This window comes from Eptesicus fuscus, chromosome 19 (assembly GCF_027574615.1).
Source record: "Eptesicus fuscus isolate TK198812 chromosome 19, DD_ASM_mEF_20220401, whole genome shotgun sequence".
Classification (NCBI taxonomy): domain Eukaryota; kingdom Metazoa; phylum Chordata; class Mammalia; order Chiroptera; family Vespertilionidae; genus Eptesicus; species Eptesicus fuscus.
In genome coordinates, this window is record NC_072491.1 from 45,043,555 (window position 1) to 45,187,733 (window position 144,179).

The window sequence follows — 144,179 nt, forward strand, 5'->3', positions numbered from 1 at the left end:
TCCCATCTGGGTTCTCAATGCCAAACAAGAGGCAACCAATCAGTAATTTAGGTGATGGATGCCCTGGAGCAGTTCAAGCCCTATTTTGCTCATTAGCCAAATCTCTACTTGCCCTCTTCCTCTCCTCTCCACCCCCAGCATTTCCTTCAGAATGTGATTTTCACAAATCATATCCATGTGCCTTGTTTTGGAAACTATGAATAATGGCTGTAAACATAACATTGAATCTCCCTAATCTTTGGGTACCGTGAGAGTTAATCAATTAATTAGTCCTCCATTTAACAAATATGTTGAATGAGTAACTTGTAAACAAATCTTTATTTAGCACCTTCTATGTGTTGGTCACTAAGGTCCAGGAGGATGTCAGGCAATAGATAAGCAGAACAAATAAATCAATAAATAGGGATGAGTTGATGTAAGATCATAATAAGTGCTGTAAAGGCAGCACTATGATTGAGAAGGGGTGAAGGGAAAGACTATTTCTTACCTAGTGGTTAGGGAAGCCAAGGTGGTCAGAAATATAGAGAATTGCTCTGTGTGCTGGGGCTGGAAGGCTGAGTAAGATGGGGTCCTTGGTTCCACAGAGCTCCCAGTCTAGTTGGGGATATTAATAAAGAGAATAATGAAAAATAATATAGTAAGGTCTATGATGAAATTGTGTAAAAGGAAGAGCACAGAGGAAGTGACTAGCTACATGGGGGTGGGGGCAGGCAAAGTGAGATTGTGATGCTCAAACTAAGACTGAAAGGACAAGTGGAAGTCAAAGGATAAAATTGGCTTGAGAAGAGGAAGAAGGAAATTGTGTGATGTATTCATCTAGTCAACCACATTTTATGGAGCATCTACTAAGTACCAGGCATTGTTCTAGGAGTTGGGGCTACAGTGGTGAACAATGGAGAAAAAGTCCCTCACCTCCTAGCATTTACATCCTAATGGTGGGGTGGGATAGACAATGGATAAGTAAACAAGTAAAGTGATTTCAGATGGTAAAGACAATCTATCCTATCTAATAAAAGAGTAATATGCAAATTGACCATCACACCAAGACACAAGATGGCCGCCCCCATGTGGACACAAGATGGCCACCACAAGATGGCCTGCAGGGGAGGGCAGTTGTGGGAAGTTAGGTGTGACCAGGCCAGCAGAGGAGGGCAGTTGGGGGGGACCAGGCCTGCAGTGGAGGGCAGATGGAGGGGGGATCAGGCCTGCAGTGGAGGGCAGTTGCGGGGGGGGGGGGACCAGGCCTGCAGTGGAGGACAGTTTGGGGGGACCAGGCCTGCAGGGGAGGGCAGTTGGGGGCGATCAGGCCAGCAGGGAGGGCAGTTGGGGGCACCAGGCCTGCAGGGGAGGGCAGTTGGGGGGGACCAGACCTGCAGGGGAGGGCAGTTGGGAGCCAGCAGTCCTGGATTGTGAGAGGGATGTCCGACCACCCATGGGATCAGGCCTAAACAGGCGGTCGAACATCCCTCAAGGGGTCCCAGATTGGAGAGGGTGCAGGCTGGGCTGAGGGACACCCCCCCTGCCCCCATGCACGAATTATGTGCACCGGGCCTCTAGTCCTATATAATAAAAGGCTAATATGCAAATCGACCAAATGGTGGAACGACCATTCAGTCACTATGACATGCACTGACCACCAGGGGGCAAACAGTCAATGTAGGAGTTGCCCCTGGTGGTCAGTGCACTCCCACAGGGGGAGCGCCGCTTAGCCAGAAGCCGGGATCATGGCTGGCAAGTGCAGTGGTGGTGGAAGGGAGCCTCTCTCGCCTCCGTGGCAGTGCTAAGGACCCCTTAGGGGATGTCCACCTGCCGGCTTAGGCCTGCTTGCCGTGGGGTCCTGGACTGCGAGAGGGTGCAGGCCGGGCTGAGGGACACCCCTCCCTCCCCCAGTGCATGAATGTTGTGCACCGGGCCTCTAGTATATATATAAAAAGCCAGTGACCAGAACAACCAGAACAACTGACCGCTATGACGCAGTCGGCCAACCTCCCCAGCCCCTCCCCCTGGCAAGCCCCGCCCCTGATTGGCCCCCCCTTACCCCAATCAGCCCACAGCCCCTCCACCTGGCCAACTCGCCCTGATTGGCCCCCCACCACCCCGATCGAGGGCGGAGCTGGCCGGCCAACCTCCTGCATCCCCTCCCCCTGACAGCCTGGCCCTGATTGGTCCCCATTGGGGCAGGCCAGCCAGACCCCACCCATGCAAGAATTTGTGCACTGTGCTTCTAGTCCAGGATAATGTTAAAGAAAGAGTTTGGAGGTGCTCTGAGGGCAGTGATGGGGATGAGACTTGATATGGTTCCCAGCATCAGCTTCTGGAGGAGGTGACATGTGGGATCCTGGGGTGCTTTGGGAGAAGGGACATTTCAGGCAGAGGGAACTATAAGTGTAGAAGTCCTGAAGCAGGGATAAGTGACAAGTTTGAGGAACAGAAAAAAATCCTATGTGGTCAGTGCCTGGTAAGTGAGGGGGAGGTTGAGTTCCAGAAGGAGTCAGAGATGAAGAAACTAGGAAAGCAGGAAACCCAGATATGAAGCCATTGTATGGTTCCAGGCTGGACAAGATGGAGGTCTGACTTGGAGTGACTGCTATGGAGGTGGTGAAACATGGAAAACAAAGTATTTAGAGCAATTGGACTTCTGATATATGGGAGGGTTGAGGAAAAGGAGTACTCAAAGATGACTTCGATTTGAACAACTGGGTGGATGGGGGTTGTTACTAAGATAGGGAAGACAGAGAAGGAACTGGTTTTGTGGGGGGAAATCAGTTTTTTTCTTTGTATGCATTTAGACTGAGATGCTAATTGGACATCCCAGTGGAGAGGAAGCAGCAGTCCTCATAAAGTCTTGAGTTATAAAAGTGGCAAACCTTTCCATGCTCTGGGACAGTGTGGGAGAGAGCTGGGGTAGAAAAGGCATTGCTGGCTGTGGGATGGGAAATGGCCTGGAGGAGGGATGTGTCTGGAGGTGGTCTGTCATGTCAATCCAAGTGGGAAAGGGCGGAGGCATGAATCCATCTGACATCTATCTGCACTTCAGATTTGCCTCCTCATGCAGTAGACTGCCTCATAATTCCATTTCAGGGTTGGCTACCCCAGCACAGATGGGTGTCTGGTTAGACAACAACACAGCTGTTGTGTAGGGCACTCTTGGACTGGGTCCATCTCTGTGCTAAGGGTTTCCAATACTTTATCTCATTAATCAGCACTAAGATGCTATGAGGTACAACTCCTCTACTTAGGCACAAATGTAGTAGCTACATTTTTAAAAAAAATAATACATATATTTATTGATTTCAGAGAGGAAGGGAGAGGGAGGGAGGGGTAGAAACATCAATGACGAGAGAGAATCATTGATTGACTGCCTCCTGCATGCCTTCTACTGGAGACTGAGCCTACAACCCGGGCATGTGCCCTGACAGGGAATTGACCTGTGACCTCTTGATTCATAGGTTGATGCACAACCCTTGAGCCACACTGGCTGGGCTATCCTTATTTTAAATGTAGCACATCTTTATCTAGTCTTCCTGGGGTATTCAATTTAGCTTTCAGAAAAACAAGAAGTCTTTGTTTTGCATTTATGGTTAATCAGCTTGTTTAATATTTAATTAAATTATGTAATTACAATAGTGAGTGCAATATGAATAAACAGATTTGGGAATAAATACAATGCACTCTTGCAAAATGCATGAGTTACCAGGAGAGAGAGAGGACTTCCTACCCAGTCCCACACCACCATCCAGCCTTTAAAGCATCTGTAGAGAGGATTGGGCATGTTGGTTAATGTGTCAAGTAGGTTAAATAAAATTCAATTAAAAGTGGTCCTACTAATAGAAATACACACACAATGCATATTTGCATGTGCCAGACACTTGAAGTGAATGCAATATTTGTGTGGAAATGATTTTGCTTTTCTGATTATTTTTTCTTCTGGCTCTACCTTTTTCAAAGACTGGTTCTGATTTGAATGGGTTCAGTAGGATTTTAAAAACAACCGCTTTGATTGTAAAAAAAAAAAAAAAAAAAAGTTAATACTTGGGTTGGGTACAGAGTTTAGCCAATTAGTGTGTTCATTTTGGTTTGTGAGTCATATTATCTGGGTCCACATTATTCATAGTCAGAAATGATTAAAAACCAATGCTTTTTTCCTTCTAGTCTAAAAGTGCCTCAGGCCTCTTTTGTCCTGATATATCATTGTTCTAAGCAATCCTGAAGTGACATTTATTGGAGACCAAAAAACATGAACAGGAAGAGATTGATATGAAAACCCACTCTTAATTCTGACACTGAAGGTGGTCTTTGTTTTCTCTTCCCTTACATGGTATCAGTCTTGGCTAAACATATTTTGAGCTCTCTGAAAGTTGGTTATCTTAGGAACTAAAGACATCAGTATTTCTGGTTTAGTCACAAAGAAGTCATGGAGCATTCTCTTCAAAACCTAAGGACAATTCTTTGGGTACTAGGTAGTGGAGGTCTGAGAACCACTCAGTCATGGCCTGCCCCTTCTCCCCAGACCCAGGACAAGATCTGCCATTCAAAATGGAATGTACTCTGTGGCACATACAGGCACTGTGTGGCTTGCTTTGATTCTTCCCATGTCTCCTTTGCCAGGAGCTTCCCTTCTACTATCTTGTCTCTTTGTGCTGTTTTCAAGAAGTCAAAACGCCCTTCTAGCAGGAATCAGGTGGTACTGGATGAAACTTGAAGACATCATATGAACTCATGTCTAACTTAATATAGAATCAAATGGATCTATGTCCATATCTACACTTACATCTATACCTACATCTACACCTATTTCTTTGTCATCTGTCTGTCTATATCTATATATATAAAAGCCTAAGCTACCATTGCAACTGAATGGATGACCGAACAGGCTGTGTGGGGTGACTAGCCGGGCAGGGGGTTAGTGAGGGGCGACCAAATGACTGAGCAGCAGGCTGTGTGGGGCGACCAGGCTGGTAGGGGGATTAGTGAGGGGCGACCAAACAACCGAACAGCAGGATGTGTGGGGCAACCAGGCCGGCAGGGGGGTTAGTGAGGGGCAACCAAACAACTGAGCGGCAGGTTGCGTGGGGAGACCAGGCTGGCAGGGAGGGGCAGTGAGGGGTGACCAGGCCGGTGTGGGGGACAGTTGGGGGTGACCAGGCTGGCAGGGGGGCAGTAAGGGGCAACCAGGCCGGCAGAGGGGGTGGCAGTTGGGGGCAATCAGGCAGGCAGGGGATCGGGCCTAAACCAGCAGTCGGTCATCCCCCGAGGGGTCCCAGATTGGAGAGGATGCAGGCTGGGTTGAGGGGATCCTCCCCCCCTCCCCCCCCCATGCACGAATTTCATATACCAGTTCTCTAGTATATCTATAAATATAGATATGTGATACATGGCTTAGATAGACACCTGTATTTCCTAGTTCTGTCCACTGAATGGGCCTAGAAGCAATGACTCCTCAGTAGCAATGAGCACACCCAGTATCCAGATCTTGGTTTCTAATATCATTATCCAATAAAAGGAACCAGGGCACCATGGACAAATGGCAGATTGTAGGACTTGGGAAGAGAATATGCAAGATGGGCCTGGAACATCTTGTAGTGCCAGAAATTAAAGGCCAAGTGAAGGGGTGTGTCAAAGGGACGCAGGAGCCAACTGTAAGAGCTACCAATAGACAAAGCTGGAACAATTTGAGCAACAAAATAAAAAATATAGTATTGGATTAAATCCAAAGTACAAAATCTATACTGATATAAAATAAATTATTGAGTAGATGAATAATGGAAGAACAGGCAAACCTGCTATACAGAAGAATCCAAAATAATTTATGTAAAATTCACCACTCACAGAAGTAGACCATAACTCCCTAACTCTGAAGTGTGGGCAGTATATAGTGACTTCCTTTTAATGAGTACAGTGGAGATACCTGACCAACACTGCCTGAGCCAGGTGATCAACATCGACAGTTAATAGCATGTCCCCTTGATATGATGGGAATGGCACTTCACCACTGGGATCTTCCTCCCCCAAACCCATAACCCCAGTCTAACCACGAGAAAACATCATACAGATCCAAACTAAGGATATTCCACAGAAAACTTGCCCAGGTCAACAAAAGCAAGGAAAGTCTGTGAAAGTGTGACAGTCTAGAGCAGTGGTCGGCAAACTGCGGCTCTGTTGACTAATGAGTTTGCCAACCACTGGTCTAGAGGAGCCTAAAGAGACATTACAACTAAAGGTAATGTGATATTCTCATGGGAACCTGGAACAGAAAAACAACATTAGGTAAAAACCAGGGAAATGCAAATGAAGTGTGGGCTTTACGCAATTATAATCTATCATCATTAGTTCATAAGTCGTGACAAATGTACCATGTTAATGTTAGGGAAACTGGGAGTAGGGTATATGGGAAACTCCCTGTGATAGCATTACAACGTTTCTGTAAATCCAAAATTTACATAAATAAGACAAAATAAAAAAATTTAGAAGTTTATTTTGAAATATTCCCCCTGGCCACTTCTTTTCTTTCTCCTGACTTTGTGTCTCCCAACATTCTGGTCTGCACCCTAAGGTCTGGTCATGCAAGAAATTGCAGTGGCATAAACATGCAGCCTGGACTTCTCTCTGATCTCTCTAAATTGAACATGGCAGCTCTCGCTTGTTGATATAGAGAGCTGAATACCACATCTAGTTTTACGGCACCCTCATTTCTTGGCTTATCTAGTTTCTGGGAGCTTATCTGAGGCATTTTTATTGGCTGTAATGTGGTGTGAGACAGTTTGTTTGTAGCCTGGAGGAATCCTGTGCATTGGTGTCTTGCTGTTGGAGAAGCCAGACTCCATCTGTGGGGCAGAGACACATTGCTCAGTATATTGAGAACATGAATGTGAACATAACATCATAATTTGTTAATCACCATGTTATAGCCACTAGAACGACACACCATGACATGTATTCTTATACTGAGTGTTTGGACTATCTGCTGTATGTTGTTGATCACACAACCAAAGCAATTTCCCAAAGCCCAATGTTCCTCACTTAAACATCGCCATTGCCCCAAGGCCCAGGCCCACACTTGGCAGGCAAAACCATTGCTAATGGGATTCAAGAAAACTCTCTGGCAGCTGCATTGTTGCCTCCCCAACCCTCTCCTTCCTTTCACCATATCCATGCCTCAGGAGAAAGGATATCATTGCCTCCTGAACAATTGAGTTTCTTGATGCTTCTGAGCCTCTGCCCATGACCTTCTTTCTCTGTTTCTCTGGAGACCTTCTATACATTCTTCAAAACCCAACATAAGTGTATCTTTTTGAAGCGTTCCCAAGTTATCCCAGGCAGAGCTGCCTGTCCCCTCTTCTTGCTCATGGGTAGAGAGCTTTAGATGCCTGTATTTATGTACTTACAGCATTCTGTTGAATATCGGAGGTATCTGTCTCTATTACTGACCTGTGAATGAACTGCCCAAGGCATGGCCAGTGCTCTACTTATTTAACTTTGTATCCCCAGAGCCCAGCATAGTGATTGGAAGGTAGGAGGGAATGAAACAGGTGAATGAATACAGACCCATTACTTGGTGTTATTTTTCCAAGAAAGGCCATTAGTCGTATGATTTCTGGACTCAACCAGCCCTGAATTAAAACCCAAACTTTATCACTTGCAAATGAATTTAGTCAGGTTATTTAATGTCTCAGTTTCCTCAACTGATAAATAGTAGTGATATTAACTTCATGGGACTATTGAGAAGATTACATATGAAAGTATGCTACTTAGCAGTGCCAGACACAAACACTCATCCAATGAATGATAACTATAATTGCTGGGTCAAAGTGTCCATGTTCTCTTGACAGGCCCCTCTGTGTCTAGCAACATGTAGCCACGTGAGACAAACATCTTGGAACAGAGATGCTAGTGGTGCGGAACCAATCCATTTAAGCATCAGCTCATTGACCTCGATCCTCTTGGCACTGTGCCCAGCCTAATTGTATTTGAAGATCAGATGGAAGACTCAAGTGGCTCAAATGTCTACAGAAGCAAGAAAACCCATTTAAACCAGGTAACAGATTAGTAGATTTTTACCTCTAGTTATATTTCTCATAGGCAAGTCAATTGTTTCCTTGCTGCTGGCCTTGATAACTATCCTTGGTGATTAGTAATAAATAAAACTGTTTGCATTTCTCAAATATGTTTGAGTTTCACGAGGCACATATTTCTAGGACAAGAGCCAAAACTAATCAACCCAGTCTTTGTAAAAGCAGCTGATGGAAGCATAATCCACAACTTTAATTAACATTGAGGCTTTGAAATGGAACACACAGAAGGAAAATTAATGAATTGGTTAATTTTGTCTTCCCTGTACCTTAATCATTCAATCTTTACCCAGAACACACCCCCCCCCCTGTGTGATATATATTCTTGTAAATTTTTTTATCACCACAAATGGAGAGATTTTTTCATCAACTGCTGATTTCATTTGTGCGTATAAAGCATTCAGTTACCATGCTAAGGAAAGTTAGGAGGCAGCCCAGACACTTGCTAAGCTGGCGTTCAAGGGTGACCTGCCCAAGCATCTCGAGGCTGCTGTCTTTGACTAAAACAGCCTGGCCTGGCTGCACTGCTGAAGCTGCCAAGAAAATAAACCAGGATTCCCGAAGGCTTTTCGAGCTGGAGTCACATTTGCAAATCTTGTTTGGAACAGGCTCTTGACAAAGATGGTTCCTCCCTGTGCTCCTACCGCTCTGGCTTGGTTCAGTGCAAGAGGGCTACCAGCAGTTTCCGGAAGTCCCCAGAGGTGTCCGAGCGAACCATGTCAGAGAGGGACTTCTGATACTTCTCTTGGAACTTAGCTTTTATGCCCTGAAGGTCAACCTGTAGGAGAGAAGACAAGAGCAATGGAGACAGCATTCACAGCGCGTTCACCATAAATGCAGCAGCACTATGCTAAGCATGTTATTCTCATTGGCTCATTTATGCCTCAAAACAACCTTTAGACGTGGGGGCTATTATTCATCCCGTTTTGTGGATGAGAAGGGGAAAACTTGAGTTCAGCTCCCCAAAGGCTGCAGAGGTGTCTATGTGTGTATATTCCAGTAAAACTTCATGGACACTACAACTTGAATTTCATATGATTTTTACATGTTGCAAAATATTACTTTTCTTTTGAAATTTATACAATTATTTAAAAATAACTCATTCTTAGGTAGCAGCCCTGGACAAAAGACAGAGATTTGACATGAAGCCTCTTTTCTTCTTGTACCCCGATCAGCAAGGGCATTGGTGCCAGTCAACAAAATTCAAATCCACTTGTAGGACTTACTTTGAATCTAATTCATTGGAAGCTTGAAAACCTAGGTGCTAGAAGTGGGGAGAGGACTCAAGAAAAACAAATTAAAAGATTGTTCTGCTCTCAAGACTTACAACCTAGGAAGGGAGCGAACACTTGTCATAGAAAAGACATAATTCCAGATGGAACATAGTGAGTCTCATAAAAGAAGCACAGCACTGTCTTTAAGGAGGAGCTTTGTTGCTTTTTTTTCCCTTAACTTTTTAATTTAAACTCTATCTTGCTTTCTAGGCAGACCTACAAGCCATCACTCAAGTTATGATTCTTTTGACTCCTGTCCCAACTAGAGAGCTGAACAAGAGGGAAAGATGAGAAGAGGAGAAGGTGGGTGAGTGAGGAATTGTTTGAAGTGGGTGCTGAGCAGCAGAGAGCTGGAGCAGGCAGGTGGTGTCTGTCTCCCTGCTCCCCTGGCTGGTGCACCGCTAGGCTGGGGGTGGGACAGAAAAGGGGGGCTGAGGGCACCCTGTGGCTCTGTTCTTGTACCATGATGCTTTGGGGGGGTTAATGGTTCTGGCTAACTATATCTGGCGAGAGAGAGAGAGAGAGAGAGAGGAAGAGAGAGAGATAGAAACATCAATGATGAGAGAGAATCATTGATCAGCTACCTCCTGCAGGCTGCAGGCCCCCTACTGGGAATTGGGCCTGCAACCCAGGCATGTGCCTTGACTGGGAATCGAACTGTGACCTCCTGGTTCATAGGTGGATGCTCAATCGTTGCGTAACACCAGCCAGGCAAGGGCTTGAATTGTTCTGAGGGCACGGTCCACATGTGGAGATGACCCAGGACACACGGTCAGTGCTGAGATGGCTGAGCATCTGGGCATGAACACTCCATGGCCCGTACTGGAGTGGACATGGGACCCTGAGGAGCCCTCCGGACCCATTGTTCCCCTGGGGTCTTGTAGAATCCCTGCCCTGCTCTCCGCCTGCCTGCTCCTTTGAGTGCCTCAAGACTTCGGTTGGGGGGTTAAGTTGCTAAGAGACAGAGAGACGGAGAAGACAGAGACCTGGAGAGGTAAGGGCAAGAGAGAGATTTGGAGCCATGGAGGAGAGAACGAGGACTGCTGGAGAGGGGCAGAGAGACAGAAGAAGGGGAAGAGGGAGGAGAGAGAAGCATGGACTTTAAGAGAAAAAGAAAACTATGAATAGGGGAGGAGGAGGAAGAGAAAGAGGGGGAGGAGAAATTCCAGGAATAGAAATAAAAACGAAAGAACAGTCTTGTTGCTAAGCTATACTTAAAAACAACAGGGTTAGATGTTAAGTATTATTTGTCAAAAGCTGTGGGCCAGCATTTGGGTTGGTATCCTTCCCCCTCCATTTAACAATTTTTTGAGGGAAGATGTCTGTGGTTTTCAAGTGCTCAGTTACACTTCATTCTCCAAGGCTTCTCCTACTGCAGCTGAAATGCATTTCCCTTTATTTTGTCATTTCTTCTGTGTGTGGCTCTATATTCCAAAGCCTTTGCTATGAATCCTGACAGCTGCTCCCTAGCTTTGGGTTACTCATCCCCCTGTCCTTTTCTCTGTCCCTCTCTTATCCTCATGCATTCTCAAGGGGTACAACATCATTCCTACCAGGGCAAAAAGTGGTTCTTACAGGGCAAAAAAATTCAATCTTTTTATGTAAAAGTACCTATAAATGGAGCATAAACAAGTATGCAGTGTACTTGTGGTTTTGACATTTCTTGACGGGGGGAAGGGGAGCACTTAGGAAAAAAATGGGTCCAAATTTAGTGGGGTGATTGATAATTTAAAAAAGGTTGAGAAATATTGTCTTGTATTGATGTGTTTCTTGTGCAAAATCGGGCTTCTGCACATTAAATAAAGGCCTAGCTCAGGAGTTAGGAAAGCGTTTGCTCATTGTCGGTGCTGCTGGGTGACGTAGGCCATCGCTAACCTTTCAGTGTCTCAGTTTTGCCTTCCATGAAATGGGACCGAGCCTAGCTGCACCGCCCAGAAGGGCTCCGCCGGGTCCCCTCAGCACACCACACGAGCTTTCTGGAGCCACAGATGACAGAAATGGAAGCGGCTGTCCTTATTGTATATTTACAAAAAGGGACAGGTTGAGGCATAGCACGAGGTCTTTCAGAGTCCGGAACACAAAGGATGTCTTTGTTTTACTTTTTCTGTAAATAGGCCCTTAGTAAAAATGATTTGTTGATGACATGATGGCAAAAAGAGAAGTCACAGCCTGCTACTTTGGAGTCGAGTGTGTCTTACCTCAGCCCTGGTCACAAAGATGTGAATTAGCGTCTCCTCATCGGTCCCCACACCCTTCATGGACTTGTACAGGCGCTCAGCAAAATAGCCCTCCTGGTCGCGGGCACACCTCACTGGCGGGTGAGGGAAAGGAGAACATGAGGCGGTCACATTTGGTTGAATAACATGGAAGGAACAGAGATGGCCCAGAGTGTCACTTGGAGGCAACTGGATTGTGAAGCAGATGTTAGAAAGGAGCGAACTCCATTCTGTTATATCATGGGATCTGGAAGATTCCCCAGGTCAGGGCACCTGAATGCTTCAACCAGAATCGAGTCAAAACCCCTCCCAACAAATAAGACACCCCCCCTCCCCCCCGCCCCCTGATCCCTGAAGACCCTTCGCTGGTAGAGGAATGCTTGGCCATGCTCAGGCTCTCCCTGCAAAGTTCATGCTTCTCACCAGCAGCAATAGCTTCCCATCTCAGTGAAATCTCTGACACTGGAGTTGGGTCCGGAGAGGAAACAGATGGACCGGCAACCTTGCTGTAACACAACTTCATGATGTTGGAGATTCCCTCGGTTGGCCTGCAGCCTACTTTCCTGTGCTAAACAACCTTCCTTCCCTTTGTTTTTCTTCCCTGGGTTTGTTCTGTGAGTCTCATCTCTGGATCTTTTCCAGGTTCTCCACTCTCCTCTTAGTTTGCGGTCTGGGATGTGGGCTTGATGAAATGTTCGATCTTGCCTACGGGTCACCTTCCTGGGATGCTGCTAGTTGCTCTCTCCTGGCCCTCTCCCTGCCCGCCAGCTTTGATCTGACCCACACGTTAATGAGGCATGGGTTTGACTCACCAAGTAGGAGAGAGGATGCACCTCTGGGGGAATCAGTCATTCTTTTCTCCCCTCCTCCCAGGCTCCTATAGGCCCTGACTGACTAACACTTTGGGGGAAATGAGCCATTTCCTCTTTAGGTTGTTGACCTAAACACTTCACGTTTTTTATGTTAGTGATTGATAACAAGTAATAACTTCAGCATACGCCTGTAATGCACAGCCTTCATATGTCCTTAATGGAAACTCTCGTTTTCTAGGTCATTGCCCATGTGTTGGATGCTTACAAGGAAGAGAGAGGAACGGGATTAGGGAAGCAAAGTCAAAGTTGGGGGTCTGTCTTCTACTTTTGTAGGACATATGTCAGCCATCAGAGTGTCGATCGACAAGAAAAACCCAGATCCAGGTGTCTGGCCTCTTTAGCCGGAGAACAATCTAAAAGCTACTGGATTGGTGGTGGTTGTGATCACAATCTCTTCCTAAAGACCATCTCCTGTGTGGTACTAACTGATGGTGACATGTCTGTCTGCCTAATGTCCACGTGCTCTACACGGGTGTCTTCTCCCCTGGCATCCCGTCTTCCTGGTGTTTTGGGGAGAAAATTCTCAGCTTTTCTTCTATAGATAATCTGTGCTTGGTAACAACCTCTGTCCTTAGCGGCAGCAGAGATCCCTCAGAAGTTTGGATGGGGCTTGCTAGGAAAGATATGGGAATTACGAGTGAAAGGCCAGGCAGCCCCCCTGCCCCCAAAGCTGCCTCCTGCTCCTTCTTATGTCACAGCAGATGTTCTCACACTCCAGGGAGCATAGGCGAGGCCCTCGGGGGTCCTGTCAAAGTGTAGCTTCCAGGCTCCGTTCCTGGAGGGTCTAAGTGGGTAGCCTGCAGTGGGCCCAGAAAACTGGATTTTCACACTGTCGGGGGAGTCATTTGGTCTCACAGCCCCTCCTCCTTGACTTTAGCCATAAACCGGCATCTATATGAGTTAGGTGGGAGTATGGGGTGAGAGGCCTGTCTAGAGAATATAGTCATGAAGCCATGTCTACTAGCGGTCTTTCCCGGCCGCTTTTATGCTTGCTACAATGGAGGACACCTACGTGCTGGTGTCATGCTCCCAACTACAGGGACTGAGTCTCTCCCTCCTCTGACATGCTCGCTCGGGCTGTGTTTGTATTTGTCATTGCTGTCGCCCACTCGGTTGATTTGTGTGCATCTGCCATGGACTGTAAGCTTCTTAAGAGCAGAATATGGACCGATCCCCACACCTAGCAGGACCCCTGGCCCAGGCAGGTGCTAAGCAAGTGTTAAAGAATTGAATGGTTTTAGTACCATTAATATTAATAAGGGTTCATTCATCAATAATTAATATTCATGAAGATTAATCTTACTCTTTTGACTGAAGGGGTGTTTTCCTGATTCTCTGCACTGTAAGCACAGGAAGGGTTTGGAGCCCCTTAGCTGGGCCATGAGTAAGTCTCTCCACTTACTTAAGACACGCGTTCTTTGAGTCCTAAGGACAGTTGACCATGTACATTCAGTAGAGGTCAGGGCTTTTAGGCCTTTGTACATCACAATAGAAATCCTGCTCATTTGAATGCGAAATGAGGATGGATTTTTAAAAAATCAATTGCTGACATTTAAAAAAATAGTGGCGGGGGGGGGGGGGAAAAGAAAAGAAAGAAAGAGGATAGAAGGACTGGCAGTTGGAGCACATTTTTTAACTTCCAGGGCTGCTTTCTCGGTTCTTCCTCTTCTTCTGGGGAAACACCTCTCCATTTCGTGTGCCATTTGGGATGGTGCCCTGGACTCCTTGCCACGGGAGTGTGGACAATGGACAATGCCTTCATTCCAGGGCTTGCAGAAAGGAAAACGGAGCCTGCCAGACACAGCCCCATGCCCATCTCTCTCTGCTATTTCCTGCCTCTGGGCTACCCCTGGAGAGAAGGTCCTGGTGCCTGCTTGGCACAGTCAAGATCTGGTCTCCCTCCCAACTCTTTCTTAACAGACCTCATTCAGTCCCAGTGTTGAAGGGAACCAAATGGAAAAAGACACCCTTGAGCCATCAGGCATGTGCAGCAACTTGTTCATGAGTCCAGAGCCTGGATGCTTTTTTGGGGGGTGAGGGTGTCGTATGAACTGCATACCGTTCCCTGACACTGAACAACGGTCCCAGGCTGTTGACAGATGCTCTCAGGGACCTGCAGTCTTAGTGGGACTGTCGTGAGTGCCCTGGCGTGTACCCAGATGGCCTCTTCAGGACAAAGGCCCTCAGTCCAAGTGTTGCCTGCTGGCTGCTCACAGCTGAGTGCCTTCCAAGGAATTGTCCTCCAAGGAGGGAGCAGCCTTGCCTAAGCTTGCAAATGCTCCTGGGTTGCCATCAGCCGGAGCATGATGTGGGGGCCCCCTTGCCTCCCCTTTGGACCTTCCAGCTTCAGGACTCCTTGGGGACCGTCAAAGCCCCTGTTGCAACTGCATCACCTCCATTCCCTCCCTTGCCCAGTGCTGCTTAGAGATGTTGTTCCCGGACTGCCCTATGAAAGCTTCCTGCGCACCAAGCTCCGTCCCCGAGTCTGTCTCCAGCAGCCCACCCTAAGCCAGGGACCCGCCGGGCTCTGCTTTACCGAGGGTTAAGTAGGCCTTCTGCAGATCGCCCGACGTCTCGGCTTCAATGGCCTCTTCGATGTCTTTACCGATGAGCTGGAGAGACAAAGTCCATCCATTAGTTCAGGTTTTGCTTTGGATGCACTTGGGGTTCTTCCTCCACAAAAGGCAGTAAGCTCTCCCAGATTTGGGGATGCGGCCTGAAGGAACTCCTGTCCTGCCTTTTGGTTTGCAGGGCTGACCATGAGTGGGGCTCTATGGCTGAGGAGTTAGTCCAGATTTGACCCCTAATGGATTTGAGCCCCGTCAGGGCCACACTCTGAGCCCCAGTTTCCTCCTCTGTAAAATCAGGGGATGGGAGAATAATGAACATGTATTGTACAGTATCAATAATTCTTTATGTTTATACACAGTACTGATTTCCTGTGTGTTTTTTAAAATCCCATTTCTAATTTTCTAGGAATTAGAAATTCTAATTTCTAGAAGGCTGTGGTTGTAATCATTTGACCCACACCTTCCTTGTCTCCTTTGTCCTGGGACTGGGGACTCGTCTCCTACAGTTGGGGTGAAATCCACGGGAAGAACTTGGTCTAATGTTTCTGATATTGTGGGGCTGCAGGGGCTAGAAGTGGGGGGGGGGGGTGGGCCGACCACATCAAAATGCCCCTTTCCTTCATTCTGGGGTGATTCCAAATGGTCCTATATTCACCACCAGCTCGCATATCGCTCTGCACAGCATTACATGTTCGGTCTCTTTCCAAATATTTACAGAAGCTGAAGTTCAGAGTAAAGTATGACTATGCTTAACCAAGTATCGCCTGGGCGGCTGGGCTGTTCAGGGCAGGCCGATAAAGAGAAAGAACTTTTTGTTGGGTTTGGGAAACATGTCTAAGCATTTGAAATACTGAAACATCTTTCCTAGAAATTATCTTCAGAGGATATGACACAATTGTGGTTCTATAAATAGTGGGGGCCCTGAGGACACGCCAGTGGAGTTTGTGGAGTTTATTCTGAAAACACAGGCAAACAAAATATTCTTTGTGATGCAAGCACCATGGATGTGGGGGGAGGAGGGCCCCCATTTAATGAAGCCCTTTGCTTGGTCTCTTCGTGGTTCGCACACCGAGAGGTCTGGCGTGTGTAAAGGATTGGAAGCCGACCCTGTTGGGGGCTTCCAGTCCCGTCCTTTCCTTAGCTGTCCCCAGCCTTTAGGGGGCTGATGTGGGAGCTGGTGTTTCGGGAGGGACGGGTATCACTTTCCCACGGATAGGGTTCTTGTTCTGTAGACTGAGCTTGTGTTTCAAGAGGACATTGTATTCATGCAGGTCTGTGTTCACTAAAAAAAAAAAAATCCTCACATGAAAACACTTTCTGTTTCTATTGCTAATGCTGGGCCAGGCAGTGCTTTTCCATTTTCTGTAGAAGCTTAGCCTACACAACAGATAAAAGCAGGAAAGCAGCGCCGTCCGGGGAGGCAGGAGATGGGTTCCCTTTGCCCGCCCTGGGCAATAATGCCGGGGTCTGCCACTCAGGGTCTCTTCGTAGCACAACTCCAGGGGGCGCTATTCACACAACACAATGAGAAGGCATTGCTCCTTCTTCCCTATGTACCTCCTGTTCCATACCCCTCCTGGTAGCTGCTAAGGCACCTCCAGGGGCTCCAGGGAACACACATGAAAATCAGTTGATGGGCCCAAGCAATTGGGACTCCCCTTTTCAGTGGCCAGCTTTTCACTTCCAGTTTAATTCTTAGGGGGCTCTTTGGACAGAGCCAGGTTTTCTGATCTTAGTACAAATCACATTGCGAGGGTGAATTCCAGACCAGCCTCAAAGGCTTCTAGTTAACCAGGTAGGGAGATTTTTTTAGAAAAATAGGGATTTAAACCATTTCCTCCAAATTGACAGTGAGCCCACAGCAGAACCCTATAAAATGGCTTTAGCTACAGCCGTGAAAGGGCTAGACTCTGGAATGGGCTTAGGAACACGTAAAAGGGAGGGGAGAAATGGCGAGGGCTTCGCGAGCTTGGGCTGTGGGTATGAGCACCTACAATTTATACTGAGCCCTGTTTGGGGAGCTTACTTTGGCTTTATCACTCCATGTACCGTTCATATTTGGTAGACGGAGGACTGTAACGACCCTGCACGATGCAGCAGAGTTGGGGAGCCTCTGTTGCTTGGGCTGGGATTTCTGAGAGCATCTGTACGTAAGATTCAAGTTTAGAGGCAAAGGATAAAAACCGGAGTTTTTGTGCCAAAAATTACAATTCAACGCTATGCCACAGAATCTGCTCCAGCGACCGGATGCTAGCATCTTGGTGCGTTTAGCCAGAGACCATGAGGAACGTATGGAACGCTGGTCTTAAGATCAGGGTGAACATAAGGGTGAAATCAAGGGTACAGGGCAAGATGAATTACGTTCCAGGAAGGTCTGTGGCGTAGATGAATAGGTGGCATTTTTGAACTGGTTTCATGTAAAGAATCAACAGATCAATAGACTATCCTATTGTCCATTGAAGTTGAGGCTCTGGTTTTTAACATTGTTGCTTCACATACAACAGGGGGCCTCCTCACAGTTTCTCAGGTTCATTGAGCACCTATTGCATGCCAGGGACTACGTGGTTTACTTGTGTTAATTCATGTAACCGTTACTAACCAAATGAAGTAGGTACTATTATCATCTCTACTTTATGGTTGGGGAAATTGAGGCACAGAACCCTTAATAACTTGCTAAGGTCATACATCTGATAGCACAGAGCAGATTTCTTAAACTTGAATATGCATCAGAATCTGGAAATTTATTAAAATACAGACCGTAAGCCTCTGACCCTAGAGAATCTGACTTAGTAGGGTAAGGGTGGGGACTGAGAATTCTTATTTTTAACAAGTTTTCAAGTAGGTTTGATGCTTTTGTTTCAGGATTAATATTGGTAGAGAGTAGCCTTACTCAGGTACTTAGTTTACACAACACACACACACACACACACACACACACACACACACACATGCTTGCTCGCATGTATGTGTCTTTACAGTCATTGGCAATGACAGCCATCCCAGAACCTCCATCCACGGCCCCAGTCGTGTGGGAAGAAGGTCGAGGTCACAGAGAAGGTTTTCAGCTCAGTCTACACAGCTCCAGGCCTAGAGGCCCTGGGAGTGTGGGGTCAGCTGCCTTTGATCATGTCTCTGGGCACGATTTGAAAGCAGAGGGCCCTCAAGGCTTATATACAGTGATGATAAAATTCTGAAGCTTTATTGTCTTTCCATCTGCTGGCAACACATAGGAAACACTATTTCGAGTGAGGAGCAGCCAGCTCCAGCCGAGGTAGGAGCTCGGACTGGGGAATCTTGGAGTTCTCATCCACTTTCTGCTACCGACTTGCTGTGTGGTCCCTGATAAGTTACAGATGGCTCCTTACTCACAACAGCCTTTCCTTGTCCAGCAGTCATGGGCAACAATGGCTGTTCAGCCTACATTATAGTTACGTTATTGTTGTGAAATTGAAATGAGATACAGGGCACAGAAGTGCTTTGAATAGTTAAAAGCACTCCACAAATATAAAATTGGAGACCAAAAAACTTCTGATACTCCCCAAGAGGCTTCTTGCAATTAAAGACCGGTGTTTAGGGAAAGACTCTCCATTAAGTGCCTAAAATACTTGTAGCTACTTCACTTTTTTTGGCTTAAACTTATCATTAGATTAAAAAATTAATTGTGTAAAAGTAATGTATACACATTTCTTCAGGAGTGTACCTCTGAGGTATATCACATCCATCTTGGGAGTGGTAAGCACTTAAGTTAGAATGATAATAAGAGCAAAGGTCTGTATGCTTACTGCTTGCCAGGTGCCGTCCTGAGCCTTTTATGTTTGTCCTTTTAGCTCACGAATTAACCCCCTGAAGGTGTACTGGTGAGGATCATGGCTCCTGCTTTACAAATGAGGATGGAGAGGGTAGGTCCCATGCCAGTTGTAGATCCAGGATCGAACCTGTGTGCTCTGATTCTCGGGCTTTGCTCCTGAACTTGACACTTCTCTGCTTTCCTAGCCTCCCTTATAAAGCAGTGTTTCCCCAACTTGGCATGGCCCTTGGAGCTGGACGATTCTTTGTTGTAGGGGACTGTCCTATGCATTAAGATGTGTAGCAGCATCCTGGCCTTGACCCACTAGATGCCAGTAGCACACAGTGTGACAACCCCAAATGTTTCCAGACATTATCAAATATCCCTGCGGGGGGAGGTGGGGGGCGGGCAACATGACCCCTGATTGAGAACCCCTGTTGTAAAACAACTCCCCAGACCCCAGTTCCATATTCCAGATTGTGGCTTCTCTTAGAAATAACTTAAGACTCGGTTTCAATGTGAACTCCTTGCCCTGGTGCTTGATCACTCACAATTTGGTAGGCTTGAAAGGTGGCCCGTAGCTGCTTGTAGCTCCTCTTGGCCAGGACTTCATTGAAGGCAAGTTCGTCAGTGCCCCAGCGGCCCTCCCCTGCCTCCGGAGTCAAACACAAACATTTCATAAAAGCCTTTTGCAAAAAGACTGAATAGACAGTGTTGGGACCAGGAAATGATAAAATATACTTTGAATAGAAGCCAAATTGATTGACTAAACACTTTAAATTTCTAACCCATGAGTATACTTCACTTAATGGTTTATATTTATTTATACCCCCTCCCCCCTCCTACCTGGTTACAAAATGGATCTGAGGTGGTTAACCCCCGAGTATAAGAATAGGAATAATTCCTTTAGGTTCATGATGACTGTAAATATAAAATAATATTTTAAAGATCATACATATTTTCTGAGTAACTCCCATGTGCATGAAATAAAGAAACGTTTGTTGGAAATAAGGCTAATACATTTTTAGAAAGATGTTGCTGAGACTGGCACGCCTGCCCACTTACATCATACAGCTCTTTGGCATCCTGACCAGCTAGATCTTTGTCCACATCATCTCCTTCATCACGATTAGCCTAGAAAAATCGACACGTTGTTATGAACTTGAGTTCCTGCCTGACCACAGAAAACAAAAAGGGGAAAAAGGGGTGGTTTCAGAGGGGTAGCCTGGAGAGTCAGCCTGGTGAAGCGCTGCTCTTTGCTGCCATCTTTTGGGCACAACTGAGTAGTTTCAGGACAACACTTGTTTGTTTTTTCTTTCTTTCTTTCCTTTTTTTTTTTTTTGTAGGAATCAGGTCACTCATAAACCCACTGACCTCTTAAGCAGGCTGAAAGCAACCTCACAGTGTCCCCTAAGGTCAGTCTATTGGAAAGCTAACAGTCTTCCTGTCAAATTATCAAAGTTCACCTACTAGGGACCCAGTCCTGAAGAACCCTGAAGGTTGGCTATGGAAGGTCTTGAAGTCTAACCTAAATCCTTTGTGGCAGGGAATTCTAAGATGACCCTAGTGGCCCTCACCCTTAGATAATCCCTTTCCCTCGACTGTGGGCGAGATGTGTGACTATAATGAGATAGCACTCCTGTGATTATGCTGTGTTAACATGGCAAAGGGGATGTTTACAGATGTGATTAAGATCCCTAATCAGTTGAGATTATCAAAAGGGATAGTGTTCTGGTGGGTCTGACCCAATCAGGTGAGTTCTTAAAAGGTCAGAGATGGAAGAAGTCAGAGAGATGAGCTCCTGCAGGCCTGGAGAAAACAACTTTGAACTGTCTGTGGGGGCACATGACAAGGACTGCAGATGGCCGCAAGGAGCTGACAGTGGTCTCTGGTTGACAGCTACCAAGAAAACAGGGACATCAGTCCTACAGCCACAAGGAGCTGAAACCTGCCAAGCTTCAGTAAGCTTGGAAGAGGATCCAGTGGCCCTGGCCTGACACCAGGGTCTCAGCCTGGAGAGACCCTGAGTAACGGACTCTGCTAACCTTAACAGGATTCCTGACCTGCAAAAGTGGGGAGATGGTAGATCCGTGTTGTTTTGAGTTGCTGAGTTGTGGTGATTTGTTATACAGCAGGAGAACACTTACACACTTCCTACCACAGTCCGTCTATCCACATTGAGAGGGCTGAGCAGAGGAAATGCTCAGAACTCATAAGAGGGATGTGTCAATGAGATATAGATGCTGTCTGGCTGGAGGCCTGGCTGGGAGCTGTGTCCTTGCAGGGCCAACTCGGAAAGCCCCACTTTCCTGGCCAAGCTCCCTGCAGTGGTTCTTACAGGGAGACAGAGTTGTGTTGTGAAAAGGGCCCTTCTTGGGGTCAGATGGTCTGGTTCTGGCTCCTGGGCTGGGTCTTACTCTGTGTAAACCTGGGCAGGTTACCCATCCTCTCCGAGCTTGACTTTCCTCATTGACAAAAGGAGGTGGTGAGGCTCAGTGAGATAACTCAGCAACTTTCAACCTTCTTCACCTCATGGCACATAAACCTATTTCTAAAACTCTGCAGCACTCCGAAAAATGTATTTTTTGCCTATCTGACAAAAAAGGTATAATTTTGATTCATGTACACCAGATGGCTATGGTTGTGCTGGCTGTTGTCATTTTTTTATTTGACAATCTAAGGGAAAAGAGCTCAGTGCCCCTGACTAAATAGTCCGATATTGCGTGTTTTAAAAGTTCTTGCAGTGGACCCATTGAAAATACCTGAGGTACTCATTAACAAAAAGGGATTGTGAACTGCAAATCACTAGAGTATTATTGTGGGGAAAATCCCAATTGAATAATTTCACAATAGCCGATCTGACAGCCTGGGTTGATGATCCCTGGGTAACATTTTTACTAAAAGAAGGAGATGTTTACTGAATACATGGCCTTTTCCCGTCATGGTACCATGTTGCCCAGGGCCGTTTCCCAACCTCATACAGCTCAGGAGACCTCTTCGCTCTTACCTGTAGCAGGGACACCAGAATTTTTTTTAGGTTTCCACTCGTGTCATCTTTGACATCTGATTCAAGGCTCCTGTCAAATACTTTTGAAGAGGAAAAAAGGAAGGAAGAAGCAGAGGATTTAGTTTCCCAGGCATTTTGAAAGGAACATTCTTTATCTGAAATCAGACAAAAGGTTACTTACACCTTTGGTAGGCCTCTTTGATGGCGATGATTTCCTAGAAAAGGTAGTAAAAAAAAAAAATCAGTGCTCCGAGGTGGGTTAATGGATAAGATACAGAGACACACACAGAGCGAAGAGTCCGGCACTGGTCTCTGGACACAGGATGCTTCCAAAGAGGGCCAACCTATGGGTCAAAGCCTAGGCCTGGAGCAGATCCCGGGAGGTATGAGGGGGCCCCTTCCATGCAAACATTCCAAACACACAAGTAACATATACGAACATTCTTCTTAGTTCTAGAAAGGGTTATAGCTAAGCTAGTGTCTTTCATTACCTCCTCACCACCCTTCACTCCTCCAACCCCACCCAGGTAGCCAGTGTTGGAAGTTCAGTGCATATCTTTGCAAATAATCTTCTTTGCCTTTGTCTATAGATGTATGTGCTACTGAGAATATATAGAATCATTTTGTGTATGTGTTTTAAAAGTGGAATACTGAACATATTGTGCTTTAAGTTATTTTTCTTTCACTCAATAATATATGGTGGAGATCCAGCTATGCTTATACAGTTACCCAATGTTTTTAAATGGACGTAAAAGGTTCCTTCCTGCGATAAACCACAGTTTGTTTGGCCAGCCTCCAGCTGGTGGACATTTAAGTTGTTCCTGATTGTTCCCTACTTCAAACAAGGCTTTATTCGGTAGACAATTTGCTGTGTGCAGGAGTATGAGTTTGTGTACAGGGTGTGTCCTGGGACAATTGCTTTATATTTCAATGGCTGGTGCCAGGGGATCCACTCAGGCGCTGCCTCAGTTTACACTTGAACCAGCAGTGTGTAGCAGGCCTTTCTGCACAGTAACACCTGCAGGCTGTTTAAAATGAAAGTCAGCATGCAGTGATGGGTGGTGGTGGGGGTAGGTGGACAATAGCAATGAGAAGCCTGGCTCCTGTGCTTTTGTGGGTGGGAGGGGAGGTAGATGGGGGTGGGGACCACTTGTGTCTAAGCAGCTCCCTTCCGTTTCTCTCCTTCTCAGCCACAACTTGGATCTGCCTGAACCCGGGGCCTGCTCTCTCTCTCTCTCTCTCTCTCTGCTTTCTTCTTTTTACTGTCAGACCTACATGATTGACAATAGGGGGCTTTGCTTGTTTTTTTGAGACCAGGACCCGAAAGGAACTAGGCTGAGAGGGAACAGCATATGGTCAAGTAGGATTAGGAAAATACTCATCAAAGTAACCTCCGGCCAAGGCAGGCTGCCGAGTGTCCTGATCTTGGACGCTCGAGGGGACTGTGGTGCTTCTGCAGAGGGGGAGACCATTGAGGAGGGAAAGTTGTGTGACCGTTGGGCTGAACGGATGCCACTGCCCTTTGCTAACCCTCCTCTAAGGCACAATTTTAAATGGAAACTCCCAGAAATGGAGGGTTTTCATTATCTCGTGGGAAGTAAGGAAGTCCAGGCAAGCTCCGGAGAGGGTTTTACAGCTGTGGTTTGGAGCATGGTGGCGCTTCTGGAACTCGGTCAGACAGCCCAGGCCCGGCAGAAGCCACCAGCTCAGGGTCGTGGGCACACAAGGCTTAAAGGGCCTTTTAGTGGCAAAGCACTGTTGCTTCCTGCTCCAACCACTGCTTCTGGTTCCTACCCGGAGGCCTCACGAATGTTGGGATTTTCTGGCATTTTCTTGCTGGGCCTCCCCAGTTTACTGTGATGGGTAGTTGTGGAAGATGGGGCGGGGGGTCTCCAAATAATGATTTTAGACCCTCTTTACCCTTGTGGCTTCTGGAACTTAAGATGAATGGGCTTCCCCTGGGGCCTTAGCAAATGCTCTTTTCAGCTGCTGGAATGTGGCATGTGCCCAGGGGACCAGGGGAGAGGGCTGCAGATGGAAAGACACAGAAACCTCCAGAGAGGTGCTGGCAGCCTGGGATCCCCCTGCACCACCCACCTCTCCGTCTCCGTATGGTCCCTTCTGTGCTCCCTGCTGGGTGAGAGCCATGCACGGGGCGGCTGCCCACACATGCGTGGACTGCTTATGGCAGGATTCATTCCAGAGGACCTACGAAGTTGGACTGGGAGGGAGGAAGCAGAGCCTTTCCTGCTGCATATAAAACTGGGCATCTGTTTGGAAAAACAAAGGCTGCCCTGGTGCAGCTTTTCTGGAAGCATCTATTATGTCAAGCCAGTGGCAGTAACCCCAAGACTGACAGCCAGAGGACTGAAGAGGCATCTCTCCTGCATGGGCCAAGTGGACGCATTTCTGCCCGGAGACTTGCTCACCCAAGGGTGCAGTGTCCCTTCTGCCTGCTGCTGCCCTCTCCGAGGGGTGTGTGGATGCTCCCTCGGGCTGGGGCCGAGGGCTTGGCTGGGACTAACCTTATTGGTTCTTGTGCACAGGACCTCGATGAGCATTGCCTCATCCGTGCCCAGACCCTTCATGGCCTTCTGCAGCTGCCGGGCATCGTACTCGCTGGGGCGGTCCAGCAGCGCCAAGGCTGTCTTCTTGAAATGCCCGCTCAGTTCACTCTCCAGCACCTCCTGCAGGTCCTGTCGGGAGACATCGGAAGCCCTGGCTTTGAATGGTCTGGGAGGAGAGGGGCAGGGGTCTGCTCTCCCACCACATGACCTCGGGTCCACAAGAAACCTGCCATGGGCACTCGAGGGGTGATCAAAACAGGAGCTCTATGGACACAAGTGACCTGCTCTGGGGGACAGTGGTCACCCTGACTACCCACCCTTTTCCCCCAGGACTGGCAGAGGGGCAGAGAGAAGATTCCCTGCTCGGGTCTGGAGGCCACAAAGGTGAATCACAATAACAAGCAGCATTTGCAGAATGTTTTGGGGGTTCAGAGGGCTTTCTCACTGATCCCCAAAATGGCCCTGGCAGGGGATGTATGAACATTACTCCCATTTACTGACCTCAGAAAGATGAAGGACTCACCCCCAGACACTCAGCCAGAAAGGACTAAAATACAGGCTTGTAATTTCTAGGGGGAGCGGGTCATTTGTCCCCCAAATGGGAATGGTTGAGAGTGAAAAGGGGCCCTGTGGATAATTCCAGAAGAAAAGAGGACTAAACAGGGACCTTCTTGGGCAAACCGGATGTATGGTCACTCTGGTTTCCTTGTGAAATCCTGGAAGGAACACTTAGTTGATGTCTGGATTATCAGATCAACTGTCATGGTATCACAGTACTTGTGTTCGAGTCACCCTTATTTTACTTAATAATGCCACATTCTCGTAACTTTTATTATAGTATATAGTTATAATTGTTCCATTTTATTATCAGTTATTGTCGTTTCTCTCTTCCTGTGCCTCATCTATAAATTAAACTTTAGCATAGATGTGTATGGATGGGGAAAAAACAGAATATATTAGGGTTTGGTACTATCTGCAGATTCAGGCATCCTCTGAAGATCGTGGAATGTGCCCTCTGTGGCTGGGGCCACTGTATATAAAACTGCAGAGAAAAGAAATCCGGCTGCCTATTTTCACAAGCCACAGGCATGAAAACAAATCCTTGTGTGTTTACATTCTGCTTGGACATGGAAGCCGGCTCAGGGTGCCTCAGCTCGAACCCTGGTTCTCCAGCCAGCAAGCCGTGTCACCTGCTTCTCTCTGAGCTTGGCTGGCAGGGACTTCTGTCTGTTCGTCTCTAATGTCTTCTAGCTTCGCGATGCTGTGATTCTAGATCACCTCTCCGGAAGTCTCGCTGTCTGGAATTGCAAAGCTTTGTGCCAGAGCATGCGCGCTTTATCTTTACCAGAGCCCCGAGGCCCTCACTTCAAACCCACTTACTCTTATTTCACAGTAAAATTGAAGAGCCTGCATCGGACTTTCCATATTGCCACAGTGGGAGTAGACATGGCACGTGAGGGGCTGCGGCAGTTAGTGGGGCTGGCATGGATGATGGCTCAACGTCATTCAGTCCCATTAAATGCAGCCGAACTGCAGCGTCATCAGTGAGTGACACTGACAAGCCTGAGTGTGAAGAGAGATACAGAAAGACTGTAGGAGCACAGCCATCTGGGCCACCAGGTGTATCAATAAACAACTGTCTCATGGCGACGGGTTCTCCAGGAGGGAGCTCTGGCCCCGCAGTCCTGGATCTGAGTCCTGGTTCTTTTTCTTACTTGCGTGTGACTTTGCATAAGTCATGTAAAAAATGAGCTCCACTCCTCCTCTCTGTCAAATGGGAACATTCATGCCCAGCATAGCTCCCTTTGCTGGTATGTTGCTGCATTATCCTGCTTGATTCTCCCAGAACCTGAGGAGGGAGGTAAGTTATGTCCTTCTATATGTGAGGAGACCAAGGACTAAAGAGTCCGTTGCCTGTCCAATGTCAAATTAGAAAAATCCATCTCTCTCTATGTCTGTTTATACAGAGTGATTGAAACTATAAAGGTTTCATAAATATGGATTAGAACACATTATAATAATTAACACCCACTTTGCGTATTGATCATTCTAATGACATTAAGAAAAGGTTAAATTGTGTTCATTATATAGTAATAAAAAATATAAAGCCTAATGCATACTTGATGATTTCTATATGTAACACCATCAACGACAACAAAATGAAAGAAATGTTTTGGTGGCTTTTTTTAGTTTTCTGTACCCATCACTTATGAAAGATGTATCATTCTTGAAGACAGCCAAAATAAAAGAAGAAATCTTCGATAAAGACCCACTTGTGAAAACTGATTTTCAAATCACTGGCCTATCTGTAAGTTAATATGTGGAATTAGTCCAAATGAGTGGAGAAAATGGCAGAGGGATTAATAGAAAAATGAAGTCAATTTAAAAAAAATAATGAGTTAGAGAATACTGGTTTTACGGGCCATTAAGTTAATGAGGCAATTCCAGTTTTTCTGAAGTCAATTCAAGTTTTAAATAGTTATTTCTTTTTCCTCTTGGGCTAATTTGTTGAAGCTGTAAAGACACTCTCTGCTGCCTGGGGAACATCAAGGCCAGAGACATCAAGGCCAAGGCCGTATGCATGCTTGCGTGGACCCTGGGACTCACCTTGCCATACATTGCCTTGTACTTTTGCTTTATTTGTTGCCGCTCATTCGATGTCCTGCTTGATAAGATTTCAATGATGGTCGCTTCATCAGTTCCTAAAGGGCAGGAGAGAGAAGCAAAGTAAATGTAAACAAGAAACAAGATGGAGATTTATTGTAGTCAAGTGTGAGGAAGCCAGGGTCGTGGTCAGAGGCTGTGGTGGAACCCTTGTACTTTAGCTTTAATGTCTTGTGGAGAATGGTATCTTTTCACTCACTTGACAAATATCTGTGGAGGCCACACTGTATGAAGCACAGTGCTAGGCATTGTGGTGGTAAAAGGAAGAAGTCTGTGGCCTATTCCTTAATTTCACTCCTAGGTATATACTCAAGAGAAATGAAAACAAATGTCCATGCAAAACATGTACACAAATGTTTATTGCAGCATCATTCATAATAACCAAAAGATGGAAACAACTAGAATGTCCATCAGTGGACAAATGGATAAACAAAATGTGGTATAGCTATACAATGGAATATTATTTAGCCAGGAAAAGGAATGAAGTACCAATACCAGCTACAATATGAATGAGCCTTGAAAACATGATGCTAACTGAAAGAAGCCCATCTCGGAAGACCACGTTAGATGATTCCATTCATGTAAGAGTCCAGAATAGGAAAATCTATAGAGACAAAATGTAGGCTAGTGTCTGGGCTGTGTTGGGTAGGGGACTGAAAGCTAAAGAGTGGAAAGTTTCTTTTAGAGGTGATGAAAATGTTCTAAATTCAGCATGGTGATGGACCATTCACTTAGTCTTAAGGATTAGTTTCCACTTTACAATTCTGGGGAGACCTAGCTTTTTTATTTCAGTTAGAGAAACAGAACATTCTAGGATGAGCTCACTTGTAAAAGTAGTAGGGGTTAATTGCCTGCCTCATTCTGGTTCAGTTCCAACACTGTTATTTATGTTGTTCCTCTTCATTTCCTCCTGTAGCATCACCTACGTAATGTGTATCCAGTTACTTCCTCTGTGACTTTTTTTAAACTTCTGAGTGCCAGAAATCTCACCTCAAGAGGGATTTGTTTAAAAATCTCTCAGATCCACCCCTTTCTTTCCAGGTGCGCTGCTCTTGCCCGGGTCTAGGGCGCCCGTATCTCGAGCCTGGACCTTTACCGTTGTCATCCCTGGAAAGAGCCTTCCTACCTCCCAGGTGGCCCCTTCGCTGTCTTGTGGCAACCGGGAATCTGGGGCTCATCCCTGGCTTCCTGTTTGCCCTCACCCCACATCCAGTTAGTCACCACTAATACCTCACTATTTCACCTCTCAGGTGCAGCCATTTCTCTCCATCTCCACCTCTGTCACATTGCTCAGCTGAACTAATGACACCCACATGGGTTTCCTGCCTTACTCTCCCCTTTTCCAATCAGCGTTCACTGTCCCCAGAATGACCTTTCTGATGAGCAGGTCAGCCTGCTCACGCCTCTGCTTCACACCTTTCAATACAGGCCCCTTTAAATCCATAATAGCCTCAACTCTTCAGTGGGGCATATGGAGCCTTTTGGATTAGTTCCTACTTGCCTGTCTAAGTCTTGCCCCTCCCCACTCCCTTCCATCAATTCTATGAATCACTTGCAGCTTCTAGTACAAGTATCACTTTCTCTCTCACCTCTGGGCGTTGCATGGGCTGTTCCCTCTACTTGGAACATCTTTATCCTTGACCATCACGTTCACTCCTACTCCTCCTTTAGGACTCAATTCACTGTCTCACGTGGCCTGTTTTTCTCTGTCCTGTCTCTACCATGCCATTCTGCAGGTTCCATGGAGTGGGGGCGGGGGGAAGGATGCTCTGCTCGCTGCTGCATTCACAGAGAAGCTCTCAGTATTTCCCAGAGGACTTGATGAGTGAAGGAATGTTCAAATGCATGCATACATGAATGAATGAATGAATGAATGAATGAATGAAGAAGTTTGCACTGAATTCGACCGAACCTTGTCTCTGCATTGGTGTCGGCTGCAGGTGCTTCTCAGGTGGACTGTATGTAACAGGGACCAATGGGAAGCCCTCTACTCTGATGCCATAGTCAACCTATACCTGGATAATTCAGGAAAATGGAGTTAAAATGTAAAACGTAATGTCATTTAGACTTTCCTTCCTGAGATGCTTTACAAAAAGAAATCAAAGAGCAAAGCAGACCAGAGATGGCTCAGTAACAGCCTGGAGGTGTGGGGAGGCGTGGAAATGACTAGATTTCCCTCAAGCCCTTTGAGTCTGGGTCTCAGGTTTATCCTGGGAGCCGTTCCCACTACCCAAGAAGGGATTAACTGAACAGTGACCTCATCTTACATTTCACAATATGCGTGTCATCTAAGCAGTCTGTGCTGCCCAACAATTTCCTGTAAACATTTACAATGGTTTGAGGCACCGGGGCCAGTCCCCAGTGGTTCTGGGAAACACTTTTAAAAATATGAGACAAGAAGGAACCTCAGCCCTGACTGTGCATGGGACACTGTCGAGTAATTACACAGCAGAGGTCAAGACAGGGTGACCAGCAGCCTCGGGAGGGCCTCCTGGCTTTTGCTTTCCCGGTAATTTTCTGGGAAGATACCGAGCTGAGTTTCAGCAGGATGAAGGTCACTGGGCTTGAAGTGCCCTCCACTTCGCACCAGGGGCCCATGTGCCAGATGAGTGAGCCCCGCAGTGAGCCAGGGGCAGCCGCTCAGCTTTCCCCGCAGGCTCCAGATGCCAGCCACAGCCTGCCCCGCTGAGCGGGGGCCGCAGCCCCATCTTTGGTGCCCAAGGGCCAGTCCCTTCTGTTAACACCAGTGGGCGCCCTAGCCAGTTTGGCTCAGTGTATAGAGAGTTGGCTTTCAGACCAAAGGGTCCTGGGTTTGATTCCAGTCAAGGGTCCGTACTTTGGTTGCAGGCTCCTCCCCGGCCAGGGCCCCAGTCAGAGCTCATGCAGGAGGCAGCCAATCAGTGTGTTTCTCTCACATCGATGTTTCTCTCTCTCTTTCCCTCTCTCTTCCATTCTCCCTAGAAATCAATGGAAAAATATCCTCGAGTGAGGATTAACAACAACAACAACAAAAACACCAGTAGACTTCCCAATCCCTCCATTTCTCCTTTGGAAATGGAGGTGCAGGGAATGAAGCATGAATGAAGGAGGATTTTACCTGCCTGGGAGGGTCATTATTTTCTACTTGCTCACTGGATTAGTTTCCTGACGCTGTATTAATTCCCACAAACTTGGGGGCTTAAAACAACAGCAGGGCCTCACTCCCCTCAGAGGCTCTGGAGGCGGCCGGCGAGCCTCGTGTTCCTTGGTTTGTGTCTGCATCGCTGCCTGTCTTCACTTGGCCTTCTCCCTGGGTCTTGTCTTCTGTCTCCTTTAAAGACACCTGTCAAAGGATTTAGGGACCACCCAGGTAGTCCAGGATGATCTCATCTCAAAATCCTTAATTACATATGCAAGGACCCTTTCCCAAATAAGGTCATATCACAGTTCCCAGGGGGACATGTTTTTTGGGAGAGGAGGGAATGGGCACCATTTAACATGGTACACCCTCAGCAATAGAGAATAAGGACCGCACAAGGATGGGCCTCTTCGCGCTCATACTAATCTAATCGTCTTTGTGTGGACTTTGGATCTGAGCATATTGTTGAAAAGGAGAAAATGAGCATGTAGTGAGGGCCAGTGAGGTGCTGGGCCCTGTGCTGCCTGCTTTATCCTCAGCGCCTCCCTGTGCGGAGACAACATTAGCCCCATTTTGTAGACAAGACAACGAAGGTCAGGGCACCAGTAAGGGGCAGAGCAGTAGCTCAAATCCAGGTCCAAAGTGCATCCCCACGCCTGGGGAGGGGGAAGAGCCTGGGCTCAGGGTGGCAAGGTCGGCTCCTGCGTGGTTTGAGCAGCATTGCTTCCTCTCCGTGGACCTCACATGGACTAGACCCCGTGCCCCAAAGTGAGGTTCCAGGACCTGCTGCATCAGCACCACCAGGGAACTCACTGGAAATGGACAATCTCCGAAACCCCTCAGGTCCACCCAATCAGCACCTGCATATTAACGAAGACTCAAAAGCACATTAGGTTTGAGAAGCCGGGGACTAGAACATCTCCGTGGCAGCTTTCCTCTCTGAGATCCTGTTTCTGTTTCTGTGAGGGAGAATGGCAGACAGCCTTTTACGTTGGGGTCCATACATTCTCAGGATTAAAGCATTGTCTTCAGAAGGGTCCTGCTGGGATGTGGGCAGCAGAGGGACACAGAGGCCTGAGAGGAAGGCCTGACAAAGAGCATCAGCATTGGGGGGACAGTCAGGGTCTGTTGCCCCCCAAGACCCAGACCAGTCACTCCTTAGGAAAGGAGAGGAGAGACACCAAAGAAACAACAAGGAAATCTCTAAGTTTCATGTTGCTCTTTGAAAAAATCAAATGTTATTTTGTGGTATAGCATTCTTATTATTTTGAATTGAGTAGGTGGTGAGTGGGTAGAAAGTACACATAATCTTTTGAATTATGGGGCCCCTAGACCTGCTCTACTCCATACAATGGATACATGTGGCTGTTGAGGACTTGAACTGTGGCTGTTCCAAGCTGAAATGTTCTGTGAGTGTAGAATACATATCATATTTTGAAGATTTAATGTGAAAAAAGGGATGTCAATTATCTCATTAATGATTTTTATATTGATTGCTGGGATACTTTTGATGCAGTATTGAGTTAACTAAAATTTATAATTCAAATTAATTTCACTTTTTTTTTCTTTTAAAATTTGGCTTCTTAAAAAATTTAAATGACTTACATGGCTCACCTTTGTGGTTGTTGGACAGCAAGTCCCTGGACATTTAAACCCAGTCCTGGTAGGGATGGTATATCAATGAGATGGGTGCATGGTCTTGCTGACAACTTTTGCCAATGATACAATTTTGTTTTGGCTTGTGCTTCTTGGTAAAGGTTGGAATGCTAGACCTTCGACCAAATAATAGCTTTCCAAGATGGCCCTAGTTTCTGTTCACCCACCCTCATTTCATAACTCTTTGGCCTTGAGCAAGATAATTAACCTCAGAGCCTCAGCATTCTCATCTGTTACATTATTATAATACAACTTTACAGGGTTGTTGGGAGGATTATACAAGATGATGGGCATGCAGTACCCTGCTTGGCACTTGGCACTTAGAAGGTGCTCTACAACAGTGACCAACGCAAGAGTGGTCCCACCTTGTGGCCACATCCAGACACATCCAAAAGCGGGGAGAGAACACTGCATGGCTGCCATTCGGTAGGTGTCCCACCTGTGCTTACTGAACTACACTCGCATGGTGGGCTGAGAATGTGGGGATTTTTCTTTAACCACAGCTGAATCATTCCCACACCCACTTCAGCTCTTGGTTCCAACCCACATCCAGGTGTTAGGACCTCACTCAAGAGGCAGCAGGGAAGCACCTGTGAGGCTGGCTCAGCCACTCTGCAGAACTCAGAACTATAAACATCCTGTCCCTTCCAGGCAAATATATATCCCAACAGTTGTTCAAATACAAGATTGGCCAGGTCTGGATTTAAGATAGGGGCAGCTACCCTCTGCTGAGCTTTCCTCTGATGCACCAAACCAAGCAACCTGGTTAACATCCTTCATTTCCAGCTCCCTTTCTCTCTCTTCCTCTCTCTCTCTCTCTCTCTCTCTCCTCTCTCTCTCTCTCTCGCTCTTCTCTCTCTCTCTCTCCCTCCTTCCCTCTCTTTCTGATTTATTTAAGAATACTTACTATGTAGAAATCTCTTCTACCACTTCCCTTCCAGATCTTTTCCAACCTCAACTCCTTTGAGACCTCACAACATTTCTTGGGCAATAAAGGAGGAATACGAGGGGCTTAAATGACATTAGCATTCATGAACTATACTTCTCCTGAATTTTCTTCCACCTCCAGGGCAAATTAAATGTCATACTATCCAATTTCTAACTGTTATATCGAATCCTGAAAAGCAATAAGATCTGATTATAACTTTGGAATCTTATAGAGAACCTTAGAAGTAATCAACTTGGGTTAGCCTAGACTCTAGGCCCTAGAGGACACAAGTTAACTGGGAAGTCATCTCCCTAAAATCATGGGAAAGTTGGACATGAGATCAAATTTAATCAACTTCAAAAGTAAATTAGCAAACAAAATACATTCCATACCCATTCCTTTGCAGGCTTTGTTCAGCTTTTTGGCATCTCGATTCACATCAAAACCCTGATGACTTCTCTCTTTGGCCTGCAGAAAATAATTGAACAGGAGAGTGGACAATAATAGGCATTCTTAAATTATCTGTGGCCAAAATCGGTAGCTAATTAGAAGAGCAAGCAGGTATGCAAATGAGGGACCAGCTGCCACTTTACATGTGGGTATATGTGGAAATCAGCTGGGGACACTGGCCTCAGAGAGATGGCTGGTACTCCTTGGGCCAGCTGGCCTTGGATAGCCATGGAGAATAGGCCCCTCTGTTCTCAAAGACAATCAGCCTGGCAAACTCTGGGCTGAGTGATTTTCATATCAACTCTACCTTTGTGTGACTGTCTCTGAAACAGAGTATAATGCAGTGGGCCAATGTCCTACATGGTGGTTCCCCCTTTTGCCATGAGACACAAGTATGTCTAGGGAATAGGTGTTGCCATGCAGAAGCTGAAGATTCTAGGATCTTATTCCAGATCCACTTGGTGGCCTGGGAGTAAAGCTTTGCCATTCACACAAGGAAAGACAATATTTAGTTAAGCAGAGGTACCATATAGACCAGCCACAGCATAGTTACTGGTTTTCACTGCTCCTTGGGGAAAGAAAGTTCTGTGTATATACTAAGCTAATGTTTCTCACACTTCAGTCATTGGCATAATACATGCACTGATTTGTCCACAGCTCCTTAATTCTACATTATGATCTACATTATTATTTGTTTAATATTTTTGTTTCAACCAACCTTCTTTGTTTTTACTTCAAGTTATTTTAAGAAGGAAACTTCTATTAGCACTAAAATGCAAACCCAGGATCATTTGACTAAACAAAAGATAAACATGAAAATAAATACATCACTGTAAAAATTTTAAAGGTTAATTGCAGTTATGCAACTAGTAGCTTTGAACACACCCTGCATTTCTCAGTGCTTTGTCTTTCCTCACAGAGACTCTCCTTGAGGAGGTGTCACTGTTTCCCATCCTTCGGTGAAGGCCAGTTTAAGGGCTCCATCTACACCACCGAGTCCCCTCTCCCTCCCTTCATGTCCCATGGCTCCTATTAAGAATGAATAGCACACACATAAGGCCCAGTGGTCATGTTGCATTTATCTGTCTGGCATCTCTAGCTCGCATGATCTCATTGGACTGTCGGTTGTAGGGCTTGGGCCTCATTGTCTTGCTCTTGGTTGGACACAAACCCTGTCACTCTGGCAGTTGTGGCTGGTTCAGGAGTGGGTAATCCAAGCAGCATCAATTAGAGTCTTTCCCTCGGTTGCTATATAGATATTGAGAGAGATATGTCTGTCCCCACTGGGCTTGCTAAGCTAGAGAGTGTGGGTCTAGGGCTGCTGGCAGCCACACTGTCCACTACATGAAGGGAACATGAGTTCAGAATGAAACAAAGCAGAGGTAAAAAGAGTAAAAATATGGGGGTTGGGAGGGGAGAGAGAGAGAGAGAGAGAGAGAGAGAGAGAGAGAGAGAGAGAAGAGTGATTGAGTAACATTGTATAAATCCTCACGTACAACACTGCCTAGGCCCTAGACCCTTGTACTTCGCAGTTTCATTAAGTAGCAAACTATCACTTTCTCTTAATACAGGTTTCCACCCTTGCAATCAAAGGTGTCCTGAGTAATATCCATGGACTGGGGGAGGCCTGGCGTCTAGGCCTTGGGTAATGGAGAATCGTGTCATCCTGGAGCCAAAGGGATCTTCATGGCCACCTGGCGCCTCCCGGCCTTTAGATTGTAAGTGCTGGCCCATCCGGAAGTAGGTGTCGCCAACACAAGTCAGGAGGGGACCTTCCATTTGTTCAGCACCTGCCACGTGCCAGACAGCGTCTTCATTACAGACCTTTCTTCATTATTCACAGGGAAGAGCGGGCCTTAGTAATCTGCTTTACAGGTCAGGAGAGCTGGCTTCAGACAGGCTAGGGAATTGGTCTGAGGTCTGCGGGATGCAGGCTTGCGCCCAGCTCACCGTGTCTCTTCAGGCCCATGTTCTTGGGCCCAGTGCGCCATCCCGCCTCACACTCTGTGACCGGGGCCTTCGTGTCCAGCAGCGGAGTGACATATCCCAGTCTCCCGTCCCAGTCTTCTCTGGGCCACAATATAAGAAAGCTATCTGGTGCTTCCGAGGACGTGGTGGCAGGACCAGCGACGTCATTTGTGGGGCTCAGTGCAGAATGAAAATGTAAGGCTCCTTGTTCAGAAATGATTAAAAATTTTAAGACGGTGACTACTGAGTGTGGGGCCCTGTGTAACTAACTGCTTCACACTTCCAAAGCCTGCCCTGCCTTTTTTCCCCCCCATTCCTTTTAAGACTTTTTATTGATTTTCAGAGAGAGAGGAAGTGAGAGGGAGAGAGAAACATCAATGTGAGAAACATTGATCAGTTGCCTCCTGCATGCCCCCTGCTGGGGATCAAGCTCAAGACCCAGCCATATACCCTGACCAAGAATCAAACTGGCAACCTTTCAGTGCATGGCATGACGCCCAACCAACTGAGCCACACGGCCAGGGCACCCGCCCTGCTTTTTGATGAAAGTCTGGGAGGGGTGGTTTTCTGAGTGTGGGAATGCGGGTAATCTCGGAGAGGTAAATGGTGTCCGTGCTTTTCATTAGAAGCATTATGGAGGCCTCAGGAAGAGAGGTGGAATTGAACCAGAAATCTCTGGTTAACAGACTGAAATCTGCAGAAATCTCTTATTAACAGACTGATTCATATAATGTTCTGGATGTCATTTCAGCCTCAGCAGTGCAGAGAACTATTATCTGTCCCGCTTCACAACTGACAAATTGAAATAGAGACACAGGTTGTGAGGTTGTGCCCCACCGGGGGCCTGGCCAACGGGCGCAGGGCTGGAGTCCAGGTGGGGTCACCCTTGCTGAGCTGGTGCTGGCAGCGCTGCTTCTTGCCCAGAGGGACACGTTTTCTCATTTGCACTAAGATGCTGCCTGGGCTTGCAGGTGCCACGTGGAGACTTGCTTGAGATCACCTGGCGGGGTGAGGGCCGAGTCACGGCCAGGGCTGGAACCAGGACTGTCTGACTGTCAGGTATGAAGTGACATTCCTGCCTCTAATCCCTGTTTTCCTAGGGAAAATAGAGTTACAGGAGCTGAGGGATGGGAAACGAACCTCTGAAAACACCCAGCTTGTTTATCCAGGGCCGAAAGGTAAATACCATTCGGGCTGAAATAACTGCTCTCTGGGGGCTGCCGGGGAGAGTGTTGAGCCTCCTGGTAGGCATAAAGGTATATTGAGATTTTCTTTCTTTCTTTTTTGCTTAACAAATGTGGCATGAAAGTGTACATCAGCTGCATGACCATCAGCAGGGCTAATCACCACCCCCTGGTTCCTTCTAGGAACCCTGTTAGCCATGCTGGTTAGCTTTCCTGATCCCAAGACCATCTGGTCCTGTTCCTCGTCACAGCAGGATATTTCATGTCAGAGTGAAGGAATCATGTGATATGATTTTTTAAAAAGGGGAAAAGAAAACAGTTTGCTTGGAATTTTCCCCTCGGCGTGGCGGGCACTGCCCCCACAATGGACATAGTCATCCGTCAGGGCCAGTGTTGATGCATCGGGGTGCCCTGGGCTTGCTCTGATGAGCTGGGTAACCAGCTTCTCCGGAGTGTATACAGAACAGACATTCCACATCCATTGTTCATTGTCAGGGGGCCAGGCAGCTGGCTACGGGGCCTCGGGCCTGTTTGCCAATCAGATTGCCTTTTTGAAACTCGAGGCCACGAAGCAGAACGTCCACATGGAGCAGGTCTGCAGGAATGTGAGTCAGACTCAAAATGGGGGTGCAGGGGGCTCCAGGATGGGGACAGACATGTTTGTGAGGGTTTTGGCAAATACACACATATTTCACTTGCTTCCAACTACGAGTCATAATAGGTTTTTTTGTTTTTTAAAAAAATAGGATTTGTACTGATACTCAGGAGACACATAAAAAAGACAAGACGTTAGATGCTAATAAAAATGATTACAGAAGTCTGGGCTCTCAGCCCACGTGAATCCAAGTTTAAATGTGGGTCTGCCGCGTAGCAGCCCTGTGAACTTGGACCATTAACCTTTAGCCTCCCTTTCCTTATCTGTAAAGTGGGGGCAGTGTCTGCCTTGTAAGATTGGAGACTCACATGACATAATGTTTCAAATGCCTGCGAGAGAGAGGGCCACGCAGATGCCAGCCTTCCTCTGCTTCTTTGGGCCATCCCTTGGTTTTTGTCTTGTAATGATTTCAGATTTCAACTCTGCGAACTTTGATTCACCAGGTGGCCATTGAGCACATAATAGTCAAGCTTAAGGACACGGCTTTCTAGTCATAATCCAGTGACTGCTTAGTACTTGGGGACCTTGGGCAGGTTTGGGAACCCCTCTGTGCTGTGGGTTCCTTATGATAAAATGGGGATGATAATAGTGCCTGCCTCGCAGGACTTTGGTGAGAATTTAAGTGAAGTCATTCGTGCCACGCATCTAAAATGAAGCCTAGCCTCAGCTGGTTTGGCTCAGTGGGTAGAGCGCCGGCCTGTGGACTGAAGGGTCCCAGGTTCGATTCCACATTGCAGGCTCAATCCCCAGTAGGGGGTGTGCAGGAGGCAACCAATCAATGATTCTTTCTCATCGTTGATGTTTCTATCTCTCCCTCTCCCTTCCTCTCTTTAAATCAATAAAAATATACTGAATTTAAAAAAGAAAAGCCTAGCAGAAAGTGTGTGCTTAATGAATGTAAGCGATATTTGTTGGAGGCAGATCGCCAATGAATTTTCTAGAATATGTTAATCCCTTTCCTGCTCGAGAGGTTTTCATCTTGTCTGTGGCGCTCTGACGATCAGTTTTTCATTGATCCCCTGCAATTTGGATCTAGAGTTCCAGGCATATATTTCACACGGGGCAGTTAAGGCTGTGAAGTCCTGGGGACTCAGGACGACACCCCAAGTCCACGCTTGTTAATCAGTCTCATTGGACAAGGGTGGTCGTTCACACCTGATTGAGTGTGAGACGCAACCTGGTACCTGGTGAAGTGCTGCCTGAGTCAGTGTGTCAGGTGCAACGTGGAACCAGATACTATTCACCCACAGAAGGTCCTGCCTGGTCATGATACGCTGGGGATGGCCGATCTTGGTGTGTCTTCCTTCTAGCATGCCTCCATGTCACTTCTCTGTGTGTCTATGATCCTGCTTCTAAAACAAGGAAATGAATGCTCCCCTTCTCTGGAGGAAGGAAGTATAGAAATAAACGGAGGAGCTATAGGCCTCAGAAGCAGTGTCACCTGGACGGAAAGAATAGTGAACATACCATCTCTGGGAAAGGACTCAGGGATGTGCCAGCATCTGGCATCCACTGCCCCGGAGCATGCTCTGCTCTTGTATCAGGTTCTGATACCCACAGTGGGAAGGGCAGAGTGGAGAAACAGACACGTGGCCAAGGGCTTCTGTCCCAGTGCAAGTTAAGGAAGTCTACGCTCTTCTGATGGAAAGGGGACATTTAAAGAAGTCTTCCTCCAGCTTGCAGCAAACCCTGGGGATGGAGTGTGTGGAAAAGTTGTGACGGATATGGTTTGCAAAGTGCTTGCTTTGTGTATTATATGGGAACCAGGATTTTCCAGGAGCCAGCCTTAAGAAAGGCTGTGCACTGTCAGCCGGGTGACTTGATCTTCTATTTGGATAGCATCCCAAGTGGAAAATAAGACTGCACTGCCTCCTGAGAGACACTGAATTAATTAAAAAGCAATAGGCGGCAGGCAAATCAGACTGTCCTCGGAACAGTTCCTCCCACTCTCGCTGCTTCCTCTCTTCCCTTTTCTTTCTCTGCTTCCTTCTTCCCTTTCTCCTTCCTCCTCCCCCTTTTTTTTTCTCTCCCTCTCCTGCCCTCAACAGACAAGTGCTGAAGATCTATTGTGTGGTGCTCACCACCCCAGGCCAGGGGACTTAGTGATCTATGAAACCCTCGTCCCCAGGGAAATAAAGGTGGAAGTAGATCAATGACAACTGCATTATGGGTTGGTAAACAGTTGGGTGCAAATAGCTGAGAAGAGAAAAAGGGATTTTTATGGAGAAGTTGACATTTGTGCTGGTTTTTGAAAGATGCATAGAAGTTAGGCCAGGGGGGTGGTGAGGAAGGGGAGGGCTGGGGTGAGGGAAGGACATTCCAGGGAGAGCTACAGCGTGATGCTTCCAGGGTCTCTGCACATATGTGCTTACTATGACCTGTCACCGTGCCACTGCAGAGCAAACATGGTTGGTCTAATGACCTGGTGTGGACTTGGGAGTCAGACCTACTGTGTTCAGTTGCGCTTTGCCCCTCGCCGGCTGTATGATGGTGGGGAAGTTGACACATCTCTCTGAGCCTTTGTTGTCTGTCTTTAAAGTGGAGAAGCATCCACTGACTCAAGGGTGGTGTGAGGTTTGGATGCAGTCGCGTTTGGGATGCGGTGGCGCATGCCAGATTACAGTGAGCACTAGGTTGGTGGCACGTAGGAGGTGGGATGCGTGGTGACAGCATGTCAGGCTCATTTGTAAACTCTGAAATATTATCAAAATGTAATGGGAGTGGCCTTTTGATTGTTTGCGCTTCCCAGTGCAGTGGCCCTGGGTGGCTGCAGTCTGCTCAGTAAATATTTGAGAGTGTTGCTTGGTGTCCAGGCTCTGAGACAGCAGGGCTCTGAGGAAGTGCTGGGGACAGAGGGCAGAGGGCTCATTATGCATGCCTCTAAAGAGGACTGCTGTTCTAGCAGACGTGAAATCGGGAGGAGGCTGAGGAGATTAAAAATGAGAGCCAGGATTCAAACCAGGTAGTGGCCTGGGCTTATGAGCAGGAGCAATATGGGGGCAGGTGAGGGTTGCGCTGGGGAGAGCCTTGAACTTCCCTGAATTCTCCTCAGTGTAAGCAGTGACCATTCCCACTGCTAGTAAATGGCACCTTGAGCCAATGTTGGCACTTTGGGCTTAACTTGGTTTGTGTAGATTTTAAGGTCATTATAGAGTTGGGGAAACTGAGGTCCAGTTTGGGAAAGAGACTTCCTTGTGGTCATATAGGTACCCCTTTCCCAAGATATCCACCCTTGAACCTGGCATGATGCTATTTCTCTCCTTATACTTTCTAAGTCTCTATTTTCCCATTTGAAAGGTGGTAATAATAGTACCTTCTTGTGGGTTGTTGTAAAGATTTGTATCAAAAATGTTTGGCACGTGGTGAGTGCTCAATGTTATTCTTATCACTTCCTCCCACCTTGACCTGAGTCCCATGGAGTGTTGAATGAGCTCTTGACATGGTGCTTTGTGAGGCACCTTTAAAACTGATTACATAATTTTGTCCAAAATCAGAACCCGTTTTGTACCTATCGATAAGTAATAGCAGGAGCTTAGAGTTTAAGAGAAATTTATGGGAGAAACACATAAAATTGAGAATGACAGCAGACTATAAAACACTATGTGCCAGGCACTAGTCCAAACAGTTCACATATAATAACTCATTTATCCTGAGAGGTAGGTATTACTACCTCCTATTTTGCAGATGAGAAAATCATGACATGAAGAGGTGAATAACTTGCCAGAAGTCATGCAGCTAGTAAGTGATGGAATTCAGACCTACACAATCTGGTTCCAGAAACTCCACTATTAACTTATTCACCATTTTTTTTTTTTTGTCCCTGTCAAAATTTTTTTTTACAATTTAATGGTAGAAAAGCTCAGTTCAACTCTTAGAACACTGGTCTTTTTACAGAAACACCAGTTGAGACCTGCTACTTCTCTGATGACCAGGGAAGCCAAGGACCCCTTGCATAGATTGTGGGATTATAAATGTTCATGACCATGAAACATTGGGAAGTGAAGTAAAAATCAAAGACCTCTCCTGTGGGCAAAGAGTGTTTGTGGAGAGGCCTTACTGTCCAGTTCTGCTCCCAATATTTCTTCTGAGCCAAACAGAATCACATTTTCTGCTTCTCATCTGTAAACTGGGACCAATTCCTGCCCTACCCAGCAGAATCTCAGGAAGATGAAATAAGGCAATGTGATTCATTCTGGCATTATTCACAATAGATTAAAAAAAAAAGATGTGGCATGTCCTATCTAATAAAAGGGTAATATGCAAATTAACCATCACTCTGTCACAAAGATGGCGGCGCCCATAGCGGCTGGGGTACTGGATGCTGGTGGCGTCGCCCCGGCGATGAGCCCTAGCATCCCGCGCGCCCTGGCCCACGAAGGGAGGAAAGGTGGGTGGGCAGGCACTGGCCAGAGGCCGGCTGGGATGCGGGACGCTGGCATTGTTGCAGGCCAGGCTGAGGGACTCCCTCACCCCCGTGCATGAATTTCATGCACTGGGCCTCTAGTAATATATATAATCCTGGATCCAGATTATGTTTGAACTAGAGGCCCAGTGCTCGAAATTCATGCATTGGGGGGTGGGGGGGGGGAGTGTCCCTCAACCCAGCCTGCACCCTCTCCAATCTGGGACCCCTCGGAGGATGTCCGACTCACAATCCAGGACCACTGACTCCTAACCGCTCGCCTGCCTACCTGCCTGATTGCCCCTAACCGCTTCTGCCTGCCAGCCTGATTGCCCCATAACTGCTCCCCTGCCGGCCTGATTGACGCCTAACTGCTCCCCTGTCGGCCTGATCACCCCCAACTGCCCTCCCCTGCCAGCCCGATTTCCCACAATTGCCCTCCCCTGCCGCTACCTGCCTCCTCCATGCCACGCAGAGCTGTGGGACCCCCAAGCCTCACCATGCAGAGCAGCCGACAGGCCCCACCTCTGCTGTGCACACAGCCTTCTTGTGGTGGCCATCTTGTGGTGGCCATCTTATGGTGATCATATTGTGGTGGCCATCTTGTGATGACATCACAGGCAAGGGCCACCTAGGCTTTTATTAGTATAGATTCTATCACTTACTAGCTGTGTAAAGGTCATATTGGCATCTGAAGTTTGAGAAACAGTGAATGTACCCAATCCTCATATTTTACAGATAAACTGAGACCTGCTTGTTAAGTCTTCCCAGAGTCACCTACTTGCTTATGGAAAAACCCTAAACTCTTCTCTCTCAGGATAATTTTTTAAACCTCTAACTGATCATTTATTTGTATTTGAAACCAGTTAGTGTGATGCAAAGTGTTGTGCTATTAAAGTTCATGAATTCAGAGTCAGAAAATATCCTTGTGACATTTACATAGACATGTTTAGTAGACATGGATGGGCAATTTGAAACAGAACAGAGGGGCCATTCACATTTTTAAACATGAATCTTGGATGATTAGTGGGATATTGCTTTATTAAGTTGACTGTTTCTTGGGTACAGTTTCTTTGGAACAGTAAATTTGATAAAGTCTTGCTTTTAGGGGGTTTTTAAATCAAAATCTACTCAAATGCTCATCAGAGAAAAAGTAAAGCCATTAAATAGAAAAAATATATATATTGCAGTATACTCTGTTGGCTATATTTAGGCACAGTTTCAATTTTAGAAGAATATTTGACATTATACCATGTAGTTATTGCTCCATTTTAATTAAGATTCTCCATGGTCACACTGATTAATGGCAAAGCTGATTCCTCCATTCTTAGATCCTCTTCCCTCTTGTACCTCCCCCACTTTAGAAATCTATTAATCAGGAGGTAGACCAGATAGCTAGGTAAGTATGTTAGGAAACCTGGGCTCTGCTCAACCTTAGCAGTGTTCTGAGAATGCATGGAGCTGTTTATTGCTATTGATTCATCTTTTCAAAGACACAATCTCAAAATGCCATGTATAAATTAAGTATTGGCCATCAGTCTAAATGAGTAGGAATATTTGCATCATTGGCAGATAAGGCTGGAAAAACAAAGCAAAACAAAACATTGGCTTAGATCACATCTCAATATGATTTACTTACATATGTTGACAATGACTATGAAAATTGAGTGAAACTTTCTAGATTAAAAAATGATCTTTCTCCTAAGTTTTAGGTTACTTATATGTTGTCATATTAAGAACATCTTTTGATGAAGGTTGATATAGTTAGGTTGCTTCCAGAAAAATAAGCTTTCTTAGCCTATGCCCTGGGTTGTACATGTCAGTGTGATATTTACCAGTCAATGTGATATTTACCAGTCAAAGGTGACTATGGGGTTGAGACCTGACCTTAAGAAGATTTTTCGGCACTGTTATTTCTGAAAGTACTGACAATGTACTTAGAAATGCATACGATGAGATGGGCCTACAGTGCAGTGAGCTCTGGTATAAGGAGATTGGATGGGGGCTATGCCCAAACAGAGAGGTGAGTTTCACTCAGTATCTTTCTAGGTGAGCCTTGCTCATCTAGGCAGGAAAACCAGCAGCTCAGCAGCCTCATTCCTGGGTATTTCTGCAGAAAAGCCTTCTCACCCTGACCATCAGCAGTTACTAATGGGCTAACAGCCATTTGGGGGGAAACCGCTGCCTCTCAGTTGTCACCGACAGGGATACAAGGGTCAGTGTTCAAGATGAGTTGGCTTTTACCTGGTGATAAAAGAGGCAATCAGTATGGGGGAATGCCTGGGCCAGAGGGGCAGAGATTCATGTTTGCTGGTGGAAATTCAGCCAGATAAAGATATTATGGGGTCATCTTCTACCCAATAGCCTTGCTTTCCCATCTGTGTCTAATGAAGTGATTCTTAACCAACTAGGAGCGATTTTGCCTCCCTGGGGACACTTGGCAATGTCTAGAGGCATTTTTAGTTGTCACCAATAGGAGAGGTGCTACTGGCATCCAGTCATAGAGGCCAGGAATTCTGCCAAAAATCCTACAAGGCACAGGATAGCCTCTCACAACAAAGAACCCTCTGGCCCCAAATGTCAATAGTGCCAAGATCTAAGGTGCTAAGGGTCAACACGTTAGTTTAAAGGGTGTTGAGAAGGCTGAGCTTCTCCTGGTAAATGGCACATAGGTACCAACTAAAGCAAGATCCCAGTCACAAGGAACAAACTGTGGTGGTTACCTAAAAGGGAAGATTAGAAGTGGACCATGGTGTCATTAATTTTTTTTTAAGCAGCCCAGATGACAAATCTGAAAGACGAATGCAGGGATGAGGTAACTAGGAGGAAGAATTGGAGTTCAAGTCAGTCCAAAGGGAGAGGCCTGTCATCACCCCCCTGCTTCTTTGTCTGCATCACAGTTGTCGGAGGCATCACAGCCTCCACCAGCAGCCTCAGCTGACTCATTCTTAGGGGCCCTTTAGTATTATGTTGGGCCAGAGAACTCAGAGTTCCTTCTAGAGGCAGAATAACATGCATTGTCTGGAAACAAGATTTTGTGTCCTGGTGAAAATGACTGTCTGCTCTGAGGTTGTCCACAGATTGTTTGGGGAGTTAGAGACCCCTGAAGAGAGTTAAACCTCTAGCTATCCAGTTACTGCTGTATTGCATCAACAAAAGTGAAACTAGAGGATAGTGTGGTAGTGAGGAGATGATGGCTATTTCTCAACCGTGAAAGAAACCATGCCTTCAAGAGTTATGAAAAATGAAGCACTTTTCTCACTAGAAAAGAATTATCCATTTCCTTCTTCTATTGCCAAAGGCTGTTTTCTTTGCCAATTTAATGAAGGTATGAACTCAGGATTCATTGCCTGCAGGAAAAAAAAAGAAGCTAGTGTGCTCTGGAATCCTCAAGAGTCAATGACAAGTGGGTCAGATGGAATTGAAAAGAGAAAATATTGGGGGGCTGAGCTGGGCCAGTGCAGCACTGAATGGTGCTGTGCAGTAGAGCATAATCAATGATATGAACAGGTTCGGATTTGCTGAAAAGGAAACGAGGTGAAATAGCTAAATTTGCTTTGAGCAAATTTCTGTCTCAATCAGAATCAAAACAATGGATCTTATTATTTCCCCTGGGAAGGGAGTTTAAATGTGCATTGGATCCGAACCTATTAATTATTTCTTTACATTTGTTTAAACATTTTTATCTTTCTTTTCGTTCCAATCAAAGAAGGCGTGCTATAGTGGATGCCATCATTTGACGCCCAAGGGCCTCTTTGTTTCCTCTTACACTCATGGTGGCGTTCTGAGGACTAACTTTCTGGAATACAAGTTTTCCTGATCAGAGAGGTATGGCTGCCTGGTCTAGGCTGGTTTCTGCTTGGGGTTCACTTCGTTTCTTTGGCTTTGGGGGTCATATTTTAACACATGCTCTCAGTTAAAACCACACTCCCTTTTATCCCAAATTCCCAGTCACGTTTTTACCTGCCTCCAGAGCCTCCCTCCTTTCCTTGGGAATGCGGACCTATTCCCCTTGTGTCACGTGGCTCCCAGGTGTTCCTATCCACCTTCACCTGAGCTTGCCTGGTGTTTACCTGCTGCAAGTCCCAAACTGCTCTCCCTTTTAGACAATATTTATGTTGGCTAAACATTGGCACAAGGAAGTCATAAACGTGGCATGTTCACGAACACCAAGGCAGGTTGCTGAGCGGATGTCCTCACATTCACAGGCTCCTAGTTTTCCTTTATGGACACTCACAGTGACACCTGCCTTTGCGGGCAGTGTGCTGATCTGTCCTTGTACGGGTGCTGGTGTGCTCCATGTCAGTGTTGCTCAAACTCTGCTGCCCATGAACATCGCCTGGGGAGCAGTTACCAACCCCAATGCCCAGGCCCCAATGAATTCAGACTCCCTGGGGGTGGGACTCAGACATCTGTGGTTTCTCGAACTCCCCAGTGTGCAGTTGGAGAACTTGTTCTCCAGTTCAGTGAAATCACTTGAGGATCTTGTTTAAAAATGCAGATTTTGACTCAGTAGGTCTGGGTGGGCCTGAGAGTCTACATTTGTAATAAGTGCCCTGGCAAAAATGTGGATGCTGCCACCCATCCAGTGACCACACTTTGAGTAGCAAGACAAGACTGTAATCCTGTCCGGTGGGTCTTCATCAGCCTTGAAAGTAATTTTCCAGGAAACGTTAGTCTTCTGAAGTTTGTGGTTTTCCATATATATATATATATATATATATATATATATATATATATATATCAATGGTCCCCCTATATCTCACTCCTTCTCTATTACTCCACCAATTCCCTACAGCCACACTCTATGGCAAAGTCATCTCACTAATTCTCAGTACTCTCTTTCCCTCTAGATTTCAATTCTCTTGAAAACAATGCACATGGTAGATTTCATTTGGCTAAACTGAAGCATATTTTTCTGTGGATCTTATTTTTCTGTCTATGCACAAAGTCATTGAGCACAAGGATACACCCTCTAGGCTCAGCAGACTCTTTGAACATTGTGTGATTTAGCAAATGATAATAACCCAGTATCTTATTACTGCTCCAAATAGGCGAATCACAAACACTAGGTCTTTAGTTAAAAAAAAAAAAATCATTACTGATGACAAAAGGATGGGGGTAAAGCAAAAAAAGTAGTCAGTTTTCAGTTTTCAGAATTGGCTAGTATTCCATATTACAGAACCTTGGAAAATGTAATCTCCTGGCCAAGATTGTTGGCTTTAGAGCAATGTTTGCCAAACAGTTATCTGTAGAACCCTGGTCTGTGGGCATATTCTTGGGGATTCAAACCTCTCCTGGTAGGCTTCATAAATAGCATAGTGAAAGCCGATAACTTAAAAACCAATATAAAGCATACTACATCATCAGGATGGCCAATCATGACCAAGACTCATGATTTCAATACCTGCATTTGTGTGTCTACTTATGATTGTATATTTGCCAAATAGCCATACTTTAATTGTGCAGGATAATGATAAAAGAACAAAAAACGGAGGGAGGTTTAATATATGCATTTCAGCCAAGAAAAGGCCCAATTGTATTGCAGAGAGTCTTATTAAACAAAAGTTTATCAGTAGTTTGGACAGAGAAATGTGATAGGAGAAGTAAGAAGTCACACAGCACATCATAGCAATCAGGACTGTTTTCACATTGAGCAAGACCATTAAATCTCAGCAAAATACCATCATCTATTACACGAAAGCAAGCACATACGTTTGCACACCACCAGCTTATGTTTTACTGGTATTTAATTTTTTTAAATTTGTTTTGGTTATATAGTTGCTTCAGAACTACAAGCATTGTGTTAAATTTATATTCAAATTACTTTCTTTTTTAAAAAAATATGTTTTTTTGAGTTCAGAGAGAAGAAGGAAGAGGGAGAGAGAGAGAGATAGAAACATCAATGATGAGAATCATTCATCAGCTGCCTCCTGCATGCCCCCTGCTGAGGACCAAGCCCACAACCCAGGCCTGTACCCTGACCAGGAATCGAACCGTGACCTCCTGGTTCATAGGTCCATGCTCAACCACCGAGCCACACCAGCTGGGCTCAAGTAACTTTCTAATGCAAGTCATTTAAGTCATTACTGAGACAATGTTTTGTACTCTCAAAAAGTTTTGCATCTACTCATTTAGAAACATAGTCTTCAAACAGATTCACTCGTTGGGCACACCTTAAATTCTGCTAGTATTTTCAGAAATGTCCTAGTGGCCATATTGTAGCCATACGCTGTGCATTTTAAGGCACTGTTAAGGGGACACTGTTGGAAATGTAAGCTCAGTGCCTAGATTACATTTTTAAGTTTAGCTGAAAATATCATAACAGACGTTTTCTGGGGGAAATGTTTCCCTGCTTGGAAGTAATGCCTGGTGATGACATTCCAGACTGCAGGATGGCAGAGGGGCCGACATGACACGTGGTGGCGAGTAACACTGGGCCCAAAAGAAAGCCCAGTCACACCTATGATTTGGAGGGGGAAAGTGCTTACAGGCTGATGGGCCTCTGGCTGTCCACTCCCTGACGGGCGGCTGAGAGGCTGCACGGCTGCCGAGGGTTGGGTGTCCCCTTTGGGCAACTGCTGACTGCCCTCTGAGAGGCAGTAAGACTGGCTCTGAGGATTCAAAAGAGAAATACGTAAAGATGCTAGACCACTCACAAAAGCTGCCGCGTGGGGTTGACTTTCAAGGGATGAAATGCCTTACTAAACTGCCAGTGGAGAGGAAGAGGTTTCAGTTCCTTTGAAAGATAGGCTGACTGGAAGGCTCATAATCTTGGCTAGCATGTAATATTATTTACAGATGATTTAAAACATAATGCCTCTCTGAAGAAGAAACTTGTAGGTTTGCAACCATATGAGTGCACATTTAATTTATAGCAAAGGGAAAAAAATAACACCCAAATAAACCAAGTTAGAGTTTACAGAAAATTTTGAGTTTTATTCTCTTTGCTCCTAGTGCTTACACAATAAGTCATTTTTGCTGTGGGAAGCCATAGTACGTGCAACAAAACCTTATGAGAAGTCTCATTGTAACAGCTTTAGCTATTTATTTTCCAAGATTTTACTGTGACCTGCCTTGTGCATGGTTGGTTCCAAATGGTAGTATTTTAGTCAGTTGTTAGTTATCAGTGATTTAGACACTTTTTTCACACGAGCCTAGGTATTTCAGAAGAAAAGTAAAATATTGAGTCCATTTCCTGGATATTTGCAAAATATCTGGATATTTGATGCTGTTTAGAAATAATACTGGAATATGATCAGCTTTAATTCAAGTTATATGGCCTTGTAGGAGTATCTTTACCTTAGTCTACTGATCTTTGCAAGAACCCTGTCTTCCCTGCAAAACTCTGATGATCAGTCTATGAACTTTTGTGCATCTTTGCTACTAACAGCGCTAGTCATTCATTCCCCAAATATGTATTAACCATTTTGCTCTCTGCAAGGCACTTTGTTTTAAACACTTCTCTAAAAGAATCTTCATCATCGTCTTAATCTCCCTCCTAAGAGATTTTTGACTAATGGGGGAAAAAATACATCCTAACTGCATTTTAAAAGTATGGTATGCTGTTGTGAAAAGCAGTAATAAGGAGTCATCACAATCATAAAGTATAAACGTATTAATTATGATTTCATAGTTTAAATTTCTACACATGCTATTTAACCAAAAGGAAAACTGTATTCGATTCCCAAATGCAATAAATACTTACATGACGATTGCCCATTTTCGTTGTTCTGAGATAGTTGTTCTGTATTTTATTAAGAGATCAGCTCTCCTAAAGGCCAAGTTGATAATGGTTTTCCCAGGACATACTATCTCTTGAGTTTAATAAGTAACCTTTGGCACTGAATTTGAATACATTGTTGGGGATGGGTAGGGAGTGGCCATATCTACAAATGAGCTTAACCTGTCCAAGCTGCCTTGGCAGGCCCTTTTTATAATAAGGTATTTATTAGTAAATCAAGTGTAGGGTTTTTAAGTTTAATAATCTAATCACAACTAAAGGGCTAAACCTGTCTCACTTCTGGGTTATTGAAAGTGTGTGTGTGTGTGTGTGTGTGTGTGTGTGTTTAATTTTGCATGTTCATTTAAAATTTCATACCTTATAATAATGAAAGCACTAACCAGACTGAAAAATCTTTCTATTTTACTAACATCACTTTTATTAGAAAAGAAAATCTTTTTGAGGGCTACACTGAGTTATGCTAACAACATTATAATTTAGCTAGTTTTTAAATTAAAAAAGTAATATGTGCACTTAGTAAACTTTCCCCCCTCATAATATGAAAAGTTATCATGAAAAATAACCCTCCTAACCTCCCAGCCCCTCCCCTAGTGGTTTCTTCCAAAAATGTGTATCTGTCTGTCTATTTATTTGTTTGTCTGTTATCTCTGGACTGCTTTTCTCTCTCTCAACAAATGAGTTTGTACAATGCATTCTGTTCCATATCTTGTATGCTTCATTATATTAAACACATATATGTCATTGGCATATTTTCCCCCCATGACCATATGGTAGCTTATTATGGGTATGAACCAAACCTTATTTCATCAGTCCACTATTCAAGGTCATTTCGGTTGTTTTGGTCTTCTGCATGAATCTTTGCATATGTGTCCATGTTTATCTGCAGAATAAAATCCTAGAATGCAATTGCTGGCCAAAGAGTATGTGCATTTAAAATTCCAGTAAGTGTTGCCAAGTTGCCCTTCACACAGACATAAAAATGCTCAAAGACCAGCTGACCCGATGAGGCTGACTTTCAAAAGACAAAATGTTTGCCCCCCCTGATAATATGCCAGTGCGCATTTCTCCACATATTGGCCAACACTAAACATTATTAAGGTTTTTCTTTTCTGCCTATTTCAAAGATGAAAAATGGTTACCTCACTTTTATATGTACATTCCTTTCCTTTGATATTCTTAAAATTATATATCCCATTTTTTAAAAGCCATTTTGCATGACTTTTTCTGTCTGCTTATATCTTTTGTTTTTATTTTGAGTTATTAGTGTTTTCATTATCTATATGCAACAACATGTGGTTTATAATAAGATTAGGGCTTTTGTCGAGTGTAACAATTATTTTGTTGTTTGTCTTTTGTCTCTGAGTATGTTTTGAGTGTGTTTGTGTGTGTGAAGAAAGTGTTAAGTGTTTATGTATTTATCTATATCAATCGTTCCTTCTTTGGATTGCTTAGAAAAACATCTCTGCATTAAGATGATTAAAACTTCTTGTACATTTTCTTCATGTTCTTTTAATGACTTCATTTTTTAAGGCTTACATCTTCGATCCATTTGGAACTGATTTTGATATAGAGTGAGGAAGGAATAGAGTCAGCTTTCGTTTGGGTTATTCAATCGATCCTAGATAGTTAATAAATAATTCATCTTTCCTCTTCTGGCCTAAGATGCCATCTTTAGTTTATGCCAAAATTCCCATGTAATATCGTATTAAAATTCTGACAGGTTTATTAAATTCTGAGTGTATATATTCATTCTTTTGTTCCTTAACCTTTATCTATTGAAAGCCTTTGGATGTGCTGGTTGCTGGGGCTACACCAATGAATAAGATGAACGTGAATTTTCTCTTCCCAGCACACACAGGCAAGCGGAGGAGCTACACAAGAAACACACCACTGCAGGTTGTGGTATGGGCCATGAAAACAATAACTAGGATGCTGTGATAAAGGCTAGCACGTGCATGTGGGGTGTGTGTGTGCAATTTACTTTAAATAGAACGTGTGTTCTTCCAGGAGCTAACGTTTAAGCCGTGAGCCAAAGCAGGAAAAGGAGCACGTCCGTTGAAAGAGAAGGTGGTCCAGGTCAAACCAAGTGTTTTTGGTTTGTGCTAAGGCTCAGCAATAGGAAAGAGCGTTGCAAATTAGAAGACATGAAAGCTGGTCAAAGAGACTGGAGTCTGTTGTGTGCCAGGCAGGGCAGGAGGGTGAGTGCTGGAAAGACGCTGGTAAACAAGACAAAACGCCCCTCCAGGAATGGGGGTGGAGACAAGAAGACGGAAGTTACAACTAACGCGTTGACCCTTCAGTGTTCCTTTGCCTTGAGTGTCTAATTTGTGCTCTGGCTCCGTTGATCACTGTCTCCTTTTCCCAGGCTCAGACTTCTCAGGGCCCAGTCCTCCCTGCCCCACCTCCGTGAATCAACCTTTGCATCACTCACCCTCCTAGAACCCTTGATCAGTGACGTCTCTCTCCCTCCCTTCCTGTCCCACCTCCCGGACCACTGAAGCTCAAAGTCCAGGAGGAACAGGGCGATCGGATGTGCAGTGTTCAATGTGGAGATAAGTTCTGTTCCAGGATGCTGAGTTACTGAGCACAGGAAATGTGTAAAGAACAGACTGGTACAGTTCATGGCTCCAGGGAGGTGAAAGACACAAAGCTTAGAGGCCCAGGAAGAAGCTGACATACTTTTTTTTTTTTTTTAATTTTTCTAGATCACCACCACGATAGCCACCTCTTAGTTATTGAGATTTGCCCAGAGTCGAGTTTGGAATGGACTGAAACGCATTATTCCTAAGAGCACCCCCTCCCTTTCTCCTCCGCAGCTGGATGGGTATGTAGTAAGGTGGCCGGGGAAATTCCAAGCAACAGCAGGGGAAGGAGAAGGCCTCAGGAATTTCTTGGAGGATGTCAGGGCTGGAGGCCCAGCGGGAAGGTGGAGAATGCCTGCGGGGGAAGGTGAAAGACACGACAGGGGTAGAGAAGGCACAGAAGAGTATCGAGAGGGCTTTTGAAGGTTTTTTTTGTATCATTTTAAATATTTAGCGATTCTACATTAACAGGTGCTGTGTCATATCTTTAATAGACTGGGTCTACTTATTTCCACCTCTGGGGTTTTGGTGGCTCTCACAGTGGGGATGGCAGCCCAGGTTCTCAATCCCCCCTAACCTTGTGGTCTCCACAGCAGGTCACAAACCCATCCTGCCAGAGTCCTTCCTTCTGTTCCGACTACCAAGGTGAAGTTTCTAACACTTCCTTAAAATGTTACTCACACATCTGTTAGGAGTTAAATTGTATCTCCCCGCCCCTTGACCCTCAAGACACATTGAGGTCATAACCCTCAGTACCCCTGAAGGTGACTCTATTTAGAAACAGGGTCTTCGCAAATATAATCAAGTTAAGAAGAGGTCCTTAGGGTGGGCCTGAACCCATTGTACCTGGTCTTTATTTATTTATTTTAAAATTTCCTCACCTGAGGATATTTTTTTCCATTGCTTTTTAGAGAGAATGGGGCAGGGGTGGGGAGGGGAGGAGAGAGAGAGAGAGAGAGAGAGAGAGACATCAATTGGCTGCCTCCTCTACACACCCCGACCAGGGCTGGGGACCAAACCTGCAACCCAGGTACGTGCCCTTGACCAGAGGTCAAACCCATGACCCTTCAGTGCTAGGGCTGATGCTTTAGACACTGAGAAGCACCAGCCAACGCTAACTGGTGTCTTTATAAGAAGAGGAAATTGCCGTGAAGACACGCACACACAGGAGAAGCCCATGTCATGACAGAGGCAGAGACTGGGGTGATTTAGCTACAAGTCAAGGAAGACCAAGGACTGATGGCCACCACCAGATGCCTGGAAGGGCCAGGGGGCGGGGGGTGGCTGGGGGGTTCTCCTCTACAGGTTTCAGAGGGAGCAGGGCCTTGCCAGCACCTTGATCTTGGACTTCTGGCCCCAGAACTGTGAGACAATACATTTCTGTTGCCTTAAGCCACCCAATTTGTGACACTTGGTTACAGCAACCTGAAGACCCCCAAAGAGAGGAGTTCAGTGGGCAGGAGGAGAAGAGGAACTGGGTTTGGCTGAGAAGTCAGGGGTAGAGCCAGAGCGGGGAGCCATCCCCAGGGGGTGTGAGAGTCTGGGGACGTGGGGAGGTAGAGCACATGGAGGAGAATCAGAGACAAAGGACGGGCTCAGAAAGCCTATTTTGGGTGGAAAGAGGCCATCAAAGGGCTTGGATGGTTCACGAGAGAAAGTGATAAAAACAAGGTGAGACAAATGAAGACTAGGTAGCATGGGATGCAGGCTGCCTCCTCCAGGTCAGCCCTCACCTTTATTATTTTGTTTCTTAAGGGGTTACACTAAACATGCCGCGTACTTAATTACTAGTATTCCTGAGATTCCTTTCAGCTCTAAAATCTCCTAAGCACAAGACGTTTTTTCCACAGTTTGTTCTTCTCTCACTAGAAATAGCTTTTACGATCCCCGCTGACTTGTGGGAGTAAACTGCAGGGAGGAATGTCAGATGAAATTCTTAATTTTATGGAAAAAAATGAATGCATTTAGTTTGGCTGCATTTTTGTATTCCAGGTATTTATAGGACAGATAATAAAACCCCCAATGGATAAAATCCTTCCCGCCACCAGGATACGAGAGTCCCTTTTATTCTGGGCTTTTCCCCAAATTTGAGCCTCCCCCCAAATCTCCTTAGGCCTAAAGGGAACATCATTTTTTGTTTCGCTGTTTACATGATCTCACCCCAAAATAGGACTTCCCACAGCCTTGGACGGCACTTGTCACATGGAAATAACGGCAGCTGCCTTTCAACAGGTATTTGTTGAGTGAGTGACTGAGAGCAATGAATTCTTTAGAACGCTGTCTCCCGTTGGCCAGGTTTTGTTATGAAGAACTCCAAGGGATAGACACATTTCTTGAGCACCAATTTAATTCAAGCAAAAATTTCTTACAATGAATGAATACTTTGGCTGGGAAACGTGTGTGTGTGTGTGTGTGTGTGTGTGTGTGTGTGTGTGTGTGTGCATAGGTTTTCCTCACTTTAAACCAATGCAGGCCAGGAAGACTGGGCTGGTCACCTACACACCCCAGGATGACCCTGTAATTCTTAAATTGTTTCCTATTAGCATTCTTTCAAAGGAGATTGATTCATTCGTGCATTCTAATCTGCTTCATCCATGAAACAGATAATTTATTGAGTGTCTGTTATGCGCCAGGTGCTCTGATAGACACTGGGGATCGGTGGTCACAGGACCAAGTCTGAGCCCTGTGGGGCCTACCCTCTATTGGGGGGAACATAAAGAAGTCGACAAAGGCACAAACTACATACTTACAGATTCTGAAAAGGGTGAGGCTGTGCCGGGGAGAGAAGAGAAAAGGAGAGGTCCCAGGGGTGCCTTAGGTGTGCTGGCGCTTACCTGCTGGACAGCGGGAGTGGAGGAGACAGCACAGGAGGCAGCGAAGGAGCCGTGGCTCAGACCGAGGACAATGGGAAGAAAGTATCTAGAAAGACAAGACAGTGTTTCGAGAAGGTGAGTTGTTAACTATGCCGAATGCAATCTATGAAGTGAGCAAAGTGTCTAAAATATGTTTTGTTTGTAAGAATGGACCTTACAGGTTTTTAAGAATATACATGCCATGTGAATGAAGCAATCTTTTCTCAGATAGTTTTACTTTTTCAATACTAATTAATAATAATTTTTTAATTCAGTTTAATATTTCAAAATATGTTTGTATTAATTCCATAGAGAGGAAGGGAGAAGGAGAGAGAGATAAAAACATCAATGATGAGAGAGAATCATTGATCGGCTGCCTCCTGCACGTCTCCTAATGGGGATCAAGCCCGCAACCCCGGCATGTGCCTTGACAGAGATTTGAACAGGTGACCTTTTGGTTCCTGGGTCAATGCTCAACCACTGAGCTATACCCAGATGGGCTAATTTTTTAAATTTAGCAAATTTAATTTTGTTTTTATATAAAGAGATTTTATTATAGTTGGAGTCAGCGTGATTGGGATGAGGTAGAGCAGGTGGCTGCTCACAATGTCACTCGAAGGGCGAATAGGTCTCTCTGGCCACCTCACTCACCAGGCGCTCTGCCCCGTTTTTATAACTCTGAAATGTGGGGTTAGACAGTACCTTGTAAAGTCCCTCCCATCTCAAGATTCCTTGGACAATCTGCCTTACCCTTTTTTTATTAAAATGTATTAACATCAATTAAAAAAACATTTTTTTTTGTTGTTCCAAAAATTTGCATAAGGTTAGCATTGCCAGTGTTAATGTGCAAAAATAAAATTTTTTATTTCTGCCTTTTCATTTCGTGATTCTGGGCTAAGCCATAGTGAGATGCAAGATCCCCATCTGCAGACTCCGATTACATTTATGACATCTGAAAGCCTGTTCCACGTTAGAAATTTAATTTTACTTGACAAGGGCACACCATGGCTAAGATGCCCGAGATAAGGAGTGTTCTTGCCTTTTGAACTCCCTGTGTTTTGGCTCTGTATTGCTGGCTCACTCCAAGCCCTGAACTTGCTCTGAAGAAGGTACATGTTGCAAGTTCTTTGTTCCGAGGCCCTTTGCTCTCCCAAGGACCAGCATGTGTGGGCTCCACTCAGGAGGCCGCTCGGCTTTATTTGACAATCCACACATGGCAAAGGTAGATCCCGGAAAGCTGTTCCATAAAATCTTTCCTCGGCCTGCATTTCAGATCTCACAAATATCCCTGAACTATCTTTAAAGGCTGTAGACAATTGTCATATAAATCCTATATAGTGATAACAGATGAATCATTGTTAGAACAAGAAGCTGATGAATCACCTGCTGACCAATATGCCGTAGAAATGCCAAAAGGTAAAGTGATGAAGGTTATACATTGCTTTTTACCAGATAACTAAGGTTTCCTAACCTTTCCTGATAGTCAATACTACTTTTAGAGATAGAATTCTTAAAGTAACAGATGTGATCAAGCATTCCTCAGAATTTAATTAGTACCTTAGATGCGCTGACAATTTCTTTTCCATAATTTATTTTGTTAATCCTCATTTTAATCCCAGTGAGGATTAAATGATTAGTGAGTGGATATTGGGGTGCTGTGTACCCCAAAGATGTTTAGTAGATAATTGAAAAAACAAACACACAGATGAAAAGTAATTATGTGCTAAGTAGATGCACAAAATAAACAGCGATAAAAATTGCAAACGGTACTTTTTCCACTGTAGCAAATATAAAAATCCCATGTAGATGGGAACTCATTTTCAATATAAAAATATTTATGTTATTGCTTCAGTGTAGGGAAACCCTGCTGAGAGCAAGTGTTTAAAACAAATTAGTATAATAAAGACCATTAAAAAGGAACATTTTTAGTTGGTTGAAAAGAGATACAAAAACCTTCTTGAAGTCCAGCTGGTGTGGCTCAGTGGTTGAGCATCGATTTATGAACCAGGAAGTCACAGTTCAATTCCTGATCAGGGCACTTGCCCATGTTTCGGGCTTGGTCCCCAGTGAGGGGTGTGCAGGAAGCACTGATCGATGATTCTCTCTCATCATGGATGTTTCTGTCTCTCCCTTTCCCTTCCTCTCTGAGATCAATGAAAATATATTAAAACCAAACAAAAAACCTTGTAGAAAAATCCACTGCATTACATAGGCAATAGTAAAATTGTAGGTGCCTAATGATAGATATTACATACACTGCAGAGTTTTTATTCTGGTGGAATTTTGTCTAGGACCACTACCCAAGGTAAGCTTGTCCTGCGGTACCCGAGAGGCCAGAGAGGGGTTGGAATGGAGAGGAAGGCCAGAGATCAGTGTGCCTTGGGTTGGTAAGTGTGCTAGTGATTTTATGTGTCAACTTGACTGGGCTTAGGGATGCCCAGAAGCTGGTAAAACATTATTTCTGGGTGTGTCAGTGAGGGTATTTCCAGGAGAGATTAGCATTTGATCCAGTAGGCATGAGTAAAGAGAAGGTTTGCCCTCACGGATGGGGGGTGGCGGGTTGTTTCCAGAAGAGATTAGCATTTGATCCGGTAGGCATGAGTAAAGAGAAGGTTCTCCCTCATTCATGTGAGAGTCTGAATCGAACAAAGAGGTGAAGGAAGGGCCACTTCCTCTCTCTCTTCTTGAGCTGGATGGCCATTTTCTCTCGCTCTCGGCCATTGGAGTTCTGGTTCTCAGGCTTCTGCCTTGGACTGAATTACACTACCAGCTTTCCTGGATCTCTGGCTTGCAGAGGGCAGATAGTGGGACATCTTGGCCTCCATAACTGTGTGGCCCAAGTCATCTATATATATAAAAGCCTAAGTGACCATCCAACTGTTTGACCATTCGCCCGCTAGCTCTGACGCACAATGACCACCAGGGAGCAGACACTCTGACCAGTAGAGGAGGGAGCCTGAATCAGCCATGGGTTAGGTTGCTGCTGGGGCATTGTCAGCCCCGTATCTGCTTCACCCATACCCTGGACCCAGATCCCCGCAGGCCAGGCCGAGGGACCCCACCGGTGCACGAATCCGTGCACCGGGCCTCTAGTATAATATAAATGTATGCATGTATTAGTTCTGATTCTCTGGAGAACCCTGATGAACATGTAAAGATTTGTTAAAGCTCTGATATTGAGTTGAAAGGTTGGCTTGGTATTTCAAGGTTATTATTACCCACCTCTGTGCTTCATTCCACTTGCCAAGACTAGATGTCTCATAAAATCTGCTGAACTCACCTAACCCCTACTGTGTGCTGAGCACTATGAAAGTGCTAAAGATAGAAGTGATAAAGTCGTTATGGTGTCATTGGTTGCATCATTATTGAGAAGACATGCATTCATCATCTCATTGGGGAAGGTGCCATAGACTCCCAACTGGGCTGGGGAGTCTATGCCTCAGGTTACCAATGGGAGGCAGGAGACGGGATGGAGCCAACAGATCTCTCACTCCTCTTACCCCACGTAACTGTTTTGAGTTACAGTAGTTTCATATTGCCTCTTGAGAGGTGTCGCACAGGGCTCAGCAATGAACTGTGTTTTCTTGAGAAGCTGTGACCTGCTCAGGAACATAGTCTCTTTCATTTGCTCTTTATTCTTGCCTGATTCATATTGTTTCTCCTCGCTCTTGCTGCCCTGGGATTGTACCCTCTGATAAAGTGTTAGCATGCAAGCTTTATCTGTTTTCTAGAGAATTGGGGCTCAGAGATTATTTTTTAAAAAATGTTTGGAATATCATCCCTGAGTGTCATGGAGTACCTAAGGTAGATGAGTAGGAGAGGAGTAAAAGGGAGAGGAAATCATGAAGGGCTTCTAGAAGGAGGCGACCCTTGAATAGGGCTTAAAGGGAAAAGTAGTTGGGCAAAGTACGGTTGATGAAGGAAGATGAAACATGAGCAAAAGCACAGACATGAAACTTACTCAGGGAATAACGCTTCTACTTGGAAGGCAAGTGGAAAATGTGGAAGTCTTAAAGTCTTAGTAATATTTCAGTTACTGACTTTTATTGCCACTTAATAATATTAAGTAATGTTATCTATATATATAAAAGTCTAAGTGACCAACAGCACGTCCGTCTGACCGACCAGCCAGTACATATGACGTGCACTGGCAATTTATTTATTTATTTATTTATTTTTAATTTTTTTAAAATATATATTTTATTGATTTTTTACAGAGAGGAAGGGAGAGGGATAGAGAGCTAGAAACATCGACCAGCTGCCTCTTGCACACCCGCTACCGGGGATGTGCCCGCAACCAATGTACATGCCCTTAACCGGAATCGAACCTGGGACCTTTTAGTCCGCAGGCTGACGCTCTATCCCCTGAGCCAAACCAGTTTCAGCTGCACTGGCAATTTAAAAAGGAATGTTGACTCACGCATGCACGATACATACAAAGCTCTCGCTGGCGCCAATCGCACGTGTGTGTTTCCATCTGTCATTGTTGATTGTGAATTTGGTTGACACTTCTATTATAGAGAAAGGGTGAATAGCAATATAAAAATATTTCTTCTAATTAATTTTCTTTCAATGTGCACGAATCCATGCTCCAGGCCACTAGTTTCTTAATAACATTGACATTAAGTAACAATATTACTTAATAATATTAATATTATTACTAATGATATTATTACTTAATATTATTAGTTACTTGAATATTAGTAAGACGGTTGCTTTAACTTTTCTCTCAATCGAACCTTCCACTGTGGAGCAGGTGAAAGGAGAGAAGATTAGGAATACCCTGTTGTTTGCATACAGGTGGCCTGAGGACTGAGTGCATGTGCCCATCAATGTTGCCCCACACAATGGGTTTTCATTTGTTTGTTTGAATTGGTTGCCCATCAATTTCACATAAAACTTAGAATTCCTGTTTCTCTTGAAAAATTAGAACTTATGACCCCACATGAAAACACATGGGCACACTTTAGATGAAGTCTGACATTCCCACAGTCACCACTACCCCCTGACCTGGATCATATTACTCATGTTCATGACTCGCCTACTCCCTCTAGCATTTGCATTTGCAATTCTGGGAATTTACTTGATATTGGGCAATCTGGGGCCAGTGAGAAAATCTCTGCCCCCTAGTCTCTCAAGGCATCGTCTCTGTGGCCATGCGAGCTCATCTTGTTGAGACTGAGATGATTGACACAGTGCCTGCTGCTTTTGGTCACCAGCTCCCGAGTCAGACTCAGGCACCAGCATGTCTGATTGGTGAAGCTGAGGTCACATGCTCATGTCTAACTGCAAAGGTAGCTGGGAAAGAGCAAACTTGACATATAGAGCTTCTTTGATTAGAGATGGACTCTGCCTCTCCAGCAGGATTAGTACAATGTTTAGATGTTGAGCAGCCAAATGAATGACAAAAGTCTACTAGAAAGGGGTTGGCTATCTAATTGTGGCACATCTACCAATGGGGCACATGAGATGATATCAAACAACCTTGCATCATTGTACATATATTAGAGAAATACAAATAAGACAACAAATCTGTGAAGGACTCAAAAAGTTTCTAAAGAGTATGATAATTGTAAGAAAAACCTTGAGTAAATAGTAGTTTAGATGACACTTGGAAATAAAATTATTATTCACATAACTGAACTTATGGGAATTGATCTAGACCAGTGGTCGGCAAACTCATTAGTCAACAGAGCCAAATATCAACAGTACAATGATTGAAATTTCTTTTGAGAGCCAAATTTTTAAACTTAAACTTCTTCTAACGCCACTTCTTCAAAATAAACTCGCCCAGGCCGTGGTATTTTGTGGAAGAGCCACACTCAAGGGGCCAAAGAGCTGCATGTGGCTCTCGAGCCGCAGTTTGCCGACCACGGATCTAGACAAATGAAAATCATTAAATTTCTCTTTGTGCCAAGTAATAATAATAACAATATGTTTACATTTAATTCTATGGGCCAGACAGACCCTATTCTAAGCACTTCACATTTGCTTGTTTGTTTAAACATCTCATCAACTTCATGATCTAGTGACTATTATGTCCTCAATTCTATAGATGGGGAGCCTAAGGCACAAAGTGGTTAAACAACCAGAGGTCCCTCAGGAAATTGTCACATGAGGAATTGAATTCAGGTCACTGCTCTCCACTTGACAGCTTCAGAACTAGGTGGGTGTGGATTTCTGGGCAGTGATTGTACAGAAAATCTTCAGAAATGATTTGGGATTTGGAGTCAGGAATTTGGAGAGGAATGCTTTTGGAGAACTCATTTTTGTGTCAAATGGTTTGTAGTTTAGAGGAGAGATCTCCACCTCAGTACTATGGACATTTTGGGCCAGGTAGTTCTCTTTTTGATGGTGGGGGGCTGTCTATGCATTTTAGGTAGCATAACTGGCCTCTATCCACGAAATGCTGGTAATAACTTCTCCAGTTGTGACAACCCAGAATGTCTCCAGACATTGCCAATTGTTCCCTGGGGACAAAATTGCCCCCTGTTGAGAACTCCTGGTCTAGAGAATTCTGAAGTACCTCAGAATTCTCAGAGGAGCCCAGAAATAATTCCGGCCTGATGAAATGACATGACTAAGCAGCTCTGGTATGTTTTCCCGGCTATTCTTTCCCAGTATCATGTCATTATTTGCTAATAGCAGGTGTGTCTAGTTTCTCATTTCAGAAATAAACACACGGTACCAGCTTGTACCAGCTATTGGTTTTTAATGCGGTATGTGGTAAATCTTTAACTTTGTGGTTTATTATTATGAACAACCAGCTTCTCATTTTTTTTTTCTCTAGAATCCAGTGGCTCTACACTTGGCAAGAAACTACAAGTGACCTCAATCTCTTTAAATATTTAAGCCAGTCCACATTTTTTTCTTGACTTGGTATTTAATCATATGAAGAATTTTTTTTTTGGGGGGGTGCTCTATGTAAAATAAACTAGGTCCATTTTTTTCTATATAAATATGTTTTTTGTTAGGATTTTAATTACAAAATCAATATTATGATCATGAAATATTGATATATCATAACATTTTAATGAACTACAAAAGGACACATCACCTCTCAGGTGGGGCGTTTGGTTATTAAATCGGTGACATCAGACTTTAGCAAGAGCGTTAGCTAATCCTTTTTACTTTTGTGTACCTTGGCCTCCGTGGCATCTCTCTACCGTTCATTCTTTGTCAGTCGAAACGCCTTCCCCATCAAATCCCTTCAGATCTATCCAAGCGTTAAAGCCCAGCAAAACCCCACCTGCTCCATGCTTGCTTCCAGAATCCTTAATCAAAAGAGCCACTTTCTTCCACTGGACCCATACATCATCTTGTACCCATCATCGTTGTCAATGTTTCATTGAATTAAGTACCCGGATTCTCAACCCAACTAGACAGTAAATTATTGCTTTATTCATCTCTGAATCCCCGGATACTTAGTCTAGTATCTTGCACATAGAAACCACTTAGCATATTTTTGTTGAAAGAATGTATCATTTTATTAAATTAATCCTTCTCTAGAACCAGAAATCAATATTTTACAGTAAGACAAAATCAGTTGCTTACTCTATTTCTGTTGTGGGGCTGCAGGAATCATATTGTGGTGGGATCTAGGTGGCAAGTCTTCTATCCTCTCCCTCTGTTACAGAGGGAGAGATTTTCCTCTGGGATTTTCTTTAATGCAAAATGTTACCTGCTTTGTGTTTCTTTCACGTTTGGGGGTTAATCACAATCTTTCATGTTCATTTCATGGATGGAGTCCACAAGCAGTCTTGCACCCTATACTCTTTGGAGCCCAGATCAGGGTTATCTGCCTAAGAGAATCCCACAGGATCTTAAATCCTTCCAAGGATTCACACTTCCCTTTAGATACAGGCCCTTTGGTTAAGTCACAGTTTGAGTCCTCTTGGTTATTCTTCTTTCTGAGTAGCCCCTGGAACCTGCCAGGCTTCCCCTCTTGACAGGTCCTGCTACCCAAGGTTTGCTACCCAAGGATGGTACTGTGTGGATCCTGATGCTCTCTTAGAAGGAACGTAGTGTGTGACTACCCCTCCACTTCAGTGTTGCCCCTTATCTCCAATGTGCAGAAAATAAGTCTTAGCTCAGATTACAGCCGACCATTGTTTGGGGTTGAAAATGTTCACACGTAACTATTTATATAGACAAAGAAAATTGTGGGACCTAATCCTCCTCACAGTCTCACCCTGCTGGGCTGTGTGTGTGTGTGTGTGTGTGTGTGTGTGTGAAGAGGAGGGAGTGGGAGGAGTGGAGCCTTAAATCCACCAATTAAGATACTCTTCCTGTGTAAATACGGTCATCTCATCGGGTCAATCAATGGTTTCTATTCTGCAAATGTCCCGCCTTAAAGATTCCAGTTTCCTCCCCTGTTTCTCCTTAAGATATGCCAATGGGAACGAAAATAGTTCAGAAAACAAAGATTGGCTTTCGAATCTATGTTTTACTCAAACTAAAAATACCCTACTTTTTATTTCAAAAGGTGAACCTTTCTCTTCGCCTTTCTTTTTAATAATTGTTATCTTCTCAAAGGCAAATGGATGGTGCTGGCTTTTTTATTTTTTCCTGTTTTCTGCTTTCCTGGGCCTACCTTTTACCAGGTGTACAATTCAGTTGGCTACACATTTCAGTTGGCTTTCTGTATTCTTTGAAAGAAAAAGAGAAAAAAGAAAAACAACAAAAATTACTATGCATTAAGGCTATACAAATTCTGAAAAGATATGGCTTCTAATGACATTTAACTTAATCTTCCCAAAGTCTAAACGAAAGAGAGTTTTACATTTCTATAAAGCAAGGGAACAAATGCTTACACAGACCTGGGCCAAGAAAGAGCCCATTTACCCCTTCCCGGGATCAGCTGTAGTGTTGCCAAGGAAGTATCCTCTGTCTCACTCAGATGTCATTGATAGAGGTCATGACACAGTCCTACTAGGCCCGACTTTAATTCCGGATCACATTTACGCTAGTAGACAAACTCATATTTCTTGTTAGACCATTAAGAGATTACGTGTTGCTAACAGTGTAAAGTTTGAGTGACATAATGTAGAAGGAAATAAAAAGATTTCATTTCAGCCAAGTTCTAAGCCACTGTGACAATGCACCCAAATAAGCTAAAAAAGATCTGAGCTGGACCAATGCCATATGTGTAACACAAACTCAGATAATTTCCATATTAGTCCAATGGTGTGTACTTCTTTATCTCATGGCTCTTCCAACAGTTATCAAGAGGTGGTGAAATGCCAAAACCGGTTTGGCTCTGTGGATAGAGCATCGGTCTGCGGACTGAAAGGTCCCAGGTTCGATTCCGGTCAAGGGCATGTACATTGGTTGCGGGCACATCCCCGGTAGGGGGCGTGCAGGAGGTAGCTGGTCGATGTTTCTCTCTCATCGATGTTTCTAGCTTTCTATCCCCCTCCCTTCCTCTCTGTAAAAAAATAAATAAAAAATTAAAAATTAAAAAAAAAAAAAGTTCCTAAAAAAGAGGTGGTGAAATTATTCCCTTGGTCTACATGAATGTTGAACAGATAGATGCCAGCTTAATTCTCACACCAAAAAAAAAAAAAAAAAAAAAAAAAAAGCCTAGATTGGGGGATTTATTTTGCATGTGCAAAAATGTATTACAGTTGGCTGCATAATTATCATTATAGAGTTAGAATGAACATTAGAAGGTATCTTTGTTCAAACTCCTCATTTTACAAATTCATTTCAACAAATGCTTATTGAGTACCTAGGGCCAGAAGAAGCCTAGTAAGTGGTTGTCAACCCTTGTTGTGTCTTGAATCGCCTAGGTATATTTAAAAATATGTATACTGCTCTGGACGATTGCTCAGTGGTTAGAGCATCAGTCCATGATTGAAGGGTTCCGGTACAGTTCCCCATCAAGGGCATGTACTTGGGTTGCAGGCCTGATCCTGGTCCAGGACGGGATGTGTGTGGGAGGCAGCTGATTGAGGTGTCACTCTCGTATCGATGTTTCTCTCTCTCTCTCTGCCCCCCTCCATCCCTTCCACTCTCTCTAAAAAACAAAAGTAAAAAATATGCATACCTGGATTCCACCTGAGGAATTCTGATAAAATTGCTCTGGTGTGAGGCCTGGATATTGGTAGTTTAAAAACTTCTCGAATGATTCTCATTCTCCTAGGACTACCCTATCCCCACATTAAACAAAACAAAACAAAAAAACAAAAAACACCTGGCATTAACATGTTTGATTGTATATCTTATCTACTTACTTAAATTAATAAAATAATGCAGAAAAAAAATAGAGGAACTCTCCAGCTGCCTCCTCGCTTCTGTAGGCTTCCATAACCTCATTCCTTTTACCTGTGTAGTCTAATCTCTTTTAAAATAAAAAACTGAATACCTCCTGTAGAATGCACAAATTCCATTCACTCAAAATGTGATTTTACTCCTCATCATGGATACTGTGAAAATATATTCAAGTAAGGATAAATCATGCTTTGTAGCTGACTGATTTGTCCCACCTACCTGAGCTACCAAAGGGCACACAAAACCTTCAGGCTCAATGATGACCCTGAGATTGTATAAACCTCAGCTGAACCCCTGCCCAGCAGTCCTAAATGCATCACTGTCCAAGGAAGAATTGACCGTATTTGGTGCTATCAGACGTTAGAGGCAAATGAAAGAAAGAATTTCAAGGACTTTAAGGCCTGAGAGAATGGTTTGGATAAAAGTCAATAGAAACGGGGGAAAGGAGAGCTTGCCATTTTAGGTAAAGAAATGTTGTGTGAGATCAGCCCCTCGTGGGCACCTTGAGTATTACAGTGGTTCAGCATTTGAGTGGAGGTGATGTGGCTTGACACTGGAGAGTTCATTTCTACCGCAGACCACACATGCTCTAAACACAGGCTGACTTCAGATGGCAGAACTTTCACATTCTCTATATTATACATAAATATATAGTATTAATCTTTCACAGGCTCTATGGCAAGAGGATCTCTCTGCCTCTCTCTGAAACAGGCTTGTAGTTCTTCGTTGTTTCCCACCAATTGCAGAAAAGAGAAACCCCTGGGAACTCCTTTTTGTAGGAAAAATGGTCCCACATGACCTTTCCCCTTCTCACCTCTCCATCCTCACCTCCTGATTCTTCAGGATTCCATTCACAGATTTAGGAGGAGGAGTTTTCCAGGTGGAGAAGGAGGGAAAGGCGTTCAGAGAGGAGTTCTCTGTATGCAAAGACCCAAAGTGTGGCATGTTTAGGGAATTGCAAATGTATTTTTGAAGTGTATAGTGCAAGAGAGGATGGATGGCTGGGCCTCTTAGTCTGGCTTTCATTTCCACGCTAAATGACAATTGGTGGAACAGAGACAAGGGCACAGAAATATTTCTCTGCTCCAAAACAAACCCAGAGCAAGCGAGATGGTTTTCACAACGGACAACGTCCATACAGAGGTGGTGGGAGTCATGGAGAATGTGGCCCCTGAGAAAGTCCCTGTTGCATCTTAGACAGCGGCCCATCCTCAGCTCCTGTCTTCTGGGAAAGGGGGACTGATGCTGTGGGGTTTTCCACATTTTCAAGAGAATTCCCAAATCTGGATTTTTATGAGAATTCTGCTCTCTCTGCCCCGTCTATTCATTCATTCATTCATTCATTCAATATTTATCGAGTGACTACTATGTCTTTTTCTAAGCTTAAGGACACAGCAGAGAACAAAACAGACAAAAACCCCTACCTCAGGGCACTTCCAGTCTAACAGGAGGGATAAATAATTCTAAAAATGATGTAAATTATTAAACACATGAGATGGTAATAAGTGGTATGAAGAAAAATTATGCAGGGCAAGCAGCTGAGGAGGACTGGAGATGTGTTATTGAATAAAGTGGTCAGGGAAGAGAACTGAGAAGGTGGCATTTCAGAGCTCAGGTGTCATGTAACTAGTTCACTCATTCAGTACATCCAGTGGTATTTATCTTGTGTGCAAGGCAAGATTCTAAATCCTGGAGATAGACTGGTGAACGAGACAGACAAGGTCCTTCCTACTCGGAGATTATATTCTTGCTGGGGAGACAGGCCATAAATGAGAAACCGAATAGGATAATGTCAGAAAGTGACTCCTTGCAACAAAGGAAATAAACAAAGGTGATGTGTTAGACAGAGGAGGAGGAGAAGTGGGTAGGTTGGACAAAGTAGTTGGAGAAGGCCACGCTAAATGACAATTGGTGGAATAAAGGAAGCCTGCTATGCAAAGGTCTAAGGAAAAGCTTGCATTCAAGGTCAAAGGAACAGCATCCTGGCCAGTATGCCTCTGTTGGTTGAGTGTGGTCCATGCACCAAAAGGTCCTGGTCAGGACTTGAGCAGGAGGCAACCAATGGATGTTTTTCTCTCTGTGTCTCCCTCTCCCTTCCTCTCTGTTTCTAAAAATCAATAAAAACAATTTTTTTTTAAAAAAAAGGCCAAAGGAACAGCAAGGGCAAAAGCCGTCAGGTGGGAACAATGGTGTTGAGCATCAGGAGGCAGTGAATGGGTTCATGAGAGAGAGCAATGCATGTGGGAAATCCAAGGCCAAGGTCAAGCCCAGGCAAAATTGTGAAATAGAAAATGTTTCCAGTGGCTTCCTCCCCTTTCTTTTCTCTAGACATCATTGCCTCCTCTACAGGTACTTCTCTGGCCTCATTTAATCCTGAGTTCTTCCTCTTTCAAACTTTCAGAAAAGGGTGTGATAGTTCATATATATACCCACCCCCTCAAAAAAAAAATACCACACAAAACAAGCAAACAAAAAAAAGCACACAATAAGGCTAAAAAGCTATTATTCCTCCTACAGAGATGTACATTTCAATTATAATGATTTAATTATGAAATTTAATGCCTCAGCTGTTGGGGTGTTGGAGTAGTTTACTGTTGGGGAAGTATATTAATTTCCTATGGCTGCTGTAACAAATTGCTGCAAATCTAGTGACTTAAAATGACCCAAATTTCTTACCTTAGCGTTCTGGAGATCAGAAATCCAAAAGGAGTTGGCAGAGCTGTGATCCTTTGTGAGGCTCTGAGGGCAAATCTCTTTCTCTTTCAGCTCCAAGAAACTGTCCACATACCTTGCCTTGTGGCCCAAAGTCACTCTGACCTCTGCATCATTGTCACATCTCCATCTCTGACTCTGGCCCCCAGCCTCCCTTTCATAAGGACCCAGTGGTTACATTGAACCCACTCAGATAATCTAGGATAATCTCCCCATCTTAAAATCCTTAACTTAATCACACCTGAAACCTTCCCTTTGCCATGTGTTGGAACATAGTCTTAGCGTATAGGCATTGAGACATGGACATCTTGAGGGGGGTGGGGTTGTTATTCTATATAACACACAAAGCGATATTCTGGAGTCTGTGAAATTAGATCACCAGAAAGTTCCTTATATTCAGGTTGTTTCTGCTCACTATTTTTGCTGGAATTTCAGGCATGAAACAGTTCCGTAGTCAGTCCGAAGGGCAGCCTGCCCAAGCCATTTGGGTAATTTTCCTTAGTCTGTGTTGGTAAAGTCAGATAAGATTGAATCTCATTGCCCTTGAAATTTCGAACACAGGGTTCAACCACAAGGCTCATTTGCATGGCAGCTTCTGGGAAAGGGCTTCTCACACTCGGCAGTGTCTGACCCCTCTGGAATTTGAAAAGGAAAGGGCTAACGAAGCAGAAATAGCCGGGGCCTGCGTCCGGGACCTAAAAGGGTAGTCATTATTGTTTACCAACGAGCAGTTGTTTGTGCTTCCCGCTGTTTGAGGGAGCAGTCCTGTCCTGAACCCTGTAGGTTGGCCTGTTGTCTCTCTGAACTGCTTTGTTTTCCAAGCTCTCAAAGACAGGTCACCTTGGGGGAAATGAGGCAGATCAGTACTTTAATGAGCACCCTGGCTTTCATAAGCCAAACTCTGTCACCAGATTCTACTCCGAGGGGCTTGTCATTTGGATTCTTCCCACACCTAGCTTTGACCCATTACCATTTCCTCCTTCAAATTCTGCCTCTCTCAGCTACTTACTAAGTTAGAATCTTTCCATTTTCATTCTTTCTATTGTAACTACGAAGTCAGGATCTTTTCTTTTCCTGGCCCACTTTTCCAAGGTCTGTGTCTTACGGCTTCCGCGGGAGTTCATCTCCACCATGTCCCATCTACGTTTGTAGTTCTTGATGTGTCCACACTATCTTCAATATTTGTTGATAGAAAAGGTGAATGTAACAGGCGTTTGTCTGTTTAACTGTTACAATTAGCTAAAAATCATTGTTTAATAATGATGTTGACTTTCAATTTTTGTTGTTACTTACATTGCATTAAATCAAAGTTAGACTTTGGAAGAATATGGGTTCTATACTTAGAAGTATAAAACATGATCTTTGAGGGAGATTTGTGTTGTTGACTTCAAGTGAACATTGTCTGAATTGGAACAAGAGGCAGGGCAGTTCAGGGAGAGCCTGACTGGAGGAATTAAAAGGATGCCTCTGGCATCAGGCAGCTTTGGGTTTCGGTTTGGCTCTGTCACTACCACCTGTGTGATCTCGCCAGCAAGTCAGGCAGCCCTGCCAAGCTGTTTCTTCCTCTGTTAAATCAGAATAGGAATAGTGCTATCCCTTCCTAAGGTTGTGAGGAACAACAATCTATTGCAAGTCAAGAGCTTTATACATAGCAGACAGATAATCAATATTTGTTGAATAAATGTCTCATGGTCAGAGTTCTTTTAACTTTAGCTATGATGACGAAGGTCTGTAAACACAGGATTCAAAGCACTTCGTTGTGGGCTCTTCTAGTTGGACTAGGGGCCCAGTGCACAAATTCGTGCACCTTGAAAGGAACTGTGGGCCTTGAGGCTGCCATGGGCACAGGGGTGGGTCTTGGCCCATCCTCCAGGCCCCTGCCCGGCCTCTCCCTCCGTGGGCCCCCATCCCCTGTCTGGTGGCAACCCCCCTCCCAGGACCGCCGCTCCAATGTGCTGACCCCGCTCACACCCACTGACAGCATCAAGCAATTGGGGCCGGTGCTGGCAGCAGGTGTGAGAGGCAGGTGGGACCGCAGTGCGTGGGAGCAAAGAATTTTCAGTAACCACCAGAAGCTTGCCCCGATGACAGCGACTGGCGCCCCCCGCCTTGGTCTGGCGCCCCCCCCTCACCTGCTCCACCATTCCACCGCGGCCGATGCCCACCATATCCCCTGCTCTGCCGCCTGCTGCCAACACCCATGATGTTCTGCGTGTGCACCCTGGTGGTCAGCGCACGTCATAGCGACTGGTTGTTCGGTTGTTCTGCCGTTCGGTCTATTTGCATATTAGCCTTTTATTATATAGGATAACCTCAGACCAATACACCTATGCAAGGGGAGTGTGGACTATATTTGTTTCAACTCATCAGACACAGTGGGGTTCTTGCTATGAGTCAGACTGGTCAGCTGCTGAGGTGTGGACTAGGTATCTTATAAAAATTCCTGAGCATACAAGTGTCCATGTATAAAAAACAACAACATTGTTTAAAACAGAAAAATAGTTGCAAAAATACTGAGCTTGTCTCTAGTTGTTGCCAGTAACAATGGGTTTGCTAAGCCAGTGTAACAAATTCTGGAAGAAATTGTTCCCAAGCATCTCTCTAGAACTGAAACTAAGATAGGCTGGATTTCTGCCTTTAACAAGTGACTCTGGAGGCATTTGCATGGAGAGAGCAGAAGAAAGCAGTAACTGAGAGGCTGCCTGCAAGGGTCTTTCTCTCCTGGGTTCCCTTTGTGCCTCCCTCACTTATCAGCACCCGCTTGTTTAAATTCTCAGCTCCCTGAATCTCTCTACATTGTAAGAATTTGGATCTTTGTTTGAAGCAGATCCCAAAGTTTCTCTTCCACAAGATTCAGCTACTACCTGGGAGGGATGAAAGGTCACCAGACCTTTGCTCTGCTACTTCCCAGCTTCTCACTCAATTGTGGGGAAAGTTCTGACTTAGGAACTCACAAGGTGGTGGTGCCCAGAGGTACAGGTCTGGGGTGGGCTGTGGAGAAGGCCTCTGGGGGCTCCCTGCTCTTGGCACCAAGTCGCCCCGGTAATCGCCGGCTCTTGGGCCACCTGGGTTCGCATTTTGGGGCAAGGGGGTCATCCAACAGTGGCAATGCAAACCCAAGCGCCTATTTTGATTCATGCAGAGAGTGACTGCGGGAGACGAAGGGCGTGGGCAGGGGGACAGGTACCCGGGTACCTCTGGACATCACCTCGTAGCCCCGCCCCGGAGTGCAGAGGGCGGGGCCTGAGGCCAGCCTGGAGCCCCGCCCCTTCGGCCTCGCGCCAGCGGGCGGAAGTGACGCACACCCAAAGCCATTTCCGGCGGGCGAAACTAGGAAGAAACTTGAAGCTGCCAAGGTTTCCCCGTGCCCGTCCCCGCTGCTCCCGCGCCCCTTGGCCCCGGCCGCGCCGAGCCGTCGGGAGCCCTGGCCATGGGGCTGTGCGGGCCGTCGGCGGTGTGAGCGCGGGCCTCCCGCGGGCTCCCCGGACAGGCCGAGGGCGGGAGGCGGGAGGCGGGAGGCGTCGTTGCAGCCGCGGGCCGGGGCGCCCCCGCCGGCCAGGGCTCGGGGCACCATGAACATAGACGTGGAGTTCCACATCCGACACAACTACCCCTGGAGCAAGTTGCCGGCCAACGTGAGGCAGGTACGGCCGCCATCTGGGGCCGGGCCCCGCCGCGCCGTCACCTGCTCGCTGCGCCCGCGGGGCCAGGGCTGGTTGCTTTCGGCTGACTCCCGCCCGTCCCCCCCGCCGGGGTCTGGGGAAACCCGACCCGCGGCCCAGGGGTGAGGAGGGGACGGCTCGGGGGCCACCGAGGCAGGCTGGGGCCGAGGCTGAAAGGTATGGGAGGGGAGCGCACGCTGGGCTCGCCTGGCGCTGTTGCTTGGAGCCTCCCCTTACCCAGCCATTGGGCTAGGCGCCCGCGAAACAGATGGAAAGCACTGACCCCCGGAACTTTAGGGCGCGGGAAAGGGACGGGAAACCAACGAATACGTTACAGGTGACAGCAACTCTGACCTACCTGAGTTGATATATATTCACAGAGGAGGAAGGAAAGACATTGTCCAGGGAGTGTCGCGAGGATGTGTACCGGGGGCCGTAAAGGACGAGTAAGAGCGGGAATAGAGACTTTCCGGGGAGAGGGCAAGTCATTTCAGAAGGCTCGGACGAGTGAAAGCCTGTTTGGAGGGGAGCAAGCGACCCAATGTCACGGGTTTTGGAGGCGTAGATATGGATCTGGGGTTTTCTGTGTGCGTGGGGTGGGTAGCAGGTGAGGCTGGAGAAGCAAATCAGAGCCAGATTTCGAAGGGACTTTGTACTTTTTCTGTTTGACTTTATCCTCATGACAAGATGGGTTTATAAGAGACGTTTCAACAAGAGAGGTTTTGAGAGGTAAATCTCAAATGCTTGAGGTTAATTTTTACTCGGTGGTTCAATGTGTTTATTGGACACCTACTGCGTGCTATGCCTTGTTGGAGACAGACCCTGCTTCATGGAGCTTACCTTTTAGTAAAAAAAAGATCGTAGCTGGATAAACATATCACATGGCAGGTGGTGTAAAATCATATGAAGGTAGTGCGGTACGGGCTACAGATGAGCCACCGTTTCTCCGATCATAGACTATTGACCTTCCACTGGTTGAGAGTGAAGTTCTGTTTTCGTTGGTGCTGGGCAGTGGTATTGGGACATCTGGGAGCGTGGTGGTGATTGTGTAAGGATTGTTACCCTGCCTCCTCTCCCAGCTTGGAGACTTAGTGCTAGGAAACGAATAATTTAAGGTTTGGCGATGCATCGTGTGGGAGAGAAAATACTTTCACTTCAAGATTTCAAGAAAGCAGAAAAGTGGAAGGATAAATTTAAGGAACTCAGAAGTCTTGGTTGTCAGTGGCTGCCCATGTAGTACTTAGCTTGACCTGGAAGAAGAAAGGTCTAATCTAATCTGAGGGAATAAGTTTCTCTTGTTAAGTGAGAATGAAGGCTTTGGTGGACACTTGTTCTTCAGGGTTTTGTGGCGTATCTGAAGACCATCGGAAGAACCAACAATCCTTTCCTTTGTTTCCATTTTTTCTCTCTACCCTTCCTTTCACAAAAATAAATGTAGCATAATGGAAGATTGTGTCCAACATGAGTAACTGGCCTTAATTAGTATTGGTCAAAGCATTTCTAAACCTTAGGCATGACTATTAAAAGTAATTTCAGAACACTGTTAACATTAGGTACAAATGTGATATTAAATGTAAAAAACTTTTTTGGTAAGAGCACGTAAGAGAATAGCTGTTTAGCTTAGGATAAGTTCCAGTTGTGGAAGGCATTGCACATCCCACCTGCACAGGTACACCGGTGGCCTTTGCACTGTTCCCCCAGGCTGGCTCCCCCAGGATGGCTGCATCAGCTCTCTGTCTCTGTGTCTTGCCCTCAGAATGGGACCCTCCCAGCCATTCTTCACACTACACTGGAGTGAGCTTTCTAAAACACAACCCCGATTCTCTCACTACCCGTCTCCTGTAGACTTACTGGTAGCTTCTTTGTGAAGCTCAGATACTAACTCCTCCAGGAAGCGGTCGCTGACCTAAATCTGGATCAGTTGACCCTCAGATAAGTTTCCACAGCACTGTATTTCTACACTCCGATAGCACTTAGCCCACTAAAGTGCGTTTTCTCCTTTCGTTACTTGTTTTGCTTTGGTATTTCTAGCACCTGTCGCGTATTTAGGTTTTAGTAAATATTTTTGGAGTGAATGAATGATGGCATTAGCCTGAGATCTTTCCCCAGGAGCTAAATTAAAGCTCAGGCAATTTAAAAGTGGGGAGGAAGGGGGGGTGTATTCCTGTGGAAAGGATTTGGATTTGGCATTAGAGAGATACTAAGTACTTTGATAAAGTTTCCAGCAACTTCTGATAAGTTTAATTTGGAAATGACTCATTTTCCGGTTCTGAAAGTTGGGGGAAAGGGATTCAGATTGTTGAAAAATTGTTTATTTCAAACTATTGTTTCAAAACTGTTGTTTTTATATGGATGAGATGAAATATTTTTATGGGTTATGGGTCATACTAGACTTGAAAAAAAACATAAAAAGTTGTGGATAGGGCCATTATTTCAGGATTTTAAAAGTAGTTTCAAATTGTTTTGAACAATGAATCTTGTATTCATTGTTCAAAACAATTCATAGTTATTTTATTTTAAATCTTATGATGAGGTTCTGTATAATCCCAAAAGGGTCAATTAAAAAAAAATTGTATTTTTTTTTTTTTGAGTTGCACATTGAGGTTGGGGTTTGTAGGAACATCTGATGGTGGGTGTTTTATGGCCAGTACCTCTGTTGCCCCTTCATCTGTTAGTGTCCTTTTATATGCAGCCCAACTCCATTTGTTAGACCTGGTCAGTATTTCTGCAGGGTCAGCGCTGTCTGAGAGTAAAATGAGCTTTCTTTAGTTGCCTCCTGCAGTGGCTGCAGTGTTTTAAAATGTGAATGATGGGAAATTTGGGGTAGGAGTAGGAGAGAAGCCAAAGAATCTTTGTGAACAAAGCAGTTATATTTTATATAGTAGGTAGTGAAGAGTAAAATCAACTGTTAATGTAGTTCTCAGGTATGGGTGTGCACACACGTGAATTGATCAGGACCAGTCATTAATGCCTAGTGCAGAGACTTAGATGTTTAATAGATACTGCACTTGCTAATTAGCTTATAAATAATGGACCCTTATATTTTGTATGAGTGGCTTGAGTTACACTTTTTCTTCTGGAGTTACATTATCAGCACATACATTCCGACAGTAGTGTGAGTTGTGGTTTAAGCTGTGATAAATAATCTAGTTGCAGGAAGAAAGATTTTTAGTTTTCTCACATCACCTCTTTTTTCTTAAGATACTATCCACGAATGGTTCCAATTATTTGCCAGTTTATTAAATGTGAGTTTCATCTGTTTTATGAAGATTGCCTTAAGTGAAAGTATGTGTATGGACATTTACCTGGGCTTTTAAAAACCTGTGAGTAGGAAGTATAATAACTGAACCCTCTGATCTTTCTGGTGTTAGTTTCCTAAGATGTCTAATTTTACTTTATAGCACATCGGAAGGATTATACCTAGTAATTAGAAGAGGTATAGCAGTCACATACTAAATTAAGTTTATGGTTACACATTGAATATAATTTGATTATAATCAGGCAAACATATTCTTTGCTTTCATGAGAACCCAGCTTTGAGCCTAAAACATTAAGTGCACAGCTGGAAAGAGTTTTTTGATCATTCCAGTATATTGGAATTCTAAAAGTGTCTAATGTTTTCTAATGAGATCATAAGGAGATGATGTTTTAAAGAAGTGATCTTAAATTTAGAGGTACATTTGAAAGTACATTCTCCAGAAATCTTAATAGTCATATCCCTCAGCTAAAAATAACTATCAAACAAGGGTCTGTTGTCAGTTGCCATTCTTAAATTTAAATAAATGTAGGTGCAATAACCATCCATCCATTCACCCAATGGTGCTAAATTGGGGACAGTCAGGTAAGGAAATCTTTGTAAGTAGAACTTAGTGCTTTGTTAAGTGAAATTATGCTCTCAAACTGCTCTTTTATTTTATGTTAAATACTTCAGATAATTTCAGTAAGTCCTTTAAGAATAGCAGACTGGAAATAAACACATTGAAAGTTTGCTCTAAAACCATAGCAGAAATTTAGTATGGTAGTATAATATTTAAGAAAGTCTTTTCTATTCCGTTCTGGAAAGTTTAATTCCAGATAAAGTTAGGGGACATTGTTTTGAAATCTTATGGGGAAAAAGTACTATAGTTTAGAAGCTATTTTAAATCTATTTGAAATTTTTTTAGAGTCTTGGAAATTCACAGAGGGAATATGAAAAGCAGGTTGTCCTGTACAGCATCCGCAATCAGTTACGATATAGAAATAACTTAGGTAAGTAGAGATATTTTTACATTGAGATGGAATTGACTATTGCTGAATTATCATTTCATAAATCTATCCTATATTTTCAAGACATATTTTATAGTACTGAAATTATTCCATGTGCAGACTTTAAGAAACTATACTGACCCATCCCACCTAACAATTTGCATTAGCAAATAGATTTTTCTTCCTAAATCTGATGAAACTTATTTTTTAGAGTATTGTTAGTCGATTTGTTTGACCTATAGAATATTAGTCTTGATTCAAATGCCCTCTTTTTACCGTAGGTAAGAAAACATGCCAGAAAAGAAGTATACTAGTTCTTAATAATTTTTTACTTTGAGTTTGTTTTTGTTTCTGTAAGTTTTCCAAATAATATAACTTTAATGAAAACTCTTTCTATAATAATTGGAATACTTTTTAAACACAGTTAATTTCATGTTTTTATTTGTCAGGTTACTTTCATTAGTTTAATCGCTTGCCCTGCTAGTCTTCCCTTCCAGGGGCTCTTCTTATTTTAAATACAGTATTTCAGAGAGATGTTTTCTTTTTAAACTTATTCCATGGAAGTCAGATGTCTTTTTACATTTAAATCACAAAAACCAACAAATAATTTTTAAAAATAGACTTCATTTTATAGAAAACTACCATTCAGTTTGGCTATCTTATAAAGTGGCATAGTAAGGGTTTGGATAGATTATAGATTATGTTTTATACCTTTTTTGGGAGACATCCCATGCTTACTTTCTTTACTTTTTGATTTGGTATTTCTCTATCTGTTCTATTATACATTTTATTTACATATATTATGCATAGTACTTATATATTTCTTGTGGTATAATGTTTCTTTGTTCCAACTTAGTTTATTTTATTTATTTTCTTCCAATTTATATATTTTTCTTTTTAATTAATATTGATTTGTAAAGTATTTCTCATTGCATTTGTAATTATATGTAAGTATAAGACATGTGAAAAAACTAAAGAATTTCCTTCTTTTCCTCAGTTAAACATGTCAAGAAAGATGAACGCAGATACTATGAGGAACTACTGAAGTACAGTCGAGAGCATCTCATGCTGTACCCTTACCATTTATCAGATATTATGGTAAAGGGCCTGAGGATAACACCATTTTCATATTATACTGGGATTATGGAGGTGAGTTTACTGTGTACCTGAACCATTAGGAATGGGATGGGACCACATGTCAGACACACTTTGCAGATGACCAGCTTTGCAGCTCTTGCGACATTGGACATTTTTTCTGAGTTTATAGTGTAAAAAGATCTGATGGTTACAAGTTAACTGTTTTAGCCACACTTGTACAAGTGCAGTCAAACCTCAGATCTCGAAAGTCTCCCATCTCAAACAATTCAGTTCTTGGCCAAGTTGTGACCAAGTTGTTCACAGAAAAAATGTCTCGATTGAACAAACTTTGGTTTTGGATGTGACAAACCTTTCATGATGTATCAGCGTGACAAAAAGCATCTCTCAGGCCACAAACAAAGGAGAGAATGCCAGTATGAGTCAGTTTTCCACCAATATCTTACGAAATTGTGCTGTGAATATTTTTGTGTTTTTTGTTGCTAGCTAAATGGACAATTAGCACAATTTTAAAACATAAACAGACCATCAAGAGTGCTAATGTTGCTAATGGTGTGAAAGAAACAGTGATCTCAGGCAATTGAAGAGGTAGAGAAACTGATTTGGATAAATAAAAAGCAGTTAGCCAGTGACAGCAAGAGACATGCGGATACTGACCTCCTGAAAGATGCCCTGGAAAGAGTGCTGAAAGTGATTTGTTTAAGGCTAGTCGGGGTTGGTTTGATAACTTTAAGAAAGTGTTTGTTTATAAATTAAACAGTACATTAGACATGTAGTGTATACTAGCAAGGTTCAAGTGGAATCATTTGGGGGTCTGGAATAAATTAATTCAATTTACATTTCTAATGGGAAAAAAATGATTCGGTTTTTGAACAAATTGTATCTCGAACAGCCTTCCAGACTAATTAAGTTCAAGAATCGAGGTTCCACTGTAGTTGTCATTCTCAATATTTTCACAGTACCTGTTTTTATTTGTTCTTTTTTTTTTTTAAGAAAAATATTTTTTTATTGATTCAGAGAGGAAGGGAGAGGGAGAGAGAGATAGAAACATCAATGATGAGAGAGAATCATTGATTGGCTGCCTCCTGCACACCCCCACTGAGGACCGAGCCCACAACCCTGGCATGTGCTCTTGACTGGAATCGAACCCGAGACCCTTCAGTCTGCAAGCCGACACTCTATCCACTGAGCCAAACCAGCTAGGGCTGTTCTTTTTTATGCTATTACTAGAGGCCCGGTGCCTGAAATTTGTGCATGTGTAGGATCCCTAGGCTTGGCCGGCAATTAGGGCTGATCGGGGCCTTCGGCTGCTGGCCAGGGCCTTCCTTCTGGCTGTCGGCTGGGTCCTCCTTTCTCCAGCTGCCGGCCAGGGCCTGCCTTTGTTTCGCGCTGCCCCCTGGTGATCAGCGCACATCATACTGAGCTATAGAACTCCCCGTCGAACTCCTGTGGGGACACTTTGCATATTAGTCTTTTATATATATAGATAGATAACATTAATCAGCCATTTATGTTAGCAGAGTTTGTATAACATTTATTTCATTTATTGCATGACTAAGGTTAAAAATGTGGGTGACAGATTAAACATTAAGCTCAGAGAAACAATGTACTTAGCTGTTTATTAACTATAGCAACAATAAATGATGATATAGATCTAGTGTTATATAATACACGTGTCAGACTGCTAATCTTTTTGTAATTATTAACTTCAGATTATTAGCTGCAGAGTTAAACTGTTAGCCTTTTTCCAAAGGCAGTTTTTAGGCCTCTGTTGAATAACTGTAAATACCAGTTATATACTTTTTAAAACTGAGCTTTTTGTAAAGACTGGCAGCATTTACCTAGTATTCATTTGCTGCTTGATTATATTTGAGTGCTACTGTTTTGTGCTCATTTGCCACTTTAAGAACAGAGAGAAGCCTAGAACTAAAGGAGTTGGGCACCTATAGTAATAGTGAGGTTTGCTCCCTCTGCTTATGTCCTTACGCTCTTTATTCATGGGCACTTCTACGTCCCCTGTCTCCTGTGTCCTTATTTTGGAGGAAATACAAAGTAAAGCTTGAGGCCAGACAGCCTAGGTTTCTGTCAGTCCCTTTCCTGAGAACCAGAGTAGCACAATGGAGGTGGCTGCTAATCAGTAAGTAGAATCGTTGTTGCTTCTCTGGCTATATTTCCGGTGTTGTCCACAGGTTTGGGGGAGATAGAGAGGGAAGTTCTGGTGTTGTCCACAGGTTTGGGGGAGATACAGAGGGAAGTTCTGCCCCACTTACCAGCTTTCAGTTATGTCCAGGTGCTTGCTGCTGATTTCTGTTCTCACACCATTGGGTATAGCTTTGGGGTTGAAAATGGGTGTTATCTCCACAGTAAACAGTTGGTTTAAAAAGCATATGGGAGTTGGAAGGAGCTGGGTCCTCAGTTTAACTTTACAGCTGATTGGGACTTCTAGGAGCAGAGATGACTGTGTGGTCAAACACTTTGCTGGTAGTACATGTCTTAGATGTGTGTTGATGGAGCTGTGACACATTGCGTGGCCTTTTCTCAGGGTAAGAGTCTAGGATAAGGCATGAAGTGTAGAGAGGTTAGAATCCTGAGCTCTCCTAGAGGTATTCCTCGCTTAGCTCCCACAGGGCAGAAGTTACAAGGCAACTGTGTGGGATTCATAGAGAGTGCTGTGAGGAACCCAGACCCGAAAGCCTGATCTGCAGTTATTAGGTGGGGAGGCCAGGTGGTAAGTGCCACTGTGTGGCATACATGCTTTAGGTTGCCAAACTCTGATCTCAGTGCTTCATGTAATAGTTACTGTTCCTTTTTTTGCTATAGAACTACATGTTTAGACACATGTTTTTATCTATGGACATTTTGCATTAAAAAAATTTTTTTTCTTTAAAAAGGATATTATGAACAGTGAGAAAAGTTATGATTCCCTGCCCAATTTTACTGCTGCTGACTGTAAGTATTTAATCATGCTGAAGGTGGTAATGTTTAGTATGTCCTTGTGTATGCATGCTATTGTTCAGTATCGTAATGTGTGTTTTTAACCTGAAACACTTGAAAGATGAGAACAGCAAGCATCATTGTTGATACAAGTCAAGTGTAAGATTTAGTCTAAATGTCTAAGAAGAATATTTTGGAGTATTAAAATCAGAAAAATGGAACTAGTATATTTCTAGAGAACGAAGTTCTTTCCGATACTTGGGCTGTGTTGTGTATCAGATGAGGAGAGAAAACTTGTATATAATGTTTTTACAGCATGATACACAATTATAACTAACAAGTTGCTGGTGTTTTATTATGCTTATTTTAATGAAGTGTATAATATTTGAAATGGGACATAGTTCTATTGTATAAGAAGAAACTTTTGCTGAGAAGTACACTTTGACTTCCTGAAATTGGGAGGACTTCTGCTTTTAAAAAATGTTCTCATTTAGCATTGTCAATAGTGTTTACTTGAATTCATTTCTCTCAGTTTCATTTTCTTTTATATTGTTTGAAGAATTCCTTTTAATTTGATATTGCCAACCAATAATCAAAAGATGAACAAAAGCCAAGGTTTTTTCCCTAAAAGACTGAGTGTCCTGACATGCCAAGGTGTATTGAAAGTGTGTAAAGGACAGGCTCTTCCTTCCAGGTCTAAGGCTTCTTGGCATAGGAAGAAACCAGTACATCGATCTGATGAATCAGTGTAGATCGTCAAAAGTAAGTTAGTCATTTCCCTTGCTTTCTCATTTCTTGTCCTCCTGATCACAGTCTGATTAATTTTTTAATTGTTAGAAATAATGAATTGTAATTTCTCTGATCAAGTAAAGTATGCTTCCTACAGAAACGGTACAAAAACTTAGTATTCTCTAGGCCAGTGGTCGGCAAACTCATTAGTCAACAGAGCCAAATATCAACAAGTACAATGATTGAAATTTCTTTGGAGAGCCAAATTTTTTAAACTTAAACTTCTTCTAACGCCACTTCTTCAAAATAGACTCGCCCAGGCCGTGGTATTTTGTGGAAGAGCCACACTCAAGGGGCCAAAGAGCCGCATGTGGCTTGCAAGCCGCGGTTTGCCGACCACGGCTCTAGGCTATCACTTAAATGATTATTTAAGTAAAACAATTGAAGGCATAGAACATACAGTTTATTTTTTTATTTATTTTTTTAAATATTCTTATTGATTTCAGAGAGGAAGGAGGGGAGAGAGAGAGAGAGAGAGAGAGAGAGAGAGAGAGAGAGAGAGAGAGAGACATACATCAGTGATGAGAGAGAAGCATTGATCAGCTGCCTCCTGCCCACAACCTGGACATGTGCCCTGACCAGGGAATCAAACTATGACCTCCCGGTTCATAAGTTGACACTAAACCACTGACCCACACCGGCTGGGCTATTTTTTAAAATTAATTTTGTTCTGCTGGTCTTTTTTCTTGCTCATTCTACTCCCAGGGTTCACTTAGTGGGTGAAGTGAGTACACTTTTCCAAATGCATTTTCACATCCTGAGCTTCATTTTAGTCTGGATTTAGATCCAGATTTAATGATTAGTAATTTATTTTAAAATAATTTGAGATTATTTTCTGCATTCAGTGTATCTAGAATAACAGATTTTAGAAATGAGAATTTAAAAAGTTATTAGCGTGTTAGAAACAGTCTTCATATAGGATTGATAAAAAAGAAAGTAGTAAATTTAGACCAATTGCAAATTGTATTATTGCAGAAATTTTTCAGAAGGAAAACAGCTCGTGATCTTCTCCCAGTAAAGCCGGTAGAAATTGCCATAGAGGCGTGGTGGGTGGTGCAGGCTGGATATATCACAGAAGACGACATAAAGGTAGTTGTCTTATAAGTTATTTTTATTCTTAAAACTTTTTCATTGTACTTCTCTAATTTTTGAAAAAGTAACACTATTTTCTTTTCTTGAAGAAGATAAAAAATTTAAATAACCTTATTAGACTAGAATATTGGTAGGTTCCCAAGATACTCTTTAATAATGAGGGAGACTTGACTTGATTCATGTGCAATATGGGGATTTTAATTAGATAGCAGTTTCACATAAATTGATGTGATGCTGCAGCTACCAACAGTCTTATTGGCTAACACTTTTGAGCACTTGGTCTGTGCTTAAATGTGCCTCGCACTATTCCAGTGCTTTTATGTTGTCTAATTTGTTGCTCATAACAACCCCAGAGGTATGTGTGATTTGTACCCCATATCACATATGAGGAATGTGAACTGAGAATTGAAGAGATGGCTCAAGTCATCTATATTAATAAAAGTGTGATATGCAAATTGGTCAGGATGCTCTCACAGTAATGACCAAACAGCAGGCTGCGTGGGGCGACAAGGTCAGCAAGGAGGTTAGTGAGTTAGTGAGGGACGACCAAATGACTGAACAGCAGGCTGGTGGGGGGGCAGTGAGGGGCGACCAGGCCGGCAGAGGGGGGCAGTTGAGGGCGACCAGGCCGGCGGGGAGGGGGGGGCAGTAAGGGGCGATCAGTCTGGCGGGGGGTGGGCAGTTAGGGGTCATCAGGCAGTCAGGCAAGTAGTTAGGAGGCAGCGGTCCCAGATATGAGAGGGATGTCCAACTGCCGGTTTAGGCCCGATCCCAGCCCCACTCCTGTGCACGAATTTCGTGCACCAGGCCTCTGATAGGGGTAATAAAGGTTCAGGATTTTAACCCAGGCAGTTTGCTATGGAGCCTGTGTTCTTAATTACTGTGTGAAGTTGTAGGTGCTTTGATAGGGGGATAGTGTCAAGATGAAGGGAAATGGTGTTGTCAGTGGTCATACCACATTTGATATGAGCCTTATGGATTTTAGAAGAGATGTTGTACAGGGAAGGGGTGGGGTGACGGACAAGGGCCCTAGAGACCAGGTCGATCATATCTCTGTGTGGCTGAAGAAATGTAAGTGAGCATGTGGATTTTTTGTTTGTTTGCATTTCATTTTACCCCAGAGGACGGATAAGTCAAATGAGTGGAAGGCTTAGAATTTTGTTTCAGTATAAGTATTTCCTAATGGAGTTGTCAAGCTATGTCATAAGATAGTGAACTTCTTACTTAGAATAATCATGTGGAGTTTGAATCAACTTTATTTTTGAGAGGTTCAGAATCACAGATGAGTCAGATTCCAATTCAAAGAAGGTGAGTAAATTAGTGAACATTGATTGCTTACCAGCAAATATTGTTATTTATAGTTACTTTGTTTTCTGAGTTCTGTTGGTAGCATCTTTTGGCACCTTAATTGATGGTTATGTGCATACCTTTTTTGTTAGAGTTCTGAAGTGGTAAATGAAAAAAAAAAGTTCATTCAACAAACAGCATCTAATCATTGGTTTAAACATGAATAGATCTGAGGAGACATGGATTAGTTAATTTGGACAGAACTTAATTGAAAATATTTTGCTTTTCTTAGATATGCACTTTGCCTGAGAAATGCGCTATTGATAAGATCATCGATGCAGGCCCTCAGCTCTCTGGATCACTAGATTACAATGTAGTACATAGTAAGTGGTTAGTAGAAATGGTCTTTTGTCAACATAAAAACGTGTTTTAAGGCTTCAACAATTAATAGCAATTACTTATTAATTAGATAAAAATAGTAATATTTTCCTAAACAGTAATATTTCCTTATTGTGTGAAATGTGACCATAGTCCATTGTTTTCCACTGTGGCTATAATTAGTCAAATCCACTAGAAATTTATACAGATGGATCATAGAAAAATTTTTAGTTCTGTGCATATGAGGGAAGCTGAGATTTGAAAACTATAATTCTTCTATTTTACTTTTTCACATGGCATTCAGTTGTATGAATCTTTATTACAGAAAATTAGGAATCAGGTGTTTTTTTTAAATGTTTAGTATTCCATCTAAAAGAAGGTGCTTTTGCTTCTATAGGTTTATATAACAAAGGATTTATTTATCTGGATGTACCAATATCTGATGACAGTTGTATAGCAGGTAAGCATATGCTAATATTTTTCTATTTTTTTTAATGGCTCTGGGCACAGAATTATTACGCTATTAAGTAAGACACAAATCATTCTAGGATCTTTGATGTTACAGTTTTGCAAAGAAACACTTTTTTCTCATTACTCTGTATTCCTTATTTTCATTTTTATAGTATTTGGTGTACACACTATAGTAAAGTAATAGAAATCTAAGATAAATTTCTCACAATCCTAAATCAGAATATTGTTTTTATAAATTTATGTCACATTTTAGTCCTTGTTTAGTGCATCACAGCTTTTATATATATTCAGTAATATAGACTTGTGTATTCTCCATTTCCACTTATCTGTGCCTTATATTTCATGTCACTGCCATCCTTTTAATCTTCATCTTCTCCTCCCTTTCTACTTTACCCAAGTTAAATCAATATTGAGGCCCTCGTGTATTTCATTCTACACTTATGGGGTACATCAGTTCATTAAATCATCCGCGTATTGCTGGTTATTTAGATTATTTCCATTGTTTTGCTACAATAGTGATGTGGTTAACATTTTTGAACACAGGATGGAGCTCTTTTTCTATAGATTAGATTTCTTACCAATTTGTTGGAGCACTTGTTACATTTAAGTTATATGTTACAAGTATATATTCCAGCATTCTTGTTGTGTTATCTTTTATCATACTAAGGTATTTAATATTTGTGTGATCAGTTATAAAGTGTCAAAAAAATTCCAGGGAATGGCCTTATTATTAACAATTGGCTGATGATAGAGCTTCTACAAAAATACTTCCTCATATCAGTGTTGAATCTTTTTTTTTTTCATATTAGCCTTTTATTTTGTTTATTTTTTATTTTTTTTCTCTCTGCCTTTCCATGTTGAATCTTGATGGTTATCATGCACTAGTGTGTACTGATCTTCATTTGTGTTAGCATGTGTTATGATTCTTTAATAATGCATTTGTATAGACATGAATTCTGTTTTAAGCTTGGGAGACAGCTAAAAATCTCAATGAAATACTAATTCTGCTTTATAGTGAGTGCTATAAAAAATAAAATACTAGTTTTAAAATTGGAAAGATTTTGACAAGGAATTAATTTCTGGAAGACAGAGGTGGTAGTGGCTTCCTGTCACCATTGGAAAATACGAAAGCTTTACTCTGGTCCCTACTCTCATTTGATAAACTGACTGACTCATCTGAGATCCACCTAAAGAGATTGGTCTTTGATTGGTTCATTTCAGTCCATTTTGATAGTTTGAATATTATATTGGCTCAGGTTATCTCTAAGTTTTGAAGGAAGCATCAGAGAAGGGCTGAATGGATGGCTTCTCTATTACAGTGTCATGTTCTGCCATGGCTCACACAGTATCTGGCAAGTTTTGGTGGTACAGACAAGACCCATGGTATTATAACTGCTGTCACCATGTTACCTCTGGCTGTTCCCCAAATTGGAATAACCCATGAAAGGAAAGCAGTTTGATAACATGGAAGTCATCAAATTCAGCACAAAAGACACCTGAAGGTGACTTCAAAGGAAGCAGTCCAGCTATGTTTCAACAAAAAAACAAGTACTGTGAATGGTGGAACAAATAAATGTGGGGAGAGAAATACTTCAACGAGAATAATTATGAAAGGGTCTGTTGCTAAATAAAATCCATTTATTCCATCATCACATTTTATACTTGTACATTTTATGTCTACCCTTTCCTTAGAGCTTTTAGATTTCTGTTATGCTTAGATAGAGTTCTTCTAGGTTATATAAACAGCTCAAAAATTCTTAAAAACCTTTGTCATATATTTTTAAAACTGTAGTTTTGGACTTATTTTCCTAGGTGATGTGAAATAAGGGCCCAACTTAAATTTTCTTCAATTGGATAACCCATAGGACTTGGATAAATGCTAGCATATTTTTTCAATAACTCATTACCACTGAATGGAAGTATAACTTTTGTCATATATTTAATTTCCCTCTATATTGGATTAATTATATCCTTTATTCTTCACTTATTTGTTTTTATTCTTGGACCATATTATTTTCATTACAGTGACTTAGAGTAACTTTTAATATTAGTTATAGCCAGGCCTTCATTGTGTCTTTTCTTTATAACTTGCTTGGCTATTCCTAGGTGCTTTTAAAAAAATATTTATTTTCATTAATATTTTTTGAATAGGCAGTAATTATGATATAAAATTCTAAATTTACAAAAGAATATAAAAACATCTGCTTCCCACCCCAGTCAGAAGCCACTGTTAAGTTTTTATATATTCTTCCAAAAGTATACTAAGCACATAGCATATATGTATATATCTTTTTTTGTGTGTAGTTTTATTTTTATACAGATTATGTGTTCTAGCTCATAAATTTTTTAAAAAGCAATATATATTGGAGACTATTCTATATCTTATCATATAGGACTCCCTCATTCTTTTTGCCTAGATGTATATTTCTAACCTCCCAGTGCTGTGGTTTCCTCATCTTTAAAATAGGGGTATAGCATTGAACAATTCATGAGGTTAAGAGGATTGAATGAAATTGTATATGTAAAGTCCCTGGCAGTTGTCTGGCACTTAGTAAGTGTTCAATAAGTATTTGTTATTACTAATTGTTACACAACTGGGAGTGTAGTAAAAGAATTAATTATATCAAATATGGGAATTCTAAAATATTTCTATAAAGAAACCTTAGATCCTTCAAAGTATTGAGATGACTGGAACCATGGGTAGCACTAACTTAGAAGATGATGTGTTCCAGATCTGAAGTGAACAACCCCTCCTGAAATGTACATTGTGGTTCTTCACGTTGTCTTCATTTGGGCCCCTTGAATTTTGTCTGGTTTTTCTCTGTTGAGAATAATTTAGATGGTGTTAGGGTCAGGGGACACAGGGAGACCCAAATTTTGCTATGGTCTAAGCACTTCTGCTCTCTCAGAAATTTTTTCAAGGGAAATGTGCCCATGGGGTAAAGGGAAACATATTATTGCCTGGGCAGAGCGCTCTATTAAATTGGATTAGAGCATCTGGACCAAAGAGAGGGAACTAGTGAGTGTGGAGAGCCAGGATTGGGCAGTGTCTTGTGCTGTGGAAGGCTTGACCTTCTTCCCACTGCGGAGGATACAGAATAGAGAACCCCAAAGACAAATTACACCAGCAATGGCTGGTAAAAGATGGGTGGCAGTCACACAGATGTGTTTCCCTGTTCTCTGGATGGAGTGGGCATGATGGGAGAAAGGCAGAGAGCCAATACTTTCCATCCATCTGTTTTTTGGGTAGCCTAGTAAGTCAGTCCTTTGGTTTTCTGCCTTAGCCCAGTCCCCTCTGCTGCCTTCCCATTCTGAAGCAGCCCCAGTCCCCTGGCCTTGCTACCAAGCCCGTGACCTCCAGCACTTCCTCTGCCTCCAGTGCTGAGAGGTCCATGGGGATTAATTACTGTCTAGGATTTATGCTCTACCATCAGTCTTCTCTGTGTAGACAGGGTTGTACATGACCTTAACTTTAGGAGTCTTGTTATTGAGTGGGTGAAGTAAATCAAAAGCTGAATTTAGTCTTTTAAGTGAGAGGTTTCTCCTTTTGAATAGCTATTTGAATTACACATTCTTGTTTTATAAAATTATATTAACTGAGAAAAGTCTATTTTTGTTTATTTTAGTTCCTCCTCTTGAAGGTTTTGTAATGAATCGAGTGCAAGGTGATTATTTTGAAACTCTGCTCTATAAGATATTTGTTTCAATAGATGAGCATACTAATGTTGCAGAGGTGAGTGTACCAACGTCTTGTGAAAGAATTTAACCTCAAGATTATAAGTTAAGTTTGTGTAAAGTAGGTAAAATTTAATGATATGGTTAAAATGTTTTAAAAACTTGTTCATGAGTAGATCATGGACTGTTAATATGCTTAAGTCACTATTCTTAAGTTACTTTCTGCATATATAAAATTTGGTAAATAACTTTTTATAGGACTTCACAGTCTTGCTCCGGGTAACAACATGAGAGAGGGATTACATATTTGACAGTGGCCACATAAGATTATAATGGAGCTGAGAAATTTTCTGTGGCCTAGTGACATGGCAGCCTTCCTAAAGTCACACATAGCACAATGAACTGTTTTGTGCTGGTTTCCGTCTATGGATAGTAATGCTGTCAGCTAGACCTGTGCACTTTCCACAGACTTTCCCCTTTCTAAACCAGTGTTACTGCTGGACCTACCCTTGTGGTTCTTATTACAATTTTGCAAAATGCCCTTCAGCAGTATCCAATAGGAAACTTTGAAGAAACATGTTTCTTATTTTTAGTCACTGGAATGTACAAGGCACCTGTTGGTTGGTGGGATGGGTGCGGAGGGTGGGCAGAAAAAAACAAGTAGCCCAAATGGTCAAGAAATTAAGATCTAAAACACAGGAGTCTGGAGGGGTGGGCAGGTAGGAGGTGGCGCCGCTCTTTATCCAGTCCAGTGCCTGGCAATGTGTTTATTCCAGTTAGACTTCCTTGGAATGTAAGCCCCTGCAATCAAAGCTTAAACCAGGCACTTAATTACAAAAAGAAAAGCCAACTGTAGGGCTTAAACTACAATTACTCAATTACTCACATGTTTGTGGTGATGCTGCTGTGAACAAACCCACTGAACTGCCAGCAGTGTAAAAGTACAGCACACACAATTACAGTGGGAGGCTGTATCATCTCGGTTGGTGTAAGTACACTCTGTGATGTTCGCACAAAGACGAAAGTGTCTAATGTCGAATTTCTCAGAATGTACCCCTGTCTTTAAGTATCCCATGACTGTATAATAAAAGGATTGTAGACTATTTCTTGCTCTTGGAGTTTTCTTATTTTAAATAAGATAAAATTAAAGAGGAAGGTATCTTAACCTTTTGCACTTGGATGTTGAGTGTGACTCAACACGTTTAGCATTAGAATAAAGGAATCGAGAAAAAAGCAAGCGAGTGCAAAGGGTTAAATTGTTAAGGTCATTATCTGAATTCATACTACTCTAAACATTTTAGAGATATGGAAAGAAGTCCTGATTTCAAAATTTACTCAGTCTTTCAGCTGTTCATAATTTAAAATGTTGATGATTATAGTTAAAGTGTCTACTGCAACCATGTAATATGCTGATAATTCTAACAATGTAAAACAATTTTTTATTTTATTTTCCAGCTTGCAAATGTCCTTGAGATAGACTTATCCCTGGTGAAGGTATGTAATTTTTATACTCTTTTTACTTACAGTGTAAATACTGAATGGATTTTATCATATACTAGAGGCCCAGTGCATGAATTCGTGCATGGGTGGGGTCCCTCAGCCTGGCCGGCGGTTGGGGCCGATTGGGGCTGGTGGCCGGGGGGGGGGGGGGGGGGGGAGAAGGACCACGGGAGGTTGGCTGTGGGAGCGCACTGACCACCAGGGGCAGCTCCTGCATTGAGCGTCTGCCCCCTAGTGGTCAATGCGCATCATAGTGACTAGTCATTTGGTCGTGACGGTCACTTGGTCTTTTATATATATAGATAGATTTTTGTCTTGATAAACTACCAAGAAACAGGCAGTGAGATTCTTTTTAGCTGTCGGAGGACGTGCTCACAAGATAGAAAAGAGCGAGATAAGGGCCCCCATGGAGTGAAAGGGAGGACGCACCCACACTCTGTGCTGAGCAGGAAGCAGGCTGATCGGTGTCTTGTGATGAGATAATTAAAGCAACATCTCAGCTCCATTATCTAGGGAGGGCCAGGCCGGAAAATTGGATGCCTTCCCTCTCTGACACATGTGAAGTCAAGGGGACGAACAGGCCTACTGAAAATTGTTTTTTCTACTTATGGAGTGAAAATGCTTGAGGATCACTATAGGTATAGTCTGTAATACTATTTTGTCTACACAGGTTCTGATGTCTAGTTTATTTTAAATGCTCATTTCTTATTTCTTTCTTTCAGAATGCTGTTTCAATGTATTGCCGATTGGGCTTTGCCCATAAGAAGGGACAAGTAATAAATTTGGATCAACTTCATTCATCGTGGAAAAATGTTCCATCTATAAACAGATTAAAGTAACTCATTTATTTAGTATGAGATATTAGAATTTTCTTTTGGAAAAAAACATATAGTCTTACATACTAAAATTTTACTTACTCACTCTGTCATTTGATGTGAACCCTGTATATTAGTGGTCTTTTTAAAAAATCTTGTGTGTGTGTGATGAATCGTTTTTAGAATCTGAAGAAAATTAAGAATCTCCCTAGAAAAAAGCATATACAATATATCACGTATAATTTTAATGGCTTCTCGAATTCCCTGAAGCCTGTCCGTGGGTCTTGGTTCAGAACCCTTGTTCTATGAGGCACAGCATTTTGGGGCTACGTCTCAATTTCAGGCTTGAAAATGTCTGGATTTAGATGGGTGTTTATAATTTAAGTACTGACTTCATTAGCTACTTTTATATAATCCTATGATTTTTAAAAATTGAATGATTTCTTCATCAATAGGAGTACTTTAGATCCACAGAGGATGCTCTTGTCCTGGGATGGCGGGGAAAGCAGGAGTCCTGTACAGGAAGCGTCTTCGGCTACTGACACTGATACAAACAGTCAGGAGGATCCAGGTCAGCATTCCCTCAGTTTAATTTGGAATCTCTCTACAGATACGGCGTGTGTCAGCACATACATCCACAGAGTGGACTCTACACTTATTTTATAGTTTTGTTCTAGATTTCACTCATTCAAGATGCAGTCTTTGAGTACTTACCAATATGTTGGGCACTGGTCTAGGTCTTAAGGGTATAAAATTGACAAAAATATGGTACCTTCCTTCTAAGAATTAAGTCTAGGGAGAGAGAAGGCAGTGCAGCCACAGAAATCACAATGTGAGAAGTGTTGCAGTGCTTGTGGGAACAAAGAAGAGCCCTCTTACTGCCTAGAGAGGTTCTGGAAGCCTCAGGGAGAAGATGATACTTGGACTAAGAACGAGTAAGAGCTAGCTAGCTGGTGAGTGAGGGAAGGCCATCACACGGGCTTCCACAAAGGGAGGCGAAGCATAGGGGATGAGTGAGGAGGCCGCGCCTGGTTTTATGTCCAGGGGAGCGGAGCACAGCATGGGCTCCCAATTCTCCCCCAAGTGATTCGTCTGAAGAGGTTAGGCTCGTTGGTCTTACTCATCTGGCAGTTACCAAGTCTTGGTTCATTATTGCTTTTCAAAAAATTGACTACAAAAGTGAGTGCCTTTAAAATATGTGGGGTTTTTTGTTTTGTTTATTTTTTGGTTGTTTATGTTGGAGATAGTACCGGGACCTCTTAGGTTGACAATATTGCTTATACTTAATTATATACTTTCTGATTATTAAATAAAGGTAAAATTAAATACATTCTCATTCCAAAAGATAAGCAAAGTATACTTTTCATTTACTTAATCTTAAATTACGATTTTTTTTCCCCAGCCGACACAGCCAGTGTAAGCAGTTTAAGTTTGTCTACAGGATATACAAAGCGTATTGCATTTCTGTTTGACTCAACTCTCACTGCCTTTTTAATGATGGGAAATCTTTCACCAGTAAGTCAAATTCTTGTTCAAATATAAAAATGTTTCAAGTAAAGATTAGATATAAAATAATTCAATGCTCTGTCTTTTTTATAAGTACTAGATTTATTCTTGAAAACATAACTGCCTTTGTTTTATATTTCTTAGAGGAGTATAGTAACTTTTTAGTGATGGTTACTTTTGTAATTAGAAGAATCAGACTGTCACCTCACCCACCCTTAAGTTTAAATATATTGGAAAGCATAATCTTATATAATAATAAAAGCGTAATATGCTAATTAGACCGAACGACCTTCTGGATGAAGCCTGGGATGCAAGGGAAGCCCAGGTCCCGGGTGCCTGCCAGCAGCTGGTGGGAAGCCCAGGTCCCGGGTGCCTGCCAGCGGCTGGTGGGAAGCCCGGGTCCCGGGTGCCTGCAGGTGGCCAGAGGGAAGCCTGGGTCCTGGAATTCAGAGGGAAGCTGGTGCCAGCAGCCGGGGGAAGGAAGGCCTACTCTTACATGAATTTCGTGCATCAGGCCTCTAGTATAAATATAAGATGCTATGCGCAGCATAAAATGGGAAAACTAGAACTTGAGTGATTTGTATAAGACACTGAAATACATTTTAGTGTTTTTGTTTTTGCTTTATTGCAGAACTTGAAAAGCCATGCAGTCACCATGTTCGAAGTTGGCAAACTCTCAGATGAGTCTCTGGACAGCTTTCTTGTGGAACTGGAAAAGGTAAGTCTAGATTGCTGACTATGGGCTCTCAGGGCATTTGGAACATATTTTTGCTTGTTATTGATTTATGTAGATTTTTGGTATATTCTTGTTTGTTCCTACCTCATTTTCCATCTGAACACTGTGGTAGTCACTGAGATTTAAACATAATTGAGTAGATGAATAAATTTTGTGATTTTAAAAATGATTTGTCTATCTCATCTAACAGCCTAATTTGATATAAAGAAGAAATAGGGTATAGAAATCTTAGTCTAGTGTAGTTTTTTAAATTGCATTTTTCTAAAATAGCCTTTATGTATGTATGTGGGACTCTCTAAAATCTCTTAAGCAGTTTCATTTGAAGTTTTTTTTCCACCTATCTTAAATTTGGAACAATGTTTCTGGGTATCCTGCCATACAGGGTGGGGCAAAAGTAGGTTTACAGTTGTTTGTGTGGCATATAATACAATCCTATATAATAAAAGCCTTATATGCTAAGTGTGCAGTCGTCCGTTCGTCCGTTCAACCAATCAAAGCGTAATATGCTAATGGTATGCTAAGGCCACTTAACCGCTTGCTATGATGTGCACTGATCACCAGGGGGCAGACAGTCGACCGGTCGACCAGTCGCTATGACGTGCACTGACCACCAGGGGGAAGATGCTCTGACTGATTGGTTAGCTTGCTGCTGGGGTCCGGCCAATCGGGACTGAGTGAGACGGGCTGGACACGCCCTGGAGCCCTCCTGTGATCCCTCCCCAGCTGGCCAACCTCCTGCGTCCCTCCATGGCCCCGATTGTGCCCCGGTGGGGTCCCTTGGCCTGGCCTGTGCCCTCTCGCAATCTGGGACCCCTCGGGGGATGTCGGAGAGCCGGTTTCGGCCCGACGGTGGAATGACCAGTTGTTATGACTCACACTGACCACCAGGGGGCAGATGCTCAATGCAGGAGCTGCCCCCTGGTGGTCAGTGCGCTCCCACAGGGGGGCGCGCCGCTCAGCCAGAAGCCGGGCTCATGACTGGTGAGTGCAGCGGCAGTGACGGGAGCCTCTCCTGCCTCCACGGTAGTCAGACATCCCACAAGGGCTCCCAGACAGTGAGAGGGCGCAGGCGAGGCTGAGGGACCCCCCCCCCTGAGTGCATGAATTTTGTGCACTGGGCTTTTAGTAATTAATAAATAAGAATATAAGAATAAATTCTGGAGGAGGAACCAAGATGGCGGCATAGGTAGACACCTGAACTTGCTGCCTCGCCCAACCACTTCAAAACTACAACTAAAAGACAAAATGGATATCATCCAGAACCACGGGGAGGCTGGCTGAGTGGAATTTATACAACTAGAAGGAAAGAAAAAAGCACACTGAGACTGGAAGGAGGTGAAGTGCGGAGGTACAGAGGCGCGTGCGGAAAGGGGCTGGCAACTGGATACGCTGTTGTCTTTTTCAATTGGGAGGGAGCTACAAGCTCCCGACTGCTCTGAACTCCAGTTCTGGGTGAGACTCTGGGGACCCAGACTCATACGGGGAGAAACTAGACTGTCTGGCATCGGGCCAGAACACGAGGGCGGCTTTCTCTCAGAGGTGCTTGCAGCGATCATTGTTCCTGCACGGTGCCGTGGGACACAGAGACCAGGGGACCTCTTTGGGGCAAGGCTGACTGGCAGCCATTGCTGTTTACTCCGCCCTGGTGATTCCGAGATCCCGCCCCACCCAATTTACAACCCCACCCAAGCTGTGTGCAGAGGCTTTGCATATGAATGTCCTGGCCTTTTGCAATCTAAAACCTAACACACTGCAGCTGGGTCAGAGAACCCCAGAGCCTCCAAAAGAAGGCCCAAAGCTGGACAGCAGCTTGCATTGCTTCACAGCTGGGCCTCATCTGGGCACCTCCAAACCCCAAATAAAGAGGAGGAATCTGCAGATCTCTGTAGCTCCTGCTGGGTGGCCTCAGGCAGTGGCTGACTTGGCACCTCCTTGCAGATCCAAGAGCCAGTGTACCCAGTGGTCAGAGTGAGACCATCCAGATTACAACTCCTCACATCCATAAGAGACACACTCAGGGGGCAGACTCAGTGAGCGCCAAAGCCCCACGGAAGCAAGTCTTGCCCCATAAGGGTGTCTCCATCACAGAAGTTCTCCCATCGTAGACACAACTGAACCTCACAGCCAAATGGCCTGGAGGTCAATTCCTCCCAGTGATACCAACAGCAATCAAGGCTTAGCTACAACAAGACTGTGCACACAGCCCACAAAAGGGTGCACCAAGAGTGTCCACCTCAGGTAGTTAGGGAGGCTGAGCCACTGGGCCCTATAGGACACCTAGCACACAAAGCTACTCTATCAACACAGGGAAGCAGCCAAAATGCGGAGACAAAGAAACAGGTCACAGATGAAAGAAATGGAGGAAAGTAAACTACTGGATATAGAGTTCAAAACCACGGTTATAAGGTTACTCAAGAATCTTCTAGAAACCTCTGAGAAATATATTGAGTCCCTCAAGGATATGAAAAAGGACCAATTAGAAATTAAGCATACACTGACTGAAATAAAGAATAATATACAGAGATCCAACAGCAGACTAGAGGACCCCAAGAATCAAAAAGATTTGAAATACGAAGAAGCAAAAAATACCCAACCGGAAAAGCAAAAAGAAAAAAGAATCCAAAAATATAAAGCTAGTGTAAGGACCTTCTGGGACAACTTCAAGTGTACCAACATCCAAATTATGGGGGTGCCAGGAGAAGAGAGAGCAAGATATTGAAAACCTATTTGAAGAAATGACAGAAAACTTCCCCTACCTGGTGAAAGAAATAGACTTACAAGTCCAGGAAGTGCAGAGAACCCCAAATAAAAGGAATCCAAAGAGGACCACACAAAGACACATCATAATTAAAATGCCAAGGGCAAAAGACAAATAGAGAATTTAAAAAGCAGCAAGAGAAAAACAGTTAGTTACCTACAAGGGAGCATCCATATGACTGTCAGCTGATTTCTCAACAGAAACTATGCAGGCAAGAAGGGAGTGGCAAGAAATACTCAAAGTGATGAATAGCAAGAACCAAGATTACTCTACCCAGCAAAGCTATCATTCAGAATTGAAGGTCAGATAAAGAGCTTCACAGATAAGAAAAAGCTAAAGGACTTCATCACTGCTAAACCAGTATTATATGAAATGCTGAAGGGTATTCTTTAAGAAGAGGAAGAAGAAGAAAAAGGTAAAGATAAAAATTATGAACAACAAAGTGACAACAAATACATACCTATCAACAAGTGAGTCTAAAAATCAAGTGAATAAAAAATCTGATGAACAGAATAAACGTGAATATAATAGAATTGGGCATAGAAAGGGAGTGGACTGACAATTCTTGGGGGGAAGGATGTGGGGGGGATGCAGGAAGAGACTGGACAAAAATCGTACACCTATGGATAAGGACAGTTGGGAGAGTGAGGGGGGGTGGGATCTGGGTGGAGGGGAGCTATGGGGGGAAAAAGAGGAACAACTGTACAATAATAATCTGAACAATAAAGATTTATTAATAAAAAAAGAATAAACTCTGTGTTTCCTGTACTCACAACTGTAAACCTACTTTAGCCCCACCCTGTATTTGCTCTTAACCACCTTTTTTCCTCTGAGTACAGCACTGGTTTCCCTGAGCTCTAAATCTTGATTGCCCTTCTGTTTCCATGCCCTGGATATTTTATTTTGTCTTCTGCTCTTAATGCAAAAAGTTTGTGTACCTAATCTGTTTCCTGACTAGTAATTGTGGTACCTTTTGTGCTTTAATCATGAACGCTGTGTATTTAATGGGCTGTTTAGAGAATTTTTGATGAACATGCATTGAAATGTAAGCCCAGTCAAGGCAAGGGCTTTGTTCAGCACTCTGTTCTCACATCGTAGACAGGTCATAGCACATAGCACATAAAAGGGACTCAGTAAATCCTTGTTGAATGAATTTAAGTTGTATTTTCAGCATTGGTGAACAGCTATGTTGAGTCACATACCTATTGTCCCTTATAACGAGTGATACAAAATTGTGAAGAGGGTGATGAGAATTAGAGGCACAATTGGTGACTGTGGATTGGAGTACTTTACTGGATGAAACCAAATGTATATCTTAGAGGTTTTTAAGTACCCTATTTGAATCATACATGAGACATACAATTTATATAATGCTATGATTTAGCATTATTAGCTTGCTAAAATTATTAGTTTTACTTGTTGGGGTAATTCTGTTCTCTTGAAAGATGTGAAATGGAAAATCAGAGATTGAGGTTAATATTTGTTTCAATAGTGTCTGGGAAAAGTTTTTATTTAATAATTTTTAATAATGTCTTAATATCTATTATATAGTTACTAGAGGCCCAGTGCACAAAATGTGTGCACTTGGGGGGGGGTCCCTCAGCCCGACCTGCACCCTCTCTCAGTCTGGGAGCCCTCGGGGGATGTCCGACTGCCATGGAGGCGGGAGAGGTTCCTGCCACCACCGCTGCGCTTGCCATCCGTGAGCCCGGCTCAGGGCTTCTGGCTGAGCAGTGCTCCCTCTGTGGGAGCGCACTGACCATCAGGGGGCAGCTCCTGCATTGAGCATCTGCCCGCTGGTGGTCAGTGTGCTTCATAGCGACCCGTCGTTCTACTGTTTGGTCGATTTGCATATTAGCCTTTTATTATATAGGATATGTTAGAACGAATGGCATAAGAATGATATTTGTTGGAAATTTTATTTTCTCGTTCTGCTGTTTGGTCGACTTGCATATTAGCCTTTTATCATATAGGATATGTTAGAACGAATGGCATAAGAATGATATTTGTTGGAAATTTTATTTTCTCTTGGTTTAGGTTCAGAGCACTGGTGAAGGAGAAGCACAGAGATATTTTGACCATGCGCTTACTCTGAGAAACACAATACTATTTCTTCGTCACAATAAAGATCTAGTTGCACAAACTGCACAGCCAGACCAGCCCAATTATGGTATGAGTTATATACTTGATTTTGAAGACATGATCCTATGGAAGTTCTTTCTAAGAAATTAAATAGGTCTTGCCCACTTATTTAATAATCATTTATTTAATACATTTTTATAAGTATATTGAACTTATAACTAGAGGCTTGTCATGTGAATTTCTTTGCTTGTCAACTGTTTCTTATCTTATTTTACTATTCTCTTACGTGCCACTGACATTTGTAGTATTTAAATCTGGTGAGTACCTACAAACAGTGTTGGAGTGTCGATTGTTTAAGTAGCTGGGTGGAATTTGGAACAGGCATTGGTTCTGAGGGGTGAACAGATGCAAAATTGAGGTAAATGTATTAGGAAGCATAAAATTTCAAGAATGAAAGATTCCATTGCATTAAAAACAGTAAATAGGAGTTTCTTATTCAAATGCTGCTGGAATGTTTATTTACTAAAGTACTTTACTTTAAAAAATAGACCGGGAACAGATAACCTCTTTTTAAAGAGTAAAAGTAGTGGCAATTTTGATCAATTGGTGAACTCCCCACAGCTGTGGCCTTAGGGTGCACTCTCAGTTTTGTGATAGGTGGGGAGTGCTCCCCAACCAGAGTTGAACTGATGGTATCAGAATTTCAGATTCTGATTCAGTGGGTTATGCGTTGTGGAATGGCACCCAGGAATGTGTGTTTTTAAAAGGTGGAATGGCTTAAGCACCAATGTAAGAGCATTTGGCTCAAGTCTTTGGACAGTCACAAGAGTTGCATCTTGGGATTTCGAGAATTCTTAGCACCACTGGAACATTTAATTTCACTCATTCTTTCAAATCCGTAACCTTTTTTTGTCTTTTATGACATGCCTATTTTTTGAGAAAATAGTCCCTTTTTTAAAAAAAAGATAGAATATTAAAAGTGCCAAATGTCCTAAGGGACCACTAAGAAGACACTTTTAAGATTTAAAGCTAATAGTCTTTATTCCTGATCCAAAGATAACTGTCTACTGGTGTTTCTTTAGGCTACCTTTTCTTTTTTAAAAAGTGCTGGCTTTGCCATTCTTCCTATCCATCCCAGCCACCCCGGTTCAATGGCACAGTGAAAGCGTGAGTGCCACAGGAAAGCTGTGTCCTTCCCTCCCCCAATTCCCAGTCTCTACAAAGAGCATCTCAGCCAAGTTCTGAATTTAGTTTAGGAATAGGAGTTCCGCACTTAGAAGTATGTGCCTAGACTGCTGGTCCATAAAGGTAGGTAATCAGTATTCTGTCTTGGGCATTTTTGTTTCATATTGTCAGTCTTTCATTCTCTGTGTGTGCTTGGTCATAATTCAGGTTTTCCTCTGGATCTCTTACGCTGTGAAAGCCTTCTTGGTTTGGACCCTGCAACTTGCAGCAGAGTTCTAAACAAAAATTATACACTACTTGTTTCCATGGCTCCTCTCACCAACGAGATTCGGCCTATCAGCAGCTGCACCCCTCAGGTAAAGACCCATGTGGCAGAAGGCCGGTGCTGTCACTTCATTCGTACTTGCGGTGACTTGAAGAAGAGGTTTAACAGTCTTACTGGGTTAATTCTCAATTTGCAGATACCAGATTCAAATTGCTGACTCAGAAAGCAGTTATGTTCAATTTGTGAAGTATAATTGGTACATTTTATTTATGTATCACCTGGTGACTTGCGACAGCAGATTAAAATTTTCTTCTTGAATGCAGTCTTTTAAAGAGAATATTTTTGGATGCTCTGAGAGGGGAGTCTGGATTGCCTTGAGGAATAAGATAAATTTATATAGGAAAAATGAAATGCTTTAGAAATGGGGCTATGCTACTGAATAAATGGAAAAGAAACAATTGTACTGGAAAGGAAGTAGAACTTTGGTTATCTTTAAAATTTACTTGTGACTTCCAGCTTTTACTTTTAAAAAATAAGTCAGTTCTGTGGATTTGTATACTTGGCAAGGGCATTGTGGTCTGTACCATTTTCAAAGAGTGGGGATTGTGTTACTCTTTTTCAGTGTTACATCCTGCCTGGTTTCCTAGCTGTGTAAGGTTTAATGGTGTAGAAGAAAGGAAGGGATTCTTTTATAGGGGTGATTTTGTTGCCTGTGCTGATCTAGCTGCCCCAGTGAGCACACCCTCCCCCCACATTTGTCCTCTATTCAACTGGAGTGGTTATAGGTTTGCATTCACCAACTTTTTTTTATAATTCTTTGTGTGCTACCTCCAGTACCACTCCACTCCACACTCCCTCCTATTTTTTAATGCAACCTCTAGACATAATAGTTCATGAACTGTAAATGAATGGGAGGAGAGTCCCTTTTGAGAGAAATTGCATGTGATTGAGTAATAGTAACAAAACATTTTTATATAAAGCTTACTATATACCAGGTGCTATTTTAAACATTTTAAACAATGCTACAGTATCCCTATGAGGTAGATGTTTTATTGCTACCTTATAAAAGAGCAAAATGAGAGAATAGAGAATGTTAGAGGTGATACGGCTGAGGGGATGAAGCTCAGATTTCAGACCTTGATGGTCCTTCAAAGTCCATCCTCTAACTGCAGTGATAAGATGTACTTTCTCAGTTCCAGCACAAAAGTGAAACTATTTGAACAGAGTATTTAAAAGTGATTTTCATAAGGATAATAGCAATGAACATTTATATGAGGAATTAGCTTTTAATATGACTATGCTTGGTCACTTGGGAAATTTGGCTTTTTTAGCTAAGTATTTCAGCTTTACCTTACCTGCTTTATTGTTACAGCATATTGGACCAGCTATCCCAGAAGTCAGTTCTGTCTGGTTTAAACTGTACATTTACCATGTCACTGGGCAGGGACCACCATCTCTTTTGCTGTCCAAAGGTACAAGACTTCGAAAACTGCCAGATATTTTCCAGGTATGTTGTGTGAGATTTGTTTTAATTATTTTGGGGGAAGATAGTAGTAATGTCTTAATATTTCTATTATATAGCTATTTATTAGAATAATTATATATTAGAAATTAGTAAGTGGCATTATAGATAACTTTCTTAATTTTTTTGTCCATATTCCTAAGCGCCATTTTATCTTACTCATTTCTTTCCCATAGGGTTATGATCGATTACTAATAACATCTTGGGGTCATGATCCTGGGGTAGTTCCTACATCAAATGTGCTCACAATGTTGAATGATGCTTTAACACATTCGGCGGTTTTGATTCAGGTACAGTTACTTTATTTGAATCAATCCATTTTGGTTTTTTCTTTTAAAGATTGTAATTTGTCTATCTTTCTGCTGAATTGCAATCAGATGTCAGTAATTTGAAATTTGTGAAGCTGAAACATAAAGAATCAGATCTGGGTTTCAGTCCTGGTCTTGGGCTGGCAGTGCAACATGGACTTTGAAGTTAGACTCAGCTTTGAATTCTAGCCTCACCTTTTGTTACTCATGTGGCTGTATTTTTTCTTTTAGAAATAGCTTTATTAAGATATAACTCATGCCAAAACCGGTTTGGCTCAGTGGATAGAGCGTCGGTCTGTGGACTGAAAGGTCCCAGGTTCGATTCCGGTCAAGGGCATGTACATTGGTTGCGGGCACATTCCTGGTAGGGGGTGTGCAGGAGGCAGCTGGTCATTGTTTCTCTCTCATCGATGTTTCTAGCTCTCTATCCCTCTCCCTTCCTCTGTAAAAAATAAAATAAATAAATAAATAAATAAATAAAATAAAATGAAGGTGATTTGTGCTCTCTTTTTATAAGATATAACTCATATAGCATACAATTCAACCATTTATATTGTATAGTTCATTGGTTTTTTTCAGTATACATTAGTTCTCCTTTTGCGTGGTTCCACTTTCTGTGGTTTCAGTTACCCAGGGTCTACCATGGTCTGAAAATATTAAATGGGAAATTCCAGAAATAAGTAATTTATATTTTAATTACATGCCATTCTGAGTAGTGTGATGAAGTCTCAAGTTGTCCTGCTCCATCCCTCATGGGTAGTGCATCATCCCTTTGTCCAGCATATCCACACTTGTGTATACTCCCTGCCTACAGCCACTTAGTAGCTGACTTGGCTATCAGCGAGAGGGGGAGAGAGAACATTCACATAAGTTTTATTATAATATATTATTGTAATCTATTTTATTACTAGTTATTATTGTTAATCTCTTACTGGGCCTAATTTATAAACTAAACTTTATCATAGGTATCCTACCTAATAATAGACAAATATGCAAATTGACCATACCTCCGACACACCACAAGCCACGCCCACCATCCAATCAGAGCGAGTATGCAAATTAACCCAACCAAGATGGCTACAGCCACAGAGAGCAAGGTTTCCTAGGTAACAGAGGAAGCCAAGCTTTCCGCCTGCCCTTGCCAGGCCTAAGCCTCCACTCAAGCTACAAAGTTTCAATTATAGAAGGTAAACAAATTCAAACAGAAATGGCGACAGAATGGAGCTTGAGAGAGCAGGCCAGGGTTGCCGCCGGCAACAGGGGAAGCAAAGCTTTCCGCACACCCTGGTGGGCCCAGGCCTCCGCTTAAGGCTACAAAGTTTCAATTATAACCCCAACAGAAATGGCTGCTGGCCTCGGAGGGAGCCCCAAGCTTGGCTCCGCTCCAGGCTACAAAGTTTCAATTGTAGAAGGAAAATAAATTCCAGATACCAGGGCCTCTGCTTGGGTTGCCAGGGGACATGGCTGGCCTGCAAACCACCACAAGGCTCCTCTCCTCGCTCAGGCCGCCCCAAGCCCCAAGGGAACCCCACCCTGATCAGGGACACCCTTCAGGGCAAACCAGCTGGCCCCTAGCCCTGTACCAGGCCTCTATCCTATCTAATAAAAGAGTAATATGCAGATTGATCATCACTGCAACACACAATATAGCTGCCCCCATGTGTTCAAAGATCCTGCCCCCATGTGGACACAAGATGGCCACCACAAGATGACCAGCAGGAGAGGGCAGTTGGGAGGCACCCTGCCTGCAAGGGAGGGCAGTTGAGAGGGACCAGGCCTGCAAGGGAGGGCAGTTGGAGGTGATCAACCCTGCAGGAGAGGGCAGTTAGGGGTGACCAAGCTGGCAGAGGAGGGAAGTTGGGGGCAAACAGGCTGGCAGCAGAGTGGTTAGGGGGTGATCAGGCTGGCAGGCAGAAGCGGTAGGGGCAATCAGGAAGGCAGGCAGGCAATCAGTTGGGAGCCAGCAGTCTGGATTGTGAGAGGGATGTCTGACTGCCCGTTTAGGCCGATCCAGTGGGATCGGGCCTAAACGGGCAGTCGGACATCCCTCGAGGGGTCCCAGATTGGAGAGGGTACAGGCTGGGCTGAAGGACAACCCCCCTCCGTGCACGAATTTCGTGCACCGGGCCTCTAGTGTATGTATAAATAGGGAAAAAAAACATAATATATGTAGAGTTCAGTACCATCCTTGGTTTCAGGTATCCACTAGTGGTCTTGGAATGTATCCCCCGTGGATAAGGCAGACTACTGTAATTACACATATCTGCAGCCATCACCATAATTTTATTTTAATAATTTTTATTGATTTTTAGAGAGGAAGGGAGAGGGAGAGAGAAACATTGATCAGCTGCCCCTGCATACCCCCTACTGGGGATCAAGCCCAAAACTCTGGCATGTGCCCTGACCAGGAATCGAATGGGCGACCTCTCTGTTCATGGGACAATGCTCAACCCACTGAGCCACACTAGCCAAGGCCACCATATTCAGTTTTAGAACATTTTCATCATCTCAAAAAATCTGCACCTTTAGTTCTCACTCCCCTGTTCTCCCAGCCCCCACATCCTAAACAATACTAATCTATTTCCTCTCTCTAGACCAGTGATGGGCAACCTTTTGAGCTTGGTGTGTCAAACTTCGCCAAAAAACTGAGCATAACTTAGGTAGTGTGTCACTTTGAGGAAAAAACATTATTTTGCAAATGTTTCATCCTCAGGAGCAGCAAATGTTTCATCCTCAGCATGCTGCCGCGTGTCATCAGAAATGGCTACGCGTGTCATATGTTCGCCATCACTGCTCTAGACCCTATTCCTGGCATTTCATATATAATATGTGGTCTTTAGGGACCAACACTTGATCTCATTCAGTCTCCACTTGGCTGACGCCTGAGTTACCTGTTAAATTACCCTCCTTTTTAAAATTTAGCCCATGCACTCAATTTGAGACACATTACCTTATAGATTCATATATACTTAAGATTGTCTTTGCTTGCTGGAGAAAATTAGAAAATTGTTTAAAGCACTTTGATGGAACATACCACCATGTGGCACAGTCTTATTTAGTACTTTAATATCTATTGTTGGAAATGTCGTTTTCTCATACACCTTTCAACTTGTGGTTCTTCATGTTTAGGGACATGGCTTCCACGGGACAGGAGAAACTGTCCACATACCATTTCCATTTGATGAGACAGAACTACAAGGAGGTACCTCACTTCTGATTTGTATCTATTTGATTATCATTAATCTTTGTCACCAGTTCGGTGGAAAACATAGCAGGAAGTGAATGCTTAAAATTCTGAAGTTCTAGGGCGTTACCATTTTGTTTTTAAAGAGTATTGGCCAAAGGTAGTTTTCTGTCATATGCCTTTTCCCACAAAGAACCGACAGTGTAAGACCCACTTAGAGCCTCTGGAGGAATACGGGTCTGTCTTGGAGATGAAGAGAATACATAGGTATCTGCCCAGAGGGAAGACTGGGTTTTCTGTATGTTTAGTCTTTCAGTTTCTTTTTATTGCTTATTATTTGAAGCAAGTCATAGGGAAGATTTTATGCTTTGAAAGATGTTTAGAAAATTGGTTGCCTCCAATGTTACACACTGGTTTTCTTTTAGGGGCTTTTTTAGTTATTGTAGAAATGGGTCCTAATAAACGTTTGTCTCCTACTTCACACTTTACAGAGCACTTGCATGTATTTCTTGTCTCAGCATTTTTATTATAATAATTTTTTTTTTGCTGTTAAATTTTATTTTTGCTGATGAGAGGATTTGAGTGGATTGCAGTTTGAGCTAAATTAGCTGGTTAGGACCAAGGGGAAAGTCCTGGTTAATGTTGGCTTCTGGATTTGGCTGTGCAGTCTCGTACTTGATAAAGATGCAGAGAAGTTCTGTGACAGCCAGTTCATTCTTCCTTTTGTCTAATAGAGAAGATACCCTTTCTCTGTTGAATATTAAGAAAATATATACATTCAGAAGAAAAATACTATCTGATTAAAACTTTGCATATATTTACATAGCACTTATGTTTCCTGCTCCATGTAAAACTGCTGTTCTGTAACCTATTTTTCTGGTTTTTAGAGTCTCATTGCTTGGAATTCAAGAGAGCAGTGAATGGTTCAAGTAATTTAACCTAAGTTACCCCATATAAGAATTTACTGTTCTTTCAAAATGTTGCTCACCACTGCCCCCGCCCCCTAAAGCAAGGAAAGGCAGAGGATTTTTATAGATATTGTCATCTTTTCTCACGGCCAGACTGGGGGAGCCTCACGTTTGAAATTAAGTGCCCTCTTTTGGCTGTTGTGAGTGTGTACAAAATGTGGAGAAGAGAGTTCTCTCTTCCCCAAAATAGCCATTTTTTCAGAAATAAGTACTTGTCTGCAACTAAACTTTGCTACTTAATCCTCTGATACTTTATAAATCCTGTGGGGAAAAATGTTCACCTGAGGATACAGGGTAGTGACCATAGGACATTAAAATGTAGAAAATTTCAAGAACTAATTGGTAGTTCTCTTGCCTTGGGAGATTATTGTGAATTATAAAACAGAGACATCTCCATATTTGGATATAGAGCATCTTGCTCTTTTGTAAGTTCACAGGTAAGAACTTGAGTTAAAACTTAAATAATTCATTAGGACATAATTTCAACTATATTAGCTTTAATTTCAAAAATATGTATATTTAATAAATTTCCTGGTAGAAGCCCACCAAGTAAGCATTTGAGGCAGAATAGAAGCACAAATAGACGCTTAGAGAATTTACCACCGACTATTTGCTTCTGATATAACAAATACCTCCTGAAGGCTATAAACATATGTGTATAGCATCCTTTTTTTGTTCACAGATATTTCTTCATTGGAATCAATCTTGATAGATTAAAGTATAAAAGTAATTCTAAGAATTATTTAATAAAAATATTTTTAAGTTTTTCATGTTGTATTATTTTACAAAACTATTCACTTATCATTTGATGTCAACTCTTTGTTCTTAGAATTTACTCGTGTCAATATGGGTGTTCATAAAGCATTGGAAATATTAAGGACTAAGGTGGACTTGCAGCATTTTTGTGGCTATATCACCATGTTGAATGCTTCGAGCCAACTTGCAAGCAGAAAACTCAGTGATGCTTCTGATGAGAGAGGTTAGTCAATAGTTGGGTTTTAAATTAAGATCACTGGTATTGAGTTAATCACAACCTAATTATTTAAAAAGCACGGAGACCTTTGTGGGGATGTTGAATTATTTAACACTTAATTGCTTTTTCATTGAAGTATGAGAAAATATTCTGTGACATCATTTGGACAAGTATCAGTTGTTCAAATGGAGAGAATATTAAGTGTATCACTACAGAAGTGATGACCTGGGTGGGGCTGGAATATAGAAAGGTTATCAGGTTTTAGTCCTTTACTGTCATATCTATGTTTATAGGCTTTAAATTAACTTCCTTTATGGGATGATGGTTTCAAAGTTTTAGTCTCTCAGTAAAGCTGTCTCCAGTTCTTCCCTTTTGACCTTTCTCTTTCTGTGAAGGCACCATTGTCTCAGTTACCCAGGCCAGAGTCCTATGGCTGTCACCCTTCTCCTTTTCTACACTGCCCAGTTGTTTCCAAGTTCTGTGAATTAATGGTTGGAAAAGTCTCTCATATCCATTTCTTCCCTTCTTTCTTTTTTTTATTCTCTGTAACTGCCATGCTAGTCTGAGTCCTGGTCCTTGAAGCAACCATTTTCTGCTTAGCTTTCCTGGAATCATTCTCTCTCTTTCTATCTCGTCTGTCCTGCATAGTGATGATGGCTAGTTTTCCTTAGGTACCTTTTTCTTTCTTCTTTTTTTAATCCTCACCCAAGGATATTTTTCCTCTGATTTTTAGAGAGAGTGGAAGAGAGAAGGAAAAACAGAGAGAAATATCACTGTGAGAGAATACATCGATTGGTTGTCTTCTGCATGAGCACCGACCTGGGCCCGGTCCGGGGAGGACCCTGTAACTGAGTTGCATGCCCTTGACCAGAATCAAACCTGGGACTCTTCGGTCCGCAGGCCTACGCTGTATCCACTGAGCCAAACCAGCTAGGGCCTCTTTTTCTTTATTTTTAATTTAAATTTTTATTTTCCAATTACCTTTTCATGCTTACTAATTGTTTCTGCTCTGACCTAATTCTGGCTTGTAATTTGGCTGTGGTTGCCATGGTGCCAGCTCTGGTCTATGACTCTAGGAAACATTTCAGTTCAATTGTCTGTCGTCAATTGACTCTATTCCTTGAGCCTCTTACTTTGAAATCCTGAGAAAATAATTATTGCTAGCCATCCAGTGGATTGGATTGGCTCTCTTTGAGTTAGGTATCCATCCTTTGGCCAGAGGATTTGGGTAACTTTTGATTTTTGACATAGCAGGTTTTTTATATTTATTATGGCTGTGTAATAGGCAGTTTTCAACAGTTGACTGCCAAGTATCACAGGGGCATTTTCCAGAGAAGGCGGCTATGGAGTTAGACAGTCATTTCAAAGCATGTCTGCTATAGCTGCCGTGTTTTGTTTCATTCATTCCATAAACATTTACGGACTGTCTGCTTAGATGCTGGAGACATTTAAATTTGTAAGACCTGAGGAATTATACCCTAGAGAGGGAGACAAGCAAGTGAATCAGGCTGCTGTGCTGTGTTAAGACACTGGGATAGGGCTCTGCTTTAGCTTACAGTGCTGAAGTAGGACGGCTGAGCTATCAGAGAAGGCCTCTAATGGAATGGAAAGTTTGGACTGAATTTTGAATAATGAGGAGTTACCTACACAAAAGATGATTGTTGTTTATGTGGAAGGTAGCAGCCTTTCAGGCAGAGGGAATCAGGGAATAGAGTAGCTTGTGGCAGCCAAAAGAAAGGTCTATTGGGCAGAAGTAGGTGAGAGTAGAGAAGGAGGTAAGCTCTAGGAGCATCTTCTGTGCTGAAAGTTATGGGAAGTCAAAAAGAATTTTGAAGAGAAACGATGTAATCAGACTGCATATTTCCATGGGGTAGAAATGACTTTAGTAGTGAGCTAACTGACAGTCTAAACTTCTCTTCTGCCATTTGAATCCTTGTTTTGACAACCTTAGCACTATTTACGTTCTGAGCTTTGTTGTGGGGCTGCTCTGTGCATTGTAGCATGTTTAGCATCCTTAAATATCAGTGGCATCCCTGTTCCCATTCATGACAACAAAACCTGTCTCCAAACATTGCCTAGTGTCCCTTGGGGGACAAAATTATCCCCCAGTTGAGACCTACTGTTTTAAGGTTAAGGACTATTCATTGTTTTCCATTGCCATTTCTGTTGCCTGAATCCACTTTTATGTTAGAACTGATTTACTGACAACTTATACCAACTACTAGAATCTTAATATTTGTGTTTGTCCTTAAATTACAAGGTGAACCTGATTTGGCTTCTGGCTCAGATGTAAATGGAAGTACAGAGTCGTTTGAAATGGTCATTGAGGAGGCAACTGCAGATTTAGCAACTAAACAAAACTCTGGTAAGGTTTTAAAAATTATTTGCAATCTTTTTAAAAATATATTTTATTTTTATTTTTTTAAATATATTTTACTGATTTTTTACAGAGAGGAAGAGAGAGAGGATAGAGAGTTAGAAACATCGATGAGAGAGAAACATCGATCAGCTGCCTCTTGCACACCCCCAACTGGGGATGTGCCCGCAACCAAGGCACATGTCCTTGACCGGAATCGAACCTGGGACCCTTGAGTCCGCAGGCCAATGCTCTATCCACTGAGCCAAACCGGTTTCGGCTTAAAAATATATTTTTTATTGATTTCAGAGAGGAAGGGAGAGGGAGAGAGATAGAAACATCAATGATGAAAGAGAATCATTGATTCGCTGCCTCCTGCCTGCCCCCTACTGGGGATCAAGCCTGAAATTCAGATATGTGCCCTTAACTGGAATCAAACCTGGGACCCTCCAGTCCACAGCCTGGCGCTCTATCCATTGAGCCACACCAGCCAGGGCTTAACTTTTTTGTTAAGTCATTTGGATGTCATTTGTCCATAATGGACCTTGTAATAAGAATTTTCTAGCAAACATTTTTGTATATTTAGAATAGTAAAATACTATTAAAATATGACCTGAGAATAGTGACTTAAGTTTCATTTTTCCTTTGTTAAATATTTCGGTTAATTCTCTCGTCTTGTAGATATCTTTCAATTGGGTAAAAGACCACTTTGAACATCTGATGAAAACTAGTGCCTTCTCCTCAGAAGCATGTACATCCTCAAAAAACATTCTTTCCTATTTCAGAGGTTACCTCACACTCCTTCCCTCTCCCGAGTTCTCTCTCCTGCTCAGCCCATTGGTGGGGGTGAAAGGAATCTATGAAAATCCATGGACCTCAATTAAGAAACCCAAGTCAGTTATAATATATAAATTTATGCATGATTAATAAGTTTACATGTCCTTTTATAGTTGCCACAACAGAAGCAGATTGGGTTCCTCTTGAGCTGTGCTTTGGAATTCCACTGTTTAGTTCTGAATTAAACCGGAAAGTTTGTAGAAAAATTGCTACCCATGGCCTTTGCAGGAAAGAGAGGTAAGGGTTTATATTCATTGTCATCTTTTCATCTATGAGACTTTCAAGTCAGTAATATTTGCTATATCTTTCTTTTATTTTATACATGAACATAGTAATTACCTGTGTATATTTGTTTATTGAATAAAGTTTGCTAGTTTAAGGGTTTTGCTATATTTTCAAAATTAAACTTTTATACCTCAGAAATTAGGCACATGCAAACATTTTAGGCACATGTTTTGGTTAATTATAATTATACTAGAGTCCCGGTGCATGAAAATTCATGCACTGGAGGCGGGGGGGTCTCTCAGCCCAGCCTGCCCCCTCTCACAGTCTGGGAGCCCCCAGGGCGGGAGGTGACCCCGCGATCAGGGGAAGGCGACACCCCCATCAAACCTCTGCTGCTGCCACTGCTGGCAGCGCAAGCCTTGGCGGGCCCTGGTTACCTGAGCCTCGGGTGGCCCTGGGTGGCCTGGCCGCCGCCATCCGAGGCTTGCCTGCACCTTGGGTCGGCCCTGGGCAGTTGGGGTGCTTAAGGAGACTGGGGGACTCCAGAAGCAGGCGCGTGGAGTGGCTGGACCTGCCTGGGGGCGGGCCTGGTCATGCCACATGCCTGCTGCCCCAGCGGGGCTGAGGGGACTGGGCGCCGCCATCTTTGAGGGTGTGGCAGTCAATTAGCATATTCCCTCCTTATTGGATGTGGGCGCCGCCATCTTTGTGAGGGTGTGACAGTCAATTAGCATATTGCCTCTTTATTAGATAGGATTTACTTAGTTACCCAAATTTGGTGAGAGTGTGGTAAACCGAGAATACTCCTGATAGTATGAGTCTGGTTTTTTAAAATATGTAAATGTCTGTAGAGAATTTTTCTTGTGGACTTCTGTTACTCAACAAACACACACTCAAGTTATGTTATCTTAATAGTGATTATGTCTTGTGGAATTATGGCTGACTTTCAAAGTTGTCTTTAATTTCCACATTTCCTAAAATGAGCATTTATTACTTACCAGAGATTACATGTAGGTTTTCCCTCATGACAACTCTGATCCATTGGTCATGGCTGCTAAGAGGTAGTGTTGTAAAGACTGTGAGACTGACTGGGTTAGTTAGAGAAGAGCATCATTGAATCTGATTGTCATAGCGGGTAATTTGGAGAGGTGATATCTACCGATCTGTTTGACTTATTTAGGAAAACAGAGTTGGATAATAAATCATTTAACTGGCTTAATGTAGCTTATATCAGAAAATTAAAAGTACTCAGTTGACAAGTTATTTATTTATTTATTTATGTTAATCCTCACCTGAGGATATTTTTCTACTGATATTTAGAGAGAATGGAAGGGAGGGGGAAAGACAGAGAGAAACATCGATGTAAGAGTGACACATCGACTGGTTGTGTCCTGCACATGTTCTGACCAGGGGAGGTATGTGCCCTTGACCAGATTCGAACCTGGGACTCTTCGGTCCAGGGCATTCTTCTATCCACTGAGCCAAACTGGCTAGGGTGACAAGTAATTTTTAATAACTGTCCTCTAAAATAAAATAAGACATGAATAAAATAGAAATGCTACAGCTTTAAAGATTGTCACTATAATTGTTATCTATTTATATATTTGAAAAATATTTAATTTGGTGGGTTGATGTATGTTAAATATGTCAGACTTCATCCCTCCAAGTGCATAAATTTTTATTTAAAAAGGTTTATTTAGTAAACATTTATATTTGCTAGCAGTTTAAACCTTATAACAATAAATTTTAATTTTGATAATTTATGATGTTTTATTTCAAAATGGTCTTTTTATGTACAGTTACTCCCTATTATTAAAAGAGGCAAAAATTTCATTGATGAGAACCATTGAAATTGGTTTTTAAAAAACTTTAATGTGGTTAATCAGGATTTATATGCCGATATAAATGTTTTAAAATTAGTAAAATTAAACGCTTGTTAGATATTAAATTAGTAAAATTAAACTGTTGAAATTAATAAATTTAAACTCTTGTCATTATATTTGTACTAAACTTTCCCCCCTTTTTTTCAGCCTTCAAAACCTCTTACATTCCAGTAGAAAACTTTCTCTACGAGTCCTTAACTTTGTTCACTCATTCCAGGTAATAAACCAGAAGATCCAAATGGTATTGGTGTAGAGCTTTAAATGCAAAACACTTCCATGTTTGCTTTGAATCTCCACTGCAGTAAGACATGAAACAAGCATTAATTTAAATTTACACACGAAGACACCAAGATTCAGGAAGTAAACTGACTTGCACCTGAGTTCATGAGCCAGGTCTTCTGGCTCTAAAGCTTGGACTCTGTTCTGTGCCAGTGCTTCATTCAGCAGGAGTGTGTTAAGCAGCTGTTACAGGCCACGATCGTACGAGGTGCTGGTTCTTGAGTCTGGTACTCCGTTAATAACTGCAGTGAGCTCCATTGTCTGTTGTGGTAGTGAAAGCCAGTGCTCTAGACCTTTTGTGTCCTGTGTCCCCATCCACCTTCTCCCCCCCCCCCCCCCCCACACACACACAGAGGAAAGGATACCCTAGATTTAATTTATAGATAAACTAGAACGGAATATTTCTGTTCAGAATATCTGATCTAATATTATGAAATTAATATTTTAGAGTTTTGTTTCATTCATTCTTTCAATAAATACTTGTGTCTACTCCATGCCAGACCCTTTACCAAGTGCTGGGGAAACAATGATCTCTAAGACACTAGAGGAGCTGAGAGGATTGTACAAGACACTAGTCGAGTAAACGTCGATTTCAGTAGGTACTTTGAAGGAGTCGGGCTCCTTCAAATCTGATGGGCTCCAAAGCTAGACCTACTTCAAATAGGTAGAGATGCTATATAATCTGAAACCTAAAGGATGGAAAAGAGTATTCCAGGCAGAGCTTAGCAGGCACAAAGGTCCTGTGTCCAGAAAACAGAAGGCCAGTGTTTCAGAAGCCTCGTGAAAGAGGTGCAGTGGCAAGAGGGGTGGGGAGGGTCTTCTAGAATGTATTAAAGCATTTGTGGTTTATGCTGAGTGCATTAAAGACTTAAACAAACAGAGAATGACGTTATTTCTTTAAAGATTAGTTACTGTTTAGAGAAAGATTAAAAATGGGCAAGCATAGAAGTAAGATTAGTTTGGAGACTATTGTAATAGCCCAAGAGTAGCAGCCTTTCTCATTAAAAAACCCCACAAAAACACAGTTTTATAGGTATCCACAATACAGGTTTGTTTATTACACATACATACTGTTATACCAATAAATTATGTGTATTATAAAACATAAACATAGAAATTCTTAAAGGATGCAATAAGTAGATACAAGATTTTAAAATTTTCGTAGTACCATACCCCACTTTGGAGTGAGTACCCCACTTTGGAGGCCACTGGCCTAAAATGGCAGTGGCTTTGGTGAGTAAGGTAAATTACTTTGGGATCCATGTTGGAGGTTGATTGACAGAACTTGGTGATTAGTTAAATGAGAGGAAAATATTGAGGGTGTGGTAGGAAGGGAGGAATCGAGAGATTCTCATATTTCTGAGTAGCTTGATGTCGGGAATAGGGGACACGGTAAGTGTGGCACGTGTGGTGCAGCACCTGAGAGCGAATGTGAGGGGCATGTTTGAGCCCGGAGTTCTCGGGGAGGTCTGTGCTGAATATGTGCCTGTGAGAGCCCTGGGAGTGGGTGGGCTGTCCTGGTGCTTAATGCTGCGTGAGAGTTTTTAGAGATTGTCTGAGAACTAACCTCTTCTTATACCATAGTCTCATAGCCTAGTATTTTTATTCATTTCAAAGCACTTAGCATAGCCTAACTTGTGGTAGTCATTTCTGCATATGCTAATACCTCTCATTGATTCTTTTGTGTTTGTGAGGTAAGTCTTTGCATCTCCATTAGTGCTTTGCATTCCATAAACATTTCTCCAGTAATCAAAGTCTATTTTTCCCATTAGCTATACAGAGTGGTTTGGTCACATGTAGAACACAGAATTTTTCTCGTTTCTGATCTTTTAGGAAGGTGCTGCAACACTGGATATTCACACAGAGGCCAGCTTTTCAAGTTTGCTCTCCCCGTCATCCCAAGCAGATCTGGGAGTCCCACTGCCCGCAAAGAACTTAGTATTTAAAGATGGCATCTTATCAGAATGGAGTGGACGGTCACCTTCCTCACTGCGCATCGCTAGTCTCCATTTGCAATGATTTGGTTACACCATTTGTTGCTCACACTCTCTGCCTTTTTTCTTTCTTAAGGTTAGCTTTATAGCGCCAGCCACTGAAAAAGTACCCTGCCGCTGCCGTGCGATTCACGCTTACCTGATGTTCAAAGTTTGGGGAACACGTTCATGGTTTCTGAAGTTTTCCTCATCGTTGCACTTCCTAATGCAACCAAGAGCTTTTTAGCAGCCTGCACTGTATTTTTTACCTTGAGACAATCTGCATTTCTTTTATAAAACAGGATATACTTTATAGGCTTTATGATGACTGTTAAGTTTATAAGCAGTCACTACGAATATTGCAGTGGTAATTTTATATGTTAGGTTATCAAACGTAAATCTTGTTTAGTTTTATATTTTGTTACTTACTCTGTAGGGGATCATGGGAAGAGGGGAACTCTTCCTTTGCAAAGGCTTCTTGGTACTTCAAGTAGCAAAACTATGAAACATACACATCCAGTCCTGAGAAATGATGTGACGGGGCATTACGAATTCCTGTGGCTGTCTGTAAATTATGTATATCAGTTGAACATTGTTGAAGGTATGTAAATCAGCATAGTTCTGTATAACTTACCCTTGATTTACAAGGTCTTAACTCCGACTCTGACTCTACATTGACATCTCATGAGAAGCTTTGGAAAGCATTCTATTTTTAAACAACATTTATATGTGGACTTCTGTTGTCACTCACTTTGGACTTTATATTTTCATAGAGTCTTTCTGGAAAAATAGAATTTATTTTCCGTTCTTGTAGCTGTGGCTGCTGCACATTTTCACCGTGACTTATTTTTGTTTGTAGTGTTACTAATTAATTGTTATGAAATTGAATTTGATGTTCTCAAACCAAGGGTTGTGATTTTAGGTTAGAATTATATAAGAGAAGCATTAAAGCTATGTCTTCTGATCAAAATACTTTAGTGAAAAGCCTACTTTGAAGACCTATTCTTAGGCAGTTTGGATCTTAAATTTATGTGAATAGTTTGGGGAGGAAATGATAAAGGAAAATTGAATAATTTCAAAATGTTTCTTGAGTCATTGATTCTTTTAGTGTCTCAAATATTAGAATAATTGGAATCACTTTTTAGATTTTTCAAGTTACCTTGGGAAATTTGTGCAGTGTTATAGTTTAGTTTAGCTCTTCTCCTAGGATAACGGTTTGCTAGTTTAGAACTGTAACCAAATGAACTGGTCAAAGAACATATATCTAAAACACTTAAGGCATTAGAAAATTTGGGAATGTTAAAACCTAAACATTTTTGCTGATAATTCTTGTTATTTATAGAACTGACATTTGTGGATTTCAACATACTTCTGGAAATATATGCCTTTTTAAAAACTGTTAACATAACCATGCATTCAGCCCCATGGCCTACCCACAGAATTGAATCTTTTGGAGCAGGTTACCTGTGGCAAGTCAGTGCCGTGTTTAGGTAAATGCAGTTAACTTTTAGTTTTCTACTTTCTCTTATATGAGGTAGAAATCAGTGTATCTTATAAATGTTTGTCTATAAAAGGAAAAATACATACTATTAAAATAATTTCTTATGACTGTGAATCACTCATTCCCCCCAATAGTTGATATTGGACATTCCTAGTGGTATTAGGTATGTATGTAACTTACAGTTTTTCAACCAAAAGTTGAAAGTATTTCATTTGATCAGGGCTCTTTAATCTCATTTGCTTTGTTTGAATTAACTGTAGTTATTTTATTTATTCCTGTATTACCAGTCTAAGCCTATTGTAGTGACATGTACACTAATAAAGAATCAGATATTTGTACTTGTTGGCAGTGAACCCAGTTGTTGGTGAATTTAAAACTTAAAATGTGGGAGCGATTTGCTGCTGCATTTCCTTTGAGAAATAATGGAAGAAGAAATAGAACCCAAAAATGATCATGAATTTTAGGGAAAGTACTGAAAAAGCATGTGGCCCGCTCTGGTTTCTCCTGTGAATAAGGAAAGATTCTGATTCCCAAATGAAAACCTCATTTTTAAGGAGGGCAGTCTTCTTTTTTATTTTTATTTTATTTTATTTTTGTTTAATCCTCACCCAATGATATATTTTTCCATTGATTTTTAGAGAGAGTGGAAGGGCGAGAGGGAAGGATAGAGAGAGAAACATCTATGTAAGAGAGACACATCTATAGGTTGCCTTCTGCACGCATCCTGGCCAGGGCTGGGGATTGAACCTGCAATCCAGGTATGTGCCCTTGACCGCGAATTGAACCAGCGACCCTTTGGTGCAGAGCCTGGCGCACTAACCACTAAGCACCGTTAGCGTGGGCAGGCCAGGCAGGTGGTCTGCATTTTTATAACTGTTAGCAAAATGTGCAGGCTGCTTTGTGCTTTGCTTTATGAATTTGGCTTCATCTCATATTTTAACTCATGTAAAGATGCATCTCTTAAATTTTATAAGTATTGATCCATTTCAACAAAAAGGTAAATGTAAAATACAGACTTCATTATTTTCCAAAGATGATTTGTGAAATAATTTTTTTGCAGATGTTTAAAGTAATTTCATTGGCTTTTGCTACCTCTCATTTCTTTCCCCCTGTAATGTAGCTTAAACCATGGCAAACATTCCTTGGAAACTAAGAGAAAAAAGGTATCAGGAAGGACATGGAATTTAGTGTGATACAATTTCACCTCAAGTGGGTCTAAAGAACCACAACTTTGTTATTAAAAAAAGATGATCATCTGATTTCCTCCCTTTTAAGTATATAATCAGATGATTTTGTGGGTTTTTAAAAAATATTGGTTTCTTTTATTTGATGTATTTAGTTTTCTGTTATTAATTGTTCTCTTTTATGTTCAGTGTTTCAAATACAGTTTGTATTTAAAGATTTTAAAGTACCAAAATTGTAACTAAGTACAGTGGATTGTTTTCTGGTATGATATTAAATATGAAATGTATAAAGTGTTGTCAATTTGATTATTGACACATATACTATGTTTACAAATAAACTGGTGGTAATCAATTACTGAGAAAATGTGTATAATCTTCTGTAAGTCCCTTTCTTAATTTTAAGTACAACCATGCTGCTGTGGCTTTCCTATGCATTTTTTTAAACAACCTTTTTATTTTATACTAATTTCACATTTACTCTCTATCCCCTTCCCTCTGCTTCCCCTAATGTTAACACCTTATGTAAACTATAGCACATCTGTTAAAACTCAGATACTCACATTGATATGCTGCTATTTACTAAACAGCAGACTTGATTTGGTTTTCACCTGTTTTTCCACTAATGTTCTTCAGTTCCAGGATCCAACCCAGGATACCACATTGCATTTATTTAGTCATTAGTGGTTCTTTAGACGACTCCTACCTGTGACAGTTTCTCAGTCTTTCATGACCTTGACACTGAAGGGTACTGCGTGGCGGTTTGAAGGGTGCTGCTTTATCGGGAGGGACAGCACAGAGGTGGTGTGCCCTTCCACACTGTATCGTATCATGGGTATGTGATGTCGGTGGGCAGCACTGGTGATGTTCCCTCTTTGGTTTAAGGTGGTATCTGCTACGCTTTTCCACTTTCCATGCTTTCTTTGGAAGTGAATCATTAACTCGAGCCCACATTCAAGGGGAGTGGGGCAGTATATAATATTTATATTAGTATGTGATCCTGGCTACTTATTTTATACTTTAGTTTGAAATCCAATACTGTTATTATTTTGTGCAAATTGTTTCAGCTTTGGGTATTGGGAACATTTGAGACCTCCTAAATCCTTTTGACATGCTCCTATTTTTTTTTTTAAAGACCATATTCTTACTTTGTGGTACTACAAGTATTATCTGGACGCCTGCCCAGGAATGAGCTATTCCTTCAAGGACCCCTGATTCCTTTTACTGGAGACGGTATTTAGAAACCAGGATCTGGGTGATGAGTGTGCTTGTTGCTACTGATTGTATGCCTCTTCAGTCGAACGAGCTGAGAGATAAAAATATGTATACTCACCAATGTATAGGTGCACATCTCTGTATTATTTCTAGATCTATCTGTGTTTGTATATTAAGTAAACGTTTAGTTAAACTGACTCCCATCAGTAGCACAGGTTCATTCTGGTTTTGCCCTTGGCTTATTTGTAACCTTCCTTCCTCTGAAAAGGAGTAACCTGGCTCTTGTTATCTGCAATTTATTTATGTGTTCAGCCCTAGAATACTTAAGTTGTACCCTGTGAGAAACAAATTAACCAACTAGAGTATAGTGTTTAAGTGCTTTTTTTGTCTTTAGCCCTAGAGCAGTGGTCGGCAAACTCATTAGTCAACAGAGCCAAATATCAACAGTACAACGATTGAAATTTCTTTTGAGAGCCAAATTTTTTAAACTTCTTTTAACGCCACTTCTTTAAAATAGACTCGCCCAGGCCGTGGTATTTTGTGGAAGAGCCACACTCAAGGGGCCAAAGAGCCGCAGTTTGCCAACCACGGCCCTATAGTATCTACTCAAAGTACCATTTTCCAAGTAACTTAGTTTCACTTCTTTTATTCCCACCCCTTCATTGAGGGTATGTCATACATTTGTAAAACATTCATTTGTCACACTGCATTCCACCTGGGATCTGACAGGCCAGCTGATTTTTTCACACAGTAAAGTTCATTTCCGTCGGGTCTTTGACACATGTATAGTCCTGTGTCCACTGTCTCAGTGCTATTCAGAACAGCTCCATCACCCTAAAAACCCCTGTGCCCAGCTCCCCACCCCTGGCAACCACTATCTGTTTTCTTTTCTACAATTTTGCTTTTTTTCAGAATGTCATAAATGGTGGAATTGAAGAATTTGTAGCCTTTTGAATCTGGCCTCTTTTGCATACCAGAATACATTGTAAGTTCATGTGTGACTCACTAGCTCGTTCCTTTCCATTGCTGAGTACTTCATTGTTTGGATGTGTTAAGATTTGGTTATCATTTAACATTCCCATATAAGCTTTTAATCTATAATAATAAAAGCTTAATATGCTAATTAGACCAGACATCCTTCCAGACAAAGCCATGGTGGGGGCTGAGGCAGAGGCGGCAGAGGCCCCCTGCCGCGGCAGTGGTGGGGGCCAAGCCCCTTGCATGAATTTCGTGCATCAGGCCTCTAGTAGAAACATGTTTTTGGGTAAATACCTAGGAGTGGGCTTGCTGGGTCTTGGTAAGGGTATTATCCTATCCAATAATAGAGTAAAATGTAAATTACCATCACTCCGCTACGCCCACGATTGGGCGGCGGGAGGCTGGGGGGCGGGACTCAGGGTGGCCTATCCGGCCATTGAGAGGCACGGATCCGCTGCCACTGAGGGGGGCTACCCTGCTGTTGAGAGGCGCAGGGGGCGGGACTCCCGCCCCCTGCACCTCTCAACGGCCAGATCCGCGGCCGCTGAGGGGGCCTGCGGCGGACACCCAGCTGTGCCTCTCAACAGCAGGGTAGCCAGGTGTCCGCGGCAGCCCTCCTCAGCGGCCATTGAGAGGCGCAGGGGGCGGGACTCCCCCCCTGCGCCTCTCAACAGCAAGGTAGCCCCCCTCAGTGGCCGCGGACCATCAAAAGTGGGGGAGCTGGGTGCCTGTCTGCTCCGGCACCAGGCCTTTCAGAAGCCTCCGCCGAGCCGGAGGCTTCTGAAAGGTCTGGTGCACCAGTGGACAGGCACCCAGCTCCACCGCGAAAAGCAAAAGCGTGTAGGGGACCCTACACGTGCATGATTCAATCATGCAGTGGGCCTCTAGTATATAATAAAAGGGTGATATGAAAATTGATCCTAATGGCGGAACAACCAGAATGACGGCTTGACCAGTCACGGAGGCGCACTGACCACCTCTCGATCCTTCCCCCCAGCAGGCAGGCTCCCATCACCCTATGGCGAACGGGGAACCGGGGGTGGGTGGCAGCAGGGGGCAGGGCTGGCGAGTGGGCGGAACAGTCGACCTCTCGGTTCCTCTCCCCGACCAGCAGGCTCCGATCACCTGATGGCAAACGGGGAACCAGCCAGGGGTGGGTGGTGGCGGGGGGTGGGGCCAGCTGCAGGCAGCTGGGGAAGATGGCCCTGATTGCAGGCCAGGCCTAGGGACCGTACCCGTGCAAGAATTTCATGCACTGGGCCTCTAGTATTTTATAAGAAACGGCAACACTGTCTTCCAAAATGACTGCCATTTTGCATTACCACCAGCAGGGAATGGGCTCCTGTGGCAGTGACCATGTGGTCGGTTTATTCGCTTCTGTATGGAGAAATGATGTTGACCATCTTTTCGTCTGCTTATTTGCCGTCCATATACCTTTTTTGGGGCAGTGTCTGTTCAGATTTGTTGCCCATATTGAAAAAATTGGGTTTCCTTGTTGAGTTTTAAGAGTTAATATAGGTTCTGAAAATAAGTCCTTTATCAGATAAGTGCTTTGCACATTTTCTTTCTCCCATTCTGGCTTGTCTTTTCATTCTCTTGATCATTTAAAATAAGAAATCCTCCCAGCCTCTTTATATTTGTTTCTTTTTCTTTTTTAACTTGGGGGACAAAGAACGCCACCCTCAAAAGAAGCCACTGTAGTGGTCGGTGTAGGGCATGAGGGTGTTGCAGTTTAAAAAGTTGGCATTCCTGTGGGCTTGCCCCATCTGTATCTTCCTTTCACGTCACTAGAGGGCCATCTCGCTCTCTCTCTCCCTGTTAGGTGCTCTCTTATTGCTCGGTCATTGGCTGCCCTGAGAAGACTGAGGCCCAGGCTGGAGAGCCGAAGCCCACCCTGTAGGAACTAACAGCTGGAGGTACCAGATAACCACCTTTTTGCAGCTAGAAAACAAGTCCATTCTTGAAGCAGGTTCTGAGGGCTGCGTCTCTGTGCCTGCTACATTCACTAACCTCCTATATAATAAAAGCCTAATATGCAAATCGACCGACCGGCGTAATGACCAGTCGCTATGATGTGCACTGACCACCCGGGGTCAGATGCTCAACACAGGGGGAGCGACACTCTGCCAGAAGCTGGTCCCATGGCTGGCGAACGCAGCGGCGGTGGTGGGAGCCTCTCCCACCTCGTGGCAGTGCTAAGGAGTAGCGAGCAGGCAGGCAGTAAGGAGCGAGGGGTCCTGGACTGCAAGAGAGATGTCCAACTGCTGGCTTAGCGCGGGGAGCGGGCCTAAGCTGGCAGGCGGACATCCCCTGAGGGGTCCCGGACTGTGAGAGGACACAGGCTGGGCTGAGGGACCCTCTCCTCCCCGCCCCCCCCCCACCCCAAGTGCAAGAATTTCGTGCACCGGACCTCTAGTAAAACAATAAAAAGACAGGCCCGTGTCTTCATTGCTGGTGTTTAAAAGTCACCCAAGTCCCAGAAGTGCTGGCGTTAGGCCAAACCCTGATGTTTACACGCAAAGCTGGGGTCCAGGCTGCCAAGGGCCTGAGGAGCTTGCTTCCTCTGCAGGCTCCTCTCTTCCTGGGGTGGCGGTATTTCACATTTTAATCCTTTCTCTCGGAATTCTCAACTTGCATGAGGACAGCACAGATTTTCTTTTCAAAAGAATAAAACAAAGCAGTAGTTACAGAATAGTCACGGGGATGTAAAGCACAGCATAGGGAATATAGTCAGTAATGTTGTAATAACTATGTATGGTGCCAGGTGGGTACTTGAAAAGTCAGAATGATCACTTTGTAAGTTATATAAATGTCTAATCACTGGTTGTTCACCTGAAACCAGTGTAATATTGTACATCAACTGTAATTGAAAAATAAAAAATATTAAAAAAAAAGAATGAACAGAATTTATGGTTCCCCTTCTTCACTCGCCACCCCCAGCCCTGCTAACAGTTGGAGTTCTCTTGGAAAACCATTTTGACATCAGGACTTACTGTAGGTCGGTTATGAATAAATTTCTAGAGGAAAGGAGAGAGGGGAGAGGGAGATCCTGAGCATCTGCATGTCCTGAAAATGATTTGGTTCCTGTCCCTGAGCCCACTGGACTGCCCTCCTGGTTCCTACAAGACTTCAGTTCTCTGAGATACTCCAGCATCCTTCCAATGAAGCCCCATTTTGGCACAGACTTCTGAACTGGGTCTAAGTCTCATAACAGAGGGTTCTCTTTAATACTGTAGAGGTGGGAGAGGAAAAAGGAAAAGAAAGAACAGACTCTCCTAGGCCATCAGCCCCTATCCCTGTCATCACCCCAGTTCAGCGTGCTTTCCTTGAATCTAGATACATTGTCACCGGAATCCTTAACACGGTGCTCCAGGCAATTGGAGTTCACAATAACTGAAACCTATTTGTCACTCCTGATGTGGGGACTATTCTTGGGATTATCAAATGCATTCCTTGCAACAACCCCATGATGGTGGCACCCTCACACCACAAAGAAGAAACTGATGTCAAAGCGGGTTGGTGAGTTGCCTAAGGTGACAGCTAGAACATGCCAACGCTGATGAGTATGATCATCAAATCCAGGATGCTCCCACCAGACCCCACTCAAGTCACATGGGATGTCACTGAGCCAGGCCTTCAAGCTGGGCCTTCAGACCACGCTGGGATTCCACCCCCTCTCAGTGAAAGAGGGTTATCAATGAATTCCCAGTTCCCCACAGGAACACAGTGAGATACATGGGAGATATGCATATTCCTGCAGTTGTTTATCTCTTCTGCATCTTTACGTTGGGTTAATTTTGTTGTTAAAATTAAGCTGTTCTCCCCTCTCAGCCTATCTTGTAAAGGATTTAAATATGATTTCATTTTGCTTGGGAACAAATGTGCCAAATAAATATATTCTAAGTAGCCATTGTTTCTTTTTAAATCCAAGTGAAAATCCAAACTAATGAATATCTGCAAAGGAAAAATGACCTAAAATGCCTTTCCTTGTATTGGTGGATTTGAGGGGTCATTTTATAAAAACTTACGCAACACACCTCTTAGGGGTTGGTTTGTGAAAATAGGCTGCATTAGAACCAGAGTTTGAGAGACAGTCAGATATTTGGGGCAATATATTAGTGATCCTCACAGCGGCCTAAGACCAAATTTTTCAAGTCATTTAGTTAGGCTAATTTGCATGTAGATTGGAATGAAGGACCCAATTAATAAAATTTCCCTTGTTCTGTATTTCTTTTGTCTCCAAAATGATTGACAGAGAGAAGGAGAGAATGAGAGCAGAGTGTGGACTGAGCATTTAGGAGGCCTGGGTCCAAATTGTGGCTCCATCAAAATGGTAGACATTAGGGTTTGCCCCAAATGTCCAATTGCCTCTTCCGGCCCATGGCCAGTTGCATTTCCCACCTCCTTAAAGTCAGTCCCAGCCACACAACTTGCTTTGGCTGATGAGATGTGGGCAGAAGGGCTGCGTGTCATTTCTGAAGATAAATCTAAGAGCAGGTGCCCAATTTGCTCATTTCTTTCCCTCTGTCACTTCACAAATGAGGTTGCAAAAGAGGACCTGTCAGCCTGAGTCCCCAGGCGAGGGCGCTGTGGAGCCAAGCCCCCTGCCAACTTGTGATGGATGGAAAGGAGCCTGAGTGGGAAACCTTTGTTTTAACCACTGAGATTTGGGAAATGTCGTTACCATTGCATATACCCTAGTCCAGTGGTTCTCAACCTTTCTAATGCTGCGACCCTTTAATACAGTTCCTCATGTTGTGGTGACCCCCAACCATAAAATTATTTTCGTTGCTACTTCATAACTGTAATTTTGCTACTGTTAATGAATCGTAATGTAAATATCTGTGTCTTCCGATGGTCTTAGGCTCTACAGCAGCAGTTCTCAACCTGTGGGTCACTAGCAGGGTCGCCTAAGACCATCGTAAAATACAGATATTTACATTACGATTCATAACAGTAGCAAATTGCAGTTATGAAGTAGCAACGAAAATAATTTTATGGTTGGGGGTCACCACAACATGAGGAATTGTATTAAAGGGTCGTGGCATTAGAAAGGTTGAGAACCACTGCCCTAGTCTATTCCTAACTCACTATGGGGCCCTGGGCAAAAGTGCTTAGCCTCTCATTTCTCAGTTTCTCCTGCCTCTGCCACCACCCCTAAAATATAGTCCCTGTTTTTCCTCTCCTGTTTTTCTTCCTCCTCCCTCTCTCCTTTCCTTCCTTCCAAACTTCCTAGTCCAAGGCCCCTACCTTGCAGGGGCCAGGTCTAGCCTTCGTATTCCAGCACCTGTGGTTTCCTGCTCACTTTGCAGACATTCTGGACAGACTGTGGTCACCTGTGCACCGTGATCTCTTGTTTCTGTGCCTTTGCACATGCAGTTTGAAGCCTGGTCTTCCCATCACCTGGCTTATGCGTCCAGGTTGCCCCCATCCAGGCCAGGAACTCTACCCTTGGACTCCCATAACACCACGCTGCAGCCCATTTGCCTGTGTCCCTGTCTAGTCCTCTCACCAGACCACTGTCCTTGAAGATAGGCTTGTCTTGTTCACCCTGGTGCCCCAAGTCGTATCACAGTTCCTCGTGCATCTGAAGGCTCAATACATAGAGATGGTACAGGAAATAGAGAGGGTGCAGGCTGGCTCCTTCCTTTGTGCTGTTGGGAGAAGCCATTAAGCTCAACTCTGCCAAAACCAGCTTGGCTCAGTGGATGGAGCATCGGCCTGCGGACTGAAGGGTCCCAGGTTCGATTCCGGTCAAGGGCATGTGCCTTGGTTGTGGGCACATTCCCTGTGGGGGGGGGGGGTGTGCAGGAGGTGGCTGATTGATGTTTCTCTCTCATTGATGTTTCTAGCTCTCTAACCCTCTCCCTTCCTGTCTGTAAAAAAATCAATAAAATATATATTTTTTAAAAAAGCTCAACTCTGCTTCTGGCAGGAACACAATGGGGGCAAGCAGCCTCCTTTGCCCTTCATGTCCCGCCCACGGGTCTGGGCCACCCTCTCACCTCAGAGCTTCTCCTTTCACCGCTGGCTTGGAGAGTGTGATGATTCTTGTCCCGATCAGAGGTCTTCCCAGAAACCATCGTTTCGGCCCAAATTGCCTCTCAGAGTAACATGGCCCTTGGATTCGTTTCCTGGGGCTGCTGTACCAGGTCAGCACAGACGGGGTGGCTTACAACAGCAGAAACTGGTTCTCGCGGTCCAGGAGGCTGGACGCCAAGGAGTCAGCAGGGCTGTGCCCGCTCCGAGGTCTCCGGGGAGTGTCCTTCCTCCCCTCTAGGAGGTCCTGGTGGCTCCAGGCGGGCGCGTGCCCTGTGGCTGCACCACCCCAGTCTCTGCCTCTTCTCTCACGCCCCTTCCTCTGCTCTTCCAAGGACACTTCCTCCTGGTGGGGTCCAGGGCCCATCCTCCCCTGGGGTGACCGCACCTGGCGACGGCTCACCCCCATCCACCCTGGGATCTGCAGTCTCCCTTGCTGCAATTTCAGGGGCCCGCAGCCCACCGAGGCCCGGAAACACTACGTGGAAAATTCCGGAAAGAACTTGCTAGTTTTAAATCGCGCGCCGTTCTGAGGAGCGTGATGAGATCTCGCGAGGCCTGGGCTGTGGCTCTGCCCCGTAGCCCGCGCCTCCTCGCTGCCGCCGCTCCCTGGGCGTGAGTCGCCGTCCCAGGGACCAGATCGGCTCTCTGGCGTTGAAGTCACCCGTGTTTTCCATGTTCATGGTCTCAAAACGCAAGTGTAGAGATGCTGGCAATTCGGACACGCCCCCGAGGAGCTGGGATGCGCTCGCTGCCTGAGGTCAGGAGGCCCCTAGCAGCCTGGGGGCCCTGCCTCCCGCCTCGCTCCGTCCCACCCGTGGGCCGGCCAGCAGCCCAAGCGCCGGGGTGAGTGCGTTTTGACAGGAGGAGGCCACGTTCCTATAGCTTTCATTACAGGACGTTGTGGTTATGGTTCTGTTTCATTCCTGGCTGTGGTTAGGAATCGCTTCCTTGCCTAATTTGTAAGGGAAACCCTACCGTAGGCGTGTGTATAGGGAAACACAGCAGGAGGCGGGCTTGGTTCTCTCCGTGCTTTCGGGCATCCAAGTGACAGGGGCGACACCGGACACAGGCCTCATACAACAGACGTGCCATGGGGTAGCCACACACAGTGTGGTCACATTGCTCTAAGAGGTCTTTGCGGTAAGGATGAGTCTTACTCATTCTAATCTTGCACAGTCTCGAGGGGGGCCTGGCTCACTGTTGGTGGTCAAAATAATCTTTTCCTTGCCTAATTTATAAGGTAAACCCTACCATAGGCGTGTGTATAGGAAAACACAGCCGGAGGCGGGCTTGGTTCTCTCCGTGCTTTCAGGGGGTCTTGGAGAGTGTCCCCTGAGGATAAGGGGAGGCGAGACTGCACGTCGGCAAGGACGCTTTTTCCAGACAAGGTCACATTCACAGCTTGCGAGTGCTCCACCATGCATCCCACCGCAGTTCTCCCGTCACCCTCCGATGGGTGACCTAGGCAGGCCTCTATTGTATGAGACCTGGCGAAAACGGACACAGTGGGTCCGAGGCCCCCCTGTCTCTACTTGAGCCAAACTAAGCAGACACAGGGTTGAATCGTATCTGGGCGTTTATTCCAATAATGCGGGCAGGATGGGAGGGCAGTCAGTCACCTGGAAGTTCTGCTCTGACCCCCAAGCCAGTTGGCTGATCATATACACGAGGGAGAAGATAGCTGCGTGCAGCTGGGAGTGTAACATGGAAAGGAGAGGGGAGGGTCTGCAGCCCAGCCTTCAGGAGCTCCGAGTCCCATAACAAGGAGGCCAATCTGCTGTGATGTTACAAATAGCTCAGCCCGTTCCTGGGGCCGGAGAATGGTCGGCGTTCCTGAGAAAACCTTCCGGAGGGGGTCGGGGTCCGGGCACAGCAACCACATCCAAGTGTGTCCTGTCCCTTGGTCTGTTCTCAACATGTATTTCTTTTCTGAGTCATGGACCCAGTGAGGCATCTTATATTTTTTCAGCCTTGTTTCATCCTCCAGTTTCCCCAGGTCTGTAAGGAAACTTCTCATCTACAGTTACTAAGGTGAATCATTATTAGACAACTGTGGCTCTATTCTCATTTCACGCCCTTCCCCACTATCACTAAGATATCAGTTATCATGGCTGATGCTGTAACAAAAAGAAAAAGAAAAGCCTTGCTTTCTGCAATTAGGAAGCTGAATGCCTCTGATCTTCTTATACCCTGAGTGGCCAGATTATGATGATCTCTGAACGCATAATAATCTGGCCACTCAGTGTATATCCTATATAATAAAAGGCTAATATGCAAATTGTCTCCTCGACCAGGAGTTTGACCAGCAGGCAGGCTGGCCAACCGCCCATGTCCCCTCCCCCTGGCCAGGCTGGCTGGACCCCACCCATGCACAAATTTATGCACTGGGCCTCTAATCATACCTAATAATAGACAAATATGCAAATTGACCATACCTCCGACATGCCCACAAGCCATGCCCACAAGCCACACCCACAAGCCAATCAGAGCGAGCATGCAAATTAACCCAAACCAAGATGGCTACAGCCACAGAGAGCAAGGTTTCCTAGGTAACAGAGGAAGCCAAGCTTTCCGCCTGCCCTTGCCAGGCCTAAGCCTCCACTAAAGCTACAAAGTTTCAATTATAGAAGGTAAACAAATTCAAACAAATGGCCGCAGAATGGAGCTTGAGAGAGCAGGCCAGGGTTGCCGCCGGCAACAGGGGAAGCAAAGCTTTCCACACACCCTGGCCGGGCCCACCCGCTTAAGGCAACGAAGTTTCAATTATAACCCCAACACAAATGGCTGCCGGCCTCGGAGGGAGCCCCAGGCTTGGCTCCGCTCCAGGCTACAAAGTTTCAATTGTAGAAGGAAAACAAATTCCAGATACCAGGGCCTCCACTTGGGTTGCCAGGGGGCGTGGCTGGCCTGCAAACCACCACAGGCCCCTCGCTCAGGCCGCCCCACACCCCAAGGGAACCCCCACCTGATCCAGGACGCCCTTCAGGGCAAACCAGCTGGCCCCCACCCCTGTACCAGGCCTCTATCCTGTCTAATAAAAGAGTAATATGCAGATTGATCATCACTGCAACACTCAATATAGCTGCCCCCATGTGGTCAAAGATCCTGCCCCCATGTGGACACAAGATGGCCACCACAAGATGGCCAGCAGGAGAGGGCAGTTGGGAGGCACCCGGCCTGCAATGGAGGGCAGTTGAGAGGGACCAAGCCTGCAAGGGAGGGCAGTTGGAGGTGATCAACCCTGCAGGAGAGGGCAGTTAAGGGTGACCAGGCCGGCAGAGGAGGGAAGTTGGGGGCAAACAAGCTGGCAGCAGAGTGGTTAGGGGGTGATCAGGCTGGCAGGCAGAAGTGGTTAGGGGCAATCAGGAAGGCAGGCAGGCAAGCAGTTGGGAGCCAGCAGTCCTGGATTGTGAGAGGGATGTCCAACTGTCCGTTTAGGCCCGATCCCGGCTCGGGCCTAAACGGGAGTCGGACATCCCTTGAGGGGTCCCAGATTGGAGTGGGTACAGGCTGGGCTGAGGGACATATATATATATATATATATATATACCGAGTGGCCAGATTATTATGCGTTCAGAGATCATAATAATCTGGCCACTCAGTGTATATGAAAATTAGGAGTCACGAAAATATTCCGAATGTTGCTAGAACCTTGGTTGCTCTTGTGTTGACATCATTAGTAGAAGTAGGTGGTAGCCTAGGGCAGCACTTCTGGTGCCTTATCCATCTGACGTGCCATGGGGTAGCCAGACACAGTGTGGTCACATTGCTCTTCGAGGTCTTTGTGGTGAGGATGAGTCTTACTCATTCTAATCTTGCACAGTCTCGCTGGGGGCCTGGCTCACTGTTGGTGGTCAAACTATATTTGTTGAGTCTGAGTTCATTTGAACACTATCGTGTTGTGAAAGCAAAGGAGATTGTCAGCCCCGTCTTTGAAAAGGGAAAACAAAGACAGCCACTTGGCTGTAAAAACACACTGTTTTCTGAGGAACATGCTGTGCATGGTTTCTCTGGGCTTTCAAGGAGCTACACAAAGAACCTACTTGAGAAATAAATCAGGTTGAGACAACGCTCTTGTAATTAAATTCAACCATGCTCTGTTTTTCATCATTTCCCGATATTTTATATGCAGAGATAAGGATTCTCTTGTGAAATTGTTTTCCTTCAGAGCCCACCTCTTAGCCCTCTGAAATGTAAACTTCCATGCTTGCCGAATGTCTGGGTTTGTGAAAGATAATTTACATGCTAAGAGTCATGAAGCATGTCTAGTGTGAGAGATGATGGTGATATATTCTACCACTGTTCACCTCTTCAGCTGTGTTTAAACAAAAAATTTCCTTTTTCTGCATTTTTTTCTGTTTAGAATTAAGTCACTTGTTCTGTATGTGTAATGCAGCCTCTGGTGTTTAAGGGAGATATTTATAATTGCTGTCTCATGCTGCAGAGGTTTTCAAGAAATTCAAATTACATAAAAGTATTTTGGACAGTTTCATATTGCCAAGTACCATTATCTACAGCACTCGGAAAATTCTTCCAATGTTTTGGTTGCCTGGATCCTGTCAGAAGAGCTGTGAGAAAGAAAGTAGAAAGCCCAATGCTGGTGGTTCAACCACAGCTGATCAGAATGATTTAAGCAGCCAGTGGTGGCGGCGGGGGGTCGGGGCGGGTCAGGCCTTCAATGTTTTCCTAAGACTTGGTTTTTCTCATAAAGAAACAAAGCATCAATACCAGTACTGATTCGAGTTGTCATGGTGATGATCTCGACAACCTTCAAATCTAAAACGTATAGAAGCACAAGAAATGCTTTATTAGAAACTTGATCCGAGAAACTCCAAACTCTCTGAGGCAGTTCAATTCATGTTTAGGAGCTTTGGTTCAAGTGAGACAAGTCTTGTTTCTGTGTGCACCACGCTTCCAAATTTCCATTTTGTTCCCCCACCAGAAGCCCATCCTTTTGGGTTTCTGTGGAGGCTTCATTCCCCAGGGACCATGGGTTAAACATGGGCCATTGTGATAAGACTCAACCACCAGCCCCTCTTCCTCCCCAGAGGTGGGGGTGGGACTGAAAGTTCTAACCCTCTCATCACGTGGTTGCTTCTGGGGGGAGGGGGCGGGCAGCTCCATTCCTAGGTGGCCTAGGAGCTTTCCCAAAGGCGTTTAACATAACAAAAGACACCTTCATTGTGCTCTGGACCCAGAATAGGACGAAGAACAAATGTATATTTGTTTTTATAAATCACAACAGCACACACCTAAACTGATATTTAAACATGTCAGGACCTGCTTGATGAGCTGATGGTGAGTTGAGCATGCAGGGGGAGGGCTTTTTTTCAAAAAGAGGAGGGAGGAGGTTGGCACTGGTGGACAGAGTGTGCAGTGGAGACTGGCAGCTTGGGTGCTCTGGTACAAAAGCACCCTTGGCATGTACATTCTCAGGATGGGTGCAAGGGAAGTAGCAGTGTGATATTCGTTGATGAGAGGGGTGCTGCAGAGGAGAAGTGTATGGTAGACTTTGAGAGGTGAAAGTATGTCTTAGTTAAAACAAAGCACCGTGGATTGGGTGGCCTATCAACCCCAGAACTCTATTTCTCACAGTTCTAGAGGCTGGAAGTCTGAGGTTAGAGAGTCCCCGTGGTTGGGTTCCGATGAGGCAGGAAGATGGCGAGAGCGTGGTGGGGTCTCTTCTATAAATGCACTAATTCCATTCACGAGAGCTCCAATGGAATGACCGAATTACCTCCCTCACAGTTTTGTTTTGTGTTTTTTATGCCTACCACAACAATTTTGAAACTACAACTGGAAAACAGAGCACACACCGTCCAGAACCACCGGAAAGCTGGCAGAGTGGAAAACCTACAACTAGAGAAAAACAGAGAGGGGGACGCTGGGCCTCAGGAGCTGTGGAGGTGCGGAGATCCGTGAGCGTGGAAAGGGCGGGCGGCTGAATACGCGGCAGGCTTGCTCGCGGCGTGCGGAGAGGGAGGGCAGCAGATGCTGCGTGGCAAGCTTTCTCGTTTGGGAGAAAAGCAGGGCTGCCCGACTGCACTGAGGTCCAGCTGCGGTCGGGGAGAAACTGGGCTGTTTGGCAGCGGACAAGGCTTGAGAGCGGCCTTATCTCAGAGGCGCGCAGCCATTAATTTGGGCACGGAGGAACCGGCCCTCTTAGGGCCGCGCGGACGGAAACCAAGTTTGTCTGCGCCACCCTGAGACTCCGCCCCATCCAAGCTGAGCACAGCCCTCCCAGTGACTGGATTTCTCGTTTGGGAGAAAAACAAAGCCCCAGCTGGGGAGAAACTGGTCTGTTAGGCAGCGGGAGAGGCTCGAGAGCTGCCTTCTCTCAGAGGCACGCAGCCATTAATTCGGGCTCGGAGAAAACGCCCCTCTTAGGGCGGAGCAGACGGGAAACCAAAGCTTGTCTGCGCCACCCTGAGACTCCGCCCCATCCAAGCTGAACACAGAAGCTCTCCCAGCGGAGACACTGCTGATCCTCACAGCCAACTGGCTTGGAGATCAACTCCCGCCAGTGATACCAACAATCCCAACCACTCTGAACTCCAGTTTCTGGGGACACGCGGGGGACCCAGACGCCTACGGGAGGGACTCTCGGCCGATTGGCGAGTGAGAGTGACTTTTCTGTCGGTGTGGACGTCACCAGATTTCAACCACACTCATAAGGGACACATTCAAGAGGAAGACTCAGTGAGCACCAAAGCCCTACTGTGTCTCCAGCACAGCAATTCTTCCGTTATATAGACAGCAGGCCCTCACAGCCAATTGGACCGGAGGTCAATTCCTCCCAGTGTACCAACAGCAATCAGGGCTTTTAACTTCACCAAGACTTTCCACTCAGCCCACAAAGGGGAGTACCAAGAGCGACCACCTAGGGTGATTGGGGAAGCTGAGCTACCGGCCCCTATAGGTCACTGACCACACAAAGCCACTCCATCAACACAGGGAGGCAGCCAAAATGTGGAGACATCGGAGTATGTCACAAGTAGGAGAGATAGATGAAAGCCAACTAATGGACGACACAGTGTTCAGAACCATAGTTATAAGGTTACTCAAGAATCTTCTAAAAACCGCTGAGGAACTTGAAGAGACCTTCAAGGACCTAAATGAGAATACTAAAAAAATGGAAAAGGACCAGTCAGAAATTATGCATACACTGTCTGAAATAAAGAATATACAGAGTAGACCACCGCACCCGAAGAGTCAAACCAAAGAGCTGGAATATGAGGAAGAAAAAAACACCCAACCAGAGAGGCGGAAAGAAAGAAGAATCCAAAAGTGTGAGGATAGCATAAGGAGCCTCCAGGATGGCTTTAAGCGTACCAATATCCGAATTTTTGGGGTGCCAGAAGAGAGAGAGCAAGATACTGAAAACCTATTTGAAGAAATAATGACAGAAAACTTCCCCCAGCTGGTGAAAGAAATGGACTTAAAAGTTCAGGAAGCGCACAGAACTCCAAACAAGAGGAATCCAAAGAGGACCACACCAAGACACATCATAATTAAAATGCCAAGGGCAAAGAGAGAATCTTACAAGCAGCAAGAGAAAAACAGTTAATTACCTACAAGGGAGCACCCATACGACTGTCAGCTGATTTCTCAACAGAAACTATGCAGGCCAGACGGGAATGGCAAGAAATATTCAAAGTGATGAATAGCAAGAACCTACAACCAAGACTACTCTACCCAGCAAAGCTATCATTCAGAATTGAAGGGCATATAAAGAGCTTCACAGATAAGAAAAAGCTAAAGGAGTTCATCACCACAAACCAGTATTATATGAAATGCTGAAAGGTAATCTTTAAAAAGAAGAAAAAAGTAAAGATAAAAATTATGAACAACAAACATCTATCAACAAGTGAATCTAAAAATCAAGTGAATTAAAAATCTGAGGAACAGAATAAACTAGTGAACATAATAGAATCAGAAGCATAGAATGGGAGTGGATTGATAATTCAGGGGGAAAGGGGTGTCTGTGTGGGGGGTATGGGAAGAGACTGGTCAAAAATCATACACCTATGGATAAGGACAATGGTGGGGAGGGAACCGGGTGATGCGGAGATATGGGGGGAAAAAGGAGAAACTTGTAATAATCTGAACAATAAAGATCTATTAAAAAAAAAAGTCCTTTCATCCTTTTCACCAAATTTAAATAAAGACTCAGGGCCACTTCTTACAGAAGATGGAATTTTACTCCCCCTACATTTTTCTCCTCTTTAATCTTCTTGGCAACTCTAAAGTAGGTTTGTCAGATTTAGCAAGTAAAAATAAAAGGTATCCAGTTAAATTTGAATTTTTAGATAAGTAACAAATAATTTTTTATGTATGTCCCATTTACATGACACTCAAATGTTACCCAATAAACTTCTGTCTTGGGAGTAACTGACGTGATTTTGTTGGGAATCTACCACCCCCTGTGTGGATTTACTTCAGGGTTAAATCCTGATTGGTCTGAGTGACCCATAACAGTCCAATTCTCCTTGGCAGTGATTGGTTTAGAGAGGGGTCTGTGACTCAATTCTTGAAAAAGGGGTTTGAGAACAAATTCTTATTCCTCTGAATATTGTCCTGATGCCACACTTGGAACTGTGGCAGCCATCCTAGGACCGTGAGGGCAGCAGGCGGGGACAAAGCCGACATTCTGAGATTGGCAGAAGGCAGACTTGGAAGGAACCTGGGTGTCATTGTCCCACTGAGTTAATTAAGCCTGAAGATACCTGACCTTGGAACTTCTTACTTGGTGAGATAAGTTCCTTATTGTGTAAGCCATTTTCATTTGAGTTTTCTATTACATATAACCCAAAGCATCCTAAATGATACGTTATTTACTAGGCCAGAAACCTAAAGCTCAAGTTGGTACGATAAATTACCCACTATCACCAAAAAAGGAATTGCTGAGGTTGATCAATGCTGCTGTGCCAATGCAACCATTTCCTTATAGTATAGTATAATTCTCCCATGTCTCTGAACTTTGACTTTCTTATCTGTAAAGTGGGGAGGTACCTCTTCCCTCTCCATGATGTATTAAAGGTTTTAAGAAATAGCATGAATAGAAAGGTCCGCATGAAGATGCCTAGTACGTTTCCTCCTTTCTTGTCTTCTTTGTGCTTTTATTCTTGGGAATTTTCATTTACTCCTTGCTGTGAAAGATGACTAGTCCTCTCCTTTGAAAAGGGCTGGCAGCCCAGCAGCTGTTGCTCAGTGGTTGAGTGTCAGCCTATGAACCAGGAGGTCATGGTTCAATTCCCGGTCAGGGCACATGCCTGGGTTGTGGGCTTGATTCCCAGTGTGGGGCATGCAGGAGGCAGCCGACCAATGATTCTCTCTCATCGTTGATATTTCTCTCTCTCTTCCTCTCCCTTCCTCTCCCTGAAATAAAAAATATATATATTTTATAAAAGGGCTGGCATATTAAAAGGACTTATAAAAGATAAATCATGGTTCTTGTTCCATGGAATTACTTGGACCCCTGAGTGACTCACTGCTCATCTTACTTAATGAAGCTCGTCAATTCAATGAGTTCTTCAGACCACGGGGATCACTCGCAATTGTATCCACGCATTGGAGTGTTTCCTTACATCTTGCTGCAGTTCTTCAGTCCGGCCAGCACCAATTTCTGGAACCAATTTCTAGTTTTCACGTGTGGATGACAGCCTCAATGGGGAACAGCACCCACAGCTGCCTAGGTTAATGGTTCTCGGGGCCATGCTTTCTGAGAACGGAGGCAGGCCCTCAGTGGTGAGGATACTGGCTAAGGGACCTTGCACCGGTGGCCTAATCATTCTGAGCTTCACTTTTCCCATCAGGAAAATGGGGACAATTAGACTTACCTTGCAGATTGATGCAAAGATTACATAAGGTAAAGTGAGAGCATCGGATGAATCGAAGGTGAACCTTCAGTGTGTCCTGCCAAAGACAGCTCAGCATATTGCCAAGATCCCTGCGCAGTCTCAGTCACCTACCAAAAGGTTCCCTTTTATAAAAACGAACGAACAAACAAACAAAACGGAGATTCATGAAGAGAGGTTTCAACTTTTCAGTCAGGTATCATTTCTCTTTGGAGATAGAGTAGCAATCAAGTTTCCAGAATGAGTGTGTTCTGCAGGGAACTGAAATTGGGCCCTGCTTAGTCAGAACCTCAGCCCGCACCTCCCCACTGTTTCTGTTTGAATATAAACAGGAAAACCTGTGGGATTCAGGAGGCTCAGATTTGGAGTTTGAGTAACTCGAAACCTGGGCAGATAATTACGTTCACTCCAACACAGCCCTCTAAATTAACTTGTGCCCGTTGAGATCACAGTCCCTTTCAAAGGGTAAGAAAAAGAATGAAATAAGTTTTTCTTAGAATCAAGATAAAATGTGTTTCTAATGAGAAGTTACAGAGCAGATAGACTAAAAGGACCCTGGCTAGTCACTCGGGCTGTATCCTCCCTTAAATCATTGATCCAGTTGGTCTGTATTTATGGAACAGACCCCCCACCCTTTCCTCTCCCAGACCTCTTCACGAAATCCGAAGTCAGATACTCTGTGTGTGTGTGTCTGTGTGTGCACGTGTTCACGTGTGCGTGCACTTACAGACATCTGAATTGAACATTTCTAACACCCCAGAAAATTCTCCAGTGCTCCTTAACTAATGCCCCCTCCGGAGGTAACTGCTATTCTGACCTCTATCACCTTACTTTTGTGTGTCTTCCAACTTCATTTACATGGAAGCATGCAGTTTGCATTCTTTTGTATGTAGCTTCTTTAGCTCATCTGTTTGTATATTAGACTGATCCATATTGTTGCGTGTAGTCATAGCATTTTAGGTAGAATTTATTTTTAGAGCAGTTTCAGGCTCACAATGAAACTGAATAGATAGGGGGTAGATTTCCCATAGACCCCAGCCTCCCCATTATCAACATCCCCCACTAGAATGGTGTATTTGTTACAACTGATGAACCTACACTGACACACCGTTACCATCCAAAGTCCCAAGTTTACATTAGGGTTCACGCTTGGTGTTGAGCATTTTACTTCTCCGCCATTATGTATCATTCAGAGTATTTTCACTGCCCTAAAATTCTTCTGTTTTCCTCTTATTCCAATCCTGACTCCAATGTGTTCTATCTGTGTGACGCTAAGCTTCAGCTCCTTCACCTGTAAAATGGGGACACACTTAGTACTTGCTTCGTAGAATAGTTTTTTTGAGAAAAAAATTAATTTACCTGCAAAGTGCTCTTAACAGTGCCTGGTTCATGGGGAGCGTACCTTAAAGGTTGGGCGTTATTATTTCCCACTGTATTTGCATGCGGTTGTTTTCATGGAGAGGGATGGTATTTTTCCTTATTTTTTAAAGTTTCTATAAGTGTTTAGAGAAAAACTCACATATCATAAGTGTGCAGATGAATGAATTTCTGCCAACTCGACCAACCCTCATAATTGGCATCCGGATCAATATACAAAACATCACCAGTACCCATGAAACCCTCTTGTGCTCCCTGCCAATCACTGTTCCCCCCGAAGAGTAAACTATTATTCTAAATTCTAACAGCATAGACTCTTTTATGTCCATTTTTGCACTTTATGTACATGGAATCATATAACATGCATATTTTTGGGTGTCTGGCTTCTTTCAGTCAACATTACATTTATGAGTTCTACCCTTCTCCTCTCCTCCTCCCTCACCTTCTCTCCTGTTTATTGGAAGGGAATAAAGTGCCACTACAGAGGGAAAAATATATGAGTTGATGACTTAATAGGAATTTTTAAAAAGGAAAATATGATATTTAGATTAATTCAGGATTTGGTGCGCTTATTCTGCCTTATTAAAATCTTGACACTTAAGAATCCCAAGTGTGGGAAGAAGTTTTGAACTAGTGGTTTGGGCTTTGAGGAAGGGATCAAAGAGAGAGAGTAATGATGGATGAAAAGCTACTTGCATCTTCTCTAGGGCAGCGGCTCAAAGCAGGCCTGCTGCTGGATGCGTTGTCAGTGCAGAGCCCTTTCATTTCCCGCTGCAATCTTTTCCCTGGTAATTTTACTTATCATAACTCAGGTTCATTTCTTTTGGTAATGAAAGCACACTCTAAGTACAAGATGTTCTCCAGGAAATTGATCTCGACTGCCTGCACACATTTTGTGAGGTGTCCCCAGGTGACCCCCTGCCTCTATCCCCAGGCACACCGTCCTGTGGACCGATTGGCATGTTTGTGTGAAAAGTGCCTGTTGACCTGAGTTGATCTTCATCTGTGTTTTTACATTTCAGCAGGAGTCATCGTCTGCTTAATTTCCGGGCATAGAGGTAATCATTTTTCTCTGTCTTTCACCATAGCTGCAAGACAAATTCTCAGCTAATGGCTCACCTAGGCCCGAAGTCACCAAAGCGTTGCCAGACATTTCAAGAGAGGTAGAATATAAAAAAATAAAGAGCTTAGCTCCACAGAGAGATTCCTAAGTGCTGCAATCAACAATTCAGAAGGGGTGGCTGTACCTTGTCAAGTTAGCCCTAGTTCTGCAGCTGCAACTGGATATAATTTGTGGCTGAATTGGGATTGCTGCCAGGTGAGATGGAGAGGTTGTTCAAGGTGACTAAGGTAGAATAATAGGCAAGCATATTTTTTCCTAAAGAAACAATGGAGGAAGTTGCTGTTGGATAGGGTCTGAAAGTAGAAAAAACAAAGGATTAAACTAATGTCTATTTTAGTTTTGCAAGAATTAACTTTTTACTGTCATCTCATTGTAGAGTTAGACATTTTGAGGATTCTTGTGTATTGCCCATATTTGATCTCTCTGGTTTCCTCGTACACACCTATGTCTTCAACCATCCCTTGCATAGGTGACTCCCAAATCTGGGTCTTGAGTACATCCCCTGGGCTCTGTATCCATATATCTAAATGCTGGCTGGGCATGTCCATCTGGATGTCCTGCCATCATCGCATATGTCTAAAGGTGAGCTCATCATTTCTACCTCTTTCATCTATTTCATTCAGTATTATCTGATTTGATAAATGGCTCATTTGTTGAAAGTCACCTTGTTCTCTCTTTCTTCTCACATATTCTATATTGCCACATCTTGCCACATCTACCTCCTGAATACCCGCTAAGTCCAACCCTTTCTCATAGCCCCTGGAAAGTCCTTTCTGTTTCTTAACCAAATTATTCCAATAGTCTTCCAAGTAATCATCTGGTCTGCCATCTTGTCTGTCTATACTGAACACTGATGCCGTAATGATGAATATCAAAAGCATATCCGAATCTAACAACTTGTAAAGAAAATTATATACAACAACTGGGTGTTATTTATTCCAGTATAAAGAACTGGTTCATGAATCAAACATCATTCAATGTAATTCACCATATCAACAGGCTAGAGAAGAAAAATCATGTCATCATATCACATTGATACAGAGAAAGAATCTGATAAAATCTAACACCCATTCATGATAAAAACTCTCTGAACATTAGGAATAGAGAGGAAAATCCTCAACTTGATACTGAACATCTACAAAAAACCTAGAGTTAACATCATACTTAATAGTTAGAGATTAGACACTTCCCGCTAAGATTAGCAGCAAGGCATAAATGTCCTCTCTCACTACTCCTACTGGAACTCCTAGCTAGTGGAATACAAAAAAAAAAAGAAAAGTGTAGTTTGGAAAGCAAAACTATAGAACCTATAGAAGAAAATCTATATGACTTTGTCTTTAGTGGTGAGTGTTCAGATACAAGTTCAGAAGTATGATCTGTGAAAGGAAAAATTGATTGCTTGAACTTGATTAAAATTAAAAAAAATTCTGCCCTGGGAAAGTCACTGTTAAGAGAATAAAAATAGATGCTGGCGGCATAGTTAAACAACTAATCTGCTGCCTCAAAAAATTTCAAAAATACAACTAAAAGACAAAAACGTTACCACCCAGAACCACGGGAAAGCTGGCTGAGTGGAAGATTTACAACTAAGAAGAGAAAGAAGCACAATCGCTGAAAAGCTGAGGTACGGAGGCACGCGAATCGGGCCGGCGGCGGGCGGCTGGGTGCGCGGCTTTTCTTCAACCCGCAGGGAGACAAACTCCCGATCACTCTGAAATCCAGTTTCTGGGGAACTCGGGGGACCCAGGCACCTACGGGGAGAAGCTGGACTCTCGGCCATCGGGTCAGAAAGAGAGTGACTTTTTTGCAGAGGTGTGCCCAGCAATCATTGTTTACTGCGCTGGAGCGCGGGGCGCAGGGACTTGGAAACGTGGAAAGGCAGAGACGGCTGACGGCAGCCATCGCCGTTGGCCACGCCCCAGCCTAGTGACGCCCTGAGGCCCCGCCCTGCCCTGAGGCCCCGCCCCGCACATTCTACAAACCCGCCCCGGCTCCACACAGCGGCTTTTGCATATAAATGGCCTGTTCTGGAGCAGCTTAACCAACTGCAGCTCCAGTCAGACTGCTCCAAAACCGCCCAAGCAAAGGAGGAGAAAACTAGCCCTTGCTGTAGCTCCTGCTGGGGGACACACAGTACACAAGGGTACACCAAGAGTGTCCACCTCAAGTAACTGGGAGGCTGACCCGTTGAACCAATAGGACACCTAGTAAACAAAACTACCCTACCAATTCAGGGAAGCAGAGAATATGAGAAGGCAAGGAAACAGATCACAAACCAAAGAAATGGAGGAGAACAAGCGACTGGACATAGAGTTCAAAACCACGGTTATAAGGTTTTTCAAGAATTTCATGGAAAAGGCCGATAAATTCCATGAGGACCAACTAGAAATTAAACATACACTGTCTGAGATAAAAAATATTATACAGAGACCCAAAAGCAGACTAGAGGATTGCAAGAATCAACTCAAAGATTTGGAATACAAAGAGGCCAAGGACACTCCTCCAGAGAAGCATGAAGAGAAGAGAATTCAGAAAGTTGAAGATAGTGTAAGAAGCCTCTGGGACAACTTCAAGCGAACCAACATCAGAATTATGGGGGTACCAGAAGAAGAGAGAGAGCAAGATGCTGAAAACCTATTTGAAGAAATAATGAAGGAAAACTTCCCCCACCTGATGAAAGAAATAGACTTACAAGTCCAGGAAGCGCACAGAACCCCAAACAAAAAGAATCCAAAGAGGACCACACCAAGACACATCATAATTAAAATGCCAAGAGCAAAAGACAAAGAGAGAATCTTACAAGCAGCAAGAGAAAAACAGTTAGTTACCTACAAGGGAGCTCCCATACGATTATCAGCTAATTTCTCAACAGAAACCATGCAGGCCAGACGGGAGTGGCAAGAAATATTCAAAGTGATGAATAGCAGGAACCTACAACCAAGACTACTCTACCCAGCAAAGTTATCATTCAGAATTGAAGGGCAGATAAAGAGCTTCACAGATAAGAAAAAGCTAAAGGAGTTCATCACCACCAAACCAGCATTATATGAAATGCTGAAAGGTATTCTTTAAAAAAGAGGAAAAAGAAGAAGAAAGATAAAAATTATGAACAACAAATACATATCTATCAACAAGTGAATCTAAAAGTCAAGTGAATTAAAAATCTGAGGAACAGAATAAACTGGTGAACTTAATAGAATCAGGCATAGAATGGGAGTGGATTGATAATTCTCAGAGGGAAAGGGGTGTCTGTGTGGGGAGTATGGGAAGAGACTGGACAAAAATTATACACCTATGGATAAGGACAGCGGGGGTGGGGGAGGTAAGGGAAGAGGGGGGGGGTAGGAACTGGGTGGTGGGGAGATATGTGGGGAAAAAGGAGAAACAATTGTAATCTGAACAATAAAGATTCATTAAAAAAAAAAAAAAAAAGGTTTGCCCTGGCTGGTTTGGCTCAGTGGATAGAGCGTCGGCCGGTGGATTGAAGGGTCCCAGGTTCAATTATGGTCAAGGGCACATCCCCAGTAGAAGGTGTGCAGGAGGCAGCTGATCAATGTTTCTAACTCTCTGTCCCTCTCCCTTCCTCTCTGTAAAAAGTCAATAAAATGTATTTAAAAAAAAAAAAAAAAAAAAAAAAGAGAATAAAAATACAAGTCAGGTACGTATTTTCAAAACACATACCTGATAAAAACCTTGTATCCAAATTATACAAAGAACTTTTAAAACTCAACATTAAGAAAATAACATAATTTAAAAACTGGGCAAAAGATATCACACTGAAGAAGATATATGGATGTCAAATAAGCAATGAAAAGTACAAAGTCATTTGTCATTAGTAAAATGCAAAGTAAAACAAAAGTGAGATTCTAGTAGACATCTATTAGAATGGTTAAAATTGGGAAAACAGACAAAATCAATTGCCTGCAAAGATGTAGAGTAATAGCAACTCTCATTCATTGCTGGTGGGATGCAAAATGGTATAGACATTTTGGAAGACAGTTTGACATTTCCTCATAAAGTTAAGTATAGTCTTAATTATGTAATCCAGCAATTGAGCTTCTAGGTATTTACTCAGCTGATTTGTAAGCACAGGAATGTTTATAGCAGCTTTATTCATAATTATAAAAAACCCTAAGCCATCACCAATATGTCTTCATTCCTGCTGAAAATGGATGGAAGCTAGGTAATAGGAGCTCTTCAGAGTATTTTGTGGATCTCTGGAAGAGAGTGGGGAAATGAATTCTGCTCAGAGTGAGCATCATGTCCAACAGCATGCGAGTGTGAACAAGCACGGCATGTATGCGGAACCCAGTGTCGGATGATTTGCTGGCGCACAGGAGTTACATAGCGGCGACTGAGAAACGAGACTTAGGAGGTACACGAGTCTGGTCATGGAGGACCTCAGCACCATGTGGACAGCCATGTAGCTCATCTTACCCAGTAGACAAGGGGAACCATTGACATACACTAAGCAGGAATGACCCTATCAAATATGTTTTTTTGAATATTAAACTTTTAGATTGTAGAATAGTTTTAGACTTACAGAAAAATTGCAAAATTAGTACATAGAATTCCTAAATTTCCCATATCCAGAGTCCCCTATTGTTAACTTCATACATTAGTATGTTGCATTTATCACAATTAATGAACCAGTATTGATACTTCATTCAGATTTCCTTAAGTTTTCCTAACGTCTTTTTTGGTTCCAGGATCCCATCCAGAACAGCACAATACATTCAGCTGGCATGTCTCCTCTGGCTCCTCTTAGTTGTAACCGTTTCTCATGTTATGAATCAGAGTCAGAGACATCAGAATGAACTCATGTTTAAAATAGATATAGAAGATAGACACAGAATAGATATGCACAAAAATATTTATAAATATGTGTACAAATGTGGGTTAGTATACATCCATACACTTCTTGGCTCTGTCAGCAGAAAGGGCCTAGAAACAATAACACCCAGGAGTAACAAGCACATCTAGCATTCACATCTAAAAGTATTCTCCAAAGAAGTAACTGGCTTGGTTGGCATGGCTCAGTGGTTGAGTGTTGACCTATGAACTAGGAGGTCACAATTTGATTCCCTCTCAGGTTACATGCCCAGGTTGCAGGTTCAATCCCTAGTGTGGAACGTGCAGGAGGCAGCCGATCCATGGTTCTCTCGCATCATTGATGTTTCTATCTCTCTTACCCTCTCCCTTCCTCTCTGAAATCAATAAAAATGTATTTACTTAAAAAAAAAAAGTAACCAGAGCTCTTTGGAAAAGTGGCTGATTCTAGGGCAGGTGCAGAAAATATACAAGATGAGCCTGAAATCATTCAACACACTGGGGCCTTCAATACCTTGGTCTGATCATCTTCTCACTAGTCTTCATATTGTTGGTTTCCTTTTTTTAAAAATCAGTTTGATTCTGTAGAACATCTTACAATTGCTACCTTGCACATAAGCTTGGCTCTTTTTTTGCGCTTATCTCCTTGTATTAACATAGCCAAATTCCAACCATGGTTAATTACAACTGTCCATTTACCTTTGTTTGCTTCCAGGCTGTTAAATGAGGCTAAATAAAAATACCCAAACATGTCCATTGGTTTTACTTTCTCTCTATGATTACTAATCTCAAGTTGAGTTCTTACTGGTATATTTTCCTAGTCTACTGACTCTTCCACTCTCCTAGGGGTCTCTTTCATACTTTCTTTTCTCAAATCTTAGGATCTAGAATCAGACTGCCTAGGATGACATCCAGGCTTTGTCCCATACTAGCTGTGGTATGTTCCTTAACCTCTTCACACCTCAGTTTACTCATCTGAAAAATGGGCATACTAATAACTACTTCATACAGTTATGCTTAAGTGAATCATGCATGTACACTACATAGAACAGTACTGGCTTATAGCAAGTGCTGAAGAAAACGAAGTTAGCTTCCTGTTGCACGGAGAGAGTGGTCAGAGTCAGAAAAGAACTTTCACGTGTTTCTGCCACCTCGAATACAAATACATTTGTAATAATGCCATGCACACACTGTTTTCTCTGTGTGTACGAACTAAATGGCTGGTACATGTTCTTCTCACTTTTTTGAAACATTTTTATTGGTTTCAGAGAGTAAGGGAAAGGGATAGAGAGATAGAAGCTTCAGTGATGAGAGAGAATCATTGATTGGCTGCCTGCTGCATGCCCCTCACTGGGGATCGATCCCACAACCTGTGCATGTGCCCTGACCTGAAACTGAATTGTGACCTTCTGGTTTATAGGTTGATACTCAACCACTGAGCAACACTGGCTGGGCTACATGTTCTTTTCTAAGTGGATCCATTCCATGTGTGTGTCTGTTGCTATGCCCCCTCACTACCTAAGGTCATCCGCTTGCAATTTTACGTTCCTCTCCTGCATCATCAAATGTTCCCTCTTTGGTGGATTGTTCCCATAAACATGCAAACATACAATAATATTTTCCATCTTAAAAGACCTTCTTTTGGCACTGTATGGTCCTCGTTATGTATGCTCCTCCAGTTACTGTCTGATTTACCTGTTTTTCTTTAAAACAAATAGCAAATGTTTTCTATATTCACTATCATCACTTTCTATTTTCCAGTTCTCTCATGGATGCACTCTGCGGAAACAGGTCCCCAGTGACCTTCTCATTGCTAAATAGAAACCGCAATTCTCATTTCACTCTCCACATGGCTTCTGGGAACCACCGGGTCTCTTTTCCTTCTAGCTCAGCATCACTTTTTCTCAATCTCCTTTGTTTCTTTCTCCTTATCTAGTGACAGTGAAAGAGGAGGTGACAAACTTTCTATAAAGGGTCAGATGTTAAATATTTTAGGCTTCATGAGCCATTTGTCTTACCTACTCAAGTCTCTTGTTGGAGCAGGAAAGGGGCTAAGGAATGGGCTGGATCTGTTCTAGTGAAACCTGATTTAAAAAAACAGCCAGAGGGCTGGATTGGGCCTATGGCCCATTGTGGATACCTGATCTAAAAGTTAAAAAAAAAATACTATTGAATTTGAAATATACAAATTTGAATATATTTTCATCAAAATGTAATTTAAAGTAAGCATAAAAATAAAAAATTGTGTTTATATGTTTTTAAAAAAATATATTTTATTGATTTTTTTTTTTTTTACAGAGAGGAAGGGAGAGGGATAGAGAGTTAGAAACATCGATGAGAGAGAAACATCGATCAGCTGCCTCCTGCACACCCTCTATTGGGGATGTGCCCGCAACCAAGGTACATGCCCTTGACCGGGATCGAACCTGGGACCCTTCAGTCCACAGGCTGACGCTCTATCCACTGAGCCAAACTGGTTAGGGCTGTTTATATGTTTTTAATAATAATTTTTTCTTTTTTTTGTTTTGTTAATCCTCACCCAAGGATATTTTTTCCATTGATTTTTAGAGAGAATGGAAGGGAGGGATGGAAGGGAGTGGTGGGGAGAGAGAGAGAAAGAATGTGAGAGAGAGAGAGAGAGAGAAAAACATTGATGTGAGAGAGACATATTGATTTCTTGTCTCCTGCATGTGCCCCAACCAGAGCTGGGGATAGAACCTGCAACCCTTAGGTGCATGGACCAATTCTCTAATCACTGAGCATACTAACCAGGACAATAATTTTTCGTATAAAACTAGAGGCCTGGTGCACGAAATTCGTGCAAGGGGCGGGGTGTCCCTCAGCCCAGTCTGCACCCTCTCCAATCTGGGACATCCCTCTCACAATCCAAGACTGCTGGCTCCCAACTGCTCGCCTGCCTGCCTTCCTGATTGCCCCTAACCGCTTCTGCCTGCCAGCCTGATCACCCCCTAACCACTCCCCTGCCAGCCTGATTGATGCCTAACTGCTCCTCTGCCAGCCTGTTTGCACCTAACTGCCCTCCCCTGCAGGCCTGGTCACCCCTAACTGCCCTCCCCTGCAGGCCTTGTCCCCCCCAACTGCTCTCCCCTGCAGGCCTGGGTCCCTCCCAACTGCCCTTCCCTGCAGGCCTGGTCGCCCCCAACTTCCCTTCTCTGCTGGCTTGGTCACCCCAACTGCCCTCCCCTGCTGGCCATCTTGTGGTAGCCATCTTGTGTCCACATGGGGGCAGCCATCTTGTGTGTTGAAGTGATGGTCAAGCTGCATATTACTCTTTTATTAGATAGGATAGAAGCCTGGTGCATGGGTCGGGGCTGGCTGGTTTGCCCTGAAGGGTGTCCCGGATCAGGGTAGGGGTTCCCTTGGGGTGTGGGGCGGCCTGGGCGAGGGGCCTGTGGTGGTTTGCAGGCTGGCCACGCTCCCTGGCGATCCAAGCAGAGGCCCTGGTATCTGGAGTTTATTTATCTTCTACAATTGAAACTTTGTAGCCTGGAGCGGAGCCAAGCCTTCTGCTTGCTTCCTAGC

The 144,179-nt window shown here is 43.5% G+C and overlaps 2 protein-coding genes and 1 long non-coding RNA gene across 6 annotated transcripts; 2 read left to right on the plus strand and 1 right to left on the minus strand.

Annotated features, from left to right (window-relative positions):
* Positions 1-8,260: 8,260 nt before the first annotated feature.
* ANXA13 (annexin A13) lies at positions 8,261-49,110 on the minus strand. The gene is made up of 12 exons (XM_008143287.3): positions 49,096-49,110; positions 47,879-48,001; positions 33,121-33,196; positions 26,970-27,064; positions 24,321-24,491; positions 21,977-22,010; positions 21,796-21,875; positions 19,854-19,922; positions 19,340-19,441; positions 14,968-15,043; positions 11,542-11,654; positions 8,261-8,847 (listed from the first exon to the last, which is right to left on the minus strand). Exons 1-12 carry the CDS (start codon positions 49,108-49,110, stop codon positions 8,728-8,730), a joined length of 1,074 nt encoding a protein of 357 aa, XP_008141509.2. The 3' UTR covers positions 8,261-8,727.
* A 5,466-nt stretch (positions 49,111-54,576) lies between these two features.
* On the plus strand, positions 54,577-61,490 carry LOC129147192 (uncharacterized). Its single transcript, XR_008554521.1, has 3 exons — positions 54,577-54,661; positions 60,621-60,731; positions 61,356-61,490. It is a non-coding gene; the product is annotated as an uncharacterized LOC129147192 (long non-coding RNA).
* A 9,388-nt stretch (positions 61,491-70,878) lies between these two features.
* Positions 70,879-115,569, plus strand: FAM91A1 (family with sequence similarity 91 member A1). 4 transcript variants are annotated; one of them, XM_054708330.1, is made up of 24 exons: positions 70,879-71,193; positions 75,375-75,459; positions 76,454-76,605; positions 79,443-79,500; positions 80,180-80,247; positions 81,250-81,363; positions 82,946-83,036; positions 83,429-83,491; positions 87,129-87,235; positions 88,633-88,671; positions 89,400-89,512; positions 89,948-90,063; positions 90,895-91,007; positions 91,630-91,716; positions 96,530-96,662; positions 97,967-98,115; positions 99,397-99,531; positions 99,723-99,836; positions 102,984-103,056; positions 104,836-104,985; positions 107,240-107,344; positions 108,286-108,409; positions 110,428-110,497; positions 112,393-115,569. In XM_054708330.1, exons 1-24 carry the CDS (start codon positions 71,122-71,124, stop codon positions 112,576-112,578), a joined length of 2,517 nt encoding a protein of 838 aa, XP_054564305.1. In that variant the 5' UTR covers positions 70,879-71,121; the 3' UTR covers positions 112,579-115,569. The 4 variants fall into 4 exon arrangements, with proteins under 4 accessions (XP_054564305.1, XP_054564304.1, XP_054564303.1 ...); XM_054708328.1 differs by lacking the exon at positions 75,375-75,459 and having other exon boundaries at positions 71,140-71,193; XM_054708329.1 differs by lacking the exons at positions 80,180-80,247; positions 81,250-81,363; positions 82,946-83,036 and having other exon boundaries at positions 71,049-71,193.
* Positions 115,570-144,179: the final 28,610 nt, after the last annotated feature.

What these genes read in the sequence shown, in the direction of transcription:
- ANXA13 (XM_008143287.3), bottom strand. An exon ending in ACAAGGCAATGTATGGCAAG is followed by an intron (nt 24,492 to 26,969) that starts GTGAGTCCCAGG and finishes GTCTCCCGACAG; the next exon opens with GACCTGCAGGAGGTGCTGGA. An exon ending in CAAAGAGGCCTACCAAAGGT is followed by an intron (nt 21,876 to 21,976) that starts GTAAGTAACCTT and finishes CCTCTTCAAAAG; the next exon opens with TATTTGACAGGAGCCTTGAA.
- FAM91A1 (XM_054708330.1), top strand. Translation starts at nt 71,122, where the DNA reads ATGAACATAGACGTGGAGTTCCACATCCGACACAACTACCCCTGGAGC. An exon ending in GCCAGACCAGCCCAATTATG is followed by an intron (nt 96,663 to 97,966) that starts GTATGAGTTATA and finishes GTCATAATTCAG; the next exon opens with GTTTTCCTCTGGATCTCTTA. An exon ending in AGCAACTAAACAAAACTCTG is followed by an intron (nt 107,345 to 108,285) that starts GTAAGGTTTTAA and finishes GTCCTTTTATAG; the next exon opens with TTGCCACAACAGAAGCAGAT.